A 135,996-nucleotide genomic window follows, 5' to 3' on the forward strand; every position below is an offset into this window, starting at 1 on the left:
CCTGCAACTCCCTCCTGAGTAGCAAAATCCACCCAGTCTTTCATGTTTCCCTACTCAAGCCTCACCATCCCTCTGTTCTTCCCTCCACAGAGCCTGGTGAAGCCGAAGAACCCCCCCTTCAGTGTCACAGACACGCCAGGCACTTCACTCACCCAGTCACAATCTCCTGAGTATTAACTAGCCACACCTGACACACATCAACATTCGTCACCACAGCAGCATATAAGACACTTCAGAGCATTCAGTCACTGTCCGGTCTCATTAACGCATACCTACCTGTTATGCTTACCTCAAGGACTCTGCTAACTTCTACTTACCTGTATCCAGCGTTCCATGTGATTCCTAGTGTCTCCTCGTCTTCTGTGAGTGTCTTTGTGTCTCGTCTGCTCCACGCCTGCCTGCTTCCACAATCCCTGGGAAAGATAAAGACAAGTATCAGATCCAGAATCATCTTCAGTCACAAACTTAACCTGCTTTCACTCACCTGCACTCTGCCTACGTTCTCTAGTTGTTCAATAAACTGTATATTAACTATACCTGTGTCTCCGTCCCCTTTTGTACGTAACAGAGGCCATATAGCTTTGTGTGAAATTTTAGTCATTATGTAATCCACATTTGCATTTATTCAAACATGGAATGACATGTTGTACCAAATTTGAAGTCAATGACATGATCCATTGCAATGCGATCATGATGAATTTAGTGCACAAATCATTTGGACTACTTTTATGGTGCTCGTATGTCAACATTCTTCAAAACATCTCCTGCAGTGTTCCTGAATTCAAAAAAAAAAAAAAAAAAATCAGCTTGAACACTTTCTTTTATGTGATTTTTCTGGACCTGGGTCTTTATTTGGTGAAACAAAACAGTTTAATGCGCATTGTCTCTGCAACAGATTGTATGAAATTGAATAGATCACATACTAAACACAGACCGTGAGACAGACATAGATGTGGCAGCTATACAGAGAAACTAAAGATCAAATCCAATACTTGGTTTATGTAACATAACTACAGAGGAGACATTGAGACAGTCTAACAGCTGTGTTAGGCCTTCTTTAGTAGCTTTTCTTCCTTTGGTGTCCCTTAAGTTTTCACCATCCGTGAGACTTCATGCTGGTGGTGACTGGGCGGATGACCAATCTTTCAACAACAGAGGGGCTAAAGGGTTTGTTTTTGGAGAGGGTTATGAAAGTTGAGAAGAGATGAGAAAGAAAATACCAGAAAGAGTCTTAGAATTGCACTTGACCTTAAATTTAAAACTGTTAAAAAAAAAAAAAAAAAAAAAAAAGCAGCTGTGGTTGCTAGAAATTCATTAATATCACTATAATGTTAATACACTTAAAATGTGCTTCAGACTTTAAAATACTGTTAACCTCCGTACTTAACTCCGTAGTTAAATAGAAGGATGAATTGATGAATTAGGTCTGGAACATGCATTTGTATACTTCTAGCGATGCAATTTAGTGTACTGGAGCATTCTAAATTGTGTTAAATTTCTAAAATTGTAACATTTCCTTTACAATTAGTGGTCAAACCCAAAAGAGACCTATCCCCTTTGAATCCCAAATCAATTCCATTGGCTGAGGCTTTTCATGGGTCTTCTATTCAGTGCCTGATTTAAAATGGGAAAAAAAAATATAGCTGCAAGCAGTGATGGCGGGCCCAAGCCCATTTGATCACAAACCACAACAACCACATCCACAAGATTTTGATTAATTTAGATGAATTTCATGTCATAGAAAGTCAATTTCAAATGAGTGCAGAATATCATTCTAATCTGCCATGTCTATGTTTTTCTCAGAGAACCTCCATAAAAATTCCAGAGAAAATTATATACTGTTATTTGCTCAAACTTCACATTGCTCTGAGAAATCTAATCCAGTCTAATGCGAATGTCTGTGATTGCTGATGTTGTATAATCCTAACACTTCTCTTCATGTGTTTTTAGACCTCCCTGAACTATTGTTTGTGCACCAATCTTATGCACCAAAAGCATGCTTTCATTTAATTTCAATATGTGTGGTATAAGATGAAAAAAATAAATAAAAAATTAATTAATACAGCCAAATCACAGAACCTGCAAAGACGATTTTAATATCAGTCTCAGGTAGTAGTAAGGTACATGTCTAGATTTTTCTGCTCACTTATGTAAGTTTATATTAAACAGCCACTTTTATAAAATCAAGTGAAATTTACTTAAATAGTGATTTTTAATAAATCTGAATTATATCAATAAATAATTAATTTAAAGACATTGTACATAATGTTTGCAAACACAGCACATGACTTTCTATACCACCCATGTCGAGAAAAAACACACTCTCCTTTGTAAAAACAAAACAAAACAAAACAAAGATTTAAGTCTTGTATGTTGTAACTCAAATGACATTTGAGTAGTCTTGTCCAAATAGTGATATAATGTCATGGTTCAATTTCAAATAAGTGTGAAGTTATCATTTGCAGTTCAATATTTCTATAAGTTCATCAAAAAATGGGTAAACACATACACACACAGGTTTGTACTTCTGTCTTGGTGAGGACATTGCATAGACTTCCATTGATTTTAAATCAGGTCAATTATATTTTCTATCACCTAACCCAATCCCTACTGCTAAACCAACCCATCACAGAAACACGTAACCATCACTAGATTTAAATAAAAACATATTTTGGCTGATTTATAAGCCTTTTTAAATAGTGAGGACCAGTCAAATGTCCTCACTAGTGGGTTGTGAAAGTATTGCACAAAATAAGTGAGGACATTTGGTCCTCACAAGTATAGTCAAAACAAGTACAGAGAGAGACACAGACAGAGACCCTCACACATACACACAAGAGTCAGACTGAGGGAGTGAGGAGGGAGTGAGGGGCGAGGGGGAGTTTTTCTAAGATTGTAAGATATAAACTTGCAATTGCATGTTATAAAGTCAGAATTGTGTGATATAAACTCACAAAAAGTCACAATTGCAAATTATAAAGTTTGCGAGATATAAAAAGTTGCAATTGTGAGTTAAAAAGTCAGAATTCCATGATATAAAGTCAATTATGAGCTATAAAGTGAGAATTGCGTGACATTAACTCACAATTGCAAGAAAAAAAGCATAATGCTAACTACACTATCTATTCTAATCACATTTCATTTTTTCCCATTAAAATTACAAAAACAATGTTAAGAATACAACAAACCTGCTTTTGTGTGTCTTGAGTTTCAGCATTATTGGAGGGTTACTATACCCACAGCTAGCTGATGTAAGATATTGTGTAAGATATTGAGTTCTGCGAGATGCCCTAAACAGTTCCCAGAAGTGTTCATTAGATATGGGAATATAGTTATCCCAATCAGAACATCCACCCATTAATCTGTCACTCTAACAGTAGACTGCATTTGCACCTCTCTCCCCTGTGGTTTTTCAGGGTATTCCTCTCCTCTCTGTATGGAGTCCTACTAAGGTAATAAGGCTTTAATGACAGGAGTGGCTAGTCATTAGCTGGAGTGTTGGGTGGAAGAGGCCATAGAGAGCTTTTTTCCACTGATGGAGCAGATGTTAGTGTTGGCTTACGATTGAAGACCAGCAGCTTCTGTGCCAGCTTCACACCAGGCCCCAGCTACCCAACAGCTACCTAAACAGCCTGCTCTGCCACGGACTGAAGAAAAGAGCCAAGGCTATGTGTACAGTCAGTCTGGGATCATTTCAGTGTTCCACTGCCACCTCATTCCAGCTGAGAATCCAGTTTACTGGCATATATACAGTACCATGGTTTGGGAAGTAAAGGTCCGTTTACTAGAGCTAAACTCTTAAGTGCTCTGCATATGGAGAACAAATCTTCTTTCAATGGACTTTCTTGTTTTGACTTTAAAGTCAGCATGAAATTAAAATTTACCCTAAATGCATTTTATAGATCATAACATATTTTGACCTCACAATGTTTAATCTAATTGTCATAACTCGATCTTTGGGTGAAAATGACAGACTTCTCTCTGGTGACTTCTCCAATCATTTAGTCCACTCGGTGTGTTCACACTTGGGAGGTTTGGTTCGATTAAATTGCTCTGTTAGCGCGGTTCATTTGATTAAGTGCATACCAAACAAGCGCTGAAAAGGTGGGTCTCTGTCCACTTCCAAACTAACTCTGGTGCGGTTTGACAAAAAATTTGAATCTAATACGGACCAAAGACATGCAAACAAACCAAAACAGGACTTGATGTCATAAGATGTGCCACTAAAAAGGACAGAACACTCAAGCAAACCTGTTTTTTCTCGTCATAGACATGATATTGCCCATCACAGTTCGGTACAGGCATCAGAACTGCGTCTTGCAATGGAGGGATTCCTGCCGCTGTTTTGATTCCTTTAAACATTTTATAAGCTCTTCACAGGTTCTCAGCTCCATCATACACCATCATATATACAAACATACAACAGAGTTGTTTTGTATCTTTAGGTTTGGTGTTAAAAATTTGTGAATGCTAAGCAAACCAGGACTAAATGTATCATCTTCTAAATGTATTATTTTCATTTGGTCTGGACCAAAAGAACCAAGAGAACTGAACTACAACTGTGAACACACCTACCCCTGCAAACTTGTGTTCATCCACTACCACTTTTGAGAGCCACGCCCACATCTAAACATCCAATCAACAACTGACACATAAACCAACCCCCCCCCCCCCCCCTTTTTTTTTTCTTTGTCGATAATCCATTTCACTTGAATGTACATCATACTACAGAAGAAAAGCTCTGTCAATACTTCTGTTTCATCATGACTTTAACTTAAAACAGGCCTTATTTTATAGCCAAAAGGAAAACCAAGCAGTATTTTTTGCTTTCCTTGCCTTTTGCTGTTTCTTGAAACCATTCAATTGCAATCAGAATAGTCAGTGAAGACTTTGGATGGTCAATATTTTTAGGTCGAAGTTTTTTGTCAACTTTTGGGAGCAAACTAGCATAGCGATGGCCTCAATGCGAAGAGATATATGCAAGCCAAACAAACAAACTAATACAATCCATTAAACCCCAATTGACCCTTCGCAAAGACCCGTTCCCCTTAGTTACTGTTACTTTGTCTGACAAGCCATGCCGCTGTCCATGCCACTCAGAGGGAAAAATACATTGCGGAGCAAAGAGGACACTGACAACAGGTCGATAAACAAGACAAATTGTGTATTTTTTTTTTTTTAGAAATTTGAACAATAAAAACCGTTTTGTGGCTCTTTAATGTGTCGTGACAGTTCGCTGTAGCACCTCAGCTCAAGCGGCTCGTGAACCGATCATCTCTTCCTACTAGTTAAATTATAACATCAAATAACATGAATGAACATCAGAAGGAATGTTGTTTCAAATGCGGAAAGATGTCAGTACACACCATTTTTCAAGTTCAAGTCCACCGAGGTTAATCTCCTAACTCCTGACTGCTTTTTCGGACAAAATGGCAGATTCGGCATAATGATTGGTTAGAATGCTTTTCGATCAAACTCCCAACGAAGAGTCAAGGATATCGCTGCAAGAGGGAGGGAAGATAAAATGTTTGATTAAAGGTTAGGGACACATGAATTAAAATAATAATGATTTGCATGGATAAATACTGCAATATTCCACAAAATAATAGGAAATTTCAATTTTGATTTCATGGTGACAAATTAAATTTACAACTCATTTTACTTACAGATATTCAACACGAAAAATAAATGTAGGGAGGGTCTTAATCGAAATGTAATTAATGGATGGTGAAAAGTATCTCTATCCTTTTTCCTAACGAGCTGACTGCAAAAAGACTGAAACATAATTTCACATCATAAGGTTGCACTGTCAGTTTGACTGAATGAGCTGTAAAATGTCCTTCATGATCAGATTTCAAGAGAATAATGTAACGCTTGGTATTTTATTGTGACATTGTATCACAAGAATATCTATTCAGTCACTGAATTCTTTTCCCACTGATTATTTTCAGATTTTTCCTTTGTATTCCACTGTAACAGTACGAAAAACTGTTCACATCTCTTTCCAGGTTTGTTTTCACACGGCTGGTTTAAAATGTAATTGTTTTCACTTCTAATCCCTATTAACAGTGTTTGAATGTTTCTAAAGCAGGTAAATACAATATTTATTTCTGTCATGATGGAAATCATTATGAAATATTATCACTCAATGTTCCAGTTAATGGACATTATTGATTAAAGCAACTTATGTTACATAATACAGATATATATTACCACAGTGATATTAACGTGTCCGTAATATTGCTGCAGAAATAATCAGGGGTTAATCGGTCTGTGGTAGTAATTTTATTTTTATGCTTTTACACTTTTAAATTTCCTTTTAATTTTGCATGGTTGAAAGGTGAGTAAAATAACATCCTCTCATTGTACTCAGTTTTTGAAAATGTTATTGCATTCATAGTTTGAACCTTTCACTGATTGTTTACAGTTTAACAGAAGTTACTCCCATAGTTCCCGCAAAGCGTCATGGGGTGTAGGAAAAAGATGTCTATGACATGGTTGGGTGGGAAGGGTCGAAAAGTACAAAGGATTTGTGACATCAGCAAAAAAGAAAGTCGTTTCAGAGGTGTTTTTTTTTAAATATCATGCATTGATGTTCAATGTAAGAACAGGAATGTGTATTAAGAGAGTAAATCACAGATCGAATCACATGTTGATGTCATGTTGACTTGAAACAGTGAAGATCTTGTTGGCTCCACTGAACATGCTGCTTATAAGCTGCTATAGTCATATATTCTGGCTGCAGTCTCTCATTTCAGGAGCGGGACAAGGACCAAAAGGCCTTGAGTGTAACCCAGATTTTAATGCTGGATGGTAAAAATAAAACAACGTATGTGCACCAGACACCAGAACAAGGACAGCTCATTTAACTCTCTCCTTCCTCTCTGCGCAATCCACTTTACCCTAACACATGTGTAGCATTATTATTGTAGCATTAGACTGATTCTAATTCATTTATAATAAGAGATTCTTATTCACTTGCTTAATATTACAAATAAAGAGTTTGGTTACACTTTATTTCAATGGTCCACTTTAAACATTCTAATAACTCTAGTAACTTTGCAACCTATTAGTCATTAGAGTATTAGTAGACTGTTAGGCTTAGGGTTAGTAGAATAAGTTAACAAAGTTGCTTACAATCAGTATAAATGTCTGTTGCGGAGCATCAAAATACATTGTTAGCAGATATTAAGCAGACAGTCTACTAATACTCTAATGAGAGTTGACATGTAGTAGCAAAGTTAATTATAGTTAGTAGAATGATTAAGATAGACCATTGAAATAAAAGTTTTGAGTTCAAATGACAACTGTTACAAAATGCCACTTGCACATTGAATTTTAAGAATTCTGCTGCCATCTACTGGTCCATTATGATGCTTTTAGAAGGGCATGGAAGTATGTGATAAAACACTTGATTTACCCTCATTCATACCATTAAAGTTGGACATAAAGTAGCTTCACTGAGCACATTGTTAAATTCTAGTGAAAGACAAGCTATGAATTCATTAACCTGACTAGCTTTTTTTGTTCCTTGTGCTTCTTTGATGTGTCTATTAAAGATTCCCCCCAATTACAAATGTCACTGCAGAATGGTAATTTTCTGTGAATAAGGTCCATTGTGGTAGAGATGTAATTGCTTGCTATGAAATCTTTATTCAGCCCTTTGTATATTGGCCTTTATGGGTTGTCTAAATTAATTAGCCCTTATAACATACAAAGCCTGAGAGTAAATGGAGGGCATATCATGAGAACAAGACCCTTAATGTGAAGCTAAAGTCATAGTTTATCTGGTTGATATAAAAGCTCTGTAAAGGCATAATCTTGTTTTTGAAGAGAAACTATATGACTTGAGATGCTCAATGATTTAAAACATCACTGGAGGAGGGACCAGAGTCATTTATGGAGACTCGGAGATGGGCTCATTTGACTTGGGCCATTAAGAAACTACTCAAAACACCCTTTAAACCATCAAGCAAACATATAGCAACACCCTGACATTGTGTAAGTTACTTGCATTTTTGTCAGAAAATCTAGAGAGTATTGAATATTGGAGAATATATTCCAAATCGGAGTTTCTTAGTCTTCAGAAGACTGATAAACTGATCCAGGGTCATTTTAGACACATCTATCATGTGCTTGCAGTTCTGCAGGAGCTCTAATGAGGACGCAGAGACGGGGAGCTCTGCTTACCAGAGGCAAATTAATATATGTAATCTGTTATGCAGCGCAATGTGACAAGACAAGGACATGTAGTGCTCTAATTAAAGTGACCTTTTCCCACAACTCCTTGAAGCACAGGTCATCTCTCATTAATGCCTAGTCTGGCACTGAGCTATAATTCACTACACATCTAGAAAGAGGAAGATGTTCCCCCCTCGCCTCTGTCGTCTATTAAATGCAGCAGTGCAGCCATGTATAAAAGAGTGCAACAGTGACCGCCCACTTTTTTTCCATTAATTTGTTCCATAAATAAACATTGGATTTGAAACATTGATTTGAGAAGGCTATTTGGAAATCAGACAGAAAGACAAAGTTACATGACTGTCAAGTCTTTGAACAACTAATTCCAGAAAGCACTGCAAATGACAATCGTATCAGAAATGACAATGTACAATGTAAAACTAAGGCCCGGTTTCACAGACAGGGTTTAGATTAAGCCAGGATTAGGCTTTAGTTTAATTAGGACATTAAAGTAGCTTTTATAAATGTACCTTAGAAAAAAAAAAAAAAACATTACTGTTGTGCATCTTGAGACAAAACAATGACACTGACATATTTTAAGATAAGCCAGTACAAGATTCTTTCAGTTAAAACAGCTCAAACATGCATTTTAGTCTAAGACTAGTTTAAGCCTTGCATGTGAAACTGGGGTTATAAGTATATATTCAGGGTTTATTGCTTAATAGAGTACCTCAGAGATGATTTTAAAGTTAACGGTGCACGGGTTCCCTCGATTGAAAGCCTGTGCATTTTTCCCATAGACTTTTGGAAAATTGCAAAAAATAAGCTCTGTGTTTAACAAAGGGTTATGACACTTACACCTTTTGTCTAACAAAACATTTATACATTTTGAAGCCTAAATAAAGTTGTCAGATATAAAAAGCTAACAGTAAGCTATAAATGCACTACAGCACAACATGGTTGCGGATCGTCACCACCACCAAGCTTCCTCAAACTTTATTTAAAAAACAACTTTATTTAAAAACAATGTCGCTGATTATGATCTGTGCTGTGTATGAATTCTTATCCACTTTTTCATGAGAAATGCTGTCAAAATGTTTGTCATGATGACGTCTACAGTTCCCGCCAAAGGAAGTAGTCCCTTTTAGCAACTTCTTAGCAACCGCCGTTTTTAAGACACAATAAAGGTTAAAAAAAATCACAAGCGGGTTATAACCGGTGTGTTTTATGTCATAGATCAAAACGTGAAAATATTTAGAGGCTTTGTTAACCACAGACCTTATTTCAGCCAATTTAGCAAAAACCCATTGACTTTAGGGAGATGCTAACTAAAATGCTAACTCGCTTCTGGGTTTTGCATACAAAAACACATCATCTCTGAAGTACTCTATAAGCAAATATATTCCAATATTTATGTTGAGGAGAATCAGTTAAGCAATTCTCAGTGCTTAAAGATGGTGGATTTTCACGGTTGAGCGAAATCGATTCATGCAGACCTACATATTTTTGTTGGTCAACCCATAAATTTGCATCACGCTAGTTCCCCGACAAAAGCCGAATAGGATTTTTTCCATTGGCTTTTGGATTATTGCAGAAAATAAGCTCTGTGATCAACAAATGTTTGTTAATTTACACAGACGAACATAACTTTTATGAATTTTGAAGCCTAAATGCAGTCGCTAGAAGCAAAAAGCAAAAGGTAGGCTATAAATGAATTACACCACGGTCACATGATTTCAACATCACATCACTAAGCTTCTGACAACTCTTTCTTTATCTTAAGACATTTTCCTGAAAGTATGAATTAGACGAGTTTGTACGAGCACAATTATAAGCATAACGAGGCTGTAAAAGGGGACTGAGTTCACCTGTTCGGCGTGATGATGTTTAATGTTGTCCACTTATATAGCAACTGTCATTTTCAAGACTTGTAACAACTTTAAAAAATCATGGGTAGGTTAATACTGATATATTTTATGTCATAGAATAAAATGTGAAAGTATCTTGAGCTTGTGTTAACCATGGACCTTATTTCAGCCATTAAACCAAAAACCCATTCAAAAAACAAATTGACTTTGGGACTATAGACCCGGAAGTGCTAAAATGCTAACTCGCTTCCAGGTTTTGGCCTATAAAAAATACGTCAGTTTATACTACTGGAGAAAATAAGCTCTGTGTTTTGCAATGAGACAATCTTCACAAATGAAAACAAATTGTTTTTTGAAGCCTAACACTGTCTACACCAGACACAAGCGACGCGACAAAAGACATTAGCACCCATTATAATCAGTGATGCTGTCTACACTGGATGTGGAGCGATGCAACATGACAAAATACCCGACAATAAACTGATGCCTCTGTCTATTTATGATGTACTCCAAGCATTCGTGATACTTTGCATAGGAACTAAGGACAAATGGATTTGCAATGGTCACTTTGTCTCGTCCAGTGTAGACAGCATCTAGCTGTTGCCGTGCGGTGCGGTGCGACGCGTCAGCGGTCGTGTCCAGTGTAAAACAATTGCCAGAAAAAAAGCTAGACTATAAACAAACTACAACATGATCAGATGACTTCAACATCTCCACCATTAAGCTTCCAACAACAGTCTTTATTTAAAATCTAAGTTGGAAGGTTTGAGCTAGAAGGAGGCTGTGAAAGTGACTATTGAGTAGATTCGGCTGATGACGCTTAATGTCACCAACTACCTTTATATATCACAAGAGGGTATTACTGATGTATTTCACATTGTATAATAAAATGTGACAATATCTTGAGCTTGTGTTCACCCCAGACCTTATTTCAGGTTTGTAACCAAAAAAAAACTAAACAAAAAAACCCCAAACATTTGACTTCAGGACGATCGAACCAGAAGTGCTAAAACTTTACCAGGTTTAGGTCTCATTTATGTAGCACTCTATTACCAGCAATTTGTCATTTCCATAATGACAGCGACTCTTCTGATTGGTAGATCTCAGATCAGGATTGTGGCTGAAAAAGTTTGTTAATGGCATAAATAATTTCTCAGGAGTCTGTCATTTAGTCATGCAAGTTAAACACAGGTTTGCTTAAGAACATCCATCTTTATTTAGAAATGTAGATGATCTGAATGTAAAATGTAATGTACATCTTTCATTACAAAAAGGTATAGTAAAATAAACAACAATCTTTAAAATGCAATCTGAGTTCGAACAGCACACAAGAAAACCTCGGCAGGGTCTCGAAGGCCTGACGCCTGGATGAGCAACCAGCTTTAAGTGATGGTTGGGAGGCAAGAGATCCTGCAGAACTGTGTCAAGATTGTAAGGAAATTACCCAGATCTGCACACCAGCTCAGTCCTTGAGTGTATCGACTGGCTTCTTTATGCATTCGTTACAGCACTGCAATGGAGTTCACTAATCAACTGAATATTTTGGCATGTTTATGCCTCCCATCTAAATGTGCACAGCTGCATTGCTATATGGTCCACATCAATATTTGATCAACAAATTCCCAAGTGCAAATCCCCACTAAAATGTTCCTTTATTCTCAGAAGAAAAATACACAGTGTGAAAGTCACAAAAGTTTGCATCATAGTCAAGCCGTTATTGCTTACAATGAATACTTTTGTGCTCTAGTTAGTCAGAGAGCTTACAGTACCAGGGCATGTTTTCCATCCAATGACATATCAACATAACATGAGCTCTAGGAGAGAGATCTAGAAAGTAGGAACAGGTTTGAATGATGATGGAGATGAAGAAGTTTTACCCTGTCGCTACGGGGTTTTGTGGGTCCCTGAAAGTCATCTGTGCTTGGACTGAGCTCGGCTCTGTAAGCTATGGAAATGGGCTTCCCTCAGGACGCGGTTGATGTGCTGGTAGGACAGCAGGTCCTGCTTGGAGGCACTGTGGGGACTGCAGGGGCCGGGGACGCCGTGGGGCCCGATGACGTCCACTCCACAATGGCTGCTGCCGCTGCTGCTGCCGGCGACGTGATCTGGACTGCTGATCCAGCTGCTCTCGCTGCTGGAAGACTGCAGAGAACCGGAAGATCAGGTTAGCAACATCCTACCTCACGCCAGTGACCCTGTGTCGTAGCAGCTAATGGAATCTCAAATATTTATTAAAGCCACAAGTACGCAAATTCAAATGTTTTGGGGTTTCCCACACTTTCCTTTCTCAACTGTATTACAATAAAAGCCAAAGCCATTTTTTTTTTTTTAATTAATATTTAAACACATTTAATTTTCATTACAAAGTAATTTGCCCTGAGGTTCTGGCTTTGTAGCTCTCGCACACAAACTGCAGTTTAGCTGTCAGGTTCAATGTAGTTTTTACAAACTCCGTTCTTCAATAACAGTCTCTTTACACTGCTGAATTGGGACAGTATTTATAAAACATCTGTGAAGAAATGTGCCGCTCAAACTATTAAAATCAAACTGAAATGATCAGTGATCATGTTCAAAATAAACTTCAGTTGCTTGTTTCTAACATTGGGATCTTTCAGAACTGGGGTTCCCAAACTTTTCTGTCAGTCGAACATCTCAGAAGTAAAATATTTACTTACCCAGAGAATTTAAGTTAATATATATTCCAATGATTTATCAGCACATTCATATGTGAACGGCTTTCTGATGTTGGTTGAAGTGTATTCAAAAGACTTTTTAGTTGTGAAAGAGTCTCATTCCATATTACATTCACACTGGTGTTTTAGGAAGCCAAACAATTTGATTAATAATAATTAAAAGTATTATTATTATTATTATTATTATTATTAATAGTAGTTTAAGAAGTAGTAGTAGTTTTCATTACAAAAATAAATGAATAAATAAATAAATAAAGATATTACCGTTTTAAATCACATTTGTACTGTAAAATAAATTATATATTTGATCATATTAAACGATTTAATGCATGATGTGGTGGCAAAGAACCACGTGAGGCGAGGCATTCAAATCATTTAATGCACAGTTAGCCGTGGATTATCCCGCTTATACCATGGTCATTTGCCAGCACTGACAAGTTAAAGCTGTTGATGTTTGCAGCACAATATTTGTCTGGAAGGGTTAAAGTGAAGGTTATTTTCGTCAGTTACGGCTTATTAGATCTAACATTCTGCTGGCTTTGAATCCATAGTGATAAATTAGTGTAAGATTACATTTATGTGAACAAATTAGCCTATCGAGAGAGAGAGAGAGCAATAAGTGTGTGAAATACCTGCTTCTGTGCAGCGTCTCTCTATTAACAAGTTTTGTCGTCTGTCGCTTTAAAGGCTCAAGCTCTTTAAAGCAGGATGGATTCTGATTGGATGTCAAAGTTTTATTGTTCATCAGCTGGAAAAAAATCATTCTGAAAGTGTTCCCAGCCATTTTGTTCCTCTGTGCTGTTATCATTTTAGTTGTGGTGTCAACTCTGCTATTCTTTATTTTCTTTTCTTTTAACACCATGCCAGCTTCTATGGCTATATTTATGGCAAGAGAGGTTTAGTTTAAGATTCATTTTTTCTAAAAACCCTACATTTGGATTTACTTGGTTAATATTAGTCTAGAGTGTCCTATTGAGCAATTTGATCCCAGCGATTATTAAAAGGGAATATATGTTTTGTTCCAACATCCGGATTTAATTCATGTATTTTGTTGTTTAAGCACTGATCCCATTCCAATTGCCATTTGTTTTTGGTGTATGTATTTAAAGCTGGTTTCAGATCTGTAAAGTGTACAGAACATTTTACTGCTTCTCTAGATAATTCTTCTTATTTGGCAGCATTGTCTGCTTGCTCATTAACAGTGATTCCTGAGAGGCCAAGTACTCTGCTATTCTTTTATATTTAGAACAATTTATAGAACTCAATCTTTTTGGTTATCATTATAGTTACTGTCCTTGGTGTGAACGGCCTTTAAAAGAACACAATTTAAATCTCTATATCTGCAATAAAGTGGAACAGACTGCATGTGACGTCATATTATTTATTACCATAGCAGTCTCTGTAGAAATGCTGCTACTCAGAGTCTAGTGTGACAACGGCTTGATGACGAGTTGTTATAGGGTTAGTTCACCCAAAAATCCTGTAATTTATTACTCATCCTCATGCCGTTCCACACCCGTAAGACCTTCGTTAATCTTCGGAATGCAAATTATGATATTTTTGCTGAAATCTGATGGCTCAGCGAGGCCTGCATAGTGAGCAATGACATTTCCTCTCTCAAGATCCATTAATGTACTAAAAACATATTTAAATAAGTTCATGTGACTACAGTGGTTCAATATTAATATTATAAAGCGACGAGAATATTTTTGGTGCGCCAAAAAAACAAAATAACCACTTATATAGTGATGGCCGATTTCAAAACACTGCTTCAGGAAGCTTGAGGGTGAGTAATAAATGACAGAATTTTCATTTTTGGGTGAACTAACCCTTTAAGTGCATTTCATACCTCAGACTCCCATGATTCCCTGCCCGTCTCAGAGCTCTGGAGGGCTGAACTCAGCCTTTTGGCCTGAGGCATCTGAGCATCTTCATCATCGCCTTCAGCGCGCTGACGTTTCCTTTACAACATAAATAGAGCTTACAGGTTATCAACATAACAGAAGCAGCATCACTTACACATCAGTCCCTAATCACGGAGTTGAACCATTTTAATATACAAACTTGTATATTTCACATGATATTCTCTATAATAATTTCTTTGTATATGTAATATTTTAAAACATACCAACTTTCTTTTTGTTCTAATTTGTATGCTACAATCTAGCACGTCTCCAGTGAATCACAAACCAAAACTGCCCCTTTAGGATTAATAAAGACATGTCGTATTATTTTGATGAAGTAATATAGCCACAGTCTGTTGACTCACCTGTTTTCTGTGAGCATTTCTGTGAATGATGATGATGGTCTTGTATGTGTGAGTGTTTTACTGAGCTCCTGGTTCAGCTCTGTCACTCTGATCAACCGCCTGCTGTGTCATGCTACACTCACACCTCTGCTAACAGCTTAACACGCACATAAACACGACATGTTCAACTCAAACCGGCTCTATGAAGTCTAAATCAGAATATTACATGTAAGAAAACAAGCGAATGTCGTGTTTGATTAATTCTGCTGTAATAAACGTGTCAAACTCAAACTCATCCGGCTAGTCTCTATCATAGCTGTGTGCTAACTGACACTTCACTAGCTGTAAAAACACGCGGTTTATTCAGCTAATTTAACGCTGTATTCTTATTGTAGTCGTACTTTCATAAACGTAGCAGGTATAATAAGGTTCTCTGTGAATATAAGCCGGCTATTTGTATATTTGATGAGTCTGCGCGACACAAAACAAACCGCCGCTGCTGTTATTTACATGCCAATGCGCATGCGCGAAACTCAAGCTGCAAAACACGAGGGCGGTGCGGGATTGGCTGATCGTGTGATGACGTCACGTCCGAGCTCTACACAAGCGCTTCTGCTTCAGCTAATTTATCCCAAGAACAAATTTGTCTTTTATCAAGTCCTTCATCCATGCATTTATACCGATATATACGGATGTTTTCAAATACTGCGGACGACTATAGCGTATGATGTATAGTATGACGCATTTTCGTTGTAACGCTGAATGACTAAACATATGTGTATTAAAATGTAAAAATGTATTTTTCGTGAGAATGAAATATTTCAGAATCAGCTCTATCAGTGTTTTCTATGACTTTTTTTATCCACACAAAAATACTGTAAATTTGATTACGTTGTATACTGTGTTTGGGTTGCGATGCTTACGAAAAGTAAAAGATTCAAGGGGAAATTTGCTAAACTGTGTTTTCATAGCAACTGCCTAGTGCGTTTGGAATTTATGAATCCTACTATGGCTATTTAGGCAAAGGCCTGGCTTATGAATATGAATTAGAGCCGACTGACGTTGCTTAGTAACCTTTCTTGTGCATCCAGTTACGTAACCTAAGCACGGTTAATATTCAGGAGTCATCTGATTAAAGGCCGCTAACGGCCTGCAGTTTAACCAATCAGTTACGCCTAATGGCCTTACGGCACATTACCTAATTAATATTCATGAGCCCAGCCTTGCCCATAGTAGGAATGTGAAATTGTCCTGCCGGAAGTTGGTGTGTTTAGCGCAGCACCGCCGCCTCCGCAGATGACACACGCAGAGGAGGAGGTGACGGGGATTAGAGCTGCGCCTCATCATTAAAACAACATATCAGGAAAAATGGGAAATACGGACTCGAAGCTGAATTTCAGGAAGGCGGTGATACAGCTGACTACAAAAACACAGGTTTGTGTCTTTGCTGTTAAGCGAGGCTGTTATTAGGAGCGTGTGTTTGTTTCCAGATGGAGCGCCTGCGCCGACCACCAGACCTCTGCAACACCTCACAATTGTTCAAATAACACCTTACTTCAGTTTTTCTACATATATATCTATATATATATATGTGTGTGTGTGTGTCTGTGTGTGTAACGTAGGTGCGCTTGGGCACTGACTGGTGTTTCATTCAGATTAATGATGCTTGAGTTGCTTCTAGTGTGACAGGTGTCTTGTGTTTATATGTCAATATAATTCTGTTGCTCATTCTTAGTGAACTGAGTCAAATATTTTTTTTTAAGAATTTAATATTATTGTAATACTTTATTATAATGTTATTAAAAGTCTATAAATAGCTAGATTTTTTAAAGATAAATCTGCGTAGCGCTAATTTGCATAATAACTGTTTTTTTTTTAGTATTAAAAATAAACCTTACTAATAAAAGCTAAAGTTTAATTTTTTTTATGTCTACCATCTATTTTAGATTTATATATATATATATATATATATATATATATAGTTTTATGTGGGAAAAAAATAGATATGAGGGGTAATAACATGACGTATGCTAGACCCCGCCCCTACTGACGTGATGATGTGAAGTTTTTTAACTGTCAGTCATCTAAAGATATTTTAATATTAAGGCAATATACCCCAGGAGAAATTTAACAAATCTAACAAAATTTTTGTATTTCTGTTTTTCTCAATATTAAATTTAAATATGAAAATGATGCATTATCTAATTAGATATGTATTAATTTTCAAATATTTATATTGAAATATTTGGGATATCTCCATAAATCAGAAATTACTGTCAACAGTCGGAAGATTTTTTTTTTTTTTAAGGAGTAAAATGTTGTTTAAAATCAGGCAAAAGAACAAAACCCTCAGTAAAACCCTTCAGAATATAGATAGGAATAAAACTGTAACCTTTTGTGCTGAAGTGGGGATTTCTGGAGCAGAGAAAAACTCAATTTCAGAAAACGACCTAAAGATATGTACACTGTAAAAAATAAAAAGTTGAGAAAACGTATAAGTTTAAGGCAACAAACTTTAGAAGATTTTTGAGTTTTCTTATCTTGTTTTTGTAGGAGATTTTTGATTTTTCTGAACTTTTCGTTGTATAAACTGAATACAACAAGTTGAGAAAACTCACAAATCTGTTGAAGTTTGTTGCCTTAAAGTCCACGTGAATCGGAAGTTGCAAACAACTTTTCTCCAGTGTTGTGAAGTGTTGTGACGTATTTCCAAGTGAAACGGAATATTGAATAGAGGGCAGAAATAAACCATACGGCTCCATACGGGGTTAATAAAGGCCTTCTGAAGTGAAACAATGGTTTTTGTAATAAAAATATTCATATTTTTTAACTTTATAAACTGGAGTCACTGACTTCCGTATGCAAGTCTAGTTCCAGCGGAAGAGTGACCTCTAACCTGACACATGACGTATTGATGAACGCTTTGCTTCGGAAGGCCTTTATTAACCCCCTGGAGCCGTGTGAATTACTCTTACGATGGATGGATGCTCTTTTTTGGGCTTCAAATTCTCAAGCCCCATTCACTCCCATTATAAAGCTTAGAAAAGCCAGTTTATTTCTAAATGTATCTCTGATTGTGTTCATCTGAAAGAAGATAGTCATATACACCTAGGATGGCTTGAGGGTGAGTAAATTATGGGATAATTTTCATTTTTGCGTGAACTATCCCTTTAATCAAATATTGATGTGGTTTATGAATTCATTGTTTGGATCAGCCCAGCTGGTGTGTGTTGAAAGGATGTGCACATGTATTAAACCTGTATGGTCCTCACCCCCTCCACCCCAGCCCGTGGAGGCCACAGATGACGCGTTCTGGGATCAGTTCTGGTCGGATACTGCGACCAGTGTACAGGATGTGTTTGCCCTGGTGCCGGCCGCTGAGATCCGAGCTGTGCGCGAGGAATCGCCCTCCAATCTTGCAACACTGTGCTACAAGGTAACAGCACCTGAAACACAGTCATTCACCTGTAACAGTAACATGCAGTCTGTGCTTCATCAATAATAGCCAGTAACTGTGAGGATCTTAAAAATGTTGGTGGGACAGGAAAACAGCTGGTGCTTTCCCCTTCCTGTCTCAGTCCTTGCGCTTCCTGTTTGAGACTGCCCATCAGAAAGAAAACATGATTAGAGATATTCAGTCTTCGGGCTCACATGCAGGCAGACGAGAGAGAAGTGTTGTGTTACTGTGTCCTGGAGGAATGACGTCACACCATCAAGAGAGAGATTATATTGTGTTGAATTATTTGGAAGCTTGTATGCACATGTATGTGGCTCCAAAAAGTATCTGGCACTTGTGTGAATGTCTGAATAACACAAGATAACAAAGGGAATTTATTTTATAGAATGACAGTACAAACACACATGATGAATAAAACATTAAACAAAATTAAGCTTTATAAATAAATGGTTTAATATACACTGCTTTTTGAAAATTAGTGATCAGATTAGATGTTTTAAATTGATCAAAAGGGACAGTAAAGGCATTTATAATTGTCACTGGTGGTTATATACATTTAGCTCACAAAGATGAAAGAATCAGGAAACCGACTTTAATTCAATAATTCACTGAACAACAGGTAGGAAAAACTCTGGGAAACAGATAACAAACCTTAACACAGGGCTTAAATACACACCTTAACCCCAGAACACAGGCTTAAATACACAGGGACTAATAAGTAAATTGATAGACAACAGTTGAACAGGATAACTAATCAATCACACAGGGAAATGGGGAAAAGACACAATGAGACATGGGAACAGAACAAACAATAATGTCACAAAAGATTTCTGTTTCACATAGATGCTGTTCTTTTGAACTTTCAATTCATCAAAGAATCCTGCAAATATAATTAATCATGGTTTCCACAGAAATATGAAGCAGCACAACGGTTTCATCATTGATGATAATCGGAAATTTTTCTTGAGCAATCAGCATATAAGAATGATTTCTGAAGGACCATGTGACTGAAGACTGGAGCATTGATGCTGAAAATTCAGCTTTGATCACAGGAATAAATTACATTTTTCCATTTGTTGGGTGGAGCTCATTACTAAGTAATTAATTACTGCATTTTAATTATTTAATTCCCTTGAAAAAGCAAAGTAAGGGAATACTCTTAATTTTTCTGTAATTTACAGTTACTTCTTATGTAATTGCATGTATAGATTTTAGAACAATATAAAACAATAGTTGATTTAACATCAAGATTTAATGTCTAATGTTAAAATATTTGTTTAATGTAATCTTCTCACTTTAAATACTTTGGTCAGTTTAAGAATAACTTAGGCAGTTTTATATTATTTATGTGGAAGAATTAATAGCTGTCAGTCCTTGTATTGTTCAGCTGGTTGAAGATGATATGGGATTTGAAAAGTAATTAATGCAACACATTTTACAGAAAGTAATTAGTGTAATAATCTAATTACAGATGTAATTAGTAGCTATTAAGTAATTAATTAACACTGATTTTAATCATATTTCGGTGTTACTGTTTGAATGTATTTTGTGATCAAATAAGCTTCTTTTGAAAACATTAAAAAATCTTACAGACCCCAAACCTTTGAACTGTAGTGTAGTTCACTGTTCAAAATGGTTCTGTTAATTGAAATTAAAAGCTGAAATAACATAAAACGTAAACTAAGTGAAAATTAGAAATGTTAACATGGCAATAAACTGAACGAAATGACAAAAAAAACCCTAAAATGAACATAACTAAAAATATGAAAATAAAAGCTAATTCAAAATATTAATAAATACTAAAATAACTATTTGTCTTATGTTTTGTGTTCTAGGACTATTATTTTGTATTTCATTTTGCCCTGTTCTTAGTGTTTAGTTCCTGTTTCCTTTATTCTAGCCTCAATTTAGTTTCCATAGTTACCGATTATGTTCTTCACCTGTTCCTTGTTCAGTTAATTATCTACCTGTGCATTTATACTCCATAGTTCCCATTGTTCAGGGTCTGGTATTGTCTTTGTTTTAACACAGCTGGTATGTTTTTTTTTTTTTAAATATAGTGTAATAAAACAAAGTGTTGCATTTAGATCCATCATCCGTCTACCGTGACAGTATGCCTTGCTTTGATATGTAGTTATCTAATACAGTGACATTCTAAAAGTTTTAGACTGATTGCATGTTTTGGCGCCTCTGTGTGTGTGGGTGTAGCGGGTGAAAGTGTTCATACTGTCTTCTGTATATGCTGACATGAGGGTATGTGTGTATCGTCACAGGCGGTGGAGAAGTTGGTTCAGGGCGCTGAGTCTGGCTGCCCCACAGAGAAGGAGAAGCAGATTGTGCTGAATTGCAGTCGAATGCTCACTCGAATCCTACCCTACATCTTTGAAGACCAGGACTGGAGAGGGTTCTTCTGGTCCACCGTCCCTGGCGCTGGCAGAGCGGGGGTGAGGATGACGATGATGCTCTAAATAATAACTGTTTAGTGCTATCAATTCAGTTTAAAACGGATATTCAGCCATGTAACTTCAAGCCTGTATTTAAGTGTTTTCAGAAATAGCAGTGTAGGATTATGAAACACTCTCAAATGAATGTCCCTCAGTATACAGTACATTCACATAAGCACATTTATGCATTTTCATCATGTCCTAGTTGTGGTTGGTTATTTGCTGTAGGAGAAATCCAAATTCCTAAAAACAGCCATTTTATAGATTTGAAATATTATAATCAAATTAGTGTTATAAACAGATACATTTTAATCATAGATAATAGGTAAAAAAAAAAAAAAAATGTGATTTTGTTTTTTCCTCTGGATAGATGGATGATATGGAGGATGAGGATGAAGGGGCCCGTCCGCTTGCAGAGTCTCTCTTACTGGCTCTGGCTGACTTGCTTTTCTGTCCAGACTTCACTGTTCACAGCCACAAGAAAGGAAGACCTGTGAGTTCACCACTGTCTGTCTGACCAAATGCACAGTTAAGAAATTATACATTTTATTTGTAGCCCATCATCTGTACAAGTTGTGTTTTTAGACAGTCAGGATTTAAACCATACCATAGTACTGAGACTGCTCTCATTAGAGTTACTAATGATTTGCTCTTATCATCAGATTGTGGTTGTATCTCTCTATTAGTGTTACAGGATCTTAGTGCTGCATTTGACACTATCGACCACAATATTCTTCTGAATAGACTCGAAAATTATGTTGGCATTTCTGAAATTGCATTGGCATGGTTCAAATCATACTTATCTGACCATTATCAGTTTGTAGTAAACGATGAGATATCATATTGATCACAAGTTCAATATGGAGTACGGCAAGGCTCAGTACTAGGACCGTTGCTTTTCACTCTGTAAATGCTACCCTTGGGAGATATCATTAGGAAGCATGGCGTTAGTTTTCACTGTTACGCTGATGATACTCAGCTCTATATTTCTTTGCGCCCTGACGAAACTTTCCAATTCACAAAATTAATGGAATGCATAGCTGATATAAAAAATTTATGACTAGTAATTTTCTACTATTAAAGGTGCAATATGTAAGAATTTTGCAGTAACATAAACCAGTAAAATTTAATATGATATTCTAAAATCGATCTAGCTTACTGCAGTGTGTAACAAGTGTATCACAGCAGCTGCCAAGCGAACGCACAGAGTAACGTTATAACATAATTTTCAACACACTTAAATGTGTGTAATATGATAAACAGAGCTGTGTTACCTCATACTCATGACTGGAATAGCGGAAGCAGTGCCGGCGACTGGCATAATAAAAATTCCGCTGCTTGTGAGGCGTGTATTGCACAATCGCTCCAGCGGCATCATTCAGCTCCCCCAACACTCGCTCCTGCTCTGCTTCATACTATAGTAACGTTAAAGGTGTCGTAGAACGTATTTTCAAAAGATGTAATATAAGTCTATGGTGTTCCCTGAATATGTTTGTGAAGCTCAAAATACCCCATAGATTTTTTTAAATTAATTTTTTTAACTGCCTATTTTGGGGCATCATTAACTATGCACCGATTCAGGCTGCGCGGCCCCTTTAAATCTCGCGCTCCCTGCCCTCCCGAGCTCTCGACTATAAGTGCAGTTATACAGTGCAAAAACAAAGTTCACACAGCTACTATAACCCTCAAATGGATCTTTACAAGAGGTTCGTCATGCATGCTGCATGCATGCGTCGGATCATGTGAGTATGGTATTTATTTGGATGTTTACATTTGATTCTGAATGAGTTTGAGGCTATATGCTCTGTGGCTAATGGGCTAATGCTTCACTGTTGGAGAGATTTACAAAGAATGAAGTTGTGTTTATGAATTATACAGACTGCAAGTGTTTAAAAATAAAAATAGCGACGACTCTTGTCTTCGTGAATACAGTAAGAAACAATGGTAACTTTAACCACATTTAACAGTACATTAGCAACATGCTAACGAAACATTTAGAAAGACAATTTACAAATATCACTAAAAATATCATGTAATCATGGATCATGTCAGTTATTATTGCTCCATCTGCCATTTTTTGACGTTAATACTGGCTGCCCTTGTGTAATGCCTTGAACATGAGCTGACATATGCAAATATTGGGGTCGTACATATTAATGATCCCGACTGTTACGTAACAGTCGGTTTTATGTTCAGATTCGCCTGTTTTCCGGAGGTCTTTTAAACAAATGAGATTTATATAAGAAGGAGGAAGCAATGGAGTTTGAAACTCAACGTTTGTCATTTCCATGTACTGAACTCTTGTTATTCAACTATGCCGAGGTTTTGCACCAGCCGTTGAGGTGAAGTCACAAGATTCCGCGCTCAAACTTGGCATCATCAGGCTACGCCTTTGTTTTGAATAGGCCTCTAGCGACCTCTAGCAGACAGAAATCTTACATACTGCACCTTTAAATTCTTAAAAAAAAAAAAAAAAAACATTGGTTATAATTATTGGACCAAAACCTTTGCACATAATAACCTAGAATACTGTAGAATAGAACACTTGATGGCTGCTTTAAGTCTTCGTCATTAGTTAGTGCTTTTTGATACCAATCTTTCATTTGAAAGCCACATTTCTAGCATCTGTAAAACCACATTCTTCCATCTTAAAAATATACCTAAACTACGACATATTATGTTCACAATGTCAGATGCAGAAAGGTTAGTTCATGCGTTCATGACCTCAAGGCTCGTTTATTGTAATGCTTTACTGGTTGTGATAATAGACATTGCATACGAAAATCTTGCTAATTACTTACAAAGCACTAAATGGTTTTGCTCCTCAAGGCTTGAGCGAGCTCTTAACGCATTATACTAATGTTACCTTCATGTTGATTGTGGTTTCAAAGTTCTGGCCAGTTGATCCTTTTCCTATTTAGCACCCAAACTAAACTATTTAGGCATAAATTTAAAATGTATTTATTTGAATTGCATATAAACTTTCCATCAATTTGGATTACACGGTTTTAACATAAACTAATAAATGTAATAACAGGTAAGAAACAGGTAAGATTTCTGTAATAGTGCTAATAAACTGAATGTGTTTTCAATACACAATAACCAGGTTTATATATGTATCATCAATAAATACAATGTGTTTCAATCTTTCAAGCTAGCCACCTTTAACTATGTTTCACTTTTTAACTGAATAAATTTAATTGTTTTCGCAATGAACAGATATATGCTGATTCTAAGAAATTTGATTAAATGTATTTTGAAAGTAAAAAAATCAAATGGGTGCAAATAGTAGTTAATAATAAACTATGCCATGATTGTTGCAGTGCAGAAATCTTAAATGTATTTTACCTTTTTTATGGTTGACAAATATGCATCACTTTGACGGACAAATGTGGCTGACAAATATGCATCACTTTGAGAATTTTATTATTATTTTTTACTATGTTATCCAAAATTAATGGAAATTTGATAAAAAATTCATGTATTAGAAATGTATTAGAAATCTTAACTTTAGGGCAATTATTATTATTATTTTTTTTTTCAGTGTTGCCATGACATTTAATTCAGATTGAGTTTCTGTCATGTACAGGATTCGGTTGAGGACATGCAGTCACTGGACAGCTGTGAATACATTTGGGAGGCCGGAGTGGGCTTCGCTCAGTCCCCCCCACTCAACTACATCCACGATCTCAATAGGTAAGAGTGACTGGACTCCATTCCCAGCCAGGGCCACATGTGTCTTTATTTGAGTTTCCATGGTGACCTTTTAATCAGTAACCACGCAAGACATCTAAAAGCCCGGACCTGTTTTTCCACTCAAACGGATGATCAGATTAGCTAAACTGAGTAGTCTACATGCCCTCCAGTGTTCCTCCTCTGTGTGTCATGTGTTTATAGGTCTGAGCTGCTGAGGTTACTGCTCACCTGTTTCTCAGAGGCTATGTACCTGCCGCCAACAGCAGAAAACAGTATCCTCAACCCCTGGGTCACCTTCTTCTGTTCTGCTGAAAACAGGTCAGACTCCATATGACACACAAAAGACAAACATAACACTCCCCAATTAAACACCTGCAGACTTACAAGTGGTGTTTGCCAAGTCAAGCCTCTAATCCTGAGAATTAAACTGCATGTAAACTTCACTGTGGGTTCTTCTGATCTTGAAACCATCTAGCAACCACCCAGCACATCCTAGCATCTGTGTAGCAGCAGCCCACTAAAAACTACCCAGCTAACAGGGAATGTTCTCATAACTTTGGCTAAGGTTTTGGAAAGGTTTTCTCAAAGTTATGAACAAACGTTCATCCAGTAACATTAATAGAACATTTGTTCAATGTTATCTTAATGTTCTTAAGAGGTTAGCTTTGTTAGTTTGTAGAAGTTTTTTTAAATGCCCTCATAATGTTGGGAGAAAACGTTCTTAGAACAACATTCTTGGAACATCCTTTAGAATGTTCCAAGGATGACAACTAACTTCAAATGAATAAGGCTGTGTTTGATGTTTTAAAAGAACATCCTTATAACGTGGGAAAGTTTTGTAGCCTGTCCCATAGTTCTTGTTCCTAACTTTTCTCTTAAATTTATGCTCTAAGGTTATGCAAGTGTTAGAATTAAACACTTGTTCAAAACAATGTTCATGAAATCACCACATATTGTCATTAGTATTTGATGAATTTTTTCATGATGCCGGCAGAAAATATTATTTGAACTTCATTCTTCGAATGTCATTTAAATATTAAGGATCACTAACTTTTCAACTTAAAAACACAGCAAAATCCCCTGTGTTTAATGTGCTCATTGTGACCACTAGTGACGACATTTGATGTTAAAACCACTGATGATAAAACCACTGAGGAAAGCGGAACAAACATTTGAACATTATGGTGATCAGTGTTTCATGTAGTTGGATCCTTGAGCCTTGATGGTTTTATTAGTTTCAAAGTCACATGAGTTTTTTGATATGCATTAAGAGATTTATTTGATAAATGTCTTCTTATCGGATTAAAAAATATCCGCCTCAATTAACGGCATGAGTTTTTATACGCATTTTTTAGAATTTATGTATTTATGTGCATCTTGGCGTTTCCATTCAGCTTTTTTAATATATTTTTTTATGTAATATCCCAAAATTTGCATAAAAATAGGTAGACTGAAACATATCTATTGTGCTTCTAAAGTAAATGTATCTTGATTTAACAATGTTTAGATATTTGTACTGGAAAATAAGAAAAGAACACAAAAAACACACCTTAGCATCTAACTAACAACACCCCGGGAACCATCCAGAACTCTCTAGTAACTTCATTGCTATTACAACCACCCGAGCATCTAGGCGTGGAGTTTCATCACTCACATTGTCTTCAGCAATATAAAAGTGTAGAAAACACTGACAGTCTGTCTTTCTCACAGACACGCTCTGCCTCTCTTCACCTCCCTGCTGAACGTGGTGTGCGCTTATGACCCGGTGGGTTATGGGATCCCCTACAACCACCTGCTCTTCTCCGACTACCGTGAGCAGCTGGTGGAGCAGGCCGTGCAAATCCTCATAGTGACCCTAGAGCATGAGGGTGGACAGCCATACCGCCCACCCTCCCCCTCCAGCATGGAAGAGCAGGATGTAAGCACACCACACCCCATAATGTACACAACACCCACTCACATGGAGTAAAGTCAAAGGAACGGTTAAAAACTTGGGCTAGACTATCTGAATAAAATGGTCTACTGATAATTGTGTGAGCTATACCTTCTCTTTTTCTGTTTATTTATAGTCTGTTGGGCCAAATAACCTCTTCGTGAATTACCTGTCCAGAATTCACAGGGAGGAGGTATGGAGATACTTCATCTTAGGATAGGTCAAGAAAATACAAAAGCATTGTTCTCTTGATGTGTGAGCTGATTTTCCTTGTGTATGCAGGATTACGACTTTGTGCTGAAAGGTTTGGCACGTCTGCTGACCAACCCACTCACTCAAACATACCTGCCCAACTCAACCAAAAAGATCCAGTTTCACCAGGAACTGCTGGTCCTTTTCTGGAAACTCTGTGACTTCAACAAAGTAAGAGATTGGGTACTTCAATACAGTCAGCTCCAGAACATGCTGGTCAATAATTCACACATAATCCCTGCATTTCTTTCTTATAGAAATTCCTGTTCTTTGTGCTGAAGAGCAGTGATGTGTTGGACATATTAGTGCCTATTCTGTTTTACCTGAATGATGCCCGAGCTGACCAATGTAAGTGTGCTGAATGGAAGTTTTTGAAGGGATAGCTGAACATCCCTCTCATTCTTCGTGCCCATCCATTGAAGGTTCATGCAACCAAAACTTTCACGCATTAAAGTATAAAATTACAATGTAAAAGTAATCCATATGAATCGAGTGGTTTAATCCAAGTCTTCTGAATAGACACAATCAAATTTAAGGCAATTTTAAATGCAGCCTTGATGAGCATAAGAGACTTCTTTCAAAAACATTAAAAATAGTAATTTGTCCAAACTTTTGACATGCACAAGGAAAATGTGTAATATATCACAAACAGAACTTGAATTATTCTGTTATTATTCCTTGAAGTGACTACGACACAAACAGTCTTGTGGAACGGTCCTTTGCAAAGAGTTTCAGTTGTTCACTTTCGTTTGGAACGCCCCTACAAATGGCGTTCCCCTCCTGAAGTGCCCTTCAAGGGCGCAGAAACGTCATTTGGAATTGGCCCTGTGTCTCTTCAGAAGACTTGGTTTAAGCTGAACATTTTGAAATATCAAGATTTTGATGAGAAATCTCTCAGGTTTCATTACAAATTCATTAGTTTCACAAAGATGAACGAAAGATTTTATGAGAATGTTCACCCTCTCTGACCCTTGGATTTAAATAGGTTGTTTTTGTTGCTGTACTTTTTAAGATCTCTAATATGTAACTTCTGTTATGATTCTGTCTGTCGAGCACTTGATGATGTTATTGTGTATGTTGAACTTCAGCACGGGTCGGTCTCATGCACATCGGTGTATTCATTTTGCTGCTGCTGAGTGGAGAGAGGAACTTTGGTGTGCGTCTGAACAAGCCGTACTCTCTTCATGTCCCTATGGACATCCCTGTGTTCACAGGCACACATGCTGACCTGCTCATTGTGGTGAGACTTTAGTTTAGCCTGCTTTAGTTTTGCAATTCACACGAAAAAAATTGCGTCTGTTTCGAACAGAAACGTATAAGGTGTTTTTAAATCTCTAAAAACTTATGTCTGAAGGTTTTCCACAAGATAATAACCAGTGGCCATCAGCGTTTACAGCCTCTCTATGACTGCTTGCTCACTATTGTGGTGAATGGTGAGTAATAACAGTGTCTGGGTTTGCACAGGGCTTTACTTGGATTCAGTTTTCATGATGTTGTTATGTCACAAAAAAAACAGAGGTGACACTTTTTTCTTTCATGTGCTAAGAGACTAAATGATTTGTTCCACTTAGGGTGAGGCTATTTTCCTCAAAGAGAACAAGTCCAGTCGGTTTCCTGAGATCAAAAAGGCCTTTATTTGAAATGGAATGATTGGTTTATTGTAGAATAAATACTTAAAAAAAAAAAAAAAAAGTTTAATCTGTGAAGTTTGGTACATGACATTCAGGTGTTGTGTAATTGTTGTCCTCTGTCACATAACACCTTGTCCTTGTTTAGTGTCTCCCTACCTAAAGAGTCTTTCCATGGTTGCGGCCAACAAGCTCCTACATCTCCTGGAGGCGTTCTCCACCAACTGGTTCCTGTTTTCTGCACCTCAGAATCACCATCTGGCTTTCTTCTTGCTGGAGGCCTTCAATAATATCATTCAGTACCAGTTTGATGGTGAGATCGACACTCTCGTTCATCTTTGCCAGATAAATTCTAATTTTGTAGGAGCCTTTTTAGACAGTCTCTTGCCAAATCTCCCAACTCTGTTCAAAGAAGTCCATGTGACACTCTTGCAGATTATTGATGGAAACTCTTTTACATGCTGTGGTCGTACTTCTACTGAAAGGTTATATAAAGATGACCAGGGTCAGAATTGACCTTATCCATTAAGGGCCAATATTCAGGTTAATATCTGCTAACACTTTATTTTGATGCTCCAACAGACATTCTACTGACTGTAAGTAACTTTGCATCTACATGTCATCTTAATGTACTGAACCGAACACTAACACCTTTACCTAACAGTCTACGACAGTCTACTAATACTCTGAGTTAGCTGACATGTAGATGCAAAGTTACTTATAGTTAGTTTTGGTTACACTTTATTTCAATAGTCTAATCTTTACTGTGTTTCAAACTGGGAATAAATTATACACATAAAGCAAGCCAAGAATGTTCCCCTTCACTGAAGCGCTCCATGACTTCAGTCTAGCTCGAGTTCTGCACTCTCGCAAAACCTCTGATTATAAACACTAAAACTATCAACACTGTAAAATGAATCTTTTACTTACATCATATCTGAACTTATTGTTTATGATTAAAGAATTCAGACAGTAAACAAACTCCATTTTCAGCTGAAACTAATTTAAATGCCTCTGATGCCTCTGGTCACTGCATTCATAAGCTTAACAGAAACATGTGATTGGTTATAATGCTCAACACTGCACAAAAAAAAGAAAAGAAAAATCAGATGCAACATGAGTAGATCTAAATGTAATGTAATCAACACTTTTTAATTCAATTTCACATTTAATTTTAATTGCGACAGCATTAATAGATTATTTAGTTCAATTGTGCAGGGTAAATTTTTGCCCCTTTATTTTGAATTTGGGGGGCATTTTTGTTTCTTTTGCTGGAATTTTTGCCCCAAGCCCCCATTGATTTCCATCCCTGACCCCAACTCTGATAATGTTTTGATCAGGTAACTGTAATTTGGTGTACGCCATCATTCGGAAGCGCAACGTCTTTCATCAGCTGGCCAATTTGCCCTCTGACCCTGCAACCATTCAGAAGGCCTTGCAGAGAAAGAGGAAATCTCCAAACGCTATTTCTCGGACCAGCTCACAGGAGACGGTGTCCATGGAGGGCTCACGGCCAGCTGTGCCTGCTGAGCCTGGCACATTGAAGGCCAGTCTGGTGGCCATACCAGGTAGCTCTGCTTATTGGTGTGTTTACTGACTCACGTATTGCTTGCATATTAAATGGTAGTATTATCCAGTGTTGGGGGTAAAGCATTACAGGTAATGTGAGTTGTGTAATCAGATTAAACTAGTAAAATAACGTATTTTAAATTTACAAAAAACAATCTGAGTTGCTATTTCAAATAAGTAATGCAAGTTTTCTCATTTATTGACTATTAACTGAGAGAGATTATGAATAAGTGCATGTGCTGTGTGAACATGATGCTTATTGTAGTTCTAAACTAATGTGAGCATTTAACTCATCTTACTTGATTAAAAACAGTGAAATGGAAACTCAGAATACTACGCAAACCTGCATATTTAAAGATCTTAACACAAAAATACTTTATGTATTTAATCTCACTTTATTATCCTTTGCTGCTGACTTTCGATGATCCAATTCAACCTTACTAATAAGCAAAAATGACTTTGGATAAACATCACATCTGTGTTTGTTCTTCTCTGGTCCAGAACAGCAGCACAGCTGAAAGGTTTGTTTGAGCTGCGCCCTCTACTGTACAGGCGTGAATTTGCACTTCCTTCAGACTGAAACTTATTCATTTCACTTTTAGTGTGAAGGGACCTTTACATTTTGCCAAAAATAGAACATTTTTTGTTATTAAAAACAAGCAAGCAAGCCCAGCCCAGGTGAAAAAAGTAACGTAACACATTACTTTCCATAAAAAGTAACTAACAGTTACTTTTAGGGACTAACGCAATATTGTAATGCATTACTTTTGAAATTACTTTCCCCAACACTTTTAATAGTGAAGACCAGCTATTATGTTATAGTGGCACTTCATTTAAGACAGGCTAACTCTCTTTAGGCATTGATAAACTGACGGAGAAATCCCAGGTTTCAGAAGACGGTACTATGATAGCAGTGCCACAGGCTGAATCCCCACAAACCCCTGAACACAGCGCTGCAGCTGGAACCAGCGACACAGAGTCCATCTCAGGAAGAGACAATGAGGTCAGAGGAGCAGACGCACTATCACGTTCACTAGTTGCTTTCGAAGGTGATAACAGTGATATCTCTTGCCAGGATGTCTTCTACACTGAGGCAGAGATGGCAAGAAGACGTCTGTCCAGCTCATCGTCATCTGTCAGCCACTGGAATCCTAAGCCAGACTGGGTAAGAAAACCTTCATTACCACAGCCATTATGATAAGTGTACTGCCGAATGGTTTTAAACTGGAAATTGTTAGCCAAGTGTCATTTTACCCTTGAGTTTAAAAAAAAAAAAAAAGTTTTTTTTTTTTTTGACACACCCTCACATCATTCCACACCTGTATGTTTCAGCAAACTCTTTGATAGACAGGGCTAAATAAAGATTCTTCAATGTTGTTCCCTTTAAGTTGTTCCCTTTTGTTTTACATGGGAAAAATAACAGCATACAGGTTTGGAACAAAACGAGGGCAGAGTTTTGCTTTTTGGGTGATTTTAGTACTTTAACATAGTCCAGTTCTCTTATTCCATGTTTATGGAATATTTTTTTCTTACATATATAACAGGTTAATAACATTGATTGTACTACGGAGCTGTTGAGTGCTTGAATCTGATTGGTTGATGAACATTCTAAAGTGTGCAGTTATTTTCCAGTAGACGCACAGCTAAAGTAGTTCCAGGCAGGTTTTGACCGCATTACATGTCCCTGTCACTTCACGCCAAATTATTTCACTTATTTCAGCAAATGAACCAAAACCCACAAAGACACTGAACAAGTAAATAAACATAACAAACAATATGATTAAAATGACAAACTGTATCCACGTTTTCCCTACAAAATTACGCTTCATGACCTATGGAAATCACGTTGTCTTTCTCCCACTCTCTCTACCATACAGAGCACAAAGACACACAGAGGAAAACATTCATGCACAGAAACTTGTTCTCAGTACTGCCTTGTGACTATCAATAAAATATTTTAGCATCTGCAAAACCATGTGACGTTTCTCAGTATCGAGGTTGTAACATCACAGTTCTTAGTAGTTAAACTTACAGCTTCGCTATTAGTAGAGACCCAAACTGCTCCCAAACACTGTTGAGAAACTCGCAGACTTTGGTAATTCACACATGCTTAAGCAATCAAAGGAATCAGTCTCTTTCCAATAACTGAATCAATCTGCATATCAGTGTCTCAAGTCTCCATTACTAAAAAAATAAATAAATAAAAATAACTTTTTGAGTTGTCTTTATGAATTGACTCAGTAAAGTTGCAGAATAAAGTGTTTTTGACGTGACAAGTTTAAAATTATTTTAACTTTAATTTATCTAAAATGTAGTTAATGAAAATAAGATGAACTTACTTTTTTTTTTTTTAGTTTTCAGTACCAAATTTCATATTTATTTAATCTAATTTGGCTTATTTTCTTAGTTCAACCAAATAAATAATAATTATTTTTTAATTATAAATTATTTTATTTTTAATTAAGAAATAATAGAGGTTAGATGATTTATTGAAAATATTTTCTTTTGAAGTCACCATTACTGTGATCAGTATTTGCTTTAGTTTGTCTCTTTACCCTTGACTTTTTAACATTAAGTTTTTATCTGGCTGGTATGTATGTTGTAAACTGTGTGTTTATAGGACACATTTATTATGGGAAAGACAGCCAACATGTGTACACCTAATAAAAGAGGAATCAAAACAATTCTCAGTAGATCATATCAGTTTCATATCATATCATGTAATCAAATTTGATCACACCCTGAAAAAAATGAAACCACCATGTAATTTATTTGAAGTGCATGTTTATATTGGTGTAATCAAAAAGCATGGTTTTATATTGGCTTAAACTTGTTTTGTTCAGTGTATCTAAAAGCACATAATTTTTTATTAAAAAATAAATTAATGCAGAAACACAAACTGGCTAGCTTTACTGACGGCAGGAATTATTGTCAGTTGTTTAATCCTTGTTTTAAAAAGACATCACAATAAACATTAAGCTGTTCGTTTTTTAATTGTTTTTGTAATTTGTAATCAAAATATCATAACTTGATCTTGTAGTGAAATGCCAGACTTCTCTAGGATGAGGTACGCGGCACACTCCAGTCATCTAGTACACTTAAATCCGCCCCTGAAATCTTGTGTTCATCTGCTTCGACGCCCACATCTCAACATCCAATCAATAACAAATGCACAGAACCACATTCCCACCTTACATTTTTTCTTTGTCGATAACCTGTTACACTGTTACATCACAATATGGAAGAAAAGATGTGTCGATGCTTCCGTTTCATCAAGGCTTTTAGAACAACCCTTAGCCAATAATTTTAAGTCTAAAAAAGCCCTATCTTCACTCAAATCACAGGTCCTGTCCTGGAAGAGCAAACTCCCATTGCAGACCATCATGCGCTTGTTACAAGTACTGGTGCCACAGGTGGAAAAAATCTGCATTGACAAGTAAGAGGAGAGTTTGTCATTTGATAGTTGCATGTAGTTTGATTTGCTGCTGTGACATATGACAATATGTTCTTGCATCAGGGGTCTAACGGATGAATCTGAGATCCTGAAGTTTCTTCAGCATGGCACTCTAGTGGGTCTGCTGCCCGTGCCCCATCCCATTCTCATCCGGAAATACCAGGCCAATGCAGGAACTGCCATGTGGTTTCGCACGTACATGTGGGGAGTCATTTACTTGCGGTTAGTATGACATTACAGTCGGTGGTTTTCTTGGTTGGTGTTTTCTGGGCATGAAATCGTATGCATACTATAAAAAACAAAAAAGTTTTCATAATGCACAAAGTTATGTCATGAAACTCTAGAGGGCACAGGCTAATAGGTCCTCAACTCAATCTGCTTGCAATCACATCATTCTCTATAGGGCACAGCTGTTTGACTCCTGCTGTATCAGTAGCCAATGAGCTTGCTGCTTAAAGGGTTAGTTCACCCTAAAAATGAAATTTCTGTCATTAATTACTTAACCTCATATCGTTCCACACCCTTAAGACCTTTGTTCATCTCTGGAACACAAATTAAGATATTTTTGATGAAATCCAAGAGATTTTTATTTTTTTATATTCTATTGAAAGGAACGAAATTACCACATTCAAGGTCCAGAAAAGTTACACTTTGGTATGGGGAACACATTCACTATTAACTACGACTTTTGCCTCAATAAACTCTTAATTTTCTGGTTATTAATAGTTAGTAAGGTAGTTGATGTAGCATTTAAGTTTAGGTATGGAGTTGGATTTAGGGATGTATGGTCATATAGAATAAAAGGATTAAAGGATTAGTTCACTTTCAAATAAAATTTTCCTGATAATTTACTCACCCCCATGTCATCCAAGATGTTCATGTCTTTCTTTCTTCAGTCGAAAAGAAATGAAGGTTTTTGATGAAAACATTCAAGGATTATTCTCCTTATAGTGGACTTCAATGGCCTCCAGACAGTTGAAGGTCAAAATTACAGTTTCAGTGCAGCTTCAAAGGGCTTTAAACGATACCAGACGAGGAATAAGGGTCTTATCTAGAGAAACGATCAGTCATTGCTTTACAAACACAAATTATCTCCTTGCACTTGCTTCCACTTTCTGTATTCTTCAAAAAGCTTACGCCGTATGTCCTACGCCTTCCCTATTCAACTTACGGTACGAGCACAGCATCAGTTCCGTTTTTTCCGTAAGTAGAATAGGGAAGGTGTAGGACATACAGCGTAAGCTTTTTGAAGAATGCGGAAAGCGGAAACGTCTCGGTTACGTATGTAACCCTCGTTCCCTGAAGTAGGAAACGGAGACTTACGTCAGTAGTGGCCGACGAATTGATATCCCCATTCGTCGGTCACTACTGACGTACGTCGAACGTGACCGTCTGAAAGGGAATCATGACATGGGGGTCATCCAAGATGGGGGTGAGTAAATTATCAGGAAAATGTTATTTAAAAGTGGACTAATCCTTTAATATGTGCTTTATAAGCACTATTTAACAGTCAGTATGCAAGCTATTAAGCCACTAGTTGAAAGTGAATTGTTCCCCATACTAAAGTGTTACCACATTTATTTATTTATTTTTAAAAAAAATTTCTTTTTGTTGATTTTGAAGTGAAATATGTCCGGGATGTGTGCTTGGCATGTTAAATTAGTTCCAGCCAAGTAAACAGAATACATTTGTGAGTTTAACATTGTTTTTCCTCTCACTGTAGTAATGTGGATCCGCCTATCTGGTACGACACCGACGTGCGTCTCTTTGAGATCCAGAGGATGTAAAAATGTCGGTCATTGAGAACCCGCAGACTTCATCTTGCCTTGTCATTTTGCTTTAACCCGTTCCACTTCCCCAGAGAAGAGGCGACACGTCCTTGACTGTGAGACTCCATGAGAAGTGCCCATGGCTGCCAGTCGGCCTGTCAGCGGTCTGTTTGTTCTGGCTGGTGTACAGATGATAACGCGTCTATATATAAATCATGCGCTCTGATAGTAAAAAAAAAGCATACTGTGTTCAGCAGCTTAGGCAGCCCAGACACGTGAAACTCTCTCACTGTGGTTTTTATAGGATTAAAGTGCTTATTATAAGAAGGAATACTATTTATCGCACCGAAAACCTTGTGAATAATTTCTAGGTTGTTAGAAGTTATCAGAAGCATTGACAAAGACCTTTGGATTGTATTAATATCACCACAAGGGGGTGATATTGCTGAATCCTCTTTTTTTTGTTACCCTTATGCATTTACATACTTTACTCCCAATTTTCACTAAAGTTAGAATGAAGAATAGCTGGGAGAAAAATCAAAAGCTGGTTTAGATGAATTCCACCAGTATTCATATACATCATGAAAATGTACACAAAAAAATGTTGTTTCCAAAATATTATATAGCGGTTGTTTGATGGTATATCAATATCTCTATTTTTGTCTGCATATCAGTTTTGCTAATAAGATACTGTAAATATTGCTTGATGTTTAAAGTAGAACCACTGGCTACATATATGAAAAATATGATAAACTATCCAATGTTGTCAAATGGCAGAAGATTAGCTTGTGGTTTCTGCATATGTTCATCATATTGTTAAAGTGCCGATAACTGTAAACAGAATGTTTTTCTTGATTTGTGGCAGTATTTATAAGAGAGCTTGTGGAGCAGATCAAGACATTGCATCTGTACTTGTATTTTAATGTTTGTGTATTTGTGCAGAATTTGTCCCAATATATTGAGAGGATGTAGAGTACAAAAACACGCTTCTCACTGTATCAAGTTTTGTGTTCAAACTTCATTTATCCACAATGAAGAAGAGCAAAAATACAACAGACCGAGTACAGCAATATGTGTGCTCATTTTAATCTGGGTACATAGTGACCAGAATAAACAGAAATAGGGAATGACAGGATCTAATGCAGATATCTGGGATTACTTCCAGAGGATTTCACTACATTGCTAAAAGTCACATGCCTGTAACAGGGTTAGGCCATATTTCAGAAGTATTCATTCACATGTTAAAAAGAGTTTCAGTTGAACATGGTCTAGATCTCCACACACTCTCACACAAACATATACACATCATTGGGATTATCCAATAAAAATGTAGTAAAAAATAATAAATTTCTCTTTCAGCTAAACAAAAATATACTATAAAAAATACATCTATTTTACAAAGGTATGTGCATAAGCTTGTATAGTTCTTGAACGGTCAGTTGATTTATGAGGTAAGGCACACCTCAAACAGACTGGCCACTGAGTGCAAACGGTAGAAGATCCCAAACGGCATTCCGATATTCACAACAGCTGCCCACGTTTGGAACTCATAAATGTCCGATCCAACTGTGTTGTCGAACTGAGGCCGGGCTCCAAAGGCAGGCATAATCCAAAGCTACAAAACAGAAATGCAATGTACAGAATTAGAATATAAAACTGATCTGACTGTGATGTTTTAAAGACTCAAAGTTCTAGAAGGCATACATATTCAGAACGGAACAAAACACAACGGTTTTGGAGCAGAATTTTACTGCTAGGCTAAGGCAAATAAGTAGAAAGATCATTAAAATGATCAAGGTGATTTCTCCACCCTCTGCTTCTTCTAATTTTAAGCTTTGTGCAACAATTAAATAATAATGTTAAAGAATGCATGGGTACAATAATGAAAAAATATGCAACAATGTGTCCTTTGTGTATGCCCCACTAACTTAATAAAATTCAGATACTTACAATGACATTGCAGAGTAACAGGAAGGCGCAGATCTCCTTAAGGATCCTCCTCTTCCAGGAGAGCCGACCCTGAAACAGCGATAACGGGATGGGTAGCGTGTGAGCCGGAACGATAGAGCTACTCCGCCTTTCCGGGTCTCTCTCTCTCACGGCCATGACGTTGGCAAAGATGGTGGTTGTCTCCGTCTCTTTGTACGGCTCCCGATGGAGGCCCTTGATGAGGAAGGCGTTCTGTAGGCACAGCTGGATCACAGTCAGGATGGCGCAGGCCAGGTTGAGCCCGTTTATGTGCCCCTTGACTCCTGATGCCAGAACAGCTACTATGGTGAAGTAACAGATGAGGAACTGGCCCAAGGACGCTCCCACGAGCAGCCCCACATCCAGACTCCGTGTAGGGTTCTTCCCCGACACTTGCTCCCTCTTATCCATGCGGAAGATAATACAACCAACTAGAGTTGTGATGGACATCAGAAGGATGGCGACTATGTTCATGACGAAATGCATTATCAGAGCTTCCTCTGTGGATTTTGGGTCGTTTTTGGCTACGTCCACTTCGTAGACCACAAACGTAGCCAGGCCCGCCACCAGAACGATCAGGCCAGCCACTGGACCAACTAGAATGTCCCATGGGCTGAAGCTCAGTTTGTGGCTATGGTGTTCGTCCATCTGGCGGCCGACGTTTTTCCACATGACGTAGGCCATGGCTGATGCGAAGAGGCTGTACTCGATGTTGAAGGGGTACAGGTAGTAATACGCCTTCTCAAAGACATCACACATGTTATGGCTACACTTGCATTCGCTGCTTTCAGCGCGGCCTGAAAGCAAGGCAAACAGAGAACGTCAAAGAGATGTTCTACGTACCAAATTAAGCATATTGATGAAAGAGGTTTGATTGAGAATTGCAGCTCTGCTGATGCTTGGAAGCCTCATGGCAAACCATTGAGAACTTTACCTTGCATTGTGTCATTGAATCTGTAATTGTTGTTTGAGGAACTGTTGGAGGAAGTGATCACTGGAGCCACTGTTTGATGGAGTAACTCTTCTGTTACAGCCGTCATCCACACCATAAGGTTCGTAGATAAGGTCAACATCAGACCACATCTACAATGAGAGAGTAAATATTACTTTACAGTGACACTAGCATTCTTGTTCTATAGAAGCATTCATGGGTAGGTTTCATATCAAAACCAAACATTTCCTTGAGCCAACTTTAAAATGTGTTCTTATTGCTTCACAACGAGACTTCACACAATGCTACAGTCATTGGGCTAGACGTGTTGATTACAAACAAAACATTTCCTTTACGGATCTGAAAGGGTGTGATCATTTGTCAACATTTGTCAGAATTTCCCATTAATTTTCCTTCCTGACATGCTAAGGTCAAGATGGCAAAAGACAAGGAAATAAAATGACTAAACCATATAACAACCAAAGGATTCACATCCGCATTACATTATCTTGAACCCCAGGACTCACCGTGTGATAATTTGCTGTATCTGTACACAGTCTTTTGCGTGGACCCAGAGGATGTATGTCTGGAACATGGAAGAGAGTATATTTAAAAACTGATTTATAAACACAAGAACAAAAACCTAAAAAAGCATGTCCTTCATAGTTTTAACCTACCTGGACAATGACGAACAGAGCTTGCACAGCAGGGAAGGCTATTTTCACAGGTGATTCGCAATGCATACGACCCGCGTAATAAACAATCTTGAAAATATCCATGATTACACTGCAGACGCCAAACAGAACCAGTCCACCTGATGAAGACACAAGCACAATACAAGCACTTGAGACTAGATGTCTACAGAGTATACATGATCTTAGTGAGAACAACCCAAACCGTTTCTTTCTGAAATCTTTAATTCAATTGAATTTGATGAAGACTTACTTCTCAGCCAAACTGGTCCAGCATGACTGTCTTTGTAGAGCACCGCATGGTACACCCGAGAAGTATGGACTTTGTAATAAACCATCCATACTGTGGTGAGAATGACGAGTAAGATGAGGAAAATCAGAAGGTGAGAAGAGGAGATCTGGATCTTGTTGAAGACGCTTCCGCTCACTATGGCAATTCCCAGGAGCAGGATGTTCAAGGAGATGAATCCAGACAGAAGCCATCCCCAGTTGCGACCCTTCTCCGCTGTTTTGAACTTGCCATGGGCAAGTACCGGACTGGCCGTCTCTCCATGGCTGCTAACTTGGATGGTGGATATCTGGTTCTCGATGGCTTCAAGGTCTTCCTTGGTCGTCATGTTGATTGCGTTAGAAGAGCTGTCCACAAGAAAACAAGTCAAACTGTAATTGATTTCACTAGTCTTCTGGACTTATATAGTATGTGAAGACCTTCTGCAAGTGGACAGCTGTCAAGCAAAATGATTAGAAGCGGTCTAGCTTCCTCAAGCTGTATAAATACTTGAACCCGCATCCAACCAGTCGCATGTCCTCTCTTCCGCTTACGTCTAGCTCTGCGTCTGTCCCACACCTAAAGGGGACCTGCATCCTCAACTCTGGCTTGACAATATTGGAAATCTAAAAAGATTTCACCTTTGCTTGCACTGGAGCACAGCCAGCCAATGGCCCTGAACTATTGTGATAACAGTGTTTAACAAGAGAGTTACCTGCACAGCCTCTACTCTCTCTGTTTGGTGACGAAGGAAATGTGAAGTCCTGATCAGACACCCTCAGCTCTGAGTCATCAACAAATATTAAGCTATTATTTACTCCAGTCATATCTGTTTTCAAAATATTAAGCCTTTATTTACTCAGCTTTCCGGAATCATTGCAATACTGAGCCTCACCCCATTTCATTGTAAATGTTTGAGTACAGTTGTATAATTTGAGTTGAATTGTGCATTGTTTCTTTTGTGTGCTTTGAGTGCAATGTATTAATGGCGATTAATAATGTTAACACTAGCAAAACTAAAAGCAGCATTATTATTCATGCTTAGGTAGTTGGCATTTATATATTCAAATTTATATCATTTAACAGGCACTTGCAACAATATTAGCAGCATTTCAAGAATAAACAGTACAAAAGCTAGAGCAGAATTTTCTAAGACTATTTGGCCTATAGATTTAGCAGAAGCATTTAAAAAAGCACTTGCAAGAGAGTTGTATAGCACAAGTGATACTGATTTGTGTGTCGTTTAGTGTCCTTCACTTACCACGAGTAGAAACCGCTGGCCTTCTGAGGAGCGAGCCACTTCATGGCATATATATTCACTTGCTGACACAATGATTTACTGTAGTAATGCTGAAGGACCTGTAACCTGTCAGACACAACACACAGTACACAAATAATTAGAACAAAATGTATGAACTATTTCTCATCAGGGATGCACTGTGCAATTAAATAATAAATCTTCAGACATCAGTGGAGCTGTGTATGATAATGATACGAACATCATGATATATATGGCATGCATATATAACCCCCATAAATAACATTGATGCAATTATTAATTCAGGTTTTAATGACTGGTAACTCACAGGGGCAGTGTAAAATGTATATTAACAATTCTCTACATTTAAAGGCACAACTGTAAAAACATTAATTTTGAGAAAATAACTTATTTATATAATATTTCATGTTAGAACATGAATATTAATTAGCCATGCACCCAGAGATGGGCAGTATTTCTGATACATGTATTTCAAATACATATTTCAAATACAAAATAGTATTTTGTAATTTGTATTTGATAGGGTTGATGAAAATGGCTTTGTATTTTGTATCAAAATACTTTAGTGTTTTGTATTTTTGTATTTTTAAAATACTGTAAAATACTTTGTAAGAAGTCTATGTGATGACATCATAAAAATGCGGCCTCTGATTGGTGCTTACTCAGCGGTTTGCCCAGACTTGTTGAGTTCAGAACAGATGTTAAGTTTTGGTGTTCGTTTTAGTAGCCTAGGCAACATAGTTTAATTTACATAATTTTCTTGAAAACTATTATACCGAGCAGCAGCCCCCTATACTTATTATCAATCAATTGATTAATTAGTTAGATAGTAGTTGCTATTAATACAGGAGCCATCAGTTGTCTTCTTATGAATGAGTTGTTTGTCAGTGTGAGTCAGTGTTGCTGATGCAAAGTAGGCCCTTTGTTACCAAACACCAAGTAACTAAATTAGGATACAATTATAAGTCATTCGCAAACTGTTAAAAATTAAACTGTTGGTTACTTTAAAACTAACCTTCATCTGGGAGATCACAGGGATATGTGAATATTTGGACTGTTAAATCCAGCCGACAGAGGTCACTTATTTAGTCCTTGATTTTGTGGAATCATGGGATGTGTTGTTTTCATGTCTACAGCCAGTGGAAATGTAGGGTCTGCACAGTTTCAAAAATGAGCAGGTCCCACCATAAACTGTGTTTAAGCCTCAATTCAGGGAACTTTGGTTTGTAAATCTCACATTGGCTCCGGCCTGGCGGATACTAATGGATCACGAGACCCTTTTTCTGACTATTTCGATAGATTCCTGAACATGTCCTTCGCGACTTCAAAGGGGCTGCGGCCACCTTAGATCGACTTACCACGATCCAGGCCCGCATTCCAAACAGCAATAAAAGAGAAAATACACGCACCCACTCAAGCACACAGACAGCAGTGAAGATTGTATGCACAAGTTTCCTGTCATCAAGACGTCACCTTTCATCACCTAGGAGACGGACTCTCGTTTTTATTTTCCGTTTATCTTAGGCTCAAGTTAAACCCTTGCTTTGGAAAACCCGCCTTTCGGAAAGGACCAATCGCTCCAAGCCAACGCTCTGAAACCCTGAAACTCTATCACAGCAACTGAACCCATGCAAGTATTAACTTCTTTAAGATTTGTGTATTAAGTTTTCTTGCTGGCTCTCGAAGGTTTAACTGTTTGTAATTTGCCACTGTTTTGATCACCTCTGTTTTCTTGACTTTACTTAAAGGTACAATTTGTGATTTTTTTTTCGCTAGAGGTCGCTAGAAGCCTATTCAAAACAAAGGCGTAGTATGATGACGCCAAGTTTTAGAGCGGAAACTTGGGACATGTGGGCTGCGTCTGAAAACATGCTGCCTTCCGAGGACACATTTCAAGGTAGTAAGGCATCAAGGCACGTCCGAATCCAGTGTTAGCTTCACTTCCTCTCTCATGAGATACCTTCCTCAGATCGGTTTTTGAAGGAAGCATAGATGTATCCTTAGCTGCCTTTGATATCCCACAATCCTGTGCTTTCCATTCTGTGACAGTTGAGCCAGAAAAATAAAGATGGCGTCCAAAGGTTGCATTTGCTGCTCAGTTTGTGTATAAATGTACAATTTTGATCAACATATTTCAATTTTGATATCATTTCTATGGAGAAATTACTACTGTAGTAATTAAATATTTGTTTAGTTCTCACCAAAGCTTGCGCTATATTGCTGTAGATCATTAAACTTTTACACTGCCTCAGAAGTCTGTCCGAAATCAATTTCGTGAGGTACCTTCATGCACAAACGCTGCTGTACAAGTCATTCTCTTATAAGATAGCGAGGCAGCAAGACAGCTACCTAGGTTTTCGGACGCAGCCGTGGTCTCCATCTCAACGGACGGTGCAAAAGAATAGGGATTGGAGTCTGGAAGAACTCATGTTCGTGGATGCGATTATTAACGTTACTGTTGTATGAAGCAGAGCAGGAGCGAGTGTTGCGGGAGCTGAACGAGGAGCTGGAGCGATTGACACCATAGACAGTAAAAGAAATGGACACAGCGACCCCACTGGAACTCAATTGAGACAAGTGAAGCCCATTTTTAGCGATTTTTAGCACTTCCGTTTCTGACGCGCAGACTCAAACTAAGCTTGATGACGTCCGCAACCTGTCTGACAGATGTAAATCTTCTAGTAGCTGTGCATGAAAACTGCCATCGTTAATCTTGCAGAGACGGCGAGCTTGAGCGGGGAGTTCTTTGGCGTGAGTGAGCAGGAGTAAGTATTCTGATTAATTCTTTTGTATAGTATTTTAAAATGTAACGCCAATACGCCATATTAAGTTAATGCATACTATTGCCTGTGAGCTTCTCCTCCTGTCTGTACGGTAATTTCTCTACTGTGCGACAGAGAGTCGAGTGGTTATGACGCAATCGTTAGCCTATTTTTACAAAAACTGTTTCTACGGGGCCATAATGTAACATAGAAGGTAATGGAGCCCTTTATACATTGTCGTGTATCTTTAGAAATAAATAATGGACAAATGGAGTCTTTAAACGCCTCAGATGTAAAGTTATTCGCTGTCAAAGTGACGCCAAAATGAATGGGAGTCAATGGGATGCTAACGCAAGTGAAGTTCTGCTACAAGATGGCGGCACGCGGCCGACTTCAACTTCCGGTAGACTTCCTTGCCGCTTGATCAACACACGCCTCACGAGCAGCGGGACTTTTATTATGACACAGTCGCCGGCGCCGCTTCCGCTTTTCTGGTCATGAGTTTACGGGAGCTGTCCTTGTCAACAGAACCAGCGGCAAATGGTAAACAGTAATTATGTTCCATAAATAAGTAACACAATCCACTATAAAACGTGCAAGAAGTAAATAAGGAACTGCTTGAAGCAAGCTAGTGGTTTGCTGGACGCTAGACACTACTTCCGCATTTGTCCACGGCACTGTTGTCATGTGGTTTCTACGTCAGTAAAGGCGGTAACAAAGGCGGTAACTGACGTCATTAACAGGCGACTGCACTGCCCCATGTCACTGTTTAGAATGGGAATTTTCTCATGATTTACAAGTAGTTGAAAACATTAGAGATATTGTTTGTAATCAGCTGGACAAATATATAACACTAGCCTAGTGGTTTTTGGATATTTTACTGCAAACATTTTACATATTGTACCTTTAAGTTTTCTATACCTTTGTAGTACTTGTGTCTATTTAGCCGCATAACCTTTGTATTATCAATTTCATATATTAAACACATTATTCATGCTCGATTGCTCTGTTGCCCATTCAACAAAAACCAGGTCACTTTAACGTTTTTCGATCCAGCACCATTGCTTTACGCTTTGATGCTAGAATAGGAAGTTCATTCTCGTGGCCAGAGAATAATCTTTCTTTTTATAATCATCTGTGAGGAGCTAACGATTTGCTGGACAAACTAATATAGTTTCTCTAAATAATTATTAAACCAGAACTAATCATATATTTAATTGATTATAATTCATTGTAATTAATTCACAATATATGTTTAATTCCCCCTTTGGGTCGATATATGCATCATAATGAATCATAAGGCTTTATGATTTATTATATTCATATATTTCATCCATAAATTGATTAAACCTGTACAAATTCGTTACAGAAAAGAATAGGGACGGGACTCAGGCAGAAATCATGTTCATGGACGAGATTATTAACGTTACTGTAGTATGAAGCAGAGCAGGGCGAGTGATGTTGGAGCTGAACGAGACTGCTGGAGTGACTGATAATGAGAGAAGAGCGCAACATGTCTCGAGAACAGGAACTTTTATTATGCTGCCATCGCTGCTTCTGGTTCTTGTGGTCTAGCGTATGTGGGGTAATGCACCACTGTTTATCATATTAGATACATTTGTGTGTTGAAAGTTGCTATAATGCTACTCTCTGTTTTCGCTTGGCAGCTGCTATGAGACACTTGTTGCACACTGTAGTAAGATAGATTGATATTAGTCATGGTAAAACATGGTACTCGCTGTACATCAAGAAAACAAGCTATAAAAAAGAAGCTATATAACATGATTAGTTTTCAGTTGATGAATGAATCAAAACAGTTCCTCCTCTGTCTAATAAAACATATAATATGTTTTATTAGACAGATGAGGAATATAATGCGTCTTTGGTGTTTCCATGGTTTCTACAAATCGAGGGTGTGATGTCATTGATAGGCGACGCACAGACACGGTCTGTGTCCTGGTTAAAATTGCTTATTTCTCTGGATTTAAACATTCTTGGAAACATTTGAGATAATGTAAGTACACAAGTCAACAAAATATATAACATTGTTCTAATGTTTTTTGGATATTTTAATCTAAAAATCGTATATATTTGTGCCTTTAACTGGTTGCATATGTTAGATTTATTGCATGACTCGGGCAAAGAAAAGCTGGTGATATCAAACATTGTTTATTTAATCAGCTGAGTCAGTGTAATGGTGAAGGGATAGATCAAATAGGCCAACTGATTGCAAAAAAATGTCATGCTTCCTTGTAAAAGTATTTTTTAGTATTTTTAAAATACAAAAATACAGTAGTTTATTTTGATACAAGTGTGGCTGTTGTATTTTGTAGTTTATTTTGATACGTTTAAAATTATTAGTAAAAGTATTAGTATTTTGTATTTTATTTTAAAATACATTTTGATGTATTTTTGCCCACCCCTGCATGCACCACATGACACAAAAAAAAGGTTTGAAATGATAAAACATTTAATATTACGTTGCGATTGTCAAACATTAGTGGATCATGTTAATAATATTCTTCAATAGTATTAAGATGAATTTGAGGAGAACAAACTTAATGTATCCAAAAAAAAAAAGAATGCCGTTTTAACTAAAATATGTTACAACTCTAGCATATTTTTGCAGATATCATGTGGTTTTATGAATTATTTGCACCTCTTAAGCGTTTTGGAGACACTTTAATTGGATTTATATGAACTAATAATCTATTAAACAACAATCATTTTCTTAATGCTGTTTATGAATATGTGTGTATGTTTTGGGAGCAGTGCTCTTTTGCAAGAAAGTCTTTCTTTCATTAAATAATGTATTATTTTGAATCCCAAATGGGGAAAAGATTGCGTTTTGTAAGGACGGAGCTGAAGCCACACCCTCACGAGCTGCAACGTGCGCGTCTGAGGTGTCCTTGGAAACTCCAAGCGCCTCAAGCGCGTCGCAGCCGGTCAGGGGTTTAGACCTAATGCACAGCGCCCGTGAAAGAGTGATGGAGGCTGAGGTTCGAGATCACCATGAATGACAAATACCACAAGGCAGCTCGGGATGGCTACCTTGACTTGCTTAAAGAAGCGACGCGGAAGGATCTGAACGCTCCGGATGAGGATGGCATGACACCGACGCTATGGGCCGCGTACCACGGCAACCTGGACGCGCTGCGGCTGATCGTCGGGAGAGGGTAAGACTGCGCGTCATTGCCTACATTTACAGTTACACGAACTGGGGTTGTTCGTAGTGTTACAGACGTGTAGCTCATATGTTTGCATGTACGCCTCATGTGAGATAGCGTCACACAGGAACCGGCATTGGTCACAGTCATATCATCACTCCCCAATGATGGTGTCACGACGGATGATTCTTCACAGCTGATGATTTTATTGAGTTAATTGCGTGTGGAGCATGCAGTTCTCAATTCTCCAAACTACTTCCTTAAATCTTTACTCGTGATGTTTATGGTTATGTAATATTTCGTAAGGTTACAAAGGCCATGTCATTACTGCGGTCATATTTTAACCATAAATGGTAAGGTTTATTCAGTGTAAAACGTTTTATAAAGTTACCCCAAAACGTACTTCTGGTAACATATAATCTAACTGGTTTTATTCAGGTCAAAAACATTTTGTTGAACTGAATCAACACTGACTACATTTGATGCAAGTCACACTGTAGAAAAAACTAACTGCACTTTATAACACTATCAAGCATGAAAACCACATTCTTATTTAAAAACTAGGCTACTATTGTTTTTGTACTGGTGTTTGTTGTTATTTCATGTTTTTTTTAGTTCCTGTAGCTCTGATTGGTTTTTGTACTGTTATTTTTTGTCGTTTTCCCCATGTTTTTGAGTTCCTGTAGCTCTAGTGATAATTTTTTACTGTATTTTTTTTTCTTTTTTTCTTTTTTTATTAGAGGATATATACATTACAGATAATTTAACTGAAATCAAATCAGAAGTTCCTCCGAATTTTCCATATGCAAAAACAAAAACAAACAAACACACAAACAAAAACTAATTTCTTCTGCAGTTAACTATACATATTTGTACATACATATACACACACATGTACTTATTTTTTGTCTTTTTTAAGTTCCTGTAGCTCTACTGATTTGTTTTTATACTGGTATTTTTTATTTATTTTTATTTTTTTTTCTCCCCATGTTTTTGAGTTTCTGTAGCTCTGTGATCCGTTTTTACTGTATTTTTTTTTTTTTTACGTTTTCTGTAGCTCTAGCGATCTGTTTTTGTACTGATATTTTTTTTTCTTTTTTCATGCTTTTGAGTTCCTGTAGCTCTAGTGATCAGTTTTTACTGTATTTTTTTTGTCTTTTTTTAGTTTCTGTAGTTTTAGTGATCTGTTTTTGTACTGGTATTTTTTGCTTTTTTCATATTTTTGAGTTCCTGTAGCTCTGCGATCCGTTTTTACTGTATTTATTTATTTAATTTTTTTTAAAGTTTCTGTAGCTCTAGCGATCTGTTTTTGTACTGGTATTTTTTTGCTTTTTTCATGTTTTTGAGTTCCTGTAGCTCTAGTGATCAGTTTTTACTGTATTTTTTTATATTTTTTTTTTAGTTCCTGTAGCTTTAGTGATCTGTTTTTGTACTGGTATTTTTTTGTTGTTGCTTTTTTCATGTTTTTGAGTTCCTGTAGCTCTAGTGATCAGTTTTTACTGTATTTATTTATTTATTTATTTATTTGTTTGTTTCTGTAGCTCTAGCGATCTGTTTTTGTACTGGTATTTTTTTGCTTTTTTCATGTTTTTGAGTTCCTGTAGCTCTAGTGATCAGTTTTTACTGTATTTTTTTATATTTTTTTTTTAGTTCCTGTAGCTTTAGTGATCTGTTTTTGTACTGTTATTTATTGGTTTTTTCATGTTTTTGAGTTCCTGTAGCTCTAGTGATCAGTTTTTACTGTATTTATTTATTTATTTATTTATTTGTTTGTTTCTGTAGCTCTAGCGATCTGTTTTTGTACTGGTATTTTTTTTTCATGTTTTTGAGTTCCTGTAGCTCTAGGGATCAGTTTTTACTGTATTTTTTTGTCTTTTTTTTTTTTTTGTTCCTGTAGCTTTAGTGATCTGTTTTTCTACTGATATTTCTTGCTTTTTTCATGTTTTTGAGTTCCTGTAGTTCTGTGATCCATTTTTACTGTATTTATTTATTTATTTTTAGTTTCTGTAGCTCTAGCGATCTGTTTTTGTGCTGGTATTTTTTTTTTCATGTTTTTGAGTTCCTGTAGTTCTAGTGATCAGTTTTGACTGTATTTTATTTTATATTTTTGTCTTTTTTTAGTTCCTGTAGCTTTAGTGATCTGTTTTTGTACTGGTATTTTTTTTTTCTTCATGTTTTTGAGTTCCTGTAGCTCTAGGGATCAGTTTTTACTGTATTTTTTTGTCTTTTTTTTTGTTCCTGTAGCTTTAGTGATCTGTTTTTGTACTGGTATTTTTGTAATTTTTCCATGTGTTTGAGTTCATGTAGATCTAGTGATCTGTTTTTGTACTGGTATTTTATTTATTTATTTATTTATTTATTGCTGTTTTTTTTCATGTTTTTGAGTTCCAGTAGTTTTTGTCATTTTTCCATGTGTTTGAGTTCCTGTAGATCTAGTGATCAGTTTTTACTGTTTTTTTTTTATTTATTTATTTTTTACTTTTTTTAGTTCCTGTAGCTTTAGTGTTCTGTTTTTGTACTGGTATTTTTTGCCGTTTTTTCATGTGTTTGAGTTTCTTTAGCTCTAGTGATCTGTTTTTACTGTATGTTGTCTTTTATTTTAGTTCCTGTAGCTTTAGTGATCTGTGTTTGTACTGGTATTTTTTGCAAAAATGTTTATGTTTTTGAGTTCCTGTAGCTCTAGTGATCCATTTTTACTGATATTTTTTTTTAGTTCCTGTAGCATTTAGTGATTTATTTTTGTACTGGTATTTTTTTGCTTTTTTTTCTCCATGTTTTTGATTTCCTGTAGCTCTAGTGCTCAATGTTTAATTGTATTTTTTGGCCTTTTTAGTTCCTGTAGCTCTAGTGATCTGTTTATGTTATTTTTGCAGGTTTTTCATGTTTTTGAGTTCTTGTAACTCGACTGGTAGCATGCCATTTGCAACTCTAAGGTCATAGGTTCGATTCCCTGTTAATGTATGGACTGATTAAAAATGTATATGTTGAATCCACCTTAAGACAGATATACTGCCCTTGCTACTTCTTTGTGGGCCTTATTTGTTTGCAGTGTCATTTGAGTCCTTTTATCACTAAGGATGCATTAACAATTCCGCATGATTTGATTGAAGGCTACTCTGTTAATGCCGATAGAAGACAGATAAAAGCTAACACAAAAAAGCTTTCATCAGACCTGACCTGGTTTCCTCTGTGGAACTAGCAACCCTTTATAAAAGCTCCTAATTGTCAAAAGTTCTCCCACTGCCCGGCAGTCCTGAATGGATAATCGGACTGTTTGACCATTGAAAGCCACTGGCTATCATGTGATCTCCACATAAAGCAAAGCAAGCATAGCATTTCTGTGTTAGAGCCAACTTATGCCCATGTACACATAGGGATTCAGTAATTAAGCCCTTCAATTGGGTGTTTCTTTTCGGTAGTGATTAAGTCAATGCATCGCATGGATCCCTGAAGCATGAATTCCCACAATAAATCCCACTGTTTACAGAAAATAAAAGGTTTTCAAGAGGTCATTAGTGCATTACCATACATGAGAACAGAGTCTGACTCATGATGAATGCTATTAGAAGTTGCTAAAAATGGGGAAAGTAAGATGATTGTAAAAATAGTAACGACAGTAAAAATAGACATTTATGGGTGGTGGAGATAATATAGCAGTCATTTGTTAAGTGATGTTAGGAGATAAAATATGATATTATATAATAGCCCTGTTCCAGTAATTTTATTATGTCCTGACAGTCATACATCTTATTATCTGACACTATTAGTGGGGTAAAAATGACAGTTCATAACTCACGGCTGACAGCTGCAGTACATGTCTGATTGTTCTGGATAAGGATCTGTAAGGGTCTCTTATTATATAGGACAAGACATGAATGTGGTAATATATGTGATGGAAGATCAAGAAAAAAATCAAGGTCAGGCAGGTTAGCGGGTCATAATCCGAATTCTGGCTTGACCCAGTACAGCACACATCTCCCTTTGCTAACTGTGAAAACCTTGCAGCTTTTCTCATCCATAATGCATCACTGCAAGGCTTCACCTGTCACCCATCAAATATTAATTAGGCTCAGCCAGCACTAGCTGCAGAAAACAAAGATGCAGTTTAACTGCACAAACTATATATATGTCATAGTATTATATTATATTACATTAAACTGATTTTTATACTCACTATATTGCATTGTTACCTTTTAAAATAATATTTTTAAAATGTATTTATGTGTGCAGCTCAGTTAAAGAAGAATAAATAAATCAACTCAATCTCTGAGGCCTGGTTTCACAGAAAGGGTTTAGATTAAGCCAGGATTAGTCCTTACTTCAATTATGACATTTAATATTTTATACATTTAACATTTTATAAAGCTACTTAAGCGACTACTTAGAGAAAAAAAAAACATGACTAATTTGCATCTTGAGATAAAACAATGGAACTGACTTAATTTAAGATATGTCAATGCAAGTTGCTTTCAGTTAAAACAGTTCAAACATGCATTTTAGTCTGGGACTAAGCCTTGCCTTAGAAACTGTAGTTTAAGTAGCCTATAGGAGGGTCTGTACTGCTCAAAAGTAAAGCAAAGTAAAGCAAAACAAAGTTTCAATCTTGAGTTTAGTTTTAAATGATCCAATTATTATATCGTAATATATCACATGGTATTTAGTCATAATGCAAAGTGTATCATATACCAAGTAGTAATAACATCAATGCCGCGCTCTAAGGGAAATGTGATAATATCTAATTAGCTTTTTATACTGTTGTCTCTGTATGATTTGTTTGAGGATCTGTCATCACAACACTTCAATGAACCAGATTTAAATGATTTTGTGCTTAAAATGCATTATCTGGAATGAATAGTAAGTGGTCATAGATTAGCAAATTATGGCATGTGACATTAATTCCGAAATTAGCTTCTTTGTTTATCAGGCATGTAGTTATGCAGGAATTTAGTGTGACATCACCTGCGAAACTCTATCATTCTTCCTAGTAAGGAGACACCCCGTGAGTTACCTCTTATTCAGGCAGGTGATCAAATTACAGATCCAGTGCTCTGGATCGGCATTAGCAGAGAGGACCCTGGATTACTGTCTTATATAAGAAAACATTGCTTTATGAAATTGTATGCGTTATAGAACACACCTGTTTGCTCTTTTATGACATTTGAAGATTTTAGATAGCAAATGCGCAGAGCAAGTTGTTTCAGTATCACAGACCTATGCATTATTTACTGGCCTTCATGGATGACAAGCCACAGCTGAAAACATAATCAAAAAATCATGGGATTGCCAGTGTGTTCTCAGCTATTCTTGGGGTATAAAACAAGTGATAATGACAGCCTTATCCAGTTTCACCTAACACATGAAAGTGTAAATTATGTTGCCATGTTATGTATTAAATATAACTTAGATTATATAACCTATATTACAGGTCATATGATCTGAGTCAGAGGTCCTGAATCCTGTTCCTGGAGATCTACATACCTTCAGATTTCAGTTTTAATTAGCTCAATTAGAATCTTAATTAGCTACTTCAGAAGTGTTTGATCAAGCTTGGAACTGAACTTTGCAGGAAGGTAGATCTCCAGAAAACAGGATTCAGCACCCCCTTTCTCTGAGTAGTAGTTTCATAAAGGTCACAGTTTAATGTCACACCTGATATGGATCTATCACGGCTCTACTTTCAGGGGGAACCCAGACAAGTGTGACATATGGGGAAACACGCCACTCCACCAGGCTGCCTCCAATGGCCATCTCAACTGCCTGTCCTTCCTGGTGTCGTTTGGTGCCAATGTGTGGTGCCTGGACAACGACTACCACACGCCTCTGGACATGGCTGCCACCAAGAACCACATGGATTGTGTACGCTATCTGGACTCCATCGCTGCCAAGCAGACAGCCCTCAACCCAAAGCTAGTAAGCAAACTGAAGGACCGGGCTTTCCGTGATGCTGAACGGCGCATCAAGGAATGTGTTAAACTGCAGCAGAAGCACCGCAGGCGCATGGAGCGTAAATTTCATAGAGAGACAACGGAAGCATCAGTCTCGGATGCCATGAGCTTCTCCAGCTACGCCAGCAGCACCCTGAGTCGCAAGTTACACCACTTCAACACTGCCACTAATGTGCCATACTCCCAGGTCAGATTTCTCAAATTGCTCTGCAATACTTAAATATTTGATGTTTAGTTACAAGCCACAGTCACTGAATCAGATCTTTACCAATTTTTGCCAACTTTGTTGCTCTAGGCTACTCTTCATGCCACAGCCAGGGGCAAAACTAAGATCCAAAAGAAGCTTGAGAAGAGGAAGCAAGGTGATGGGACATTCAAGATTTACGAAGATGGCAGGAAGAGTGTCCGTTCTTTATCTGGCCTACAACTAGGCAATGACGTCATGTTTCTGAAGCAGGGTACGTACGTCAACCCTAAGGACCGTTCTCGTCGCAACATACGTGACATGTTCCCCAGTGACAATGAGGATGCCGTCTCACGTGCCATCAGTGAACCCGACCTGCATGGTCAAGATGTGGACTACTCAGAGATCAGCACAGACTCAGGCCACGACTCTCTCTTCAACCGTCCTGGCCTGGGTACCATGGTTTTCCGCCGCAACTACGTGAGTGGTGGACTTTTTGGCATCGGTAGCAGAGATGAAGGCAGTCTGGCAGGCAGCGAACGGGTCGATAATGTGCGCCTACACAGCCGGATGCATCGTGTGCCCAGTCTGGATGACGACAGCATTGGAAGCGCCCATAGCCTACAAGAGAGGAATGTGCAGGAGCTGCCATGGGATGAAGTTGAGCTGGGGCTGGATGACGATGATGAGCCTGACACTAGCCCATTGGAAGTGTTCCTGGCCGCACAAAACATGAACGAGTTCGTTCCTATCTTCAAAAGAGAAAAGATTGATCTGGAGGCCCTGTTGCTATGCTCCGATAGTGACCTCAAGAGCATTCACATCCCCTTGGGGCCCCGCAAGAAGATCATAGACACCTGCCAGCGCCGACTGGAGACCATTGAGGACCCAGGTTGCATAGAAGATACTGAGTTGTGAAGTTCTTCCATTAATGTCTGTTTTTACCTCCAAGAATGTTAAAGTAAGAGTTTACAGAACCATTGTACCATTTTTTTTTAAGATGGCAAAAGTTACTTTGTCAACATTTTGCCAATGAAACAGAAGCCTAAACTAGCAGTGTCCAATCCTGCTCCTGAAGGGTCACCTTCCTGCAGAGTCTAGCGCCAATGTAACCGGTATGACTCCACCCACCCAGAGCAGGATTCGAAACGGCATGGGAGGCGGGTGCGCTAACAAGGAAGCTAAAGACCACAGTCTCTAGGATGCCTCTTGAGGCCAGGGGAGTGAGGTTTACATGCACAGCTCTTACTAGCTTGCTTCTGTTACACTCACCCCCCTAAATCTCTCTCCCATTCGGGTCACGGCACCAAATGTAACCGGTCTTACTCGACCGACTCAGAGCGGAATTCAAACCAGTGTTTCTGTCATGGGAGGCGTGCACACTAGCAAGGACGCTAAAGACCACAGTCTCTAGAGTCAGTTGCTAGTGCGCCTCTTGAGGCCAGGGGAGTGAGCACAGCTCTTAACTGGCTTGCTTCTGTTACACCACTACACTTGCCTGGAACTTTCCAGTGATCCCAAAGACCTCTTTTAACTAGTTCAGGTGTGTTTATTAGGGTAATCTGCCCCCAGGAGCAGGATTGAACACCCTTGGCCTTGGCCTAAATCAACTCTAAATCAGGCAGATCAGGCAAATAAAAACAACCTGTGATATGAAGAAAGAATCTCTTGTAATAACTCAATAAAACTTTTATAGTAGAGGTTTATAGTGCACCAATATTGAAATAGCTGAAAGTCTATATTACCTCTGTAACTGACACAAACAGCGCAATATGCATAAAAATGGTAATTAAAGGGTTAGTTCACCCAAAAATGAAAATTCTGTCACTTATTACTTACCTTCATGCTGTTCCACACACGTAAGACCTTCGTTAATCTTCAGAACACAAATTAAGATATTTTAGTTTAAATCCGATAGCTCAGTGAGGCCTTCATAGGGAGCAATGACATTTCTTCTCTCAAGATCCATTAATGTACTAAAAACATATTTAAATCAGTTCATGTGAGTACAGTGGTTCAGTATTCATATTATAAAGCGACGAGAATATTTTTGGAGCTCCAAAAAAACCAAAATAACAACTTATTTAGTGATGGCCGATTTCAAAACACTGGTTCTTGAAGCATCGGAGCATAAATGAATCAGTGTGTCGAATCATGATTCAGATCGCGTGTCAAACTGCCAACGGCTGAAATCACGTGTCTTTGGCGCTCCAAACAGCAGATTCGACACGCTGATTCATCTGTGCTCCGATGCTTCCTGAAGCAGTGTTTTGAAATCGGCCATCACTAAATAAGTCGTTTTTTTTTTTTTTTTGGCGCTCCAAAAATATTCTCGTTGCTTTATAATATTAATATTGAACCACTGCACTCACATGAACCGATTTAAATATGTTTTTAGTACCTTTATGGATCTTGAGAGAGGAAGTGTCCATTGCTCCCTATGGAGGCCTCACGGAGCTATCGGATTTCAACTAAAATATCTTAATTTGTGTTCTGAAGAATAATGAAGGTCTTACAGGTGTGGAACGGCATGAGGGTGAGTAATAAATGACAGAAATTTCATTTTTGGGTGAACTAACCCTTTAAATTCAAATGTAATGGTTATCACATGTCATGTGGCAAATGGAGAGCGAAAATGAGGTCACATCTCATTTCACACACTCTTAGTCGTATGCTGCGTTCCAGACAGGGTTGGACCTGGGAATATCCCAAATTAAATGTCCCACTTTAGACTTTAGTGATGTTGACCACATGATGTCGCCATGACACAATGAGATATAATCTTGTTTTTGTGTCAATTATGGCAAAAACAGAATAAAAATAAAATTGCTTTGAAAACAGCAGACAAAAAGCAAAAAGGAAGGTATCATTACATAAACTTAATGTCTAATGTTAAAGTTTATTTTTACGTTATGCTCATTGGAAGCAGGACTTGCCGACATCTTGGAAGTTACGTCAAATAACGTTTCTCGCTCAGGTCAGGGTTGATCAATGTACATTGAGTTCACACACCGAATGTCCGACTTTGAGTGCTGTGCTAGACGTTATTTCCAAGAAGGTGGGAAAAATCCAAATTCCGATCTGTCTGGAATCCAGCATTATAATATTTCTGCCCCCATGGGGCATATTTCTCAGTGCCTGCACATTTCTATACAAAATGTCATTTAAGACATAACTTGTGTGTATAATTTGACAAATGTTTCATAATTCCTTATTAGACATGCAGAGATCAGTATATACTACATAACATGGTAGTAATTGTAGCTGTGCTATTCTTGTTAGTTATACACAGGGAGATTTGGATACATGATGTAAGCCATTGCAGCATTTTCTAGTCATTGGACAGCTGAATTGTGAGCTGTAAATGGTGAAATGTACAGTTAATTGATTTTTGTTGCTGTTGTGGGGACTGTATGTAGCGTTTGTCTACACCCGCACATTATGTTACACGTAATGTTTACATGTATCTGGCCATAACACGTTTTTTGTAACACGAGTAATTGGATGTGTTGTGTGACGCATGGTTGAGTTAGCTTACACAGAGAGCCCTTTGTTGATCCTGGAGCTTTAACTTGCAGAGAGAAGAACTCATTACCACTGAGACATTTCGTTTATCACAGCAGAAGTTTTTTTGTTAAACAGAAGTATATTGTCAGTAAACAGTATGGTTCATGCACAGGTCTGCAGTACAGCACGTACTTTAAAGTCCATCTTTGATTGAATTATAACACGTCTTCCTTCAATATTTATTGCTACAAAAAGCATTTACAGCCATGTTTTATAGCGCATACATCAAATTTATTTATAATGACATTTGCTGGTATGTAACTATTAAACCAATCCATAATCTTGCAATTTTTGCAAAATGTGGTTTTGTTTGTCTGATTGTTGTTCTTTTTTGGGGGGAGGGTTTAAAGATATGATTAATGTATTAATGGTGCGTTCAAATCATGTCGGAAAGATCGTATTTACGAGCAGAACCGACATGAAAGCCACCACAATGTCGTAAATACCAGTGGGAAGCTCGTAATTTTCTTTAAGCTCCGATCTGTACGAGTTGGGGGCGTGTCAGTCAGAAACATGGCGAAATACCACAATACTTAGGTATTTTTCAGTGACATTGTCAGGCTTTTCTATTTACAACGAAGTAAGCTGATTTCCAGTAAAAAATACGATAGCATCACAATATCAAAATGAAATATGTAACAATAATTTTTTACAATGGCTTTATAAATTAATTAAAAAACATAAAAAAGCAACATACAACTGATGCACATTCTTTGCTCTCCATTTTCTAGAAGCAGAAGTGTTGTTATTTTGTGTAATTAATTTAGAGAAGGCACAACCGCCTTCATACTCCGACGAAAGTGACTTGAACACACCTACCGTCGTACACATGACTTCCCACCTCGTAAATACGAACTTCCCAGGAGGACTTGAACGCACCATAAACTTTTAAGAAAATAGTAATTTTGGTAGTATTAATGAACTGCATCTTTTGTTTCATGCTACAGTATTTCCTTGCAGTATTCCAAACTGCAATAGGTAGGGGTCAGCACACTCTTATTACATGTGTGATCTCTTACAGGGCTGTTCAAAGCTTGTGGAGAACGAAAGCTGTAAATGTCATGACTGTAAAAATGAACAAAGATGTTATCTGCAATAACCTCAATAATCCCATTCCATATAGGACAATAATTATGCTTAATATATGAAATATATACAGCTGTCACCAATCAGAACTGCAATCCTAATAAGAGAAAAACAGGGTGTTATTTTATTCTCTAGTTCTTTAGAAAACCATCTTTGTACTGGTGGTTTAAAGCGATTTTTCAGTCCTATTCCTTGAGACCCACAGCACTGAATATTTTGTATTTGTTTTTTCCTTATTTAACAATTTTACCAGATTCAGATCATCAGCTCATTAGGAGAGAGCTTTCAAAGGTAAATGTTGTCGCAACAACTTCACATAGGATTATGTTATATAAACACTGGCAATTGCACGTAGTACTATTTAATTATTTATTCAAATGCAGGTTTGAATTAAACTCCCAGAATTTAACCTGATTTAAAAATGGTAATGAAATGCAATATTATAGCCAAAAACTCAGATAACCATGCTTTTATTTTTTATCAAGAGAAATACAATTGTGTGGTATGAAAGTACAGAAAATTTAGCATGTGTGAATTTTCCATAAAAAATACTTTTTTTTACCACAAGCGCATACTTTTTTTAATTTACTGATTAATTTCTGCAGATTTAAACATCAGTGACTGTTAAAAAGCTGTATCTTTTAGAAGTTGTCACATTCAGGTTATTTTGTCATCACATCCAGCATCAGATAAGCTGAAACCTGTCATGCATTAAAATCAGTTTCATCATAAACAGGATTTACGAAATGCACTCCTGACTGGGTTAGGGTTATTGAGTTCATTGTCTCTGTCCCGTACAGCCCTGGTACTTCTGGCATGATAGTCGGCTTGTCAAACATTGGGTTGTCATAGCCATGGTCCAAGGAGCCACCCAGTTCTCCAATTTCACTATTGTTCTTCCATATGCTGATTGAGGGGATACTAGGCATTCTGGGTATCTTAACAATGCCACGCCGATAGAGGAGAATAACGCCTGCAAGTAAACCCACTCCAATCAGGGAGCCCAGCACTGCACCGACCACTACGCCCGCACTGCTTCCAGCTACTTCACTGCTGCTCGCCCCTGATGATGCCTGGAACTCTGCGCTGTTGATCCCAATGTTTGAGCCATGGTTGTGCACATCCTTCACTATGTCACGAGCAAGAGCTTCAGCCAGCTTCCCGGCTTCCTGACCTGTTTTCTGGTCCAGAAGCAGCACTTGGATCTCCTTAGTGGCTACGAAAGGAATCACTCCCAGCAGTCTCTGCTCCTTTGACACTTTCGACATGGCCATCAGTAAAGACTCATATTTAGGTAGGCTGAGAAAGAGGTGCTGCAGCCGTTGACGATACGACTCAAAGTTGAAGTTCGAAGAGAACTGAACGTTCACAACGGCGCCACAAACATCGCAGCAATGTCCCACTGGGTGCAGGGGTTTCTTGCACTCCAACAGATCGCATTTCATATTTGCACAGATCACGTCACGATTTTTAGAGTTATCACAGATGCATCCTGTGATATCGCTGCAGCCTGAACCACCAACGCTAAGGGATGAGGAGCCATGGAACTGTAGCTTGCCTGAACTGGATGACAGGTACTGTGAAAACTCAGAGCTGCTGGTGAACTTTTTCCCAAGTACAGACACACTCTTCACAGGCACATCATGATCACATGAAACGTCCACACGGAATGAGGTGGCCTCTCGAAATACAACGTCATCATACTGGCACGGGACACTCTCCTCATGGACGGAAAACTGATAGGTACCTCTGTGCAGGTCGTCGATAGTGGTCGCAGCCACCCACAGCGATGGGTCGAACCATTTCAGAGATTCAGGGTCTTTGAACTGTGCCGTGACCCCAGATCCACAACCAGGATCTCCACCCTCTCTCACAGAAAACCCCGCACCAGATGCCAGAATCAGTTGTCCGTCCACTGGCAAACTCATTGCATTGATAGTGTGAGCCGTTTCTACATACACTGATACTTTCTTCTGAGCTAAAAACACAATTTGGTCATTACCACAGGGTACAGAGCCTTTATCCCAGTTGGTCGCGTTTTCAAAATTAGTGTCTGGAATCCATTGCTTGTAGAGTGCATTAGAAAATGGTAAAATGCAGAGGAAAAGCAGAACGTTGTGTCGAAGAGCCATCGTCAAAGGAATGAGAAGGAAGAAAAGCAGAGTGACCTTTGGTCAGTCGCTAACTGTGCGACTGTCACATGAGAGTCCAAGCTATAACTTAGTGAAAAATTCACAAGAGCTATTTTGTCAGTAAAACATCTACTACAGTGACAATGAAGGAACACATTAGGATGACTGTAAAATATTTAATAGGCCAACTGCTTACCCTCTATTGCGTACTTTTACCCAGTGGGGTTCAAGAAAAACATGATGTATAGGAAAGAAGAAAAGGTGCATTGTTACATTGCCTCCCTCTCTCTGTCTCTCTCTTTCATTTACTCTTAAATGTTTTGATGTCATGTTGCCAGACTGTAATATCATGTTACTTCAGTATATAGTGGTACGGAGAGACACCGTGAGCCATTTCCACCATTCTGCTAACTTCGCCAGACTTAGCCATTGAATCAGACTAGCCCCATAACTTCAACCACCACATGCCATCTCTTCAAAACATTGCCCTCCAAAGACTTGACAGCCAATTCGATGCCAGCAAACCCAAATATGCAAAATGATTGGCAGGCAAACAGTGCTTGTGATAAGGTTAAACCTAACCTAACCTAAAACATACAGGTTATTTCAGAGATGTGGCAGGTGATGGAGTGTTTCTCCTCCATGCCATTTAAAAAACATACAACTCCTTGCAGAATAAACATTGATTTACTACAAGTTTCCCAGGTACCTTTTTCTCTCCCTATCTCATGGATATTGTGTATTACTAAAAATCTCCTCAGTTACACAGAAGTATGCAATATAATCAGAAATTGATTATATGGAGATATGATTGAAATATTTTAGCCCTGTCATGCATCACTTAACCATGTCACTTCACCAATTTGTTATTAAGTTGAACTAAACTTCAGGTTACAGAATTCTCAGTATCACATGAATTAATACCTTGAATTAATTAACCAACTAGCAGGGGCAGTTTCTTCATTAGGGCAATAGGGCGACGCACCATCAAAAAGAGAAAGGGACGGATTCAACCACAGAGTTACGCTAGCTGTCACTGCTAGGCTGTTTGTTCTGCCTCTGGATATAGTCCAATCAGCATTGAGTCACGCTCTGTGGAGTACCGCCTCTTTTTGGGCATTTCAGTCTGGCGGAGATTTGCCCCGACTGCTCTCTTAGACTTCCATTCAAATTCAATTCAATTTTTTTTCGAACTGCAGGCACTGCAATCATAGACAGTAAAAGAAATGGACACAGCGACCACACTGGAACTCAATTGAGACAAGTGAAGCCCATTTTTAGCGATTTTTAGCACTTCCGTTTCTGACGCGCAGACTCAAACTAAGCTTGATGACGTCCGCAACCTGTCTGACAGATGTAAATCTTCTAGTAGCTGTGCATGAAAACTGCCATCGTTAATCTTGCAGAGACGGCGAGCTTGAGCGGGGAGTTCTTTGGCGTGAGTGAGCAGGAGTAAGTATTCTGATTAATTAGTTTGTATAGTATTTTAAAATGTAACGCCAGTACGCCATATTAAGTTAATGCATACTATTGCCTGCGAGCTTCTCCTCCTGTCTGTACGGTAATTTCTCTACTGTGCGACAGAGAGTCGAGTGGTTATGACGCAATCGTTAGCCTTTTTTCTTAGCCTAAAACTGTTTCTACGGGGCCATAATGTAACATAGAAGGTAATGGAGCCCTTTATACATTGTCGTGTATGTTTAGAAATAAATTATGGACAAATGGAGTCTTTAAATGCCTCAGATGTAAAGTTATTCGCTGTCAAAGTGACGCCAAAATGAATGGGAGTCAATGGGATGCTAACGCAAGTGAAGTTCTGCTACAAGATGGCGGCACGCGGCTGACTTCAACTTCCGGTCGACTTCCTTGGGCACTGACTGCAATGCAATCTCTATGGGTTCCGGGAGGGCTCGCACTAACGTGCTTTCGTCATCATACGTAACCTTAACTTGTGCAGCGATTGGTGGAAACAAACATACCTCTATTAATAATTTTTTAAGCTGAAGTGACATTTAATAATTTCCTCAGTGCATAATTTACATTTCACAGAAAAATTCTCCATCTGTGAAAGTTAGAAAGTCGAGAAAATATTTCCATTTTGCAGTCAGGCGTGGACGAGCCTTCAGCAAGCATAAACTTCCGTGGACGAGCGCCACCGCGCGCCGAACAGACGGAGTTCAATCTGAGTAAAATACATTTTGCTCAAAATATTTGTTGAAAATTGTTTTTGTTGGCGAACATAATTATACCATATGTAGAATTTCAAACCTACAGCTAAGTGTATTTGTACGATAGCAGTAACTGTGTAAAGTGACTATTGTAGGGTAATCAAAATAATAATAATTATAGTCTGTTCTTTTGTTTTTATTTGTTTTCATTTTTAGTTTAGTGTATTTGATTTCTGCTTCAAAAAACATTTTGTTTTAGATTGTAAAGGTACAATTTTAGAATGTAGCCTAGGCTTAATGTGATTTGACTTTTTGCACATAATGTATAGCATATACTACAAAGTTACATTCATGTTTGTTTTTATAGCCTTCAATATGAACATTGTTTCTAGGACAATATTGGGCAGGATCTTAAATATTTTATTTATTTTTTTAAATTAAATACAGATATTTTTTGTAGATCTCAGCCCTATGGCATGCTTTAAATACTGTATTTTCCATGTTTTAGATAGATACATTATTATATCACTTGTTAAATAGATATTTAACAATTAGCCTATTCATTCCTGCATTTCTATTTTTTTTTTTTTTTGCGCCCCCCAAATATTTTTGCACCAGCCGCCACTGCCAACTAGCAACAGACAAATAGCTTACCCTGAAACAGAATACTCACGATAAGCAATATACAGTATATATATATATATATATATATATATATGCTACAGAAAATCTCGGCTGTGTTTTTAATTTATATTGTTGCAAAATTTTAACTAGCCAATGCCTATCTGTGCAAAGTATTTCCTAACGTTAGATCTATATAAAGTTATATCCAACTTTATCTTCATACAGTATATTCAATAAAAACGACTGCTTTATTTTTTGTGACAAAAATATGTATATATGTTAGAAGTATGTCCAACTTTATCTGCATACATACAGTAGGCCTATACTCGCGTAGGGCGATATATGGCCTACTAAATAACAAATCTCAACTGCTCGATTGCTTGTGTCGTCACAAAATGTAAACTATGTTATCACCCAGCTCTAATCTGCCAAATTAAACTCATAAGGCATAAAAACTTAAGATATTCTAAACATTAACATCATGATTTTCTGTAAAGCTGCTTTGAAACAATGTGAAACGTACAATACAAACAAATAAATTGGACTTGACTAAACAAGGGAATGTTTACTTAAAACACCTGATATCAGAAGAAAAACTCTGTTCATCTTGAACTTTGTCAGTCTTTACACTAGTTTCAGAACAGCTTATCACTTCTATTGTATCTGTTTTAGTAATAAAAACCTTATGTTTTTAGCAGGAGCGGTGCTGAAGCTGCGTTGTCATCTGATTACTGTATTTTTCTAACCGTCGCTAGTCAGATAATCTACCAACACAATCGTTTCTGAACACTGGAGAATATGTTTAAAAATGATTTTATGAAATTTCTGTGATAGATATTTATTATTACATGTAACAATCTTTGTGTATCAAATATAAATAATTATACTTGTACCATAAAATATCTCAAATAAGATTAAAACGTCCTGAGATTTGCCTGCGATTCATTTGAGGAATCATAATTTGAGCCACCAAGCGCCCCCTAAAGGAAGTAAAGCTCAAATTAAATATTAGTAACGTTTGCTTCTCATAGAGTGGCAATGTGTGTTTACATACACGTCAGCAGGAAATAAGACGACCTGCGCCAACATGATCAGACAGGTGAGTTGTCGCTTAAATTTCTTTTAAAGAAATCTACCATCAATGGCTATATGATAGTATCCATGTAAAGTTTTGCAAATGCTGTTAAGTTTAAGTGCATGACTTGTGGATGAAGGACAACTAAATATCCTATGCATTCAAGGACAAAATTCAAAGACGCTTTAAAAGATGCAGTGCTAAAAACTGAACTGACATATTATTTGTTTCAAAGGACTCTCAGGGTGAAGTGCCATTGTTCCATGAGGATGAAAGTACATTCAGGAAGAAGAAATCAAATATCAAGTGAGTTTTTAAATTTGGGGAAAAACTGGACTAAAGAAATTGTTTGACTTTAAGTGACATTTAAGGTAGGTCTCATATTACACCGAGCTGTCTTTTTTTTTTTCTTCATAAAGAATTAATGATAAATAATATGTTTATGTTATTGTTCTCAGACACCCTCTCGCCTGTTTCTTTCATCTCTTCTTCCGCACGAGTGCCATCCTGATCTACCTCTTCTGTGAGTTTCTCAGCAGAAGTTTTATTGCCAACATGGTTACCATCATTTTACTTCTGTCATGTGACTTCTGGACAGTAAAGGTGAGCATGGAATCAACATCTAAGTTTATTTTCTTAATGCATACTTCCTGGTCTTATATTCCAAATTAAAAGTGTTAGTCTTCACTTGTTCCGCCTATGAATCAATTTTCCATTTTGGCTGACATCATCATGTCGGCATGGGCGGGGTAAAGACTAGAAGGGATACAGCTGCGGACACTGGGTATGCGCAAAATTAATATTGGGTCATTTGATTACTGTATTTGCATTATTGTAAGGGTAGGTTTAGGGTTATTGTAGGTGTAGTTGTTAATAAAACACAATCTGATAAGTAGCAAATTCATTTACTGTTATTTAATCGTGACATTTGCCTCCCTTCCGGCCGTTGCTGTATCCCTTCTAGACACAACCCTTGGGCGAAGACAAATAGCCTGTCTAAATAACTGCCGGTATAAAATTAAAGTGTTTTCTCGTTAAAATACACTAGATTATAGAAGTAAAATGGGTTGTGAAGAGCGTTTCTCTTTGACTATAAGAATGTGTTATAAATCTGGTCTTCTCGATGTGTGGCACATTTCTAAATGTTTCTGTGTGCTGTTGTTTTTATTTGAGAACGTGACAGGGCGGCTGTTGGTGGGCTTGAGATGGTGGAATCACGTTGATGAAGATGGTCGCAGTCATTGGATGTTTGAATCCAGATCAGTGAGTCTCGTCACCCACACTACTGCAGAAAATTAAAAAATTTTGCAACTCTGGAAAGCAACCATATAATAAAAATCAAGTTTATGATTGTGACTAACAATACTGAGGTAATGTACAACTTTAATATATAGCTATAGCTGACCGCAGCTCGATCAAAGTTTAATGGTTATGTTTTTTCACTGTTAATGAATGCACAACACCTTCAGTTGTGTAATTATTTTAAATAGAGAGATTTCCTCTTTTGACTCACAGTGTTGAAATATTAAAAGAGCAGTTCATAGAAAAGCAAGATTCTGTCATCATTTACTTCCTTTCATGTCGTTCCAAACCCATATTGACTCTCTTTGTTCTATAAACACTAAAGGAAAATTGTTAAGGATGTTCAGTACTGTCAAGCACCAAACAGAATAAAACACCATAAAAGTGTTCTGAAGTCACATGAGGGCTTTGTGTGAGGAACAGAAGCTGAAATACATATTTACAGCAAACAATAAAACAGTAAAAGTCTCCTCTGCTGCACGTCTCGAACATTATTCTCCAATCTGCATATTCGAACATGCTGATAATGCGTACATTTATGGAGTCATTTTGTCATTTTTTGAGCTTTATTTTGATGCGAAATTTCAATGGTTCACCACTGGGGGCATAACTTTTGCAGTTTGATACGCGTTCCAAACCAGAGAATTGAAACAAAATATTCGTAAAGCTTCGAAGCTTCGTGAAGCAGTGTTTTGAAATCACCCATCACTAGATATTGTTGAATAAAGTCGTTATTTTGTTTTTTTGGCGCACAAAAAGTATTCTCATCACTTTATAACATTTAAGGTTGAACCACTGTAGTCACATGATCTGTTTTAAAGGTGCCCTCGAATGAAAAAATTAAATTTATCTTGGCATCGTTAAATAACAAGAGTTCAGTACATGGAAATTACATACAGTGAGTCTCAAACACCATTGTTTCCTCCTTATATAAATCTCATTTGTTTAAAAGACAGGCGAATCTCAACATAACACCGACTGTTACGTAACAGTCAATATTTGCATATGCCAGCCCATGTTCCCAACATTATGAAAGGCATTAGACAAGGACAGGCATTAACGTCTGGATCTGTGCAGAGCTGAATCATCAGACTAGGTTAGCAAGCAAGAACAATAGCAAAAAATGGCAGATGGAGCAATAATAACTGACATGATCCATGATAACATGATATTTTTAGTGATATTTGTACACTGTCTTTCTAAATGTTTCGTTAGCATGTTGCTAATGTACTGTTATGTTGGTTAAAGTTACTGTTAATGTGGTTAAAGTTACCATCGTTTCTTACTTTATTCACAGAGACAAGAGGCGTCGCTATTTTCATTTTTAAACACTTGCGGTCTGTATAATTCATAAACACAACTTCATTCTTTATAAGGTCGTGTGTCCACGAAAGCGTTTTTACCCAGCTGAAAACGCTAGGCGCTCTGCTTAAAACGCCCGTCTGTGAGCGCTTGAGAGCGCTTCTGCAGAGTAGTGTTTTTTTTCCGTTGAGATGCTTTGTTGCTATGATACGGAATATCAGTTGGCTGGTGTTATATTTGTCCCGCCCCTCCTTCACTCTGATTGGATGGTTGGCTAAAAAGTGACAGTGATGAGCACAGCGTTTTACTCAAAGTTGAACATTCTTCAACTCGAGGCGACCAGTAAAAAACGCCGAGCTCTCAGCACTTGAGCGTAAAAAAGACGCTCAGCGGCTCGTTACGCTCCTGGAGTTTAAAAAACGCGACGCTCCCATTGAAAACAATTGTAAAGTACGCTCGGAGCTGGAAAAAACGCTTAGGTGGACACATGGCCTAAATCTCTCCAACAGTGTAGCATTAACTTTGTTTGTGCACTGTTTGAGGCCAGCGCGAGCTCCGTGGGCGGAGAGCACGAGAATTAAAGGGGCCGCACAGCATAAATTGGCTCATATTTAATGATGCCCCAAAATAGGCAGTTAAAAAAAATAATTTAAAAAAAATCTATGGGGTATTTTGAGCTGAAACTTCAGACACATTCAGGGGACACCTTAGACTTATATTACATCTTGTAAAAAAAACGTTCGATGGCACCTATAAATATGTCTTTAGTAGCTTTCTGTTGCATCTGAAAGTGCTAATAATTATCTTGCTGGCAATGCAGGCCTCACTTCTTTAATTCCTTTTTGATCTATTTTCTTACAGGAAACCAGTAAAAATGTCATCTCAAACTCTGATTCACGGATTTTCTGGTTTGGTCTGATCGTGTGCCCGGTGTTTTGGTTTTTCTTTGTGTTTACCTCCCTTTTTTCCTTCAACATAAAGTGGTTGGTGAGTTTTTTTTTTTTTATTTCTCTTAAATACATTTGTTTTGTTTTTGTTGTTGTTGTTTTTTTTACCTCTGTGAGCTGTAACCTTCCTGACGTGTGTGTGTGTGTGTGTGTGTGTGTGTGTGTGTGTGTGTGTGTGTGTGTGTGTGTGTGTGTGAGAGCAGGCGGTTGTGATCATGGGAGTTGTGCTGCAGTGGGCAAATTTTTATGGATATGTGCGATGCAAAGTAGGTAGTGGAACCAAACTGAAGAACATGGCAACTAACTACTTTGGCTTTAAACTCTTCAAAAAGGTAAAGAGAAATACTATACTGTATTTAATATATTCCTAAAAAAATTTTGTAACTGTTCTTTATTCTTTTACAGGTCGTAAACCAACAAGAGAGACCCTAATTTGACTGTGGCTGACCTAATGACTAGCAATATATATATTTTTTTTCTTTCCCCTCCCTCATTTTGTCTGGTTGAGCTGTTTTTGTTTTTCAATCTAATCTTTATCATTTTTTGTTTATGGTAAATTATTATTTCTTCATGTTTCCACTGAAAAGCTTTTCTTTTTTTGCTAGTTTGGTAAAAACTTTGTGGTGCCTTAAGATGTATGTAAGTATGTGATTATTTGTAAGATAGTAACTTGTATAAATTCAAATTTAAATCACTTCAGATAATACTGTGCTAAGCTGGAGAATAAGTGTGAATAATAATTCTAATTTAAAAGCATTGTGAAGTCTTCTTTAGTTTGTATGCGTTTCTTCAGTTGGCCTCCAGGTGTCTCTGTTGCTCTGTGCTGCTTTGGAAAATCTGATGTAATCTAAGGTGCAATTTTCTATAATCAATGTTGGAGGAAATAAACATTAACAGTACTAAAAGTGAGAATAGCTGCAGTGCTTAATTTTTTTTGTCCGTAGAATAGGGAGTTATTCACTTTAACATTTACAATAATTTGTATTATGAATAATCATTATAAATAATTTTCTTTTACATTATAAATTATTTTGCTAACTTTGGATGATTAGTCACTTTGCATAGCTAAGATAGAAGCCTAAATTGTTTATTACCTGCTGAATTTTGCTCTCATGAGGTTGTGATCAATCATGAGTGATCAGTGAGTGATCAATCATGAGTCAAAATTTTGAAAAGATTTTAGCCCATATGTGAATGTTTTTTGAGCAGTTATGACAACGATATGAGGCTCACAGTGCACTACTGTAGTCACAGTAGCGCACCTGAGTTGTGTGCGCTACTGTGTTGTTTGTGTTACAGTCTATAAGCGGAGCAATGACTTCTGTGCACAGTAAAATATGACTTCTCAAATGACAACTTTTGTTTAATAGCTGCTATAACATTCAGAAATGGGTCAAAGTATACACATGGTTTTATGAATTTAGAGAATATGAACAAACAAGCATCACGAGCAGCCACTTAAAAGTGGTTTTATAGTAACTAATTGTACAGATCAATCAAAAGACTAGTTTAAAAGGCTTCTTAAGCTGGGATATTTAATTTTAAGGTACTTTAAGAAATGAGTCCACTTGTCCTGGTGCATTAGCTGAAACTTAATGAAACTGGCTCTAGGATTTTTGTTCCACTCCACACCATGTGATTTCTACATACAGTACTCATCAAATTTACCTATTCTGTCACATCTACACAGCAAATTCACCAAAGTTAAATCAACTCTGCTCGGAGTACATATGGAGTACATCCCTCTCTAAATAGTGTTAAAGTAACACTGAAGCAGAATTAAAGTTAATGAGATAATTAAGTGATTAATTAAGTAATGTTAACAAGCAGAATCACTTAAGAAAAGACTATCCTCCTCTGTTGAGATCTTGAGAGATATAATGTCTTTTTTTCTTCAGTTGATTTCATCTAAGACTGTGACTGAAGTCAGTTGTAGTTTCTGTGTTTCTCTTTTCTTCAGTGATTCTGCTTGTTAACAGCAGGTGTTCATCACTAATGCTCAATCATCACTTAATTAACTCATTAACTTTAACTCTGCTTCAGTGTTACTTTAACACTATTTAGAGAGGGACCATATGTACTCTGAGCAGAGTTGATTTAACTGTGTATAACTATGCAATGCTATTAGACACCAATTCCGGCTTAATTTAACATGGTAATTCAGACTAGCTCAGCCAATAGTTTGTCTATATGTATTTATGAGCCTGAAACATAAGCAGAATTAATTGTATTTAAAGCTGTCGCTTTCATTTGAACACTTTTGGTAGACATTATACTTTCTAAACCAAGACTTTTTGTTGAAAAGACATTCATTCTGAATGTATTTGCTGATCCTCACTACTTTTTGCAAAACAAAAACATCTAGAAGCACCGGGAGAGATGAGCATCTTAAACCTCCTTTGAAAGGTTTATAAGTGTTGACATGCTGGTTCATTTCAGCCTTCTTGTAAACTATTCCAGTCCGGGTCATGTGAGAACACCAAACACATGCAAGACGATTATGAGATGAGGCTGTTATCATCAGAGTCAACACTAGATATAAACCAGTATTGACAATATTACAACTGAGACAAAGAAATAAAAAATAAAGTAAAGATGTGTTCTGATAACTGGGATCTGATAAGCAAAACCAGTTGTTTTTATTCTGACTAGATGACTAATATATAAACTAAGAATATTTTGCAAAAATATGAATACTTTATCTTAAAAAAATCCTAAAATGTTTGACGAGCATAGTCTCCTTTGCTGTGTTGATGTATTTTGGACAAAAATGTGTGTATGACCCTATGAAAGCTTGTTAACTTCCACGAAATAAAACACTTTATAAGATAACTGTGAATTTTTATCTTACAATTGCGAGTTTACATCAGTGTCAATTCAAATGTAGTCTCATTTAATTTCTAATTGGCTCTACAGCCCTGCAGGATGAAGGTCAAACTAATATTGTGCACCACATAAAGCCAGCATCATCCATCATCACCACACCCAACAGCAAAACAAAATCAAGTGTTTGTTGATATCAACAGCTTCTGCTATCACGGTATCAACACTGTTGTCTAATCCAATTACAATATCACTTTAATTACCTTGCAGCCCATTGCATCCAACAAAACAATTGCCTTTTATCTATTATAGCAGATGTCTATCTGTCATATCTGTTTAAATAAGACAATAGCTGTTATAGTGAGATCTTTCAATGAAAAATTGATAATATAGTCACGGGACAGACACCTATTAAGCCCTAACAGTTTTAGGGGCCAAAATTTGGAAAATCTAGACCCTGTACTGGTTTTCAATAGACTGGTTTTCCATAATACATCAATGTGATGGTTATTGGACTGTTTTCTGACAGCTTTAACACAGCATGTTTACCCTCAGACCCTTTTGAGTGTTCATGCCCATATGGTCCAGTCATGTGAATGAGTCCATTTTATATGTGCAAAAAGTAACTTGCTCAATAAAAGCAACCTGCAAACTTAAAGATACCACTCTCCACCAATCAGTTTTACACCTGACCAAGGGGCTGTTTACACGACACTATTTTCAATTAAAAACATAACATTTTTTAGCAGAATACAGCTTTTGTAGTCATTTTGCTAATTCGTGTGAACGGGGATCATTTTGACAACGTTGTCGTCTGTACATGAAAAATGAAAAAACATACAGGCTTTACTTAATAACTGCTCAGTGTGTATGTGTTTGTTAGCATTAAAGAAAAGTTTGAGGACAATACTGATTATGTAGGGATCACAACCCATTGGCTGACCCCAATAATGTTCAACACTGTACTCTTCACTTGCATTGGATGGATGATCCATATGAATATAAATTTAAAAAAAATAATCAATCAATAATCAATCAATAAATTTCATTCTTAACTGACCAACAACAGATTTTCTTCAAAAGTATTGATATGTATTGATTTGGGTCATTAATATTAATCAGATTCTTTGAGAGTGTTCCCTCATTCAGTGATCTTAATTCCTACAAACATTACAGCAATCATTTGTCATTGTAGCTCTAAGCAGGCTTAAGTTATCAGAGACTGGATCCAAGTAATGAAAACATACTTACAACTCTTCCGTGTCCCGACAAGTGTAAAAATCCTCACCTAGACAGAATAAAGGCCTTCTTATAGGTGAGTCTCAGACATTCTAAGCCACCTTTGACCCTTGGGTCAGTCGGATTTCTTAGAATACAAGCATTAAATCCATTCAGCAATCTCTGTATGCCTCTTTGGCAAACAGAGACATTCCCAGAAATGATCTCATTGGGTAGCTCACTTTACTCTTTTACAACACAGGTTGTTTATATGACCTTGAATACACACCTAGTCCATTTTTCTTTACTTTATAATAGTCAACTCTCGTTTTTGCACAAGAATTACTAACTTGCGTCATAAAAGCAATAATCCTTAAAATGCGTCATGCTTTCTTTTATCAACTGGCAGTTCTGATCCACAGATCCACTTTTAATCCTACAGTCTAGACTTTTATTTATTTTACTTTTATTATATTGTTGCTCATCAAAATATCAAATTTAATTAATAGCTATTGGTACTGTTACATCATTATCTTTATCTATTCATTGACAGTTTGTGCAATATTTTATTAATATTAAAATTAAAAAAATTCATCAAAAATGAAAATCAACTTATTTATTTGACAGGTAATTGTATTACACATACTAATCAACTAGATAATATTTAGCAATTGGATGGGTGCCTATCAAGGTGTTTCCTTGACAAAGTTTCCCGTGGGTTCCTTACTGGGGGCTTTAAGACATTGATTTTCTGTAAAGCTGCTATGAATCAACAGTGAAAAGAGCTATATAAATAAAAGGACTTAAATGGTAAAAATGGCTTGAGAGGTTATTACCCTTTGCTCTAAAACCTTGCAGCCATTGCTGGCTAGTCTGCACACTTATCACAGGATTTATAGGAATATCAATCCAGTTACTGTAAATAATTTATGTGATAATTTTGATATCTTATCATGTTTACAGATCAGAGATGCTATTGTTTATCTCTAGTCAATCTCTAGATTTCTAAGGGTGTATCAAATTTTGATAAGTAAATGTGCTAATCTGTAGCGCATCCTTATCTTTAAGTTCAGCCATTTCAGGACCTTTGGGTTCATTATGGTGATGGGCTGCTCAAAGCCATTGAGATCACACGGTAAGATGGTGCGAGGGGAGTTGAAATGAATTTTACGAGTCCGACATGAAATTAATTATGAAACAACCTTGTCTCTTTGAAACCTTAGAAGTCTGGGGCTTGTTAGCAAGCTACCCAGGTGAAAAAGAATTCTATTAAAAATATACTTTAATAAAGTGTACTAAGTATATTTTCTACATTTTGTACTATTTTCGTCAAATCCAAGTATAGTTAAGTGTATTCAATTATGTATTAACTTCAACTTAACATATATTTAACTACACTTCTAGTGTAAATTGTATACTAAAATGGAACAACTTTTTTTAAACTTCAAGTGCACTAAAATACACTAATGAAAATCAAGATTCATGAGCAATTAAGCACACTTAGAGTACAATTGCATTGTATTTCCATTCTAATGGAAATACACTTAAAAAGGCATTGCAGTGCAAATTATAGTTGTGTTTAAGTACATTTTGTGCATACTGCTATCATACTTATAATTACTATAAACAGTTAATTTAGTATGCCTCTGTAACATTTCAAGTGATCTACAAATGCACTTCCTAACTATATTTAGTGCTTTAAAGTGTCCCACTATGACAATAATAATGTTTTTGAAGTGAAGTTCAATTACAACCTAAACATCATAGACACGTACTTTCAGTGCAATGTTATTATAGTGTAAGGTAGAAACAAATTGAAAGTACATTTCATTTGTAATTTTATCCCCATTTTGTTATACTTAAGCATGAATGTTGGTATTACACTACAAGTGTATTACATTAAAATTCAGTTCAAGTACATTAAATCAACAGATTACAAATTGCATTTCAGAAAAGGATCTTTATTATTAACACAAAAGTAACACACAAAAGCAGATATTGGCAAAAGGAAGAACTTTGAACAGTCGACTTTCTCTGAAATTCCGGGAACAGAACAATGGCAAACAACTTACTACACATGCATATCTACAGGTGCTGGTCATATAATTAGAATATCGTGAAAAAGTTCATTTTTTCATTGTAAATTATTTAAAAAAATGAAACTTTAATTTATACTAGATTCCCTACATGTAAAGTAAACATTTCAAAAGTTTTTTTTTAATTTGTTGATTAGAGCGAAGTCAAAATCCAGTATCTCAAAATATTAGAATATTTACATTTGAGTTTCATTAAATGACCATCCCTACAGTATAAATTCTGGGTATCTCTTGTTCTTTGTAACCACACTAATGGGGAAGACTGCTGACTTGGCAATGGTCCAGGAGACCATCATTGACACCCTCCACAAAGAGAGTAAGTCACAGATAGTCATTACTGAATGTGGTGGCTGTTTACAGAGTGATGTATCAAAGCATATTAAATGCAAAATTGACTATAAGGAAGAAATTGGGTAGGCAAAGGTGCACAAGCAACAGGGATGACCACAAGCTTGAGAATACTGTCAAGTAAAGCCGATTCAGACACTTGGGAGAGCTTCACAATGAGTCGAATGAAGCCGGAGTCAGCGCATGAAGAGTCACCACACTCAGACATCTTCAGGAAAAGGACTACCAAGCCACTTGTGAAACAGAAACAACGTCAGAAGCATCTTACCTGGGCTAAGGAGAAAAAGAACTGGACAGTGAACAGTGGTCGAAACTCCTCTTTTCAGATAAAAGTAAATTTTGCATTTCATGTTGAAATCATGGTCCCAGAGTCTGAAGGAAGACTGGAGAGGCACAGAAAATCCAAGCTGCTTGAAGTCTAGTGGGAAGTTTCTGAAGTCAGTAATGATTTGGGGGGCCGTGACGTCTGCTTCCACTTTATGCTTCCATCCGCTGACAAGCTTTATGGAGATGCTGATTTCCTTTTCCAGCAGGACATTAGCACCTGCTAACAGTGCAACAACCACTTCCAAGTGGTTTGCTGACCATGATATTACTGTGTTTTATTGGCCAGCCAAAATGCCTGACCTGAATCTATGGGACATTTTTAAGAGAAAGATGAGAAACAGTCGATCCAACAATATACAGATGATCTGAAGGCTCAATAGTGCCTCAGCAGTGCCACAGGCTGATCACTTCCATGCCACACTTCACTGATGCTGTAATTTGTGCTAGGAGCAAATCATTTGCTGAAATATGTGCTGCCGACCAAGTATTGAGTGTACAAATGTACATACTTTAAAGAACTTGAACTTTTCTGTTTTGAAAATCCATTTTTTGATTGATCTTAGGAAATATTCTAATATTTTGAGATACTGGATTTTGGACTTTCATGAGCTGTACGCTCTAATCATCAAAATTAAAAAAAAAAAAAAAAAAACTTTTGAAATGTTTTACTTTACATGTAGGGAATCTAGAATATATGAAAGTTTCATTTTTAAAAATAATTTACAATAAAAAAATGAACTTTTTCACGATATTCTAATTATATGACCAGCACCTGTAGCTCTGACTTGAGTTACTAGAGGCCTTGTAGCTCTCATTGTTGCACTTCCTCCGTAGAAGGGCCCAGATCTCTGCCACCTCGGTGTTGGGGAATCGCTCCCTCACTGCATCTGTAAAAAAAGGAAAGAGACATGGGGATGAATTAAAACAGGATAGACAATGTATAACATTGAAATACAATCATTGATTATAATGGATTTGTCAATCAATCATGACAATGGATTTGGATTCATAACTATGACATTACTGTACCTAAAATTGCGTTGGTTTTTTCTGGCTCAAGCTGCTCCTTCAGCTTGCCTTTTTTCCTTTCCCTGTGAGGGTTGCCTATAAACGCAACATGTCACTTGTGGTCACAGTATTGGTACCTGCGCCAATTTGCCAGAGGCCTTGTAGTTATATCCGTACCAGGGCTGGGATGAACAAAGTTTCACGTGGAGCATTTTTTTTGCTGAATTACCGCGGAGTGCGAGTTGTGCTAAAAAATAAACTGCCGGGATAATCACACAGCGCTTGCCGTAGGCTACACGTCCAATAATGACATGTCCGATTCGCGAACTAATGACTCATTTGAACTGATTCACTTAAATGAATAGTTAAAACAACTGATCTGTCCAACACTGAACTCATGAGACGTCTGAATCGGTGTATAACAAATCGGTACACTTTACAATAATGTTCCATTTATTAAATTCTAGTTACCTACATTAGTATTTTTTTTTTAAGAAAAAGGTGAGTGGCAGAGTGTACTACTATACGTTGTTGTTATTTTTATGTGAATGAAGAATTAAAAGATGCACTTTTTTCAGTAAGCTTAAAGCTATGTGTTTTCAACAAATGTTAAATTCTGTTGGTTCAGGAAGGACACCATGACAGGCTGCTGGCTCCCACTGTCGCTGTTAATTTTTATTTATTTTTTGTTGGAAAATCACTTAAATAGCTTAAAGCCCACAAGTTTACATTGGTTACTGTATTCTTTCAATTGTTCTAAACAAGTATTTTGGGTGACCTTTTTTTATTGAATGACATCAATTTGTTATTTTCATCTGAAAGAAGAATTACAAGATGCACTTTTTTATTAGTAAGCTAGGCCTATGTGTTTAAGGCTTCAAGGTTTTATCGAACGCTACCTCTGACTAAGAATGCATTACTTTGCACTTGTATAGTCTTTTATTTTGGACTTTTTACAAATTGGTAATAGTCAATTAATGGGGACATTATCGATAATCGAATCAAACCGAAATAGAATCGGACTGAAAAAAACAAAAACAAAAAAGAGTCGTTAGATTAATCGATGCACCGAAAAATAATCGCTAAATTAATCGTAAAAAAAAGATCGTTTATCCCAGCCCTAATCCGTACCAACCCACTATCACTTTTACCATATTGCTTAATCAGTGAAATTCAAACAAGAAGTATTAACAGTAGTCAATGACGGCAAAAATGGCAGAGTTAAGTGGATTTTCAAATTTGTAATCTGGGAAGTCAGGTCTGTATTCCAAGACATAACGTGAACATGCATGTTCTTCAAATTAAAGGGTTAACGTTAGTTCACCCAAATAGCAAAATTATGTCATTAATAACTTACCCTCATGTTGTTCCAAACCCGTAAGACCTCCGTTTATCTTTGGAACAAAGTTTATTTTAGATTTAGTCCGAGAGCTCTCTGTGTGTCCAGAAAGGTAAGAAAAACATCATCAAAGTAGTCCATGTGACATCAGAGGGTCAGTTAGAATTTTTTGAAGCATCAAAAATACATTTTGGTCCAAAAATAGCAAAAACTACGACTTTATTCACCATTGTCTTCTTTTCCGTGTCTGTTGTGAGAGAGAGTTCAAAACAAAGCAGTTTGTGATATCCGGTTCGCGAACGAATCATTCGATGTAACCGGATCTTTTTGAACCAGTTCACCAAATCGAACTGAATCGTTTTAAACGGTTCGCGTCTCCAATACGCATTAATCCACAAATGACTTAAGCTGTTAACTTTTTTAATGTGGCTGACACTCCCTCTGAGTTCAAACAAACCAATATCCCCGAGTAATTCATGTACTCAAACAGTACACTGACTGAACTGCTGTGAAGAGAGAACTGAAGATGAACACCGAGTCGAGCCAGGTAACGAACAACAGACAGACTGATTACACTACAGATGAAGTGAAATCAGTGTACACTTTAATAAATTATATTTTGTATTAAAAGTAAGCGTACTTACTAAAAGTACACTAAATTACCACTATACATTTTTTTAACATATTTTATAAGAGTACTCTGATATGCCACTAAAAATACACTTATTTTAGAGTGTACTGTATAAAGTGTACAGAAGTCACACTTCTAATCAAGTGAGAACATAGTACACTTTAAAAAAAGTATACTAACAATTAATTTCCAAAAAAATATACTTCCCATAAGTACACTGAATTGCCACTCTAAGTATGTCAAATTTAATACACTTAAAAAAATAAACTTCAATACAATTTAAAATACATTTACAACAAAGTACACTTTCAAAAAGTACATTTAAAAAATAATTTGATTACTGATAAATTAGTATACTTACTGTTTGGACTATTAAGTTGAACTTAATTACATCTTTTTCGAAGTATACTTTTAAAAAGTACAAATCAAATACTCTTTAAATAAAGTACAACAAGTAGAAGTATACTTGTTTTATAATTCATGTACTTCATTCATATTTCAAATACACTAAAGTATACTACTTTTTTACCTGGGTATTCATTCGCTGTGTGTGTTCTGTTAAGCTTTGTGTACACAGTGTAAACACGGTGACATAACGCACTTAATGAACAGTAAAACTGTTTGCACAAATTTGCAGGTGCATTTACTATGATTTTTTTTAATGATGATGTTAAGTGTGCACACAATTGTTATCAGCAGAATTACATGACAGTCCTTTTCCTTGTACTGTATATTTATTCCAGCTGGCAATTCCAATATGGAAATCTTGACTGCATAATGTTTGGTAGTGGGGGAATGTGTTTGCACTCTCTCTTGTTTTTTTGTTTGTTTGTTTGTTTTTTATTGGTGGAGTGCAGTGGTTAAGACGCAGGGTTGGTTGCTGGTTTGATTTTTGTAAGGAAAGAGCCATGAGCTTCCACAATTAAGCCTTTGAGCTGGTGCTTAAAGAACCCATGAAATATAAACGAGAGCCTTTTATCCAGCCTATTAGCTTTGATGTAGTGGCTCTACAGTAGTGGCTAAAAGTGATATCTTCACCCTTCAGTTAAAAATTGTTAAACATTTGTTAAAGATTTTGTAAGCATAAGTCAATTTATTTGTGATAATGTAATGAAGCATGTCAGATTGTGCAGACATAATTTTTGGCCAGGCTGTCAAGCAAAGAATTATTTGTTTACTTGTTTATTTATTTACTGCTTATAAAATAAGTAGTTTGCACTTTTCTCCAAATAGGTTTGTCAGAACCTTAACCAAGTTTAGTGTTTTGTGCTTCCCTCATACTGGTTTAATTGAACTTTTAGGGTCATTAAAAACAAATATCCCCTCCGCACATCACTTTTGGCCACTACTTTATGCTATAGTGTATGTACATGACCACAAAGGTATGACAGTTAGCTTTGGCTACTACAGGTCAATGCCATATAGGAGCATGAAACTTGACAGCAGCTTTAAAAAAAAAAAAAATCCAAACCATTAGAAAAACTAGTCTGTGGCGACATTTCTGCAAAAATATTACATTGCTTCTTGCACGTTTCGTGTCACTTTCCAGTGGGTGGCACTAAAAGCACGTCCTAACAGATGAGTGTGAAATGTCAGGTGAGTAGTGCTGAACGTTTTTCCGGAACAGGTGAGATTAACATGAATCTGGTAGCGTTCTTTGGTTGTTGTTACACTAAACCTAACCGATAGAGTTAACAAAAGTAAACGTGGGATTAAAACACCTTTGTTGAAGCAACCATGCCATGTTAGCTTGATTATACAAGTCATGAACTTTGCTAAAAGTGTGTTTTGAAGTCATAAACATAGTAGGTATATTGTGACTTGTCAGTGATATGTCAATAATAAGGAATACAACTTTTTGCCGTTTTATTGCATCTATTGTTCATTTCACCTGGAAACTGCAGTGAACGGTATGTAGTCTAGTAGAGGTGGTAGACATTAGGATAACGTTGGCAGTCACATGGCATTTACAACTTATTTATTCCGAAGATAGCTTAATCCATGAAGTGCCTACTTCCAAGTGGTTATGTAAGCTGCCATTGAGATGAATTGGTATTGCTCTCTCCAGATAGAGCTCCGCAGCAGATGATAATGAGAATTTAGTTTCTCCTGGTCTGACATCTGGAAAGGAGGAGGACAGAAGGCCTGCAGTACTATGGGTATTAGAATATTAGTAGGAACCTTTGGAACAGGGTGTAGGAAGGCCTTTACCATACTGGGTGCAAATTCCAGGCACGAGGGAGATACTGAGAGGGCTTGAATGTTTCCAGTTCTCTTGAGAGATGAAATAGCCAGCAGAAAAATAAGCGAGTGAGAGTTAAGAGTGAGAAACTTCTCAGAAACCTCCTCGATGGGCCCGAAGGGGGCCAAAGAGAGACCTTGTAAAAAAACGGGCAAAACCCAGGCCGGCACCCTCGTGCAAACTGCAGGTCTAAGTCTCAGAGTGCCACGAAGGAAATGGGTAATGTCTTCCTAAAGATACACCACTCAAAGGAGCATGATAAGCAGCTTAGGCCGCCACGTACACCTTTATTGTGGAGGTGGATAGCCTCGCAGAAAACCTTTTCTGGAAGTCCAGCACTGCACCCACCGGGCTGTTAACTGGGTCCCACTGGTGATGTCCACACCATGAAGTGAATAATCTTCACTTCACTAATCTCGTACTTGGTTTCGGTACTCCCGCCCAGCAGCTGCAGAGACCTGGGTTCGGCAAGGGAGAAACTGTTGAAGCACTGCCGCCTGCTTTTTAGACTCTAAATACCTCCTGGTTACAGACAAAATAGCATCACCGAAAAGGCCAGAGGGATTGAGCGGAGCGTCCAGCAGGAAGGTTTTATCTGGATCTTTGAGATCAGTGAGATTCAACCACAGATGTCTCTCCGTGGCCCAGAGAGCTAAATCAGCTGAATGACACAGTTCTTGACTCATCTCTGCCCCTCCATCTACACTTTTCCCCAGGTCTTTCAGCAGGTTAGCTTGGTATGGCTGCAAGATTGAGCAACGCCGAGGTTGCTTTAAGTGGCTTGGTGGGCAGTGTCAGGGCTTTAAGGGACAATGCAGCCTGAGGGGAGAGATGGCTCGCGAGCGTCTCTTCTGCCTTAGCCATTGCCCCATAACCATACTTTCTCATACCCATCACATTACTATATGTGGAAGTTTGTGATGTATACAGTGGGTACGGAAAGTATTCAGACCCCCTTAAATTTTTCACTCTTTGTTATATTGCAGCCATTTGCTAAAATCATTTAAGTTTATTTTTTTCCTCATTAATGTACACACAGCACACCATATTTACAGAAAAACACAGAATTGTTGACATTTTTGCAGATTTATTATAAAAAGAAAAACTGAAATATCACATGGTCCTAAGTATTCAGACCCTTTGCTCAGTATTTAGTAAAAGCACCCTTTTGATCTAATACAGCCATGAGTCTTTTTGGGAAAGATGCAACAAGTTTTTCACACCTGGATTTGGGGATCCTCTGCCATTCCTCCTTGCAGATCCTCTCCAGTTCTGTCAGGTTGGATGGTAAACATTGGAGTACAGCCATTTTTAGATCTCTCCAGATATGCTCAATTGGGTTTAAGTCAGGGCTCTGGCTGGGCCATTCAAGAATAGTCACAGAGTTGTTGTGAAGCCACTCCTTTGTTATTTTAGCTGTGTGCTTAGGGTCATTGTCTTGTTGGGAGGTAAACCTTCGGCCCAGTCTGAGGTCCTGAACACTCTGGAGAAGGTTTTCGGCCAGGATATCCCTGTACTTGGCCACAATCATCTTTCCCTCGATTGCAACCAGTCATCCTGTCCCTGCAGCTGAAAAACACCACCACAGCATGATGCTGCCACCACCATGCTTCACTGTTGGAACTGTATTGGACAGGTGATGAGCAGTGCCTGGTTTTCTCCACACATACTGCTTAGAATTAAGGCCAAAACGTTCTATCTTGGTCTCATCAGACAAGAGAATCTTATTTCTCACCATCTTGGCAAACTCCATGTGGGCTTTCGTGTGTCTTGCACTGAGGAGAGGCTTCCGTTGGGCCACTCTGCCATTAAGCCCCGACTGGTGGAGGGCTGCAGTGATGGCTGATTTTATACAACTTTCTCCTATCTCCCGACTGCATCTCTGGAGCTCAGCCACAGTGATCTTTGGGTTCTTCTTTACCTCTCTCACCAAGGCTCTTCTCCCCCAATAGCTCAGTTTGGCCAGACTGCCAGCTCTAGGAAGGGTTCTGGCCATCCCAAACGTCTTCCATTTAAGGATTATGGAGGCCACTGTGCTCTTAGGAAAGTGCAGCAGAAATTTTTTTGTAACCATGGCCAGATCTGTGCCTTGCCACAATTCTGTCTCTGAGCTCTTCAGGCTGTTCCTTTGACCTCATGATTCTCATTTGCTCTGCACTGTGAGCTGTAAGGTCTTATATAGACAGGTGTGTGGCTTTCCTAATTCCTCCACACCTCGGTGTGGAGATCAGGAAAAACTGTAAGCCCCAACGTGGAGTTTGAGCTGATCTAGATGGAGGGAATCTCTCACCTAATTTGCTTTTAACTTGGGGCTCTTGTTTCTTGGCCGGCCAATCAATGTTTAACTTGGCCACAGCGAGAGTTAAAAACCTCACCGTCTCCTCACTTGCAGGCAGGGTTGGGCATGTTACTTTAAAAAAGTAATTTGTTATAGTTACTAGTTACTTCTCACAAATAGTAACTGAGTTAGTAACTGCGTTACATCATTATAAAAGTAACTAATTACCAGGGAAAGTAACTATTGCGTTGCTTTTTAAAATGTTCAAATAGGCCACTATGTCAAATAACTTGGATGCCCCAAATATTAAATATAAGTCTATAAATAAATTATGCTTGATCTGACTCGTGACTCATGATCCACTCTTGCTCACGACATGAAATTTCTCTGTACTGTACTATATGTGTTGGTAGCCCTTAAAGGATTAGTTTACTTTTAAATAAACTTTTGCTGATAATTTACTCACCCCCATGTCATCCAAGATGTCCATGTCTTTCTTTCTTCAGTCGAAAAGAAATTAAGGTTTTTGATGAAAACATTCCAAGATTTTTCTCCATATAATGGACTTCAAAGGGCACCAAACGGCCCAAGGTCCAAATGACAGTTTCAGTGAAGCTTCAAATGGCTTTAAACGATACCAAACGATGAATAAGGGTCTTATCTAGCGAAACGATAAGTCATTTTAAAAAAATAAATAAAAAAGTTTGTTTTATAAGCACAAATGCTCGCCTTGCTCTGTTCTGCGATGCGCATTTGTGACGTCATGTAATACGTAGTTATGTTGAAAAGGTCATGCTTGACGTAGGCGGAAGTACCGAATGTTTACAAGTCAAACTCCATTTACAAAAAAACAATTTTGAACTTCGAGGAGAAGATGAGTTTTTCGCCCTACCCTACCTTTTTGAACCGGAATACACAGAGGAAGAGACTGCTGCGGCAACACACACCTCTCAAGCATCTGGCAGACGAAGATCTAACGAGACGTGGTGGTGCACATGTGGCAAATGCCAACCATTGTCAACAGAGGAAGAATCTCAATGCTGCCACGACTGGACCATTTCAATCCCGCCTTTAGAATCAGTCGGTGAGTCCCTGTTTCCATCTCGCTGCATTACCGGACAAAATGGATTTCCACCGTTACTGAGCAACAGCGTTTTAAGGGGGTCGCACACCGGACACGAAGCTCAGCGCCGCGCAACGTCTTTAAAATTTGAACGCATTGTTTTCTATGAGTGTATGCACACCGGCGGTGACATTCGGCGCCTGTTCATGGTGCCCAGCTACGACTCAAAATCAGAACCATGTACATTGTTTTACATTAAGGGTGCTTTCACACTTGGTTCAATTGCCTGGACCGAACCCGAGTCTGATTGCTCCCCCCTGCCCCCACTGGACTGTGTTCACATTATATTATTTGGGTCTGACCCCCGGTTCGTTTGCGTCATCAAACCAGCAGCTGTTTACTCCGTTGCTTAGTAACCACGGCGCAGGAGAAGGCGGCAAAATGCATAACGTTGCTCTCCTCACTTTCATATTTTTGTTTTTGAATCGTTGGTTTTGTTCATAAAGACATTTAATAATCAAATAATACGGCATTAATAGCGGTCACTTCCGCAATTTGGTACGTTTGCATTCATATCAGAAGCGAACCTTACCGGAGTTCACTTGAACCGCACCCCAGACCACCCTTTTTAAGCCGACTCGGGTACGGTTCGCGGGTGCGCACCCGAGTTCAGAAGACCGTGTTCACATCATCCAAATGTACCGAACTCTGACGTCAATCGAACCTGGGTGCGCACCAAAGTGCTAATGTGTGCACCCTAAATGTATATTATATTTCTCTTAAATCGTTGTTAATGTACATACTGACTGCACCCTGTGCTGCAAGATACATTAGTTTTACACTTTTAGTTTAACAGCTTGAATAAAGTCTAAAAATATAAATGTAGCCTTTTCTTTCCTTAAGTGTTTTTGTGTTGTTTCTAGTTTGATTTTAGTGCTGTGTAGTTGCTAGGAAGTTTTGTTTACTGACTTCACGTGGCAAATCGCGTTTGTTCTCGTTTCGCTCCGAGCCAGTAAGGCGTGGCCAAAGCCAGCTTTACTATTTAAACAGTTGTAATTTAGCATTTATTAGAGAGAATCATTCAAGCTACAGGAGGATCTGCGTACTGTAAGTGTTTTTGTGTTGTTTCTAGTTTGATATTAGTGCTGTGTAGTTGCTAGGAAGTTTGTTGCTGAGCTGTGATTCTCTCTGAGCTGTGCTGCTGAACTATCTAACGTTGTAACAAGTTGGTATAAACTCTGAGGTCTACCATGGCAGCGGACGCGGCAGCCCTCATCTGAAGCCCTCATTGTGTAAAGACCAAAGAGTGTAAAGACCAGCGACTCTACTTGTGCAACTCCACCGAGCACCGACAAGGCACTTGAGTATTGCACATTTCTTTTTCATTCTTTCCTTCCTCTTTATACAGTGTGTTCTTGTCTGTCTGTCTTTTGACCTGTTTTAGATACAGTATTTGCTTTCAAATCCCCACTATTACTAACACGCGTAAATCGCGTGCTACACGTTGGAGGCAGTGCTACCATAACAACCTGCGTAGTTTACCCATGTCATCTAGTACATTTTCTATTTCTGTTGGGCTCTGGAATTGTCAATCTGCTGTAAAAAAAAGCAGATTTCATTACAGCTATTGCTACTTATTCAGATCTCCATCTCATGGCTCAAATGAGATCATGGATCAAACCTGTGTGACAATGGCTCATTTGAATCGCACGCAATTACCATCACCTACCCTACTAAAATCCATGTTGTAGTTGTTTATCGTCCCCCAGGTCAGCTAGGTAACTTTTTGGAGGAGTTGGATGTGTTACTCTCATCGTTCCCTGAAGATGGTACTCCTCTGCTAGTACTTGGACATTTCAACATCCATCTAGAAAAACCTCAGGCTGCTGATTTCCACACTCTGCTTGCCTCATTTGATCTTACCCACAAATCAGGTAACCAATTGGACCTCATCTACACACGCTGTGGCTCCACCGACAATGCACTGGTTACTCCACTACACACCTCAGACCACTTTCTCATCACTTTTAATCTCAACCTGACCCCTAACTCAACACTCACTCCACCACGTTACTTTTCGGCAAAACCTACGCTCCCTCTCACTATCCCACCTATCCTCTTTGGTCTCATCCACACTTCCTCCCCCTAACCAGTTCTCATCACTGGACACCTACAATGCTACTGACACTCTTTGCACCACTCTAACATCTTGCTTAGATGACTTCTGCCCCCTTTTAACCAGACCAGCCCGCGCCACCCCCTCTGCCCCCTGGCTCTCTGATGTTCTTCGTGGGCATCGGTCGAGACTCAGGGCTGCAGAGAGGAAGTGGTGCAAATCTAAAGATCCTACTGACCTTAGCTCATATCAGTCACTCCTTTCTTCTTTCTCTACTAATGTCTCCAATGCTAAAACCACATACTATCACACTAAAATTAACAATTCGACTGATTCCCGCACACTTTTTAAAACCTTCTCTTCTCTTCTTTGCCCTCCTCCCCTATCTCCCACATCAACTCTTAAAGCTGATGACTTTGCCACATTCTTCAGACATAAAATAACAACCATCAGCGGCCAATTCTCCACACCACACACTGACAATAACATCTTAACGGAAAACACACAAACTCTCTCCTCCTTCTCCATGCTCTCGGAGGCAGATGTTTCAAAACTCATCCTTTCCAATCACCCTACTACCTGTCCGCTAGACCCTATCCCCACTCATCTTCTTCAGGCCATCTCCTCCTCAATTCTACCTGCACTCACTCACATTATCAATTCCTCCCTTCACACTGGAACATTTCCCACAGCTTTTAAGCAGGCTAGGATTACACCCCACTGCTTAAAAAAAACCCACTCTGAATCTAGCACTTTTGGAAAACTACAGACCAGTATCCCTTCTTCCTTTTATTGCTATTTGCTAAGACACTTGAGAGAGTTGTATTCAACCAACTGTCTACTTATCTCACACCGAACAACCTCTTTGACGACCACCAGTCTGGTTTCAAGAGTGTCCACTCAACTGAGACTGCCTTGCTCTCAGTCACTGAAGCCCTGAGACTGTCACGAGTGACTTCAAAATCATCAGTACTCATCTTGCTGGATCTGTCTGCTGCTTTTGACACAGTTAACCACCAGATCATCCTGTCAACATTCATGTCGAAGGGCATCTCGGGAACCGCACTCCAGTGGTTCAAGTCTTACCTCTCAGGTAGGTCCTTCAGGGTATCTTGGAGAGGTGAGGTGTCCAAGTCACATCATCTTGCTACTGGGGTACTTCAGGGCTCAGTGCTTGGTCCACTTCTCTTCTCCATCTACACGTCATCACTAGGATCGGTCATTCAGGATCATGGTTTCTCCTATCACTGTTACGCTGATGACACACAACTCTACCTCTCATTCCAACCAGATGATCCGAAGGTTGCTGGTCACATTGCAGCCTGCCTGACAGCCATTTCTGCCTGCATGAAGGACCACCACCTTCAACTCAACCTTGAAATTAATTATAGTGCATTGTGTTGTTTTAAACCCCAAACATTTTACTTAAACATTCTTCATTAAGGGTTATTCAGTTATTTGTAAAATTCAAAGTAGTTTCAATGTAGCTAGCTACTTTTTAGCTTGACTGTAGTTCATTTGAGTAGCTTGTAGCTTGTCAAACTACAGTTTCATTGTAACTTCCTCAAAACTGGTTAATACACTGTGAACTAACATGAACAAACTTGAACTGCTGTATTTTTATTAACATAAACAAAGATTAACAAATACTGTAACAAATGTATTGCTCATGGTTAGTTCATGTTATTTAATACATTAATGTTTAACTAATGAACCTTATTGTAAATTGTTACCGAAGTTTGAATATGAATATACAAATGGAACACCGATCAACATTATAGTGACTTCAAAACAATTACAGTAGTAAACCATTATATTTTTTATAGTGATATGGTCAAAGACAAATTCATCGCATGAATTCATAGTGAAACAAGAGCAATGAATTACTGTGACCAGCATGCATTGGTTCCACAGTACTTTTCTGAATATAGTAATTTATTGTAAAATAAAACGCTTTAATCATGCAAATTCCTGGTGATTTTTTTTTTACTGTGTAAGATTTACTCCATCGAAGAGCTCTTTAATTTTGTATTTGCTAAATTACATTGTCACGAGACATTTTATCACGCTTTCATGCACTTTGCACCAGTTTGAAGTGCAGGTAATAACATAAGGAAGCCATGAAATAGCTTTACAAGTAGACTTTTCTTCTTGACACAAATTCCTCTTGAAAGATGGATCTGGGCCAGGACTTTTTTATTTAATTTTTTTTTTGCTATTGCTATAGGGGAAAGGGACATTTTCATTCTTGATGTACAGTTTATTGGTTTTCTGCACTAAATTGATATATGATCTCATGATTATTTAATTTTTAATTTTAAATCCATTTTGATTGTTCTGAACAAGGAAGCACTACAAACCCACTTGAAATCTTTCTTGAGGATTATTAAAGAGTTTATTTGAAGTCATAAAGTAATTGTTATTCTTGAGGTCACAGCTCTTGTCCAGGGTGAGGTTGTGTGTTTGCATTAGATTAATAATTAATTAACGAATGGTGAGCTGTATGTGATGGAGTTTGAAGAGAAAAGATGACAAAGGCATGACAGTGTGATGAGTGTGTTTTGTGGGGAAAGTGAGAGACAGCTGAGGAAACATGAGAGATCAGATGCTATTGTGTCTGGCTTTTCAACTGGATCTTGTTCAGTGATGCTCAAGTACGTATCTGTTTCTGATGTGCACACACCTTTGTGGATGGACAGGAAGTCAAATCAAACCACTTCAATAATGTCTATGCCAAATTTCTTGCTTTGAAGAAATGCATTTTCATGTCATGAAAATGCACAGACCACCTTGAAATGCATTTTCATGTCATGCTTAGATGGGAATTGCTGACAGGAAATGCCCAAAACACATGTGAAAAAGTTTGTTCAGAGCATGAGCCCTGCAGCACTGAATTTTGTGACCTTCGACTGGGTTTGATTTTTATCAAGTTGATTTCCCTGTTGCTTTTTTAATATTTTATTTAAATATTATTTTATTTAAATATTATTTTATTTAAATATTATGTTATTTATTTAAATTTTATATGGACTTGCTTTAAAAAAAAAAAAAGTGTTAAAACTGAGATTACTACACTTGTATTTGTAACTTGTTTCTGCCACTGAATAAAAAACAAAAAAGGTAATAGTCAGAATTGTGAGTTAAAAGAGAATTGCGTGGAAAAAGTCAGAATTGTGAAATATAAACTGAAATATAATGTCTATACTATATCTGTACTATAAAGTCTTTTTTCCTCAGAATTGGACTTTATGATTCGCAATTGCATCTTTATATCTCAAAATTCGGAGAAAAGAAGACAGAATTGCGAGATGTAAATCACAATTGTGAGGGAAAAGTCACAATTACCTTTTTAATTTTGTATTCAGTGGCAAAAAAAAAAAAAAAAACTTCCATAGGATTGGGAGTTATAAAGTCATAATTGCATGATATAAAGTCACAATTGCATGTTACATATATTTTTTGCAGAATCGCAACTTTATATCATGCAATCCTGACTTTTTATCTCAGAATTGTTTATATCTCATAGTTCAGACTTTATAATGTAATTATAATGTAATTGCTATGTAATTGCAAGTTTCCATCCCACAGTTATGAGAAAAGAAGTCAGAATTGTATGATATAAACTTGGAATTTGCGAGGAAAAAGTCAGAATTGCGAGATTATATCCCGCGATTGTGAGTTTGTAACTCGCAATTCTGACATTGTAACTCGTAATTGCGAGTTTATATCTCGCAAATCTGAGAAAAGAAGTCAGGATTTCGAGATAAAAAGTCGTAATTAGCTTTTTTATTTTTTTATTTAGTGACGGAAACAAGCATCCATAAATCATCTACAAATTAGTCAAAATATCTAATAAATTAACGTGCAAGGCCTTGTGAAAATGAAGTGTTAAGTGTATTAAATGTGCACTTAAAAGTGTATTTTTTAAAAACGTACTTGCAAATCATATAATATGAATGAAATACTTACACACATGACTGTCTTAGCACACTTTTTATGTTGTACTTCATAATAATGTCAAATTAAAAGTTTTACTGTAAAGTACATTTTAAATCATGTTTTAATAATCTTTTGTCATGCTATAAAAAGGTACGCTGATTTTGATGTGTTGATTAACATATTAAAGCACATATAATTTCAACTCTAATGTATTATTTGATTACATTTAAAATTAATATATTTTAAATGTACTAAATTGCAACTTCATTACGCATGTATAATTACAAAAATGTAAATACGTGACTTCAATAGAAATGACACTAAAGTATATTTTACCATACATGCTTGTCAGTACATTCATCAGTACACTTTAACCATATTTCAAAGACTAAAGAATAATTATAAAATTTATGCACTTAAATCCTAAATGGGTCAAAACTAAGGGTGCAACGGTTCAGATTACTCATGGTTCCATCTGTCATGGTTTTAGGGTCACAGTTTCAGTACGGTTCGGTATGTGCCATGAGTTTTCTTTTCTGTCTTACAAATGTTTAAATTGGCCAGGTTTAAAAGAGTTAAAAGAGTTAATTCAAACAGATAGCAACGTGAGCTGTTCATGTCTCACCTGCGCTTGCACGCTATGAACACCCAGGTGATGACGGCATAAATGTCACAGAGTATTCTGCACTCATTCACAGTGACTGTTTTGTCCATGTTCTTTTGATCATCACTGTTGTAACGTATTGGGAAACCAGAATGTGTATAATTTTTTACCTCTAATACACCACTATGTCCAACTGCCTTGAGCATCTGGTTGGTGAGGTCTGAAAACATGCTCTGATGATGAAAGTGATCTCTTACACCTATACTGATGCCTCACAACATCAATGTGTCATCACAAACTGCAGGATTTAATTTGGATTTGTCTGTGCATGTTGTTTTTTACTCTTATAGATGGTTCTCATTGACATGCATTATACGACTGACAGACCTCAGCGTTCGGAGTTAAAAATCATCATTTGTTTTCTGCTGAAGAAACAAAGTCACCTACATCTTGGATGCCCTGGGGCTGGGGGTAAGCAGATAAACATCAAATTTTCATTTTTGGGTGAACTATCCCTTTAATGATTTTATTATTTCCTTATCTTGTCCTTGATCCTTCATGTTCACATCCCTGTTTCTCTGTCTGTCTCTGTTTCTTGAAGAAATCTCAAAGAGGAAATAAGCAACAGTTAAAACTTCACCAAAACACCAACTCCTCCACTGTCAGTCAAAGTTTGGATGAATCCACATTTATGTGCCAACATTGCTGCAATTTCCTCATTTTTATCAGACAAAATGCGTCACCAACCTGTTTTTATGACATTTGTTCACATTACACCCATGATGCAACATGTACAGTCATACAGCAATTAACCTACAGTCATTTCAAAAAGCCTTTTTTCTTTCCATTTCACTGTAAATGATTATTTGTTGTTTTCAAAGTATATTGCTGCTGTATTTCCAACAATACTGCAGAAATGGTAACACTTATAATGTTCACAAATGAAACCTTATTGTAAACTACATTAGTTAATGTAAATTAAAACTATGGGGATTTATTAATCTTTGTTAATGTTAAACTCGGCATTTACTAATACATTTTAAAATCAAATGTTGTATCTGTTAACATTAATTAATGCACTGGGAACTAACATGAACATTTTTATTTTTTCCATTAAGAAAGATTAATAAATGCTGTAAGAATATATTGCACATTGTTAGATAATGCATGTTAACAAATCAGACCTATTGTAAAGTGTTACTAATAATTTTTTCAATACATTTATTGTGGAATGAAACACATTGGCATGTATTCCCCATGTTAAACAAATTGTTTTCCTATACTCTTCAACTATATTAGGTTCCTTATTTTTTTTTTTCTTTTCATTGACTCTTATTCCTGTTTAATGAAGGAGGAAATGTCAATCGATTAGACAGTATAAATAAAATACAGTTATGCTCATTTGTTTACAAACCCGATTCCAAAAAAGTTGGGACACTGTACAAATTGTGAATAAAAACAGAATGCAATGATGTGGAAGTTTTCCAAAAAGAACTTCAAATTTTGATTTGTCTGACCACTCTGCCACAGTCCATTTTAAATGAGCCTTGGCCCAGAGAAAATGCCTGCGCTTCTGGATCATGTTTAGATATTGCTTCTTTTTTGACCTATAGAGTTTTAGCCGGCAACGGCGAATGGCACGGTGGATTGTGTTCACCGACAGTGTTTTCTGGAAGTATTCCTGAGCCCATGTTGTGATTTCCATTACAGTAGCATTCCTGTATGTGATGCAATGCTGTCTAAGGGCCCGAAGATCACGGGCATCCAGTATGGTTTTCCAGCCTTGACCCTTACGCACAGAGATTGTTCCAAATTCTCTGAATCTTTGGATGATATTATGCACTGTAGATGATGATAACTTCAAACTCTTTGCAATTTTTCTCTGAGAAACTCCTTTCTGATATTGCTCCACTATTTTTCGCCACAGCATTGGGGGAATTGGTGATCCTCTGCCCATCTTGACTCCTGAGAGACACTGCCACTCTGAGAGGCTCTTTTTATACCCAATCATGTTGCCAATTGACCTAATAAGTTGCAAATTGGTCCTCCAGCTGTTCCTTATATGTACATTTAACTTTTCCGGCCTTTTATTGCTACGTGTCCCAACTTTTTTGGAATGTGTAGCTCTCATGAAAAAATAAGCCAATATTTGGCATGACATTTCAAAATGTCACATTTTCAACATTTGATATGTTATCTATATTCTATAAAATAGAAGTTTATGAGATTTGTAAATCATTGCATTCCTTTTTTATTCACAATTTGTACAGTGTCCCAACTTTTTTGGAATCGGGTTTGTATTTGATTTTAGTTTTTTAGTATATAACTTCACATAAAATCATTTGGGTAATACTCTAACACTGATGCAATACTAACTTTTTTGTGTAAATGATGTTTGTAAGTACTGTAAGAAAAGATGATCTTAATGCTTTCCCCTTTTGTTACTCAAATGAACTTGCAAACATTCAGATTAGTTTGATCTCATTCTTTCTTGAGAGAACAATGCTTATATTGTCCTCTTCTGAAAGGCGCATTCAAACAGCCTTAAGATGTTTTTGATTGTCTGATTTACTGTGACTTACTGTATATAAGAACAATAAGGTTTCTTTCTTTGAATGCAGTCCAAAGATACTATTACTGTACCTCTATTTTTGCAACAATAGAAGAAAATCATTACAACGTTATCATAAACTCTTTCGAGTTTGAAGCAGTGATGTTTTACATTGTGCTGTTCTCCATGTTTTTCCTTTTGAGGTTATTTCCTTCTCTGACCTCCAGGAAAAGCTTGACACACGTAACTTTTTGTTAACACACATTAATAACATTTTATTTTGACTATAAGGATTTTTCTGCAAGCAGTATAATTCAAAATATGGGCTTTGAGACTGTGTGTGTTTGTGGGGTGCTGAACAATGTTGACATGATATAATTTTCCTGAGATGAATGGGATTGTTCATTTACAGCTCTCAGGTGTTTTTTCCTTCCTTGATTGACACATACAGCTTTGGGCTTGTACTGCCATCTGCAGTCCAGGAGTTAATATGGAAATCAGCACCACTCAGACTGATAGAATTCAAAACTGAACCGTAACACTACATTAATGAATAAGTCATTGTTATTATACATTTATGAACATTAACATTCACTTTTTTATCCAAAGCAATGTTTTAAGAGCCAGCAATATTTGCAGTACACATTTACACAACACCAAGTATAAGTCTGATTAGCTAGAGCAGATGTGAAATACAGAAAAGATAAGTTGTAGCATTTCTTCTTCTTCTTCTTCTTCTTCTTCTTCTTCTTCTTCTTCTTCTTCTTCTTCTTCTTCTTCTTCTTTTTTTTTTTTTTTTTTACAGTATAGTAAGCCCTTTTTAATGGGTTTAAATTTTTTGTAGTTTTTGCATGTCTTCCCTTACAAAATAAACAAGTTTATTTGTGTGTTAGAATATATACTGTACTACTTTAAACAAAAATGAGAGCATTTCAGTCTACTTGTCAGTCTATATAGAAAAGTCTATGGACTATATACTTATACTGTACAAACAAATACTGTATAATTAAAGCTGCAGTCATAACTTTGGTAAAAAATTATCAATTTTTGAGCAAGTATATAACCAATCTGTGTTCAAAACTATCTCCTTACCTTAGCTCGATTCACAACAGTAAGCTTGTAATAATGTTTTATAATCTGACTGGTACTGGTAGGATTTCGCGGGAAATACAAGTTTGCTAGTATGCGATACTACTGGTGGCACATCATTTGTAGCCTTTTCTTACAGCAGCTGGAATGTATTTACAGTAAACTTGAGATGGTGGCTTGTATCAATCATCATCGACAACTGTGGTAAAAAGTGTGAAAGGGCTGTGCTAAAACAAGAATAAATGTTAGCAGGGCTTTTGAAAGGTGACCTAAAAACGGATGATGGCTATTTTTCTGCTGGACAGGTAAGACATTTCAATGGTTCAGTGGGTAATAAGACAGTAGCACATGTTTTCTCTTAATCCATAATTATGGATAACAATAATACTAACTGCATACAGCAAGTCATGCAACGTTGATGTTTTTAACATTAACAGTTCAAGAACAAAGTTATCAGAGTTATCCCTCTGCGTGAGGAAGATTCATTTAGATCCGCTCTGATGGATAGATCCGTTTAGATACGCTCTGACGGACAACAAAAAAATTCTCTGAAATTTCCTCTTCCAAATCTTCCATCTAGATAGCGAAATTCTCTGTTTTTACTGTTATATCTATTTCTTATGTGTTCCATTATTATTATGTGTTTGGTTCTTCTTTATGTAAAGCACTTTGAATTACCATTGTGTATGAAATGTGCTATACAAATAAAATTGCCTTGCCTTGCCTTGCCTTGCCAAAGTATAACAATAATAATTTGCACTATTGGTTGCACGATTTATTGTAAAACTTTTTTCAGTTGGTCAGACAAAAATGGATGACATGTTACTTATTTCTTCAGATGACATTTTCCGGTGAAACTTATACATACAAGATGTAGCGTCTGTAATTTCGATGTACAGTGAAGATCCACACTGGTGCGGTGACTGACAGTGACATAGCACCTCAAAACATTAGATTCATCTGCGCTGACAAGCCGTGCTGATGCACAACCCATGTAAAGATGATAATTCTGCAAATAACTGCAATTGCAGGTTTCGAACAGAGATGGCGACAAAGAGGCAAAATTTACGGACTGCAGCTTTAAATATCCTAAGTATACTTGGCTTTAGTTCTGTTTACTCTTTTGATAGAGTACATTATTAAATACCTTCTTTTTTTTTCTTTTTTTTTTACACATATTGACTTCTTTGAGATAGTGCTCATATGTACTATCTTATAAAATAACAAAAGTTTATAGCAACAAGGCTATTTTGGGATGGAATAGCTTGGAATAAATAGCACATACTGTAGTACTTTTTTTTTTTTTTTTTTCCACAGTGCTGTTAACCCAACAGAAACATTTGGACACGTTTATTGACTTTTATTTAAAGGTGTGAGGGTGCTGTATCTGTTACAGCTATGGTTGTTAGCAAACGCACAACGAGGAAGATGAAGGAATAACAGGCTTTAATAAATCCACAGGTAAAGAAATCCATAATCAGAAAACACGAAACACAAAAATACAATGAACGATACTGGACAATACTGAACTGAAAACACAAGACTTAAGGCAGGAACACACCAAGCCGATGGTCGGCCGTCTGGCAGTTTTTGTTCGTCGGCCGACTAAGTTTTCTCAGTGTGTTCTGCACTGTCGGCTGAAGTTGGTCCTCATTGGCTTTTTTTCAGCCGATTCGAAATGTTGAATCGGCGTCGGAGCTCGGTGGTCCTTGAGCCATCTGATCATTCTGATTGGCTGTTCAGCTACTGCCACCTACTGGTTCGGAAAGGCATTTCATCTCACGCAGGCACATAACGGACGTGCTACATAACGGACGTGCTTGGCCGTCGGCTGTCTAGCGTTGGTTTGGTGTGTCAGGCCAACTTGGGACACAGACGCTGCCGACGTGAGCCAACCCCACAGTCGATTCGTACAGTTATTAATCAATTTATGGGTGGAATATGAATATAATAATTCATAAAGCTTTATGAATAGTTATTATGCACATACTGACCCAAGGGGGAATTAACCATATATGGTGAATTAATTATAACGAATTATAATCAATTATATATATGATTAGTTCTGGTTTAATAATTATTTAGAGAAACTGTGCTGGAGAGACGGTGGTCCCGTGATGAGCACGATGGAAGCGCGTCGCCGTAACATCCGGGAGAGACGTGCGTGAGTGGGCGATGGACGATTCAGGGCCGTCGGGAGAACACACAGGAGAATCCTGGTGTTCCTCTTTTATGACAGATAAGCCGACACACCTCCTTGAGGTGGAATAGCCAATGACATTGGTGCAAAATTGGCAGGCAAAGTTCCTTTGTTTGGTCTCCTAGCTGAATTTATGACTATCAGATCAGATTTCGAGATGGAGTACTTTCTTCACAGTGTCATTAAACACATAGAAAAATGCATTTGTCAGCTATGTGACATATCTCAGTGAATGAGCAGTAGCCAGAGCTTTAAAACGAGATCAAACTCAATAGATCAGGAAAGCATATAAAAGAAGTTATGGTTTACAGACAAAATTCCATCATTACAACTAAAACTAACTCAACTACAGTTATTTAAACTAAGTCTAAACATTAGGAAACATGCATACACTTGAGATACATGATGGGTACATACATGGATGTGACTTGGGATAGTTATATTTTACATATACAGTCAATAATGTATGTTTGTGTGTGTGTGTGTGTGTGTGTGTGTGTGTGTGTGTGTGTGTGTGTGTGTGTGTGTTGGAATGTGATCTGGTCAGTCCCTGGGCTCACACCAGGGGGTCGATCCTTTGAAGTCTCCAGAGCTGGAGAGAGGGCATCACTGTTTAATTTCGGCCAGGCCACAAAGTTGTCAAATCTGCTAGGCTTTTGCAGACCGGCCGGAGCCGAGGGGAGATTTTACGACACAGTCCAGCATGATAAAAGCGTTCTGAACATTCCAAAGTTTATTGATTATCCTGATACGTGTGCATATGCTACAGAACACAGCTGGTAGTGATAATGAAGGTGATCAGTAACTAAGGTAAAAGACTAGTGGCGGGAAATGGTACAACACAGAAGTCCAAAACAGGGTGTACATGTAACATATCACCCCCTCCCGGAAAGGCGTATCCTCGCGCCGGCAGATGGAAGGAGGGGGTTTACGAGTAGGACTCAAGTCCGGGAGAGGGAAGTTCAGGGAGGTGCAGACGGTGGTGATATCCAGGGGGTACCCTTGAGCAGAGGAAGATGTAGATCCATCCAGGCCACAGCCAAGACTGCGCCCCATGGCGGTGTCACAGGCGGGAGGAGCCATGGCGATGTAGTAATTGACGGCACCATGGGGACGACCGGAGGCGACGATGACATGGATGGTGTAGCCCACAGCGCAGCCTGAGCGCCGATGACTCGAAGGGACCCCGATGGCCTGAGCAACAGAGACAGAACTGCAGCGACGACCCCCCAAGGTGGAAGCAGGGATCCGGAGGGATGAGGTGGAGCTGGAGTGACTGAGGGTGGAGGTGGAGCCTGAGGGAGGGCGGAGCTAGCTGTAGCTGAAGGGGTGGAAGGCCAGAGAGCAGCGGATGGCCCATAAGTCCACAGCGGAGGCGTGACGATGTCTGACCCAGGCGGAGCCGACGTGCCGAGGGAGCCCAGCGAGGCCGAATGCCTGATAGTACCTGCTGATGACGAGGGTGGAAGGAGCATAGGTGTAGGAGCCAGGTCGACGGGTCGAGGGGGAGCGGAGAGCTCTGAGGCTGGAGGCGGAGCCCCAGGCTCCTCATGCCCAGGAAGAGGTGGCTCCCAGCAGTCCCGAGGTAGATCCACACCACTGAGAGGAGATGGAGGGGAAACTGAAGGGCTGATGGGAGACAGCAATGGCTGGGTGACAGGTGTGGCTGGGGACAGAAGAGGGGATTGGAGAGCGCTACAAAATCCCTCAAAAAATGAAAGAGTCTCAAAATGATTTTGGAGAGGAGGCGGGAGAGGGAGGTTGGGTGGAGCCAGAGAATTAGATATGTAACAGGTAGATTCGGACGGTAGTAGAAGAGGCAGAAGATTAACCTCTTTTAAATCAAAATAAATCCACTGTGAGCGGTGATCAACAGGACACCAGCACCCACTCTACGTATTCAGGGAAGCTCCCTCGAGGCCCTTCCCTGGACAGCTGCGCTTTGTTGGCGGTGTTGAGGCCAGCATATAGGAAGCTGCAGAGGCTGCTGTCCGGGAAAGTTGTAGCTGGTACAAGGCAGAGAAAATCTTCCAAATGTGCCTCGAGGGAGTGGTCCTTCTGCTCAAGGCATAGCAATTTCACTGCTATGAAGTGATCCAAGGTGCAGAAAAACCAAAAACACGTAGTAACAAAAATAAAACAAAAACACTAACCACAAAAACACACCACTTGTATTATCTTACTGTTATGGTCTGGTATTCTGTTACAGCTATGGTTGTTAGCAAATGCACGACGAGGAAGATGAAGGAATAACAGGCTTTAATAAATCAAGGAAGGAAATCCATAAACAGCAAACACGAAACACAAACATACAATGAACGATACCGGACAATATTGATCTGAAAGCACAAGACTTAAATACACAGACAAACGAGGTGGGTAATTGAACACAGCTGGTAGTGATAATGAAGGTGATCAGTAACTAAGGTAACAGACTAGTGGCGGAAAATGGTGCAACACAGAAGTCCAAAACAGGGTGTACATGTAACAGTATCAGACTATTCATGCAGAATAAATAATTTTAAATCTTATCCCGAAACACACCATACATACAAGCAGTTTGAAAAAATGGAAGGACTGGTCACAAGACAAAAGTCAATCAGCAAAAAGTCTTATTCTGTAATACATTTAGTATCTTTGGCTTTAATCCACTGGTAGTGTAGGAGATAACTTCAAGTCTAGTACAGTTAAAGGTGTAAAATATAAAAAATAATACCTAAACAGGAATGTGCTTGAAGTGCAAAAATAACATATCAATAACTATATGATGTTCAAAGACAATATAAAATCTAATTCTGTTTCTGTAGGTCCAAATCACCAAGCTGAATTGTGCAAAAAAGAATTCATAACCTTCAAAATATTCTGTGTTGTCAATATAAACCATTAACCAAATGAGAGTAAAAATTGTCTTCCTTATCCCAGAAATCCTTTTTTTTCTTTGCAAATCTCTGTTCTGGTGACAATGACAAAAATGATTTAAATTATGTCAATGAGAAAAAAAAAAAGAAAAAAGAAAAAAAAAAAAAGAGAAACATATTTTGTCCAAGTGGTATACAAAATCCTCATTGCCATTTGTCACTTGCTGTTTGTGGTCAATGTTTTCCAAAAATGTTGTATTCTCTTACCTTCATACATTTGTGTTTTTGATGCTTTTTGAGCATTTACAAGATAGGAATCTTTCATCTAATGTCAGACGTGTCAACACAATAGACATCACCATGCTCAGCACCAGATTGACCAGACAGAAGCAGAAGTGATAATCTTTGGAGCAAAATACAGAGCAAACAATAATTTACCTGTGCAAAAAATTGTACATGAATAAAAAATAAATTGTACAATATTACTGTCACATGTCTGTTTGTTTTGATTCTCTGTTTTTCATTAGTCAAATTTTTTTCCTTTGTTCAGTTTCCTTTGGGTACACTTTAGTTGTCATAGAAACAGATTTATTTGAGTTTCTGTTCAGGTGTGTCTTGTTAATTATCTTGTTAAGTTGCTCTTGTATTTATACCCTATGTTCTCCCTCAGTCTCTGTTGGTTCTTGTTCATAGTCCTGTGGTTTTCTTCTGTGTTATTCCTGTTTCTGAGTATTTTGTGATTGAAGTCTGCCTTCCAGTATTCTTCCTCATCATGAAAGTTTCTATACCATGTTATGTAACAGAAGAACCGACCAAACAATGATCTTGGCTGAGGACCATCTTTGAAGCCTGTGGCAAAATGGTCGGCCTTTGGAGAGGTATGTGGAGGATTTTCTTGAGTTTTCCCATGAGGTGAGCTGGCCTGATGCCTCCCTCAGTGCAAGTTTTCGGATGGGACTGGATGGGTACACAATTCGTTATAGCGAGCCAGCTAGTTATTTCTCTTTAGTCAAGTCGATAAATCTCATTCTCTATTTAAACGGTTCAAATTTTGAAGTAGAAGAAGTTAAAGTAAAGGAGTGTCTTCTTCATCCAGCCTCACCCAATTGGCCTCACCAAACACACTTGGCCTCACCAGCTCACCCTCCACATAGAGCTCCAATAGATTTGTCCATTCCTGCCCTCCTGTGTTTCCCCGTGTCCAAAAATGGGTTTCTAACAGCGCTAAGTCCACTTCACTTCCTCTGTCTACAGCTCCTAAGGCCATCCCAGTCCTCAGCCCAGTGAAAATGCAGGCTGCATCACTCGCTAGCCCACAGGCCGCACTTCCAGAGTTTCGTCCCAAGATGGCCACCACCCTTCCAGAGTCTCGTCCTGTCATGGCCGCCGCCATTCCAGAGTCTCTTCCCAACATGGCCGCTGCCATTCCAGAGCCTCGTCCCAAGATGACCGCCATTCGTGAGTCTCGTCCCATCATGGCAGCCATGCATGTGCCCCTAGGAGTATTGGTGGAGTCCGCTCCAGTGTCTGCTCCAGCCCCTGAGTCCGCTTTAGCCCCTGACCAGAGTCCATTGTTGGCTACAGCCCTCGAGTTCGTTACAGAGTCCGCTCCAGGGGTCTCATTTATAAAGCGTGGCGTACGCACAAAATGGGGCTGGAAACGTGTGTACGCCACGCTTTATAACAGTTCCCACGCAAAGGTTGTGATCTATAAAAAACAAACTTGACGGGAGAATGTGCGCACCTTTAAGCAAACTTTGAGCCGTGCATACGCACATTCTGGAGACAAAGGGAATTGGCGACACCGATGGTGAGCTGAGGGACTGACGGCAGATGAAGGAAAACCACTTTAAATCCTCATTATGAATCATAATCATAAATACAGTGCATGTTCACAATAACAGTTTAAATAAATAAAAGAATGATTTAAACTCGCATGGAAACTCACATTTTCATTTTGATATACACATTTATATTACACTTTCACTATTGGCGATAAGCGCTGAAATTACATTACGCAGTCATTACAGAGAATTTAAACAAAAATTATATGAATTTAGATAGTAGATGTGCTATTTTCGATCACTTTTCCTGTGACACTCTGCTTTAATGACAGCGAGGAGCGCTAGGAGCACAACATCTGCAGTTTAGTTTAAAGAGGAATTATTATGACAAAATATTTTAGCGAGAACAACGATCAGTGATGCACACTAAACTTCGATATTATGGAAGACACTGCTGGATTTGGTGGTCGAACAGTCCATTGTCCAGTTTGAAGAGATCCAAATGATAATAGCTTACTGTATAACCGCAGCTGCACGGAGGTGTTGATGTCGTGTGAAGGATCTTCAAACAATTATCACTGTATTTGAAGGATATAATTTGAGGAAAATGGCAAGATTTGCATGCTTCCTTTTTTTAAATACTTTGTCAGTGATGCGCCGAGACAGACAGTTGTATTTACACTGCAATAAATAAATGGGCCAATCTATTTTTACTACAAATAGCCTATAAACATCCTAAAAGATATATTCACCTTATCAGTAAAACTGCATACATTTGATTTGAATTGTTTAAAACTATTAAAATACTATTTGGTCAGTGGAAATGAATGAAACAACTCTATTCTAAAACCTTTATCTGAAGCATTTGATACAATTTTGTTTTTATGGATATTTTGATATATTTATTCTAAAACGAGGATATTGGATGATTTTTATCACTGTAGTGTATTGCACAAATGGCATTTTTAGTCCATATCTAATATTTTCCAATGTCTTGTACCTTTGACGGTGTTAACCATGGTGTCACGTGGCTGGGAACGTGTATGGAAATGATATGCAGATGAGGTTATGCATAGTAAATATAGCTCCATATATGGTGATTTCGGGGAGGAGACGGGGTGGAGAAGCACATACACACAATCTTCCGCTGACTGGGATTTATAAAAGGATTTGTGCGCAGGTTCTGGCGTACACATGGTTTTATAAATCTGAATTTTTTTTTGTGTGTACGCAGAAAATATATATAAATGAGACCCCAGATGGTTCTCCAGAGTCCGCTCCAGAATCCCTCCAGGTCTACAAATGACTAGCTTCTCCCGGCTCTGCCCTGGAGGCTTCATACCTGTCTGCACCTCCACTCTCACCATCCTGTCAAAACACCAGGATGCCCGCCCTTCCTCCCCAGTTGTTCTATCGATTCTATTCTACCGGGAGGGGGGAGTACTGTCACGGTCACCAGCTCTGTCGGTATAGGGTCTAACATACATGGTGATTTTGATGATTTAACAAGTTTAGACAATTCTTCCTCTCCTATAGCAGCAAATGAATTGAATTTTTCATCAGGGACACTACAGTGCACTGTCTGACAGTGCTAGATCTCAGTGCTGCTTTTGACATCATCGACCACAATATTCTTTTGCATAGACTTGAAAATTATGTTGGCATTAGTGGAATTGCATTGGCATGGTTCAAATCTTACTTATCTGAATGTTATCAATTTGTAGTCATAAATGAAGAGATGTCATATCAATCACAAGTTCAATATGGAGTACTGCAAGGCTCAGTACTAGGACCGTTGCTTTTAACTCTGTACATGCTGGGAGATATCATTAGGAAATATGGCGTTAGTTTTCACTGTTAAGCTGATGATACTCAGCTCTATATTTCTTCACGCCCTGACGAAACTTACCAATTCACAAAATTAACGGAAAGCATAGCTGATTTAAAAAAATGGATGACCAGTAAAAAAACAGAGATTCTAATTACTGGACCAAAAACTTTTTCACGTAATAACCTTGAATACTGTCTAACACTTGATGGCTGCTCTGTTAAGTCTCTGTCGTCAGTTAGGAACCTGGGTGTGCTCTTTGATACCAATCTTTCATCAGCCACATTTCTAGCATTTTTTAAAACCACATTTTTCCATCTTAAAAATATATCTAAACTATGACATATGCTCTCTGTTGTGGAAATTTTAATTTTTCATATGCTTTTTACCTGTATTCTTGTGAAATATGATGCTCATGGAACATGATATGATGTTGGCTTCATTGGTAATGTTTAACATAGTGTTAACATAGATGTTAGAAATAGAAAGAGCAAGATATGGTATGGGGGAATGCAAGATGTATGTTAAAAACATGTCTGTGCTAACAATGTGTGGAAAGTTACAACCACTAAGAGATGTTCCAAATATGGTAAAAGGACAGAGGCTTCGGCCTTGGAGGTTAGAGATATAAAAGTGAGGGGAAGCCTTCGTTCTCTGTCTTACACTCTGCAGCTACTTGTGTTTCTGTATGACCTGTCTGACCTTTCTTGCAAGAAATAAAAGCTTTAAAGACAATTGGACGTGTTTGTCTCTTATGCAGTAGAGTCGGAGTTGATTTTTGCCACAACAATTTGGTGTCAGGAAGTGGGATTCCTTGGATGTGCCTTTTGGACCCGAGAGCGGACGGTGACTGATCATCCTGGACTTAATAGTAGTCTCAAGCCCTACCCCGAATAGATTAAGGGATGAGGGGCCGACCGCCAGGGTCCAGAGGGGGACACCACTGGAATCAGAAAATGAACCCAGGTGGCTACACGACTCTCTGGTAAGATATAAATTTAAATTTTATGGGGAATTATGATTTGTGTGATTTGGTAAAATTTGGAAGATTAGGAAACAGGAAAAATTTAAAGATTTGTGATTTAAGTGATTTAAATATGAGTTTATGTGGGTAAAATAAGTTTTGAATAGAAAAAGTGAAAAAAGGGGAATTTATGATTTGGTAAATAAGTAATTAGGAACCGGGACAAACCATTTTAACTGCTCTGGCTGACTCGGTGGTTGCGGTCCGGAAGGTTTTATGAGGAATTGAGATCAGCTGCTATAATAGTTCTCCAGGGAGAAATTTTGAATTGCCTCGTGCGAGCTGGAGCAATCTGCAGCCCAACTACAGCCGGATGTTGTGGTTTATGAATTTGTCATAGAATTTTGGGATTGAGACCACCTATAGCCAGAAGTTGTAGGTTATAAATTTGTGACAAATTCTGGGATTGAGGAGGCGGATTGAGCCAGGCTGCATGACGCGGACAGAAAAAGCAGTGTGATCAAGACGTTCCTGAAACTGACCGCGTTTGGCAGTAAGAGCGCTTTCCAGGGAGGGAGATTCGCGGAACGAATCTAGGCTGGGTCATACTGGAACAAAATTTTGAGATTATGCCCAACCACAGCCGGATGTTGTGGTTTATGAATTTGTCATAGAATTTTGGGATTGAGCCCACCTACCGCCAGAAGTTGTAGGTTATAAATTTGTGACAAATTCTGGGATTGAGCAGTGGAATGCTGTAGTTTCATAAAATTGTGATAGCAGTGACAGCCTGAGCGCTTGAGGCTGCGGATTGTGGGCATTGAGGCCTGAACCCGTGACCGATTTTGGGGGGCAATCGGATCTGCTGGAGACGTCCACAGATGATAGGTGCGCGCCGAACTAAATCCACACGACTCGAGAGGGTCAAAATGGGGAATCCCAGAGCAAGCTTGCAAAAAGTGAAGTGATAGGGGGTGTTGTAAAATATGATGTATCAGTGTTTTATCAAATGAGAAAATTGTATGGCCAAAGATGCATGTAAGATATAGAAAAGTTAGTTAAGTATTGTGATTTCCCAGAAGAGGGAACGTTGAGTGGTCATAAGACTTAAGGTCGTAAGGGAATGAGTTGAAGAGAACTGTGATTTGGGGAGCAATGTGTGTGTGAAATGTAAGCAGACTAGAGATTGTAGGCTAGACGAAGCAGACAGAAGGGAAAGAAAGTCGATACAAAAAGAATTGGCATGTGAAGAAGTTCGATGTGAATGTAACTTACAAAAAAGTTTTGTTTATTCATCCATTAAATGGATGCATGACATTAGATGTCTAGAGAACTACAATTTATATAAGAATGGTTGAAGGAGAAAGCAGCTATAAGGCTGTCAGTCCAACCAAGTAGTAGAAATATGGTTAAAATAACACTGTGGTTCTGCAAAACAGTAGAAACCATATTGATAAATGTGTTTTGCATCTGCAGACTAACTAACTATTTGATAGTGAGATAAGTGGCTATGATGAAGGGAAATATAGCAGGAAAAAATTAATGTTATGAAAGTGAAAATGAAAATTCTGAAAGAATGTTTCACTTTGTGGAAAATATTTGAACAGTCTCAAGTATGTTTTTATGTGATGAGCGCATCGCTATCACAATGTAAAATGACTAAAATGATTTTGGACCTTTAATGTCTAAATGTTTGGTTTTTGATGGTCAAAAGTTAAATGGCAGAAAAATGAGACTGCCAGTTGTAACAAAGACTCAACCTGACTGGAAATTTGTAACCTCTAATTTCCATGATGTGTGAGTAAAAGACAAATATAAACAGTTGCTATCTGAGCTTGTGTCATAAGTGATAACAAGCTATTTATAGTGAAGCAAAGTGTCTCAGCTGAAAATCATGGACACAGAGATGTTAAAAGAAATGATTGCCATGAAGAGGGAAATTAACTTTTAAATTTGTTAAAGGAAAACTCAATGAGTGTAAAGAGGTCTTTAAAATAGTAATATAGACCTTGAAGGACAGAAGTGACTATTTTGATGAATTTCTTCTATGACCAGTAATTTTTTTGTCTGATCTTTGTCACCACCATGTGCAGGGCCGATGGCTCCGGTTACAGATGTGGCAAAACACTACATTGAATGGACAGTTGTGAGAATTAAATTCACTGAGTATATTCTCAGCACTGATATGTTGCTGCTGAGAGAATGCACAGTCTAATGATTTTAGTGATTAAATAGTGCTGTTATTAACCTGTCTCCATGTTTTAACACTATTAGGCAGTCCAATGGCTCTGGTGGCTCTTGAATGCAACTTCCCTAAGCTCCAGAAAACACCTGATTCTGTTGAAGAAAACTGTCAAAGATCTGAAATGGGAAAGAGGACAACCTAAGGCAGGGGGTTGCCGCCGCCACTGGGCATCTACCCTGATGGGAGGTGTTTATGTGAGATGGGTATGAGAGTTGAGCAGGATGTCTGTGAGGCCAGCAGCATCATTAAGGGGGAATGACCTGTGAGAAGGACAGCAGTCTGACCCAAAAATGCTCCTCTATACCACTCACCAGAAACCGCATTCCTGAGAGGGCTTGTTTTTCATTGTGACAAGCAACTATGCCAGGGGACAAGACCCTGAGGAAAAAGAGTATTGATATAGAGCTGATGGGAATGAACTTTCAAGAGCCGACTGAGACCATGAGGTGATTGACCGTAATTTCTGGGGAGACCAGAGTAACATTTAGTAACATGATGTTGGTTGCCCTATTGGCAAGAACTGTATAGAAGTTTAGGATTTAGCAGGATGATGAATCCCTGAATTCATGAGGCTGTGTGATTTTGAACTAATGTGTCTCTATCATAGTTTTTACTCCTGCAGGTCATTAGACATGGCAGAGGATAATTCCAAGGCATGGTGGTGTTAAAGATGAAGACTGATTTTGCAGATTCAAGAGAAAGTTAAGTGCATTCAGCATTTAAAACTAAAGATACCCTCAAAAATGGCAACTGGCATAACATATTTTAGATGGTGGTAATGTTTTCTTTATTTGAAAGTTAAAACATTTACATTTGACCAAGGGTTATGTATAGTAATTTGATGTTTTATTCAGTCTAAGTTACAGTCTTAAGAGGCTGCTGAATTGATTATTTGTGCAGTAAGAGAGAGAGAGATATGTAGAAACATAGAGATAGATATGTAAAAAAACTAAGTAAAGATCTACAGAAAAAAAAATGGAAGTTTAAAGATGTGTTTTTAGAATTAACACCAAAAGCAACTTTGAAAGTGAGCAGTTTATAGTCATGTGTGTCTAATGTGAGTGAGTGTGAGAGTGACTGGACTTTATGTTTTGTATGTGTTAGTTTGGGGAAAATCCAAAGAGAGTGTATATGTCATTAACTAGTGTGAATGAGTGTGTTATCGTTACAGATGGGTTAAGTGAAACGAGAAATTTTGAGAAGCAGATATTTTGATTGAATCTGATGAAAAGACGATACAGAACATGGGACGAGCTTTAAGTGGATTGTTTATCCAGCTCTACTAATGGTAATTATGACTACTTGTCATTTATGATATTGATTTGAATTACTCTCTGGATTAGTAAGTTTAAGTATTTATGAAAAATTGGAATTGTGAAATTGAAGATTGCCGTCCATGAGTTAAAACCCCTTGTCTAAATTCAACTTGGGGTCTGAATTTAAACACTGTCAGCTATGTGTGATCACAATGCTAAATGTAAAAATGTAGACCTGACGGCAGAGAAACAATGACACACTGGCAGTAAACAAAATTATCCAGAGAGCCCAGTAACCTTCATAGAACAAAGGATGATGAGAAGGAACATCATTGTTGTTTGACTATCCTTGATCAAGTCTGTACACCATGACTTGACCTTCTAGATAAACCATTTGATAACTGTGAGGATGTGTTGTTTGTAGATGGCTCTGTCTTCAGAGACAAAACAACAGACTGGAATAGCGAAAGATAAGTTGTGACCATGGAATACGAAGTGTTAGTTTCAGGGCTACTGTCCTCTAACTATTTGGTATAAGCAGATGAGTTTTGACCCTCACTGGAGGGGGAAGACTGACTGAAAGAATTGTAATATCAATTGAGAAACAGAGTAAAGAAAATCATTGCACAGTAAATAATTGCGCTTCAGAAGTACACCCAGCATTGGTTGAGGTACCTGCTAAATTTTGAGCTAAATATAAGAATGAAGTGGTCCGGTTTGTCAGAGAGTGTGTTGAGACTGCAGACTGGAGTCTCAAGAGAAGAGTGACAATGTGAGTTACAGTGAGAAGGTGGGAGCTTTTATGACAGAATACAAGGGAGAAGTCAAGGTGGAAAGAATTGTGACTATCTACACAGGTGCCCATTGTTAGGTTGGGGTGGTAGACGATCTTTGGGGTGCTGTGGTTTGAATTTTTGTTTGTGTCCAAAATAATAATTCTGTTTCTTTAGGAAGTGCTGGAGCAGACACAGGAGATTGTGTGTAATCTGTCATCTAAAAATAACCATGATTTTTCTAACTCTTTACAGAGCATGTTCAGAGACAGAGAAAGCTGGAGGAAATCTGGTTGCAGAATTGAAGATGGATTTTAGTTTAGTGTTGATGGCAAATGTTGTTTAGAGAAACATGTCTCCAACCACTATGATAACTTGATGAACAATACATCGAAAAGGGAGATGGTAACTAACGAATGTATGGCTGAAAATATGCCTGAAAATTTTAAATTAGGTTGGAAGAACCCATTTTTGGGAATAGAAGGGGCTAAACAACGAGTGGCATCAACAGAATTGTGTGAACATGACATGTTGAACTATTGCAAAGAAATGTTTTCTATCCTGTCTAAAGTTTGTGCACAGGTGAAACCAGCTCAAGGAATTCCAAATCACCACTGAGGTTGGACAATGACACATCGTGGGCTACAAAATGGATCTGTTGTGATAAGATGTTATAGAACCTAAATTTGCATGCTATATGTCTGTAAAATGAAGGAAGCTATCATTAGTTCTATGATTGGGTGATGTATCTGAATTTGTTGTTTGTATGAAGATCAGAAATGAAGAGCATAAATGTGACGTAAGAACTTAAATTTGCTGTATAAGATACTGGATATGAATGACTAGTGGTTAACCCTTAAGACTGTGATGTGAAATGAAGTAGAAGTAATGATTAGTTATCAATGAATGATAAGAAGAGGGAATTGTTGTGGAAATTTTAATTTTTCATATGCTTTTTACCTGTATTCTTGTGAAATATGATGCTCATGGAACATGATATGATGTTGGCTTCATTGGTAATGTTTAACATAGTGTTAACATAGATGTTAGAAATAGAAAGAGCAAGATATGGTATGGGGAAATGCAAGATGTATGTTAAAAACATGTCTGTGCTAACAACATGTGGAAAGTTACAGCCACTAAGAGATGTTCCAAATATGGTAAAAGGACAGAGGCTTCGGCCTTGGAGGTTAGAGATATAAAAGTGAGGGGAAGCCTTCGTTCTTTGTCTTACACTCTGCAGCTACTTGTGTTTCTGTATGACCTGTCTGACCTTTCTTGCAAGAAATAAAAGCTTTAAAGACAATTGGACGTGTTTGTCTCTTATGCAGTAGAGTCGGAGTTGATTTTTGCCACAACACTCTCAATGACAAATGCAGAACAGTTAGTTCATGCGTTCATGACCTCAAGGCTAGATTACTGTAATGCTCTACTGGGTGGTTGCACTGCTCGCTTGAAAAATAAACTACAGCTCATACAAAATGCAGCAGCTAGAGTTCTTACTAGAACCAGGAAGTATGACCATATTAGCCCAGTTCTGTCAACACTGCATTGGCTCCCTGTTAAAAATCATATAGATTTTAAAATCTTGCTAATAACTTACAAAGCACTAAATGGTTTAGCTCCCCAGTACCTGAGCGAGCTCTTAACGCATTATAGTCCTTCACGTCTATTGCGATCTCAGAATTCAGGCTAGTTGATAATACCTAGATTATCAAGATCAACCGCAGGTGGTAGATCCTTCTCCTATTTGGCACCTAAACTCTGGAACAATCTTCCTAGCATTGTTCGGGAAACAGACACACCCTGTCAGTTTAAATCTAGACTAAAAACGCATCTCTTTAACCTGGAACACACATAACACATTATCAATTTATGTTTTCAAATCCGTTAAAGGATTGTTAGGCTGCATAAATTAGGTCAGCCGGAACCGAGAACACTTCCTATAACACCAGATGTACTTGTTACATCAGTAGAAGAATAGCATTATGCTAATATTAGTCTCTCTGTTTATTCCGAGGTTTACCGTAGTCAGCTGGATCCAGGCCGTATCCAGGTGAGATAGAGGACCCGCACCTAGACACGACGACAACGCAGCCCTGAAGTGTCAGCAGAGATTTTGTCAACTAGATCATCCCCTGTGAAGGCCTCATCAACATGACAGCCAGTAGCACAGATCCTCAACAAACCATCCCATACCAGCGTGATGAATATGATCCTCAACTAGATGGAACTGGAATCTAGTGTGCATTAGAACTGAAAGCTGCCTGAATCATAATCATGCACTGTTCACTGTTGGCCAGAGGTGAACTGGCCCCCCGACTGAGCCTGGTTTGCCACCTGATGTCTCCTGTTGGAATTTGGGTTCCTTGCCACCATCACCATTGGCTTGCTTAGTTGGGGACACTTGACATTTGATATTCAACAATGTTTTAATCTGCCTGCATTGACACCCTTTTATGCTAACTGAGCTGAGCTGGATGATGCACATCACTGTAAGCATTACGTAAAGTATTGAATGAAAATGTCTCTGAAACATGTGTATGTCAAATATTGCATTTATTTCACTTCAGCTGTGATAAAGTACGCAAACGCAGCATGTGCGTCACTACGGGAAGCAGAATGTGTCCGACTTTACGTCTCCATTTTCACCCCCCCCCCCCCCCCCCCCACTTGCACTGCAAAATGTCTGGCTACAGGAGAATGAATGTGTCTGTCTTACAGAACTCCTGTGCTCATTGATGTGGGTCTTCAGCTGACGGTTGGTCTTAATGTAGACCACATGGACACATGATAAGATAAATAACAAAAGATGATGAGCAAAAAAAAAGTCTCTCTGATTTTGTATGTTTTCTCAGTAGTGGTGCTCATAAAAGAGTCAGTTTTGATGGCATTTTCACAAGCTGAGCAAATCTTATATGGGGGGGAAAAAAAAAAAACAGTAGAGTGGTCTGAAGTTACATATTTGTTCTCCTTGATGAAAGTATCCGAATTGACCAGATAATCTCTTATATTAAGTCCCCTATAATATGAAAAAAACTTGAAGTAATCATTTTCTGTATGACAGTATCAGTCTCTCACATCATTGTGGAGGAATTTTGGCCCATTCTTCTCTACAACATTGCTTCATTTCTTTGAGGTTTATGGGCATTTGTTTATGCACAGCTCTCTGAAGGTTCTGCCACAGCATTTCAATCTGGCTGATATCTGGACTTTGACTGGGCCATTGAAACAGTCATTCTGCTGTAGATTTGCTGGTGTTCTTAGGATCATTATCCAGTTGCATGGCCCAATATCGGCCAAGCTTGAGCTGTTGAACAGATCGTCTCACATTTGACTCTAGAATACTTTGGTATACAGAGGAGTACATGGTCAACTCAATGACTTTGAGGTGCCCAGGTCATGTGACTACAAAAAAAGCCAAAGATCTTCAACCCTCCACTAGCGTGATGGACAGTTGGTATGAGGTGTTTGTGCTGATATATGTTTGGTTTTCTGTACATTATGGCCAAACATCATTTCTGTCCAAAGGACTTTGTTCCAGAAGTCTCGTGGTTTGTTCAGATGCAACTTTGCAAACCTAAGCCATGCTGCCATGTTCTTTTTAGAGGGAAGAGGCTCTCTCCTGGAAACCCTTCCAAGCATGGCATACTTGTCCCGTTTTTTCTAATTGTACTGTCTTGAAATTTATCATTTATCATGTTAACTGAGGCCTCTAGAGTCTGAGGTGTAGTTCTTGGGTGTTTTGCGATTTGTCTGAGCATTGCACTGTCTGATCTTGGGGTGAATTTGCTGGGACGTCCACTCATGGGAAGATTGGCAACTGTCTTGAATGTTTTCCACTTGTGAATAATCTTCCTCACTGTAGAATGATGGACTTCAAATTGTTTGGAAATGGCTGTATAACCCCTCTCAGATTGATGGCAGTGACAACTGCTTCAAGATCATTGCTGATGTCTTTCCTCCTTGGCATTGTGTTAACACACGACTGAAGTCTCCAGACTAGAAAATTGCCAAACTTCTGCCTTTATAGAGGTGATCACACTTGCTGATGATCAATTAATCAAGGGCATTTGATTAACAGTGCCTGACTGCTACTTATCCTCTTTATTCCTATTGAAGCAGTAAGGGTGTACTTAGTTTTTCACACATGGCTTTTCCATTTTGGCCTAGTTTTTGTTAAATAACCATGACATGGTGTAATATGTCAAGTTGTTGTTTATCTGAGGTTGTATTTACCTAATTTTAAGACCTGCCAAGGACCAGATGATTTTTTGTTATGTTCTGATACATAAAACCATAGAATTCAAAAGGGTGTCCTTTCTTTTTCATATGACTGTATTCATTTAGCAGACTCTTTTATCCAAAGCAGCTTACAGATAAGGGACATCAGATGAGTAGAGCAGAGGTGAAAATGCAGAAATGAAGTTTTTTTTCCTCAGTTTTTTTTTCAATTGCTAACATACTTTTGTCCAATCTGTAGTTACATTTTCAAAACTCTAAACACATTTAGCAGAACATCCGTCTGTTGTGGCCATACTATTAACACAATTCATGTTGTTTTCACACAATATGCAGTCAATTAACACGTTTCTAAAATATTACATTTTCTTTTCATGTAAGCTTACCCCATACCAAAATCATGGATCTTTCTGATCCACAAATGTTACAAATGCTTAAACACAGCAAGTCAGAAATGAAGACCTAATGTTACAATCTTTAAATATAGGATAAAACCTATACTTTTGCAACAACATCAGTACTGGAAAACAATATAAAACAAATACTAAAACAATTGATAAGCATTTTTAATTAGTAGATCACTTAAATATTGAGAAATAGCAGATTCCAACTTGGAGGCATAGTCAGGTGTTGAATTTATTTTCATTACATGGACACACATGAAAAATCCATACGCCGTCCATACCGGCGTGATGAATACAATCCTCAACTGGATGAACTGAAATAAATACTTTGAATGTTGCAATCCTATCAGACTTATGATAGCAACCTGAATAGTAACAAAGCACTGTTCGCCAGAGGAGAACTGGCCCCCCGACTAAGCCTGGTTTCACCAAGGTTTTTTTTTTTCTATCCATTTTAACACCTGTTTGCCACCTGATGTCACCTGTTGGAGTTTGGGTTCCTTGCCGCTGTCGCCTTTGGCTTGCTTAGTTGGGGACACTGACTTGACATTTGATATTCAACAGTATTCTTGACATTTATTCAACAGTGCTTCTGATCTGCCTGCATTGACACTATTCTTTAAGAGCTGCTGTGCAGCCAAAATTATATACCAGTTATCAATGTAAAGCTGCTTTTACACAATCTGCATTGTAAAAAGCGCTACATAAATAAAGGCGACTTGACTTAAAGGTGCTTAAATGTTTTGTTTTATACATTTTTGCAATATTACTTGAAACTGTCTTTACTAACTGATAAAAGACTATTTATTAGGTGCACTGAAAGGAATAATATTAATATACATCATCTGTGCACGAGGTAGGGCCTTAAAAACATCAGCCAATCGTTTACGCGATCATCGCATAAACGATTGGCCCTCTGGCATGTCAATCACTGCCATTACGTTCCTTGTGAAAGACGTGTGCGGATTGGCCCTCTGGCTTGTCAATCACTGCCATGATGTTCCTTGTGAGAGAGGTGCGTGGCTGCACGCTCCAGTAACTTTCCACACTCCACAGGCGCCGCATGCAATGTTTTTGTCAGGAGACAGGATTAACAACTGCAGATTATGAGTTACCTGTGGTGAGTCCGACATAATGAATCCACTAACACGACACAGCGAATGCCGGTGGTAAACACTCATGTTCCAATACTCGTGCATGAGTTTTGGGAGGCGTTCCCTCGAAATGAGCTGTGAAGGAGGGGGGTTGTTCTTACGCATGCGCTCAAATGCGCTCAATGGGAGGTGTTTATGTGAGATGGGTATGAGAGTTGAGCAGGATGTCTGTGAGGCCAGCAGCATCATTAAGGGGGAATGACCTGTGAGAAGGACAGCAGTCTGACCCAAAAATGCTCCTCTATACCACTCACCAGAAACCGCATTCCTGAGAGGGCTTGTTTTTCATTGTGACAAGCAACTATGCCAGGGGACAAGACCCTGAGGAAAAAGAGTATTGATATAGAGCTGATGGGAATGAACTTTCAAGAGCCGACTGAGACCATGAGGTGATTGACCGTAATTTCTGGGGAGACCAGAGTAACATTTAGTAACATGATGTTGGTTGCCCTATTGGCAAGAACTGTATAGAAGTTTAGGATTTAGCAGGATGATGAATCCCTGAATTCATGAGGCTGTGTGATTTTGAACTAATGTGTCTCTATCATAGTTTTTACTCCTGCAGGTCATTAGACATGGCAGAGGATAATTCCAAGGCATGGTGGTGTTAAAGATGAAGACTGATTTTGCAGATTCAAGAGAAAGTTAAGTGCATTCAGCATTTAAAACTAAAGATACCCTCAAAAATGGCAACTGGCATAACATATTTTAGATGGTGGTAATGTTTTCTTTATTTGAAAGTTAAAACATTTACATTTGACCAAGGGTTATGTATAGTAATTTGATGTTTTATTCAGTCTAAGTTACAGTCTTAAGAGGCTGCTGAATTGATTATTTGTGCAGTAAGAGAGAGAGAGATATGTAGAAACATAGAGATAGATATGTAAAAAAACTAAGTAAAGATCTACAGAAAAAAAAAATGGAAGTTTAAAGATGTGTTTTTAGAATTAACACCAAAAGCAACTTTGAAAGTGAGCAGTTTATAGTCATGTGTGTCTAATGTGAGTGAGTGTGAGAGTGACTGGACTTTATGTTTTGTATGTGTTAGTTTGGGGAAAATCCAAAGAGAGTGTATATGTCATTAACTAGTGTGAATGAGTGTGTTATCGTTACAGATGGGTTAAGTGAAACGAGAAATTTTGAGAAGCAGATATTTTGATTGAATCTGATGAAAAGACGATACAGAACATGGGACGAGCTTTAAGTGGATTGTTTATCCAGCTCTACTAATGGTAATTATGACTACTTGTCATTTATGATATTGATTTGAATTACTCTCTGGATTAGTAAGTTTAAGTATTTATGAAAAATTGGAATTGTGAAATTGAAGATTGCCGTCCATGAGTTAAAACCCCTTGTCTAAATTCAACTTGGGGTCTGAATTTAAACACTGTCAGCTATGTGTGATCACAATGCTAAATGTAAAAATGTAGACCTGACGGCAGAGAAACAATGACACACTGGCAGTAAACAAAATTATCCAGAGAGCCCAGTAACCTTCATAGAACAAAGGATGATGAGAAGGAACATCATTGTTGTTTGACTATCCTTGATCAAGTCTGTACACCATGACTTGACCTTCTAGATAAACCATTTGATAACTGTGAGGATGTGTTGTTTGTAGATGGCTCTGTCTTCAGAGACAAAACAACAGACTGGAATAGCGAAAGATAAGTTGTGACCATGGAATACGAAGTGTTAGTTTCAGGGCTACTGTCCTCTAACTATTTGGTATAAGCAGATGAGTTTTGACCCTCACTGGAGGGGGAAGACTGACTGAAAGAATTGTAATATCAATTGAGAAACAGAGTAAAGAAAATCATTGCACAGTAAATAATTGCGCTTCAGAAGTACACCCAGCATTGGTTGAGGTACCTGCTAAATTTTGAGCTAAATATAAGAATGAAGTGGTCCGGTTTGTCAGAGAGTGTGTTGAGACTGCAGACTGGAGTCTCAAGAGAAGAGTGACAATGTGAGTTACAGTGAGAAGGTGGGAGCTTTTATGACAGAATACAAGGGAGAAGTCAAGGTGGAAAGAATTGTGACTATCTACACAGGTGCCCATTGTTAGGTTGGGGTGGTAGACGATCTTTGGGGTGCTGTGGTTTGAATTTTTGTTTGTGTCCAAAATAATAATTCTGTTTCTTTAGGAAGTGCTGGAGCAGACACAGGAGATTGTGTGTAATCTGTCATCTAAAAATAACCATGATTTTTCTAACTCTTTACAGAGCATGTTCAGAGACAGAGAAAGCTGGAGGAAATCTGGTTGCAGAATTGAAGATGGATTTTAGTTTAGTGTTGATGGCAAATGTTGTTTAGAGAAACATGTCTCCAACCACTATGATAACTTGATGAACAATACATCGAAAAGGGAGATGGTAACTAACGAATGTATGGCTGAAAATATGCCTGAAAATTTTAAATTAGGTTGGAAGAACCCATTTTTGGGAATAGAAGGGGCTAAACAACGAGTGGCATCAACAGAATTGTGTGAACATGACATGTTGAACTATTGCAAAGAAATGTTTTCTATCCTGTCTAAAGTTTGTGCACAGGTGAAACCAGCTCAAGGAATTCCAAATCACCACTGAGGTTGGACAATGACACATCGTGGGCTACAAAATGGATCTGTTGTGATAAGATGTTATAGAACCTAAATTTGCATGCTATATGTCTGTAAAATGAAGGAAGCTATCATTAGTTCTATGATTGGGTGATGTATCTGAATTTGTTGTTTGTATGAAGATCAGAAATGAAGAGCATAAATGTGACGTAAGAACTTAAATTTGCTGTATAAGATACTGGATATGAATGACTAGTGGTTAACCCTTAAGACTGTGATGTGAAATGAAGTAGAAGTAATGATTAGTTATCAATGAATGATAAGAAGAGGGAATTGTTGTGGAAATTTTAATTTTTCATATGCTTTTTACCTGTATTCTTGTGAAATATGATGCTCATGGAACATGATATGATGTTGGCTTCATTGGTAATGTTTAACATAGTGTTAACATAGATGTTAGAAATAGAAAGAGCAAGATATGGTATGGGGAAATGCAAGATGTATGTTAAAAACATGTCTGTGCTAACAACATGTGGAAAGTTACAGCCACTAAGAGATGTTCCAAATATGGTAAAAGGACAGAGGCTTCGGCCTTGGAGGTTAGAGATATAAAAGTGAGGGGAAGCCTTCGTTCTTTGTCTTACACTCTGCAGCTACTTGTGTTTCTGTATGACCTGTCTGACCTTTCTTGCAAGAAATAAAAGCTTTAAAGACAATTGGACGTGTTTGTCTCTTATGCAGTAGAGTCGGAGTTGATTTTTGCCACAACACTCTCAATGACAAATGCAGAACAGTTAGTTCATGCGTTCATGACCTCAAGGCTAGATTACTGTAATGCTCTACTGGGTGGTTGCACTGCTCGCTTGAAAAATAAACTACAGCTCATACAAAATGCAGCAGCTAGAGTTCTTACTAGAACCAGGAAGTATGACCATATTAGCCCAGTTCTGTCAACACTGCATTGGCTCCCTGTTAAAAATCATATAGATTTTAAAATCTTGCTAATAACTTACAAAGCACTAAATGGTTTAGCTCCCCAGTACCTGAGCGAGCTCTTAACGCATTATAGTCCTTCACGTCTATTGCGATCTCAGAATTCAGGCTAGTTGATAATACCTAGATTATCAAGATCAACCGCAGGTGGTAGATCCTTCTCCTATTTGGCACCTAAACTCTGGAACAATCTTCCTAGCATTGTTCGGGAAACAGACACACCCTGTCAGTTTAAATCTAGACTAAAAACGCATCTCTTTAACCTGGAACACACATAACACATTATCAATTTATGTTTTCAAATCCGTTAAAGGATTGTTAGGCTGCATAAATTAGGTCAGCCGGAACCGAGAACACTTCCTATAACACCAGATGTACTTGTTACATCAGTAGAAGAATAGCATTATGCTAATATTAGTCTCTCTGTTTATTCCGAGGTTTACCGTAGTCAGCTGGATCCAGGCCGTATCCAGGTGAGATAGAGGACCCGCACCTAGACACGACGACAACGCAGCCCTGAAGTGTCAGCAGAGATTTTGTCAACTAGATCATCCCCTGTGAAGGCCTCATCAACATGACAGCCAGTAGCACAGATCCTCAACAAACCATCCCATACCAGCGTGATGAATATGATCCTCAACTAGATGGAACTGGAATCTAGTGTGCATTAGAACTGAAAGCTGCCTGAATCATAATCATGCACTGTTCACTGTTGGCCAGAGGTGAACTGGCCCCCCGACTGAGCCTGGTTTGCCACCTGATGTCTCCTGTTGGAATTTGGGTTCCTTGCCACCATCACCATTGGCTTGCTTAGTTGGGGACACTTGACATTTGATATTCAACAATGTTTTAATCTGCCTGCATTGACACCCTTTTATGCTAACTGAGCTGAGCTGGATGATGCACATCACTGTAAGCATTACGTAAAGTATTGAATGAAAATGTCTCTGAAACATGTGTATGTCAAATATTGCATTTATTTCACTTCAGCTGTGATAAAGTACGCAAACGCAGCATGTGCGTCACTACGGGAAGCAGAATGTGTCCGACTTTACGTCTCCATTTTCAGCCCCCCCCCCCCCCCACCCCCCCCCCCCCCCCACTTGCACTGCAAAATGTCTGGCTACAGGAGAATGAATGTGTCTGTCTTACAGAACTCCTGTGCTCATTGATGTGGGTCTTCAGCTGACGGTTGGTCTTAATGTAGACCACATGGACACATGATAAGATAAATAACAAAAGATGATGAGCAAAAAAAAAGTCTCTCTGATTTTGTATGTTTTCTCAGTAGTGGTGCTCATAAAAGAGTCAGTTTTGATGGCATTTTCACAAGCTGAGCAAATCTTATATGGGGGGGAAAAAAAAACAGTAGAGTGGTCTGAAGTTACATATTTGTTCTCCTTGATGAAAGTATCCGAATTGACCAGATAATCTCTTATATTAAGTCCCCTATAATATGAAAAAAACTTGAAGTAATCATTTTCTGTATGACAGTATCAGTCTCTCACATCATTGTGGAGGAATTTTGGCCCATTCTTCTCTACAACATTGCTTCATTTCTTTGAGGTTTATGGGCATTTGTTTATGCACAGCTCTCTGAAGGTTCTGCCACAGCATTTCAATCTGGCTGATATCTGGACTTTGACTGGGCCATTGAAACAGTCATTCTGCTGTAGATTTGCTGGTGTTCTTAGGATCATTATCCAGTTGCATGGCCCAATATCGGCCAAGCTTGAGCTGTTGAACAGATCGTCTCACATTTGACTCTAGAATACTTTGGTATACAGAGGAGTACATGGTCAACTCAATGACTTTGAGGTGCCCAGGTCATGTGACTACAAAAAAAGCCAAAGATCTTCAACCCTCCACTAGCGTGATGGACAGTTGGTATGAGGTGTTTGTGCTGATATATGTTTGGTTTTCTGTACATTATGGCCAAACATCATTTCTGTCCAAAGGACTTTGTTCCAGAAGTCTCGTGGTTTGTTCAGATGCAACTTTGCAAACCTAAGCCATGCTGCCATGTTCTTTTTAGAGGGAAGAGGCTCTCTCCTGGAAACCCTTCCAAGCATGGCATACTTGTCCCGTTTTTTCTAATTGTACTGTCTTGAAATTTATCATTTATCATGTTAACTGAGGCCTCTAGAGTCTGAGGTGTAGTTCTTGGGTGTTTTGCGATTTGTCTGAGCATTGCACTGTCTGATCTTGGGGTGAATTTGCTGGGACGTCCACTCATGGGAAGATTGGCAACTGTCTTGAATGTTTTCCACTTGTGAATAATCTTCCTCACTGTAGAATGATGGACTTCAAATTGTTTGGAAATGGCTGTATAACCCCTCTCAGATTGATGGCAGTGACAACTGCTTCAAGATCATTGCTGATGTCTTTCCTCCTTGGCATTGTGTTAACACACGACTGAAGTCTCCAGACTAGAAAATTGCCAAACTTCTGCCTTTATAGAGGTGATCACACTTGCTGATGATCAATTAATCAAGGGCATTTGATTAACAGTGCCTGACTGCTACTTATCCTCTTTATTCCTATTGAAGCAGTAAGGGTGTACTTAGTTTTTCACACATGGCTTTTCCATTTTGGCCTAGTTTTTGTTAAATAACCATGACATGGTGTAATATGTCAAGTTGTTGTTTATCTGAGGTTGTATTTACCTAATTTTAAGACCTGCCAAGGACCAGATGATTTTTTGTTATGTTCTGATACATAAAACCATAGAATTCAAAAGGGTGTCCTTTCTTTTTCATATGACTGTATTCATTTAGCAGACTCTTTTATCCAAAGCAGCTTACAGATAAGGGACATCAGATGAGTAGAGCAGAGGTGAAAATGCAGAAATGAAGTTTTTTTTCCTCAGTTTTTTTTTCAATTGCTAACATACTTTTGTCCAATCTGTAGTTACATTTTCAAAACTCTAAACACATTTAGCAGAACATCCGTCTGTTGTGGCCATACTATTAACACAATTCATGTTGTTTTCACACAATATGCAGTCAATTAACACGTTTCTAAAATATTACATTTTCTTTTCATGTAAGCTTACCCCATACCAAAATCATGGATCTTTCTGATCCACAAATGTTACAAATGCTTAAACACAGCAAGTCAGAAATGAAGACCTAATGTTACAATCTTTAAATATAGGATAAAACCTATACTTTTGCAACAACATCAGTACTGGAAAACAATATAAAACAAATACTAAAACAATTGATAAGCATTTTTAATTAGTAGATCACTTAAATATTGAGAAATAGCAGATTCCAACTTGGAGGCATAGTCAGGTGTTGAATTTATTTTCATTACATGGACACACATGAAAAATCCATACGCCGTCCATACCGGCGTGATGAATACAATCCTCAACTGGATGAACTGAAATAAATACTTTGAATGTTGCAATCCTATCAGACTTATGATAGCAACCTGAATAGTAACAAAGCACTGTTCGCCAGAGGAGAACTGGCCCCCCGACTAAGCCTGGTTTCACCAAGGTTTTTTTTTTTCTATCCATTTTAACACCTGTTTGCCACCTGATGTCACCTGTTGGAGTTTGGGTTCCTTGCCGCTGTCGCCTTTGGCTTGCTTAGTTGGGGACACTGACTTGACATTTGATATTCAACAGTATTCTTGACATTTATTCAACAGTGCTTCTGATCTGCCTGTATTGACACTATTCTTTAAGAGCTGCTGTGCAGCCAAAATTATATACCAGTTATCAATGTAAAGCTGCTTTTACACAATCTGCATTGTAAAAAGCGCTACATAAATAAAGGCGACTTGACTTAAAGGTGCTTAAATGTTTTGTTTTATACATTTTTGCAATATTACTTGAAACTGTCTTTACTAACTGATAAAAGACTATTTATTAGGTGCACTGAAAGGAATAATATTAATATACATCATCTGTGCACGAGGTAGGGCCTTAAAAACATCAGCCAATCGTTTACGCGATCATCGCATAAACGATTGGCCCTCTGGCATGTCAATCACTGCCATTACGTTCCTTGTGAAAGACGTGTGCGGATTGGCCCTCTGGCTTGTCAATCACTGCCATGATGTTCCTTGTGAGAGAGGTGCGTGGCTGCACGCTCCAGTAACTTTCCACACTCCACAGGCGCCGCATGCAATGTTTTTGTCAGGAGACAGGATTAACAACTGCAGATTATGAGTTACCTGTGGTGAGTCCGACATAATGAATCCACTAACACGACACAGCGAATGCCGGTGGTAAACACTCATGTTCCAATACTCGTGCATGAGTTTTGGGAGGCGTTCCCTCGAAATGAGCTGTGAAGGAGGGGGGTTGTTCTTACGCATGCGCTCAATTCAAAAACTCACTAACAGTCTTTGGTTTCCCAGTCGACGTAAAGATCCTCTTTAGCACCTTTAAAATAGGACTCTTTGAATTGGATTTGTTCAGTGTATGAAGAAAACACAGAGGAGCAGAGAGAAAATAATATCTAAGGGAGAGGAGGAATAGATGAAGGAGGAGAGGAGAAGTTGAATCAGGACAAGGGAGAAGAAGAGGTATGGGAGAGGAGTAAGAATGTGTGCTGGATTGTGCATCTCTATGGTTTTCCCCCTCACACATGTGGAACCTATGAAAGCTTATTTCTGCCATGAATAGAAAATAAAAAAAAGGTAATTGTGACTTTTTTTCTCTCAATTCCTAGTTTATACCTCGTGATTCTGAGGGGAAAAAAGTCAGAATTATGAGATGTAAACTCACAATTGCAAAATAAAAAATATTTTTGATAAAAAGTCACAATTACCTTTTATGCTTTTTTTATTCTGTGGTGGAAAAAAAAGCTTCCATAATAACCAAGGATCAATGATCAAGATGTTGATCAATGGCAGCAATTTCATGTTTTCATTTCAGTAAAAACGATTCCACTACCACTGTTCCATATTTACAAAATATGCGGTCTGCATAGGTTATGTAGACCGAGTCTGTAATACTTTTTTAATATTAGTGCTATTAGTGACCTACTATAAATGGATGCCAGATATATTTTCTTTTAAGCTTAATTTAAATTAAATTAATTTCAAAGGATTTTACATAATTTATGAACACTTGTTTCATTCAGAATTTTTGAACAAATATATAGCTAGTTATATTTCATCAATATACAATATTACAAGTTGTCAGTGTTTTGTTTGTTACACAATACCGAGAACTACCCAAAAATGTTCCCACTCAAATGAGGGAAACATATTTCATTCAAATGAATATGACTTTTCCAAAAGGAAAATATAAATTATATATTTTAAATATATTTTCGATTTGTTTTTGTTATTTGGAAAATTGTGTATTCATCAAAATAAATGGAATGACTCTAAACCCAATTTTGCTCATTTCCAAATATGTAAAGATTTTTTAAAAATTGAAAAGCCCAAACAACTGGAAATAATTGGGACAGTCTGAAATCTGCCCCAATGGCTCACAATTACATCGCGCTGCAGTTCCATTTTTCACCACAGATTTACATTGGATAATTGTGGGATAAGCAGTTTGGAAAATAGATGAATCAATCACCAAAAAAAAAACAAAAAAAAAAAAAAAACCCACCATTGGCTTTAATTCAGTGGACAGGAGTTAAAATTCAAGTCTAGAGTATTATAAAAAACTAAATGGGAACCTAGTACTTGACGTGCAAAAATAACAGTAAACTATGTATGAGGTTAAAAAAAAAAAAAAAAAAAAAAAACCAATTTAACTTGTAGTTTGCCGAGAGTATACTTCAAAGTGTACTTTCGTAAACTAAAAATATTAGCCTATATAAATCAGAATGAGATTTATTCGCCGTGTGTGCAAACAATGAATTTGTTTTTTTTCCCAGGAGCTATTGGTACATAAATACATATGACATGAGAACAAATTTTAAATCAGTAAAACTAAGAATATAACAAACAAGTAAAATATAAGAAATAGGCTAATAATAATAATAATAAATAATAATAATAATAATAATAATAATAATAATAATAACAACATCTGGAACAGAAGACTTAAGACAGTAATTAAACAGTAGTTCGCAAAGAAAAACGTTTTAAAAAACTTGGGCTGCTCGGAGGCAGAAAACTCAGGAAACTTAGCCGGCTTGGTCTTCCTTCTCTTTGGTCGTCTGGACCCAGCAGAGGGTTGTGGGTCCGGCAGGACACAGGGGAAAAGCTCACTGGAGGGGCATGTGGAGGAAGATGGAGATTGACTGGCCAGGCCGCCCGTGTTTCTGGGGGAATTGGACGAGAATTGCACGCTATTTCCGGAACCTCTTTGATAACCAACTTAAAACCCGTTTAAATACAAAATCAAATTAATGGTATCGTCTAAGGATAAACGATCGGCAGGTTCATCAAAACGGATCTCGTGCTCTCGCCCAGCCCCTCCAGAAAAAGGGCGTTTAAACAAGCATCTGGCCAATTCGTCACATAAGCCAACTCAACAAACTCCTCCACATACCTCTCCAGTGAACGTCCCTCCTGCAGGAGCCCAACGAGGCGCGCCGCGGCAGAAGCTGGCGCGTGAGATACGGGAGGAGTAGGAACCTCTGACACGAGAAATAAGCTCATCCTGAGTCGTGGATCTCCAGCGGTCTTGGTCTGTTCTTCTGTTACCGTTGTATGCTGAAGGGATGAGGCGAGTACGGAGAGCCACAATACAAAGGTTTTATTCACAATATCAGAGCACACAGACAACATAAACGGCTAAGCAAACAATAGAACAGACAAGGAGTGCAGGGAAAGTGTCCAACTTAAAGGGAGTGCTGACAAGGAACAACAGGTGCAGGGAATCCGGGGAGATGGCGGGAAAACTGATAATGGGAGTGAAGACAGGTGCGCGGAACAGGAGGATTCTGGGAAATGGAGTTCGGGACAGACGTGGATGTAACAGTATGTTTGTACTGTACTGAAGGGTTCTTTTGTTTTTATTTGTTCTCTGACAATCAGATACCCATGAATGTGTTTAATGTGAGTAATTTTATCATGGACCAACAGGTGGGTTTATATATATATATATATATATATATATATATATATATATATATATATATATATATATATATATATATATATAGGTCAAAATGACCTGGGGGGTATTCCAGAAAGCAGGTTATGTGACATACCTGGGTATGTTTAAGAGTAAGTAAGCGGATAACCTCAACTTTCGGTTCCAAAAACGGAGGTAACTTTTAGGGTATGTAAGTAACCATAGCAACTTGATCTCTGAACATAACCTGCTCCGGAGCAGGTTATGTTCAATGGTTAGTTAGCTTAAGAGGAATTCAGATGCATGTTATATTATCAATATGGTTATATTAAATTTGTTATATAGTTACAGTTATATACACAATGTTATATTATACAATATATGACTGTTTATTCAATTCTAATATATGAATGTATTTTATTGTCATCTCACACATGGATCTGCTTTTTATCCTTTAACAGGACATTTTCTATGCTATAATTTCTATAATAAAATACATATCATATATGTGATATCTTATTTAATAATTAGCATAAAACAATATTAAGAATAAAAAATGATTGCATAACCACCCAATAGGTGGTGATGTGCACCAAGTAGGTTATGTAAATCGCCATTAAACAAAAGAAGAAGAATGAAGTAGAATGGCGCGCTTTTTCTTAGCGTCTGTTTCCATGGTGAATCATCAATTCGTCGCTCTGTTGAGAATGTCTTGTGTGTTAACCGGGAACATACTCTGGGTTGGCTGAACTTATTCCCGGACGCATTTTTGGAACCAGCATACCACGAGTAAGCAAGGTTTGGGTTAATCAACCGAGAGTTCAGGGTATATGTGACAGTAAGTTAACCCTGCTTTCTGGAATACCCCCCTGCTTGGAGAGTGTTTACTTAAACAGTTTATATCTTAAGTGGACATGAACAGCTGGGAGAAAATCCGATATGTTAATATCTATTGTCTTAAAGTGACAGCAGTCACCTTCTGACGATTGTGCCATCGATATTAATCAAACAACAAAATGCAAAGACACAGCTCTTAATCTAAATATTGTTAACTTTAATAAGCATTAATCTATTAATTTATACTGTCAAAACCATGCAGTGTTATTTTAAATTCAGTTACTTAGATTTGTTTTATTGGCTATATTAGCTACTTACCTGAACAGTAACATTAGACCGTCATTGCTTTCACACTGTTTATTTCATTTGTATCTTTGTTTTATTGTATTTGTCAGTTTGTTTTACTTTGTTTCTTTGTTTATGTTCTTAATGTATCTATAAAACCCAAAAAATGCCTGCACACTTGGTGCATTTACAAATTGATGTTTTATATTAATTTCATGTAATGATATTCATTTTACATTTCAGAATATAAAGCAATGTTAATTAAGCTCTTAATTTGTTTATAAGCAGTATCGGTAATACCATTAAAGCCTTAAAGGGTTAGTTCACCCAAAAATGAAAATAATGTCATTTATTACTCACCCTCATGTCGTTTCACACCCATAAGACCTTTGTTCATCTTCGGAACACAAATTAAGATATTGCTGATGAAATCCGATGGCTCAGTGAGGCCTGCATTGAAAGCAAAGCCATTGAAACTCTCAATATCCAAAAAGGTACTAAAGACATATTTAAAACAGTTCATGTGAGTACAGTGGTTCAATCTTAATGTTATAAAGCGACAAGAATACTTTTTGTGCACCAACAAAAAAGCAAACTAACGACTTTAACAATATCTAGTGATGTGCCGATTTCAAAACACTGCTTCATGAAGCTTCTGAGCTTTATGAATCTTTTGTTTCAAATTAGTGATTCGGATCTCCTATCAAACGGCTAAACTGCTGAAATCACATGACTTTGGAGCTCCGATTCACTGATTCGATTCGTAAAGCTCCGAAGTGTTTTGAAATTGGTCATCACTATATATTTTTGAAAAGTCGTTATTTTGTTTTTTTGGTGCACAAAAAGTATTCTTGTCGCTTTATAATATTAAGGTAGAACCACTATACTCACATGAACTGTTTTAAAAATGTCTTTACTACCTTTATGGACCTTGAGTTTGAATGGCTTTGCTCTCAATAGAGGCCTCACTGAACCATCGGATTTCATAAACAATATCTTAATTTGTGTTCTGAAGATGAACGAAGGTCTTACGGGTGTAGAACAACATGAGGGTGAGTAATAAATGACATTATTTTCATTTTTGGGTGAACTAACCCTTTAACGATACCCATCCCTAGTTGTACCCCAGTAAAGTCCACTATGGAGAAAAATCCTGGAATGTTTTCCTCAAAAATAATTTATTTTTGACTGAAGAAAGAAAGACAACTTGGATGACATGGGGGTCAGTAAATGGTCAGGAAATTTGAATTCTGAAGTGAACTAATCCTTTAAAGGGTTAGTTCATCCAAAAATGAAAATGTCATTTATTACTCACCCTCATGCCGTTTCACACCTGTAAGACCTTCATTCAACTTCGGAACACAAATTAAGATATTTTTGTTGAAATCCGATGGCTCCGTGAGGCCTCCATAGCCAGCAATGACATTTCCTCTCTCAAGATCCATAATGTACTAAAAAAATATTTAAATCAGTTCATGTGAGCACAGTGGTTCATTATTAACATTATAAAGCGACGAGAATATTTTTGGTGCGCCAAAAAAACAAAATTCGGAAGCTTCGGAGCGTTATGATTCTTCTGTGTCGAATCATGATTCAGATCGCGTGTCAAACCGCCAAACTGCTGAAATCACGTGACTTTAACGCTCCGAACCGCTGATTCGACACAAAAGATTCATAACGTTCCGAAGTTTTTTTTGGCACACCAAAAATGTTATCGTCACTTTATAATATTAATATTGAACCACTGTACTCACATGAACTGATTTAAATATGTTTTAGTACATTAATGGATCTTGAGAGAGGAAGTGTCATTGCTGGCTATGCCTCACTGAGCCATCGGATTTCAACAAAAATATCTTAATTTGTGTTCCGAAGATTAACGAAGGTCTTACGGGTGTAGAACGGCATAAGGGTGAGTAATAAATGACAGAATTTTCATTTTTGGGTGAACTAACCCTTTAATAATGCATTGCAGCTAGCAGTGGATCAATTACAGTTAGTCAGCACTCACTGTTGGTGTGTAGTAGTCACCTAAATCAAGAGAGATCACATCAGGTAATGCACATGTCTCTTTATTTTAAGCACTGCATGCCAAAACACGTTCTCTCTTCCTCTTCCATGCATACCTATTCCCCACATAATTCAATAACTCCCCCTAGTGGGCATTTACCAATCAACAGAGCATTAACCGAACACAACAACTGAATGACTTACTGATTCAAACAACCTATGTCCTAGTTGAATTTTATGTGGTCACATAATGCTTCATACAATTCTTTTATATTGCATTTTACACAATACGCTAAATAAATAAAATTCCACTCAACTGGCCTAAAACATTATGATGATTAAAAAATGGAAAGGGTTAAATTGAATGTGAAAATTTAGGCTAAATGAACACAAATAATAATAATAATAAAGGCTCCAGCAACAACATGCTACTAGGAGCCTTCTACCCCAAATCCCCTATTAACATATGACGACATGGATTTTTAATGTTCAACACTAAAACTAAATAAAACTAAATCTCCTAGTTATAGACTTTATTAATGACACGGTTAATGAATTTCCTCAAATGTGTAAATGAATATGTACAATACAGTATATTATTAAAAATCTAAAAAAGGCAACAAAGGTTTAAAGACAATATAAAATCTAATTCTGTTTCATGTACATCACACACAGAAATGTTGTAGATCAAAATCACCTATGAGAGTTGTGCAAAAATCAAATCATGATATGTTCTTTAATAATTATTTATAAAGGTCTTTATAAAGGACTATTGTCTTATAAAGGACTATTGTCTGTGTCATTAAAATAATAGTAATAATGATTAGGATAAAGACTAGTATAATTAATAGAATAATCTCCCGTATCCCAGAAAACTTTCTTTTTTTCTTTGCACAAATCTGTTCTCGTGACAATGACAACAATGATGATATAAATGATGTCAATGAATAAAAAAAAACAGAAACAGATTTTGTCCAAGCGATCTACAAAGGCCACATTGCTGTTTTCCACTTGCTCTTTTTGGTCAATGTTTTCCAAAAAGTTCACTATTTTTTGGAGGGAAGCCACCTCTGGAGGCAGATCACTAGACTTCGTTATTGCAATCACACCAGCATCTGCTAATGAAGATTTTTAAATATAAATGCATGAACACACTACAAGTCTGTCTCAAGCTATTAACTCTTTATGTTTGCTGTATTCTAAATTCTTACCTTCATCCTGACCCAGACTGGCAGTTCTGTGGGGGGGGTTGACCTTCTTTGAGCATTTACAAGGAAGGAATCTTTCATCTAATGTCAGACGTGTCAACAGAATAGACATCACCATGCTCAGCACCAGATTGACCAGACAGAAGCAGAAGTGATAATCTTTGGAGCAAAATACAGAGCAAACAATAATTTACCTGTGCACTGCATAATTGTAGATGAAAAAAAAAAACTGTACAATATTATAAATTAATTATAAATTAATCAATGTTAAAATAATGAAGAAAAAAAAGTTAATTAGATTAAATAAGTGATCAATTGCAGGTGGTAGATCCTTTTCCTATTTTGCACCCAAATTCTGGTACAGTCTTCCTAGCATTGTTCACTGTCATTCACACACTGTCAGTTTAAATCTAGACTAAAAACTAGAGCTGTCAACATTAACGCATGTAATTAATAAAAAAAAAGGTATGCATTATTTTTTAAACGCAAATTAATCATAATCATTGATCAAGTTTGATCCCAACAACTTCCCGTTATCGCAGCGCAGATGGTTACCTTTGTGTGATAAGTATATGTCGGCCATTATGTTTACATGATAATGAATGTCACCAACATTTTGCCAATCATGCTGTCATCTATAGGGACAGCAAATTTGACGGCGTTTTAGCTAAGTGCCATAAAATTGTCAAACAATTCAGACACAGTCCCACAAACACAGCAGAGCTGAAAGCTCAGCAAGCATCTCATGGACTAATAGAGGAGTCGCTCATCCAGGATGTACTGACGTGCTGGAATTCAACTCTTGAGATTATAAGGTGGATTTATCACAACAAAGATTCACTGAAAGCAGCGCTGGCACAGCAGAAGCACAACTTAGCCATGCTAACCTCAGCTGAATATGATAAGCTGGCAAAGTTGAAAATGTTGCTGGAGCCCTGATTGTAATGTGATTTCTGTCTTCTCCAATTTTATAAAAATAAGTAATATGTATGTCATATAGCCATAATTTAAGGCCTATACCCTAAATATATGCCATCTGAATAAAAACTGTAGTAAATTGTGTGGTGCTGTGTTTGCACTGTTCATCATTGAGCCCCTAGGTGTTGAAAAGTATGTATCCTGTTCTGTGGTGCTACCTGCATGTCATCTCCTGCACACAATGGAGGTGTCTGATGTTAACCCTGCCTACATAGCGTGCTTCAAGGCTGCATTTACTAAGGACCTCAACGGGTGAAAGGATAACTCAAACCTGTGGTGGTTAAAGGTAGCAACTGCTCTAGATCCTAGGTTCAAGGACCTTAGGTGCTTGCCCAGAGCAGAGAGGGGAAAGGTGTAGCAAAAGCTGAGTTAGATGCTGAAGGATGCCAGAGCCAGGCCAGGTGAAAGCCACCAAAAAAAGAAGATGGCCCTCCTACTGATGGGATCAGAATCAGAGTCTGGTGATGAGGCACTGTCCACAGATAAATCTCCTGTGTCAGCATAGACACATGTTCACCACAGTGGTGGTCATCACATGCAGGTGCACATGGTAATCTGGGGCCGGTTGCACCAAATGGACTTACACCTGATCGTAAGACTAAGCTTAACGTAAAATGTGTTTAAAGTTCTGCGTAGAATTAATACCTGTTGCACCATCTGGGCGTAGCGCATGTCTGAGACTAAATCTTACGCCTAGTCAAAGGTAGATGTAAAGTGAGGAGTCTTGACTTATTTCCGTGGTAAAAATAAAGAAAAAAAATAGGTTGAAACGATGGCGCGTCTGGTATACAGGCTACACGATCAGCAGGCTTTCCGGTGTGAAGGAGTAATGAGAGACCGGACCAATCCGCTAGATGCTAGATTTAAATGGAGACAGAGAAATAATTGAAAGGTTTCTTATACTTAATGAATAGTTCAATATTTTTTCTTTTTTCACAATCTGAGTCAGCAGTAATTTTCAAATTGAAAAGCCAATAAATTCAAATTGATAACCATAGTAACGCGAACGGCGTCTCAACTAACAGTGCTGTAGAACATGCCAGTGTGAACGCACATTGTCTACGCTAAGCATACCTGTGCCTAGTCGTAGTTTTAGATGGTGCAACAGGTGTAAATATTCATCGGAAAGCTGGACGTAACTAAGTCCAGCGTAGAGCTTGCACCCAACTTTTTTACGTCCAGCTGGTGCAACCGGCCCCTGGTCCATATTGCAAAAAGGTACTTGGCTACACCTGCCACAACAGTGCCATGTGAAAGGCTGTTCTCGCGCAGGCCACATTTTGCAGAAGAAGAGGTCAGCTCTATCATCTGAAAATTTGAACAACCTAGTCTGCCTGAGCAACTGGTTAGAAGAGTAGACTGTATGATTGGTTGACGGGAGGCATGTTGCACAGATGCACACTGTTTGAAGTAATTATCTTTAATCAAGAATGTAGAGACTGTTCACTCTGTTCATTCACTACTGTTGCATTCATTTGAGTTGATGTTACTTACTATGCAAAAAAATTACAGGTAAGGTATTTGTGAATTTGTAGCAAACATTATTTTGTAACAGTTGTTGGTTTCTGCTAAATATGTCTGCAGTTCATATGAAAGCCTCAACAAATTAAGAGATTGTTATTGAATACTTGTTACTTAAACCAGTTTGTCATGCATTTATTTATTTCAGCACTGCAGGTTTACAAATAAATTCTATCATTTTAAATTAGCGATTAATCGTGATTAATCACAGCCCATGAGTGTAATCAAGTTAATCTTTTTTTTTTTAATCGATTGACAGTACTACTAAAAACACATCTCTTTAAACTGGCATACACATAACACATTATCAATTTATATAATTCACATCTGTTAAAGGATTGTTTGGCTGCATAAACTAGGGCAACCATATTAGTCTGTCTGTATCCCGTGGTAACTATAGTCAGCCAGATCCTGTCCATATCCAGATCAGATGGTGGACCTGCACCTAGACACGACCAAAATGGAGCCCTTGAAGTGCCAGCAGAGACTGTGTCTACTAGACAGTCTGTGAAGGCCTCATTGACATGACAGCCATCGGGACAGATCCTCAGCATTTTTGACAAAAGTCAAAAAGAGAGATCGTATTACACCAGTATTAAAGTCATTAGACTGGTTACCTGTTAGTTTTCGTATAGATTTTAAAAGTCTTTTATTAGTTTATAAGGCATTGCACGGACTTGCTCCAGACTATCTTTCAAATATGATTACAATATATGAACCGAGAAGGACTCTTAGATCTTCTGATTCTTTTCTTCTAAAGATACCTCATAGTAGAACTAAAAAATTCAGTGATGCTGTTTTTAGCTGTTATGCTCCTCACCTCAGGAACAACCTTGAAGAGAACATAAGATGTGCTGAAAACATTAAATCTAAATTAAAAACATCTTTTTAGTCTGGCCTTCCTGTAAAATCTTATAAAACCTCTTTATATTTTGTGTTTTGCTTTGTTTGTAATGTTGAATTTAATTTTTTCATATTTTGATTGTTATAAATTCTATTCTTATTATGTATCTTAATGGGTCTATTTTACATTTTAATTGTTCTTTTTAATTTTATTAATTGTTGTATCTATTGGTTCCTTGTCAAGCACTTTGAATTACATTAATTTGTTTAGAAAAGTGCTATATAAATAAAATTTGCTTGCTTTGCTTTCTTGCTTGCTCAGCAAAGACCACAAGAACCAGATAGGTCCTCTGCACAGACCCTATGGCCAGATTTGGCTCCATATTAGCATGAGGAATGTGATCCTCAAGCATTAGGAACTGGATGAATATTTGAATGCTACCGATTCCAATCTGATTTATGACCTGTAATGCTGCCTGAATCATAATCATGCACTGTTCATTGTTGATCAGAGGAGAACTGGCCCCCCGACTGAGCTTGGTTCCCTTTCGATACTTCACTCGTACTGCGTATGGGGAAAGGTCTCCTTTTTCCCCGTTACTGAAGCCTTTTTCAATAACGCAGTGTAACTGCATCGTCATTGGTTCACTCATAGACAAGTTGTTGAACCAATGACGGCGCGGCATAGCCGCTCGGCCTATGGCGACAAAGCCCGCGAATATTCCCGCCGAAATGGGCGGGATAGCTATATAAGCAGGCGCGACGCCATAGGATTTCAGTTCTCTCTCTCCTTCAGCGACGACTTCATATCACTCTTCGCTGATCTCCGGCTGAAGCCTTCGCCGCCTGGAAGAAGCTCGTCTGGGAGAAGTTCTCGCCGCCGTTGAAGAGGCTCCCGCAGCGGACTGAGCTGAGACCGCCGAACGAAGACAGCGCCGGCGCCCTCGCAGACTGCCGCTTCGAGCGCCGCTCTCGAGCCGCCCGCTTCCCGCTTCCCGCTTCCGGCCGCCTCTCAGCACGTCTCCTGCCGCCATCCGGCGCCGTTCAAAGAGCTTTTCCCGCGGCTTAACGTCGCTTTCTAAAAGAGCTTTCCCAGCGGCTCTCGCTGCTCTAAAAGAGCTACAATCGCCGTTTTCACGGCGGCGGCGTTGCCTACAATGCCGCGCCACAACTGTGGCACATGCAGAGCCAATTGCTCAGCGGATCTTCGTTCTCTAGCAGCTGTTCACCGCGCCGCCCTAGTGCCGCCTTCAGCATCTGAGAGCATTCAGCTTATTCCCTGCCGTCTTCCGTCAGGTGAGTACAGAGCTTATTTTTCTACTTTCTCGCTGGCGTTTGCTTCAAATGCCGTCTCCGAATGCGTTATTTGCCGGGTCCTCCCCCGCAAACCGCGCTCGTTGAGGATGCGAGCTCTCGCTCTCTTGAATTTGACATGATGCTCTCCCCTGACTTAGGCGAGACTCGTGATACATTTTCTATCTGAGTGAGTTTATTTCTCCCTATGTGCGTCGCTCGCCGGTCCCTCCCCCGCGAGCCGCGTTAATTCAGATATATGACATGTCTTTCTTCCCTAGCTTGGGTGAGAAACATGTTATATGCTTAATTTAATGGAGCATCTTTCTGCTGTTTGCACTGAGTCTTCTCTATGCGTTGTTCGCCGGTTCTGCCCGCGAGCCGCGTTTGAGAAATATAACATGTCACTTTTCCCCCTCTTGGGTGACTCCCATGTTATAAACATTCAGTTTATATAGCAGATTTTTGCAGAAGTTAACAATCTCTCAGCTGAATTTGGCATGATGCTTTTGACTTAAGCGAGACTCATGATACATTTTCTATTTGTGTGAGTGTATTTTTCCTTATCTCAATGCGCGTCGCTCGCCGGTTCCGCCCCGCAAGCCGCGTCGATTGAAAAATATAACGTGACCTTCTCCCCCGACTCAGGCGAGAAACATGTTTTTATACTGTATTAATGGAGCTGATTCTGCTGTTTGCGCTGAGTTTTTCTATGCGTTGCTTGCCGGTTCTGCCCCGCAAGCCGCTTCATTGAGAAATATAACATGTCGCTCTCCCCCTGTCTCGGGTGAGACATATATATATAAGTGTATATATACAGTTGATACAGCGTATTTCTGCCGAGTTTGCTGAATTTCTCAGCGCGTTGCTTGCCGGTTCTGCCCTGCAAGCGTCCTTTGAGAAATATAACGACACTCTCACCTGTCTTAGGTGAGACCTATGTTATTTATATTCAGCATATCAGTTGATGTAGCATATTATTCCAGTCTCTCTGCGTGTCGTTTGCCGGCCCTGCCCCTGCAAGCCACGTTCATGAGGATGTATGCGCTCACTGAAAGCGAGCTCAATGCTCACTTGTGCTTGGTGGAACTAACATGCTCATTATGCTGGACCTCTGTTCATGTGACTTGCTGGCTCTGCCCTGCAAGCCATGTTCATTGAGGTAGAGCGGTCTCACTTCCGACACCGCTCTGTGGAATATATCTTGATGCTCTCCCCTTCCTCATTCCCTAGAGTGATGGCGGTCTTAGATCCATCTTAGACCTCAGACTCCTGAACCTTTCCCTCATGAGATGGAAGTTCAAGATGTTAACGCTGAAACAGATCCTCGCGCAGGTTTGCCCCGGGGACTGGTTCTGCTTGCTGGACCTGAAAAATGCATACTTTCACATCCAGATAGCCCCCCATCTCAGGCGATTCTTGAGATTCGCATTCGAAGGCGTGGCTTGCCAATATATGGTCCTTCCATTCGGGCTGTCCATAGCTCCTCGCACTTTTACCAAGTGCATGAACGTGGCGCTTTCCCTACTGAGACAGTTGGGAATCCGGGTTATCAATTTTCTCGACGACTGGCTCATCCTAGCCCAGTCACGCGGGACTGCGGGAGCATCACAGATCCGTGCTACTCAGCCACATGGAGTGTCTGGGTCTCAGGGTCAACTTTGCCAAGAGCTCACTGCTCCCCAGCTAACGTATATGTTCCTGGGTGCAGTCTTCGACTCAGCCCGTATGACGGCTGTAGTATCGCCAGAGCACGCTCTGGCCATTCAGCAGCTCACGGCATTGGTCAGGAACAGAGCCTATCTCCCTCTGAAGTACTTCCAGAGGATGCTAGGGCTGATGGCTTCCGCCTTCCCGGTTCTGCAGCTCGGCCTTCTTACGGATGCGGCCTTTGCAATACTGGTTGAAGTTCCGGGTCCCTCCTCACGCCTGGTGGCATGGCCGCCTGCGTTTCGGGGTCAATCAGGCCTGTTAGACAGCTCTGAAACCCTGGATGAACCCTGTATGGTTCAGTCAAGGTGTACCCCTATAGGCGGTGTTCAGAAGAACGGTGCTCTCAACAGATGCACCCAACACAGGTTGGGGTGCTCTTTGCAAGGGCAGACCGGCCTTCAGCTCGTGGTCTCATGAAGAAGCCATCTGCACATCAACTGCCTCGATGTTGGCAGTGATTCGAGCCCTTCACGCCTTTTAGACACACCTGATGGGACGCAACGTTTTAAGTCCAGTCGGACAGCATGACAATGGTGTCATACATAAATCACCAGGGTGGTCTTTCGTCCAGCCGCTTATGCGCTCTGGCGAAGCGTCTTCTGGAATGGGCATTACCAAGGTTTCAGTCGCTCAGAGTGACTCACAAAACCGGGAGAACAAACTTGGGAGCAGATATGCTATCCCGGAGCAATGTCTCCTCAGACGAGTGGATGCTCCACCCCCAGACGGTTCTCACGATCTGGGAGTTCTTCGGGAAGGCAGAGGTAGACCTCTTCGCCTCAGAAGACAACTCTCACTGCCCAATTTATTTCTCGAAGGAGGACATTGCGCTGGCTCACATCTGGCCCAGCACCCTCCTTTACGCTTTTCCCCCGATTGCTCTGATCTTGCAGATCATCAGATGAATCAGGGAAGACAAGCACAGAGTCCTCCTGGTGGCCCTGCTCTAGAGGAGCCAAGTTTGGTCCTCAGAGCTGTTCAGGCTTTCCACGAAAGCCCCGTGGCCGATCCCCCTGAGACGGGACCTCCTCTCTCAGGCGAACAGGATGATTTGGCATCCCCAGCCAGAACTCTGGGCTCTGCACCTCTGGTCCCTCGACGGGAGCCTGCTAACCTCCCCAGGGACGTGCTGAATACCATTTCTCAGGCGAGAGCTCCGTCCACGAGACGCCTCTACGCCCAGAAATGGTCGGTCTTTGTTAGTTGGTGTTCTACACGCAACATAGACCCAGTGGAGTGTGATGTATCTCCGATACTGTCTTTTCTCCAGGAGCGTTTGAGTCTGGGTCGCACACCTTCAACGCTCAAAGTTTAAGTAGCAGCCATTGCAGCGTTTCACGCTCCTATTGCTGGCCAGTCAGTGGGACGAAACAACCTCCTGGTGCGTTTCTTGAGAGGTTCTATGCGATTAATTCCTCCTCGTCCTCTCACTGTTCCCACCTGGGACCTCTCTTTGGTCCTCAGAGCTCTTAAAGGGCCTCCCTTTGAGCCACTGCGTTCAGCTGACCTCAGGCCCCTGACGCTCAAAACCGCTCTGCTACTTGCACTAGCATCGGTTAAGCGAGTTGGTGACTTGCAGGCCCTCTCCGTGAGCCCTGCATGCCTTGAGTTCGGGTCCAACGACTCCAAAGTCGTTTTGAAACCTAGGCATGGCTACGTCCCTAAGGTGGTCTTGACTCCATTCAGAGCACGGGTCATTTCCCTGTCAGTGCTTCCTCCCTCGTCGGACAAGCGAGAGCTGGAATTGCTCTGCCCCGTCAGGGCATTAAGGACCTACGTTGAGCGATCACAGCCTTTCCGGCAATCCGATCAGCTCTTTATCTGCTTTGGTGGCTGCACCAAAGGGTCTTCAGTCTCAAAGCAACGTCTTGCGTGTCGGATAGTCGATGCTATCACTCTTTGTTACTCCTCTATGGGCCTCAACTGCCCCATAGGAGTTAGAGCCCACTCCACTAGAGGAATGGCTTCCTCTTGGGCCTGGTCTAGTGGAGTTTTGATTAAGACATCTGTGAGGCAGCCGGCTGGTCCTCGCCGTCCACTTTTGTCAGATTTTATCATTTGGATGTCCCGACCTTACAAGCTCGGTCATCTCGGTATGATCCAGCGGCCTCTATTGAGCTCCGCTTCATGCCACTCTGGGAGTTAACTCCCCTTTTGGTAGTGTAACAAGGGTTTGACGGCTCCAGCCTTCTTACTTGTCCTCTGGTTCCCTCGTGGTGTCCAAGACAAGTCCAGTCGTTCCCTGCCGTGGCACGGCGCGGTTGAATTCGTTCCCCATACGCAGTACGAGTGAAGTATCAAAAGGGAACGTACTCGGTTACTAACGTAACCTCGGTTACCTGAGATACGGAACGGCCTATGGCGACGCGCCTGCTTATATAGCTACCCCGCCCATTTCGGCGGGAATATTCGCGGGCTTTGTCGCCATAGGCTGAGCGGCTATGCCGCGCCGTCATTGGTTCAACAACTTGTCTATGAGTGAACCAATGACGATGCAGTTACACTGCGTTATTGAAAAAGGCTTCAGTAACGGGGAAAAAGGAGACCTTTCCCCATACGCAGTACTCGTTCCGTATCTCAGGGAACCGAGGTTACGTTAGTAACCGAGTACGTTTCTCACATGTTTTTTTTCTCCATTTTGTCACCTAATGGAGTTTGGGTTCCACTTCCTTGCCACCTTCCTTCCTTGTGGACATTAATATTATTGATCTTCCTGCATTGACACCATTGTAACTGAACTGAGCTGAACGATGACATCTTTGTTTTCTCCAGAGCTGC

General features: G+C 38.4%; 6 protein-coding genes and 1 long non-coding RNA gene across 9 annotated transcripts; 3 read left to right on the plus strand and 4 right to left on the minus strand.

Annotated features, from left to right (window-relative positions):
• Positions 1–11,258: 11,258 nt before the first annotated feature.
• LOC137013556 (uncharacterized protein LOC796453 homolog) lies at positions 11,259–15,513 on the minus strand. Its single transcript, XM_067377399.1, has 3 exons — positions 15,012–15,513; positions 14,592–14,703; positions 11,259–12,191 (listed from the first exon to the last, which is right to left on the minus strand). Exons 1-3 carry the CDS (start codon positions 15,026–15,028, stop codon positions 11,961–11,963), a joined length of 360 nt encoding a protein of 119 aa, XP_067233500.1. The 5' UTR covers positions 15,029–15,513; the 3' UTR covers positions 11,259–11,960.
• Positions 15,514–16,288: 775 nt separating this feature from the next.
• On the plus strand, positions 16,289–36,186 carry hid1a (HID1 domain containing a). Its single transcript, XM_067382805.1, has 19 exons — positions 16,289–16,424; positions 18,277–18,426; positions 20,721–20,891; positions 21,262–21,384; positions 24,481–24,587; positions 24,789–24,905; positions 26,298–26,505; positions 26,657–26,713; positions 26,803–26,943; positions 27,030–27,120; positions 27,861–28,012; positions 28,127–28,205; positions 28,549–28,713; positions 29,741–29,968; positions 30,827–30,972; positions 31,045–31,134; positions 33,314–33,405; positions 33,487–33,645; positions 35,147–36,186. Exons 1-19 carry the CDS (start codon positions 16,359–16,361, stop codon positions 35,208–35,210), a joined length of 2,406 nt encoding a protein of 801 aa, XP_067238906.1. The 5' UTR covers positions 16,289–16,358; the 3' UTR covers positions 35,211–36,186.
• Positions 36,187–36,259: 73 nt separating this feature from the next.
• otop2 (otopetrin 2) lies at positions 36,260–70,683 on the minus strand. Of its 2 annotated transcripts, none has more exons than XM_067382806.1 (8): positions 70,666–70,683; positions 40,313–40,417; positions 39,037–39,419; positions 38,769–38,905; positions 38,619–38,677; positions 38,095–38,243; positions 37,143–37,957; positions 36,260–36,807 (listed from the first exon to the last, which is right to left on the minus strand). In XM_067382806.1, the coding sequence occupies exons 2-8, from the start codon at positions 40,354–40,356 to the stop codon at positions 36,637–36,639; spliced, it is 1,758 nt and encodes a 585-aa protein (XP_067238907.1). In that variant the 5' UTR covers positions 40,357–40,417; positions 70,666–70,683; the 3' UTR covers positions 36,260–36,636. The 2 variants fall into 2 exon arrangements, with proteins under 2 accessions (XP_067238907.1, XP_067238908.1); XM_067382807.1 differs by having other exon boundaries at positions 70,662–70,676.
• Positions 40,370–54,229, plus strand: ush1ga (Usher syndrome 1Ga (autosomal recessive)). The gene is made up of 3 exons (XM_067382809.1): positions 40,370–46,268; positions 51,941–52,391; positions 52,500–54,229. The coding sequence occupies exons 1-3, from the start codon at positions 46,105–46,107 to the stop codon at positions 53,304–53,306; spliced, it is 1,422 nt and encodes a 473-aa protein (XP_067238910.1). The 5' UTR covers positions 40,370–46,104; the 3' UTR covers positions 53,307–54,229.
• On the minus strand, positions 54,933–61,879 carry amn (amnion associated transmembrane protein). The gene has a single exon (XM_067382808.1). It carries the CDS (start codon positions 59,171–59,173, stop codon positions 57,746–57,748), a length of 1,428 nt encoding a protein of 475 aa, XP_067238909.1. The 5' UTR covers positions 59,174–61,879; the 3' UTR covers positions 54,933–57,745.
• Positions 62,919–70,631, plus strand: zgc:112148 (uncharacterized protein LOC550424 homolog). 2 transcript variants are annotated; one of them, XM_067382812.1, is made up of 7 exons: positions 62,919–63,064; positions 63,276–63,346; positions 63,499–63,643; positions 64,214–64,303; positions 66,506–66,631; positions 66,795–66,923; positions 66,997–70,631. In XM_067382812.1, exons 1-7 carry the CDS (start codon positions 63,053–63,055, stop codon positions 67,021–67,023), a joined length of 600 nt encoding a protein of 199 aa, XP_067238913.1. In that variant the 5' UTR covers positions 62,919–63,052; the 3' UTR covers positions 67,024–70,631. The 2 variants fall into 2 exon arrangements, with proteins under 2 accessions (XP_067238913.1, XP_067238912.1); XM_067382811.1 differs by lacking the exon at positions 66,997–70,631 and having other exon boundaries at positions 66,795–66,990.
• A 3,486-nt stretch (positions 70,684–74,169) lies between the features above and the next one.
• Positions 74,170–76,271, minus strand: LOC137013565 (uncharacterized). Its single transcript, XR_010893740.1, has 3 exons — positions 75,769–76,271; positions 74,433–74,507; positions 74,170–74,290 (listed from the first exon to the last, which is right to left on the minus strand). It is a non-coding gene; the product is annotated as an uncharacterized lncRNA (long non-coding RNA).
• Positions 76,272–135,996: the final 59,725 nt, after the last annotated feature.

This window comes from Chanodichthys erythropterus, chromosome 3 (assembly GCF_024489055.1).
Source record: "Chanodichthys erythropterus isolate Z2021 chromosome 3, ASM2448905v1, whole genome shotgun sequence".
NCBI lineage: Eukaryota > Metazoa > Chordata > Actinopteri > Cypriniformes > Xenocyprididae > Chanodichthys > Chanodichthys erythropterus.

Bases quoted from the DNA above. Each gene is read 5' to 3' on its own strand.
- amn (XM_067382808.1), bottom strand. From the start codon at position 59,173: ATGGCTCTTCGACACAACGTTCTGCTTTTCCTCTGCATTTTACCATTT.
- zgc:112148 (XM_067382811.1), top strand. The intron at 64,304-66,505 runs GTGAGTCTCGTC...ATTTTCTTACAG, and splicing joins GGATGTTTGAATCCAGATCA to GAAACCAGTAAAAATGTCAT. The intron at 66,632-66,794 runs GTGAGTTTTTTT...GTGTGAGAGCAG, and splicing joins CCTTCAACATAAAGTGGTTG to GCGGTTGTGATCATGGGAGT.
- hid1a (XM_067382805.1), top strand. From the start codon at position 16,359: ATGGGAAATACGGACTCGAAGCTGAATTTCAGGAAGGCGGTGATACAG. The intron at 21,385-24,480 runs GTGAGTTCACCA...TGTCATGTACAG, and splicing joins GCCACAAGAAAGGAAGACCT to GATTCGGTTGAGGACATGCA. The intron at 27,121-27,860 runs GTAAGTGTGCTG...GTTGAACTTCAG, and splicing joins TGATGCCCGAGCTGACCAAT to CACGGGTCGGTCTCATGCAC.
- ush1ga (XM_067382809.1), top strand. From the start codon at position 46,105: ATGAATGACAAATACCACAAGGCAGCTCGGGATGGCTACCTTGACTTG. The intron at 46,269-51,940 runs GTAAGACTGCGC...CTCTACTTTCAG, and splicing joins CGGCTGATCGTCGGGAGAGG to GGGGAACCCAGACAAGTGTG. The intron at 52,392-52,499 runs GTCAGATTTCTC...TTGTTGCTCTAG, and splicing joins CTAATGTGCCATACTCCCAG to GCTACTCTTCATGCCACAGC.
- otop2 (XM_067382806.1), bottom strand. From the start codon at position 40,356: ATGAAGTGGCTCGCTCCTCAGAAGGCCAGCGGTTTCTACTCGTG. The intron at 38,678-38,768 runs GTAGGTTAAAAC...TCCATGTTCCAG, and splicing joins CTCTGTTCGTCATTGTCCAG to ACATACATCCTCTGGGTCCA. The intron at 37,958-38,094 runs GTAAAGTTCTCA...CCTTGCTTTCAG, and splicing joins ATTCAATGACACAATGCAAG to GCCGCGCTGAAAGCAGCGAA.
- LOC137013556 (XM_067377399.1), bottom strand. The intron at 12,192-14,591 runs GTATGAAATGCA...GGTTCTCTGCAG, and splicing joins GGGAATCATGGGAGTCTGAG to TCTTCCAGCAGCGAGAGCAG.